Source organism: Cololabis saira, chromosome 8 (genome assembly GCF_033807715.1).
Source record: "Cololabis saira isolate AMF1-May2022 chromosome 8, fColSai1.1, whole genome shotgun sequence".
Lineage (NCBI taxonomy): Eukaryota > Metazoa > Chordata > Actinopteri > Beloniformes > Belonidae > Cololabis > Cololabis saira.
The window spans coordinates 16,249,645-16,393,823 of record NC_084594.1 but is presented as its reverse complement, the minus strand read 5'-3'; the positions used below and the strand labels follow the sequence as shown (position 1 = coordinate 16,393,823).

General features: G+C 40.9%; 1 protein-coding gene and 1 pseudogene across 1 annotated transcript; one reads left to right on the top strand and one right to left on the bottom strand.

Annotated features, from left to right (window-relative positions):
* Positions 1-460, bottom strand: part of LOC133449116 (uncharacterized) — a 2,485-nt pseudogene extending 2,025 nt beyond the window's left edge.
* A 37,140-nt stretch (positions 461-37,600) lies between these two features.
* LOC133448415 (plexin-A2-like) lies at positions 37,601-141,997 on the top strand. The gene is made up of 32 exons (XM_061726918.1): positions 37,601-37,828; positions 54,831-56,175; positions 59,822-60,004; positions 79,025-79,159; positions 88,632-88,732; positions 90,857-90,980; positions 94,240-94,393; positions 94,854-94,950; positions 102,658-102,772; positions 104,373-104,573; positions 105,236-105,332; positions 107,914-108,113; positions 109,400-109,551; positions 110,570-110,687; positions 111,366-111,502; positions 112,002-112,169; positions 114,750-114,843; positions 116,077-116,316; positions 118,823-118,966; positions 119,455-119,689; positions 121,452-121,594; positions 122,343-122,611; positions 125,239-125,305; positions 125,768-125,914; positions 128,124-128,283; positions 130,480-130,583; positions 133,364-133,460; positions 133,996-134,195; positions 135,509-135,678; positions 136,363-136,575; positions 136,936-137,086; positions 139,554-141,997. Exons 2-32 carry the CDS (start codon positions 54,952-54,954, stop codon positions 139,647-139,649), a joined length of 5,736 nt encoding a protein of 1,911 aa, XP_061582902.1. The 5' UTR covers positions 37,601-37,828; positions 54,831-54,951; the 3' UTR covers positions 139,650-141,997.
* The last annotated feature ends 2,182 nt before the right edge of the window (positions 141,998-144,179 follow it).

Here is a 144,179-nt window from a genome sequence, read left to right as displayed (position 1 = left end):
AAACTTTTCTTCATATGGAGTATTCCGTCCAAAGCCCTGAGTGTTTGAGCACAAAGAGTCAAACTTCTTAATTTGTCTTTCCTTGCTCTTGGTGTGTTGGGCCAACTGTGCTTGATGCACAAAATCAGTCACTTTGTGTAAAATGTCCTCTGGTAATTTGGTAGCCAACATTTCATGTAACCGTTTGTCTTCTTGCTTCAAGACATAAAGAGTGAAATGAACCTGTCGTATCCTTTCATTTAGTAGCTGTTTTTGTGCTCTCTGTAAAATACCTTTTGTTTTGTGGCCTTTGAGGGATGATCTGAGGCGCAAGCTTTTTGGTGTGATCCCATGAAGCCGACATCTTAGGTGGAAGCGCACATGGTTCCTGTACTCTGCCACTTTTCTTGCTGTTTTCTCATACTCCCGTAGCACCTTCAGGCTGTCCAAAATGCTCAGTAATATGTCTGTGGAGATTCATTTATCCAGGTAGAAAGTTCTTCTAAAAAGGTTTTTATTTTAAAAACACTGGACTTAAAACATACTTAAAAACACAAGACGTTTCGGTGTTCATCCAAACACCTTCATCAGTTGTTTGGTCCACAGGAAGTAGCTCTGGCAGTTATAGACTCAAAGGAGTCACATGACTAAGGTCACATGACTGCCCAATGAGTGAGCCAGAGAAGATGGTGTCCCAGGAGCCTAAACAGGCTCTATGTGAAAGTGGAGCGACCCTCTTTAAATAGAGGGGGGGGACTGAGACATCATTTGTCCTCATCTTACAATGCTGTTTTGAAAACATTACCCCGGCGCTTAACAGACCAACCAACTTGCTCCACCTCACAGGCGGGGGGAGGGGCATCTGTTTAGGCTCCTGGGACACCATCTTCTCTGGCTCACTCATTGGGCAGTCATGTGACCTTAGTCATGTGACTCCTTTGAGTCTATAACTGCCAGAGCTACTTCCTGTGGACCAAACAACTGATGAAGGTGTTTGGATGAACACCGAAACGTCTTGTGTTTTTAAGTATGTTTTAAGTCCAGTGTTTTTAAAATAAAAACCTTTTTAGAAGAACTTTCTACCTGGATAAATGAATCTCCACAGACATATTATTATATCATTACTCAACATTGAATCTACTCCGACAGGTTGTTAAAGGAAAAATGTTAAAAAATGTTGGTTTCATATTAAAAGAGACATTTTTCAGAAATATTTGTATGTCCTTTTATGTCCTTTTGTGGGTATTTTATACATTGGTGACATTGGAGAAAAACAAAGTCACATGTATACAGAGTAAACCAAAGAGAAATGTATCAAAAAAACATAATTAATGTTCATTTTTTCAATTATAGACTATTTAGGTGCCAGTACGTACGGGTCGGGGGGCCCGGCTTAGACACAAGTAGGGGGGGCTCCAAGGAAAAAAGGTTGGGAACCACTGCTCTAATACATCCATGGCTTAACACCAGCAAGTGGGCATTTCTTACACGTTAGGAAACCAGCTGTAAATATAGTCTTGTAGTGGGCCTGGTGTACAGCTAGTGTTCTGGATCTGTTTCAGAAGTTTATAATGTAAATTGGGCCTTCAAAGCTGTACAAAGCCTCATCTGTAAACACAACTTGACTATGACACTGGAATATATCCATCTTGTAATGCAATGCTATATTGCAAGTTGATATAGCCTCAGCTGTGGCACTTTAAAAGATAAATCAGATAAACCAGTGGAGCTAGTACACCTGGCTTTCTCACCAAGTGCTGCCGGGAAATTAAAACAGGCACAAACACAGCAGAAATCTGACCTACAACCTCATCCAAAGGGACAATGACCACAGCAAGGTTTTGGAGGTGTGTTCTCCAAGCTGGGAAAGGGCTCCAACATCACAGATCTGGTCCAGAAGAGTGCATTATTAGAAACAGCAAAAACACTACACAGAACTTCAAGGTCAACTGCCCACAGAGGAATGTATAGGTATATGGAAAGATCTTTGTTGAGGTGCTGCTGAAGCTACGCTGAGTTGAGTGGTTGCAGGAAAATAACCATATACTGTACATGCGAGAGCTGCCTTTGGAGAAATGTCTCGAGTACAAAACATAGTTGACATGTGTCCTTTATGAAGAACAGTGGCAACAGAATTTTGCAGAAGTCAAGTTGAGCTACAAATTAATGTAAACACACTCCAGTCTACACAGAGAGCCTTGCAGGTTTTTCTATTTGCATTGAGCATTTTGAGACGATTCCTAGCAGTCAAACAGGAGAAGAAATCCATCACTGAAGGACGTTGTGCTGCGGACAAATGCTGTTCCAGCAGTGAGTGTTTTTTTCGGTCCTGTAGGAGTTCATCCCTCTCTACTTAGCCCGTCTTCTCTTCATCTCTATTTTGTCTGAATTTTACTTTTCAAGTACAAATATAAATGTAAATTCAAACTACCCCTTCCAAGTTGTCAAAAATCCTCTGCAAAATCGGGGCTGATACGTGGAAATAAATGAGTGGCTCAGGGTTCCGCTCTGTCTCTGTTTGTTACTGAAATAAACGGTAAAATCTGCACAGGGTCTGACTGGAATCAATGGGATTTATTTTCCAAACATCACACACCCTGCTCCCCGGTGTAAATAAAAGTCAAAGAAAAGTGTCACACAACTGAGACTGACAGTGAAAAAATCGACTTCTTTTGGCATCCTTTGTAATGCTGACAGAAAACATCTGTCTATTTGTTGCAAAATCCAATGAATCCAATATTTAGTCTTTGCATGAGTTCAAAATTGATCCCACTGCAAACATTTTTTTCCTGCCTGTCCTACACCCCAAATCCAATAGCTCGCTAAGTCAAAATTAATTAACTTCATTGAAAGCCTTTAACGTCCTCAAGTAAATAAGAGAGTACAGTATGATGAGTAACTGATGTTTTAAATAATTCTCCACTGCAGGTCTGGTTTCGGTTTCACCACAATGGAAATGATGCAGAACTGCTACAGGGCAGCATTTTCGCTGAATGCTGGGAAAATGTTTAAAAACAAACTGGTTAACATCTTATGTTGCTTCTTTTTTCTTTAACTCTACATGTAATTATTATGATGTGAGTGATGTTTATATGCGGGGAAGTGGGGTGTGTGTGTGTGTGTGTGTGTGTGTGTGTGGGGGGGGGGGGGGGGGGGGTTGGGCCCTGTTTTAATTTTTTAAATTGTACCATTTTTAAACATGTAAAGCACTTTGTGCTACATACAGTATATATGTATGAAAAGTGCTTTAGAAATAAAGTTTGGTTGATTGGTTGAGGAAGTAGAGTTGTCATCTTTAGGTCATCAGAAGGTTTCTGTTTCAGTCTTCAGCTCCCCCAGTTTACATGTTCAGCTGTAAACCTCCGTAAAGTGTTGAACCTCATATTGCCTCTGAACGCATCTCTTCCTTTGTTCGTCCTTTCGTTCATTCATCTATCTTCCATAGCCACTTCAGTCCTATCCAGAGTCATGAGAAGTCTGCTGGAGCCAATGAAAGTACCACATTACTTCTTAGTTCATTGATTGTATATTGACTTTATTACATACTCAATATTATGTAATGTTAATACAGACTGTGAGCGTGCCTTCAGGGGACCCACAAACCTGAGAAGTCTCCTTAGCAGAGGCTTGAATAAACACACAAACACAAAGTATTTGTATTGGACCCTTGACTGACTTGTTTGCAATCAACTATTCCTGATCATTAAAAAAGAAGGGACTCACATGTTCATTAAAATAACTGACTATAATTATAAGTACATGAAGTTACTGAAGAAAATACACACTGGTTTATGAAATAAATCTCTATGGTAATTTATATGCCAGTACTTTCATAAAACTGACAGCTCACAGCTAAATTCAGCGAGGATTACTGGAAAATCCCAACCTAATCTGCTCACTAGCCCTTAGGAGAAACTGATTTCACAGGAGACTAATATTTATGTATTCTTTGCAGTTTTAGCTCAGGGTCCGGGGGGCAGTTCTAACTGATGACTAAGAGTGAATGAATTTAAATACGTGTGTATTTTCATGAACACCAAAGGCAAGCTTTAATTTCACAACACAGTCTTTTTCAAGAAATAGCTGCGCAGCTCAACGTGTGAACACTTTCACAGTCAAGACTAAAAAGTTCAAAAATGTGGAAAATTACAACGTTTTTTGAAATTGAGATATTTTGCCACTTCACAGAAAAAAAATTGCTAATTTTCAATTTGTGCAGCATCTTCTTTAACCAACTATTTGTTAACTTCTGTGAATATATGGACACCAGTCCTGGGATTTTAGATGATTTTTCATTTCATGATATGCCAAATGTTGTTTTTTTCAATTGGTGAGCTATCTGAACTGCAGGAGGGTCAGTTCAGCACCTGGACTCCTGGTGCTGTTGTGATGGATGCAGTATGGAAGAGACCTTGGGTGGTGTGGATGGGAGCAGATGTTGCACTAATGCAACGCCATAACATCAGAGATTTAAAACTAAGTGCTGGTAACAAGCTGGGTGGTCCATCTCATGTGTAGTCACATCATCCATGGTTTCCAAAAAATAATTTTCATTCATCTCACCACAGAACAGTTTTCCACTTTGCCTGAGATCATTTTAAAAATCTTTTGGTCCAGACAAGACGGTGATGTTTCTGGATCGTGTTCACATTTGGCTTTTTCTTTGCATGATAGAGCTGTATGCTGCGTTTGTGAATTACACAGCGAAATGGGTTCACAGACAGTGATCTCTGGAAGTGTTCCTGAGCCCATGCGGTGATTTCCAACAGGGAATCGTGCCTGTTTGTGATGCAGCACCGTCTGAGGGCCCAAAGATCACAAGCATCCAGTTTTGACCTTCAGCTTTGTTCCCTTAGCAATGAGATTCCTCCTGATTTCCTGAACCTTTTTTTAAAATTGGACTATACACTACATATGATGGGATCTTCACAATTTTACATTCAGCAACATTTTCCTAAAACTGTTCCAGAATTTTGTTTGGTAGTTTGTCTCAGACCGGGGAACCTCTGCCAACCTGGATGGCTCTGCTTCTGTGAAATGCTCCTTTTATACCCAATCATGTTACTGACTGGTTGCCAATTAATCTAATTAGTTGTCAACTGCTCTTCCAGTTATTTCTGATTTGTGCCAATTACTTATACAGACATTTGCTGCCCAGTTCCAGGTTTTCAAAGACGTTTTACCGTTGCAATTCAAAATGATTTGATATTTTTCATGAAAGGGCAAAATGTCTCAGATTCAACATCTGATATGTTTATGTTGTGTTGGGAATACTATATGGGTTTATGATTTTTGTAAACATTACATATTAGAGAGCATCGCAACTTTTTCGAAGTTGAAGTTGTAAAATGTTAGCATTTCTGTATATTTTTTGTAAACCTGCAATGTGGTCAAAAGGCATGTGGTCAAAAGATACCTGTGACATGTTTTCTTGTTAGTCTGGAATAGATTTCATAATAATGATGATGATGATAGTTTTTTTTTTTTATCAAAATCCTACACAATGAATCGTGAAAAGGTCAAACTCTGCTAAGGGAGCATAATGAATAGCAGAACTGCACAAAAGTGACTCCTGACATATTTCTGTGTTTATTCTCCAATCTGTCTGCAATTTGTCACATTTGCGATACATTACGTTGTCCAGCGTCAGCCGTCTCTGAGAAAAACATGCTGTTCCTTGCTACACTGCATTATGAAGGTTGCAAATGGGCTAATTTGCAGCTTTGACAGCAATGGCCTCAGCAAAAGCGAGCAGTAATAGGTTTTGAGGTGCCGCTTCAGTGACTGCTGTGATGGGAACAACACGGCTGAAACCAGGCATAGGTCAGGCTTCTCTGGAAACTCTGACAAATTAAAAACAGCAAACCTTTGGCATTTATCATGCTAGGAACCTGCAAAGGTCATTGCCTGTACTTGCTGCTTTCATTTTCCCTCCATGTCCCCCAAGACATGTTTTTTCAGTGATTGCTTACAGGCTGCTGCAACCGGAGGAGTCGGGAGCTGCGATTTCAGAGAAAAACTCAGTGACCATATTTCTCACAAAGGAAGCAGAAATATTAGATAAACAAGAATGAATAAGTAGTCCTGAAAGTTTCTTCCTGTTCATTTTCCACACCATATGGTTTCTTAATGAGCCTAACATACTGATTAACCATCACATCAGTTTAATCAGGAATGCTATTTAGAAGTGGACTGCTGTTGTGTAAAGAACAACCGTCCGCGTGTAATAACACATTAAAATTCATTTCTGATTTCTTCACGATTCATCATTCCACATCATAAACACTCAAAACTTGTAATCCCACTGGACCATGACTGTCTCATTTAAATGTTAATATAATTCCCATCATTCTTGATTTAATGTGCTCCCTGGCATTTCCCGTTCGTCTCCGTAATGCTATCTTATGTGACAAGCCAATTTACTGCTGGAGTTGACCAAATGGCTTCAGCATTGTAATGGTAAAACCATAATAAATCCTTGACACACTGTTCCTCTTCAGGTGATAAAAGAAAATAATAGAAAGTTATACACATTCACTCTGAAATCCATTTTCATTGATTTCTCTCATGTTGCACACACACGCAACACGCACACACACACACACGCACACGCACACACACACACACACACACACACACGCGCGCGCGCACGCACCATGTTGCACACAAACCGATCATGCTTTAAAGTTTGTCTCGTTGCAAGCAGGAGAAAAATTCCATGTGAGGAATGTGGAGTGATTGCCCTTTTTGCCCTCCCGTTGTCAGAGGTGGCATTAGTGGGGCTGAAAGCAGTGTGAGTGATGACAAAAGCAGTGCTAGAAAGCCGAATCAGACAGATTATAGTGCTGATGACAGAGTATAGAGAGCAGGGCCAGGCTTAAGGCTTTTATGACTCATTTTGTGTGACCTTTCTGGGAATTACTACTCCATACGACCCAGTCTGCCCGTCACCGAGACAGGCATCCTTTCCTCCTCACCCTCTATCCCTCTGCTGGCAGACGTCAGGAGCTAACTCGGCATCCTGATGCACAGCTACCTTCCAATTGACCTGATCACGGCCAATAACTATGATAATCCCCTCCGTTCTCATTAGCTCTCCAATGCAACTTCCAGTGAAATTTAGATTCTGCAGGCTCGCGCTGGGTCCGCAACGTAGCTTAACCTTTGATAATAATTCTGCATGACTTAGCAACGAAAAACCACGGATTAGCTGATATGCGGAAGCTATTGTGGATGAAAAGCAGCATCAGAAGTTAATCATTGTTTGAGGGGGAGGGGGATATGTATGTGGATACATCCAATGTAGAGGGGGAGTCGAAGCTTGAAATCCAGTGATTAAGACATGTAATCCTATTTAAATTGTGGAACTGCAGCATATGTTTAAATGGTCATGACTCATTGTACTATACCTGTTTTTTTGGTAAACCAAACACATAAAATTAAACAATAAATCTGGTGTTATTAATTTCTTTTGTCCCTAAGATCCATGAAAACACAAAATCCATATTGTATCCAGTCGTGTTGGAATATTTTCCAACATCTTGACTGTTTTCAAGCCTCTTTGGCACCAAATGAATTGCTCTTATTGAAAAAATATCTAAAATGTGCTGTGTACAGTTCAATTGTGCATTACAAATACTAGGAAACAAATTGCTCATCTAAAAAAATAAATAAATAATAAGCTCAGTAAATGCATTAAGCTACTGTAATGTTTAAAAAAAGGTTTGAGTGCATTTTGGGGTCTTTTTTCAACACTGGACTGATATGATATGATACAGTAGAAGGAAAATGGTAATTGTCATCCAAATAATCCAAGCAGACTATATTCTAATATGTCTTATACACTGAATCAGATGCAGTTTACGTTTTTAAATGTGACAAATCAGATCACTAGTTATAACTATTGACCCAACCGAGTACTGCGTCAGGATGGCTCCAGGTGAACTCTACTCTTCTGTATCAAAATGCCAAAATGAAACGAGGTTGAGGTTGGCGATATTCCCACCACAAATGGGTCAACAAAACGGTTAACTGTTAACGTTCTGCCTGTGATTATTTTCAAAATTACCACCAGGAGGATCAACAAAACGTAGTGAATTTGGATCAGTATTTTGAAATATTTTTTCAAGATAGTGCCCTGTATAGTACTTTTGTGTCTTTCTGGTCAAGATTAGGACTAATAGAGGACACACAATATCTGAAAAATAATACAGAACGCTTAAACATCAGGCTACATAAAAGGCCAGACCAAATCAGCTCTCGTATTATGCAGGAGTGTAGTATGCACCAAAGATGCTCGGACTCAGCACGGGCAAACATCATTCACACTGCGTTGAATTAAGATTATGTAACCATTGTTTCACTGCTAGGTTTCGTACATTTACCAGCTTTTATTTTCCTCATATTTATTTGGCAGACCGTACAGCATCAAAGGAACAACATAACGGTTCAATTCCTCCCACTATAAGGAAGACAGCATTTAGTAGCCACTGGCTTCTGATCACACATACATTATTCATTAGCAGCTCTTGAAACTTGAGATATATAACAGACTTTCCATATAGTTAATAATGAGGTCCAACAAAGGCATGACTGGAAATGAGAGCCTACATTCATTGCACCACTGAAATACCAAAACAGTGCCACCATCAGCCTCCGACAGATTTTAGGGTGAAATATTTTTGGACAGGCAGATTGGTGGCTTGGCTCATAGCGCTGTTGTGACACAGCGAGAGTCTGTACTCCTGCCTTTTGACCAAAGAGAACAACCAGATACACAGACAGTTTCTTCCCCGAGGCTGTCGCTCTGAGGAACTCATAGTCACGGAGTGTCAGGAAATCTGTGTACACTTAAAAATGAACACCAGTTTTCATTTTCATGGATGAGGAGGACACCCTGTACCCTACATCTTTGCTTCAAGGGTGCACATACAAATGCATACAAATATATGTGTGTGTGTGTGTGTGTGTGTTTTCCTGACCTGTCTCTTGTATGAGATCCAATACACCTAGAGAGCCGATTCCAATATCCATTTGTCAGTTTTATGTACAGTTCTGTATAATTACTTTATAGACATGAGAGTGACATCTATGATTGTGTTTAACTACGGGGATATTATGAAACTAAGCTTAGACACTTAAAAATCCACTCAACTGTTCTGGTTTACTTACACCAGTAGTAAGCATTTAATGTGAACAGATCGTGCTCAGAAAACTATGACTGTATCATACGCATAAATACATACATACATGCATACACACACACACACATACACACACACACACACACACACACACACACACACACACACACACACACACACACACACACACACACACACACACACACACACACACACACACACACACACACACACACACACACACACACACACACACACACACACGTGTATGAATGAATACTGTGAGATTGTTTCTTTCTGGAACCTGTTCTGTATCTCCTCTCGCTAAAAACTACTTTAAAAGACCAATACACCCACAGATGTACGCTGACACACTGCACTGCTCCTAAAGTTTTAAGTTTAATGTGTTTTAATTTTTTGTGTTGAGCATTGTTAGATGTAGATAAGACACCAAGGAAAGTTCTTGTCAACTCTTGTTGAAATGGCTACAATAGACTTGAACATTTCCTCACAGTATTTAAGAGTTCAATTGTTTTAAAAGAGAGACAATAAATGAGTTCAATGCTGTATAACTATTTCTTTATTGGATAAAGGAGGGGCACACCAAACGAAGTCGTGACCTAAATGAAATTCACAAGTTGAAATTCAACGAGGGTATAACTAAAGTTTACTGGAGGTCATTACGGGCATACCTAAAATCATCCGGCTCGCAAATAAAGGAGAGTCATTACTTTACATTTCGTATTAAAACAAATCCAGAAATGAGACGATGAGAGAAACAAAGAGGAGGCAAATTAATTAAAGACATGGTCATTTGATTAAAAATGGGTGCATGCTTGCCTAAATTCCACGAAATAGAAAAAAAAAATCTTCGAAGACATCTCTTGCTTAAATTATTTTTCTTTCCTGCAACATTTTTCTCCTTGAAGAGGGTTTTATGTATTCATGACAGCATAGCGTTGATGTTTTGCCCTCCCTTCATATCGTTGTCTGTGTTTGATGTGCTCCACAATCCAGCCTTTGGATACAATGTGTTTTGAGAGACAGATGAGAGGAAATGATTCATTCATCACACTGAGGCCCAGGATACAAATCCCAGCTGACCTGCTGATCACATGGTTGATATTGCAGATCTTCCTCAGGGCAGGTGCCAGGCTATGCCTATTAGGGCTTTCAGTGGAGCATGGAGCATCAGGCGTCATCTCTCCCTGTAGTGACTCTGTGTGACAGCAAACAAGCTGATCTCACCACTGAAAATGTGTACACTGCATCAACTAATTCAAACGTCAAACCAGATAAGGAACTGCAGGGATGATAGTGTGATATGAGAGCTGGACAGATCTGTCAAAGGGGGTAATTATTTTCCACCAGAAGGAAATATAGATTTGGCCTCAGGTGTGCCCTCTATTCTATCTGTGCTGTAACTGTCTCAGTGTAAATGTGTCACATCAAAACTCTGAGGAAGCAGATAGATACAGTATAAATATTTACACTCATCAAAACTTTTGTGATGGCTTTCATTTGGGAATTTCAAAAAGGTAAAGAAGGAAGGCTGATGCCTGACTGTAGCTGTCTGTGGTGCTGAAACTGAAACCTATGAGCTCTGTACTAAAGTTATGAAGCCTTTTCTAAAGGTTTGACAACAATGAACATTGGATTAGATGAAATAAAGCACTTATTCTATGTTGCTTTTAACTATGTGAATAAGTGGACTTCTGATATGTATATCAGAAGGATTTTATCTGTAAAGTGTGTTCAAGCGTAGAACAGTTGTAATATTGAAAGTATATCGTATAGAAAACCCTGTACTCTGTTGCTTTGGATGTATTTTGATTTTCTTTTTCAAAAAACATTTTAAAGTTGCTATTTTTTTATTACAGAAAAACTTCTTCTTATTATTAAAAGGAACCCTGGCTATTAAGACATGTAGGTCTTAAAAGATAAATGTTGGTATCAATTATTACAATGTGATATAAAAAACCTTTTTGATGTCTTCGTTTTTATAAAATTTGAAAATATAATTTAACTCGTAGGTCGCCATTGTTGTTTACACCGCAATGCATTCTGGGTAGTGACGTCACACGGTTGCACCTGCTGGCCCCCGTACACTGTTGTGACTGTTCAATGAGATAATCCAGAGGATAAACATGTCATCTGTTCAGCCATTTCAATTTGAACCCGAGCACAAGGTCAATGAGGAAGACAACACTGAAAACATATCTCAAAACGAGCCAAATGAAGACCAAAAAAGACGGGATGAGGCGAGAGTGGGACAAAATCCCAGCAACTGCGTCTCAATGCAAACAGAGGAGGAGAGCGTTTGCTGTCAAGAGCTTGTGTTTTTGTCAGCAGCTGTTCACTTTAAGCTATTGTGTGATAAAACGTATTCCAATATCAATAATTTTGGAAATTATTAGCATCCACCGCCGTCCTATGCTTTATAAATCATTAGGACAGGTGGCGCCGCCAGGATTCAATTTCGTAATAGGCACAGAAACAGTCCGTCCACTGTTCTATACGGCTAATTTCAGGCTCTCACTCGGCCTGAATATTACACTATCCATTAGGGAGAGGATAGGTTGGTTGGCTATTCAGTGTTCAATAAGTATTTCAAAGATCTTTTTTCCTCAAACAAAACTTTGCAGTGACAAATTGGATAAAGTGCGCACGGCGCACTACACATGGTGACATTATTATGCGCACCAGAAACACAGATGCAAACATAAACATTAAGGTGTCAGCGCATCAGAAACAGATGAAAACACAACTAAATATTAAAGGTGACGGCGCACCCAGAAACAGATGAAAACACGTCTAAACAGGTGACGGCGCAACAGAAACCCAGATGAAAATGCAACGTCTGGTTATATTGCTGTTTCAGAGTCTCAGTAACCAAGGTCATGATGATTCAAAAATGCTATAAGGCAACACCATTTCTTTTCTGTGTTCTTTAAGACCAGGAATAAATACTTTAAATTCGACCAACATTTAAAAAACAGAAATTATATATCAGACAAAAATTGAGAAGGATTTTATTAATGCAATTATAGCCGATTTCTTCAGTTCCTTAACAATTCGATTATGTTAAATCAAGAGGTCTGTGGAGACTAAAACTATCTATTAAACCAGGCTCTAAATACTTTCATTCCTGCTGCAAGTTTGGACATTTTAACATCAGGGAACAGGTTGATTCATTATTGAAGCCCCCAGCGTAACCTTTCTCACTATCGCATCGGCTTCAAGTTGGAAAGTTGGCACTCGGCTTCATGTCATTTAAGTAATCGATTCCTGCTTTAATTCGCTGCAGACCAGAGTTATGATTTGACCTTTGAAGAATTGAACGGCCAACGTTATAGTTTATAGGGATCTGAGAATGAGAAGTGTAGATTTTTAAGAGCAGAATTAAAGTACACAAATATCCAGAGTTCATCTTTACAATTATAAATTATAAACTAATTTGAAGGTTTGACCTTTATGAATCATCATAAGATAACTATAGTCTGAGATTTTGCCCTCCTAAAGTCAGAGATGGATGTTGATGCACATGCTCCTTCTCTTTCCGTTCCTTTTGTTTGCTCAGCCACTGTGCAATGATTTCCTGACCAAAGGTAGAGGCGCTGCACATCACGCCCTCTCTAGAGCCCAGGCTTCATCCACCGTGAGTATTGTGAAAGAATCCAATAATAAGGCTGAAAGTGAAAGAAACCCTGCAGCGATCATATCAGCGCTACACATTGTACTGTGCCAAAGACCAATATAAGCCACAGTCAGCCTCATCAGCAGTCATTTTCAGAAACCAATTTAAGAATTATTACCACATTTCTTACTGAGCACACTAGACCAAAATCCCTTTTGACATTTGCACTGAGATTTCCATGAGTGACTCCTGGAACATCTGTGGAGAGGCAGATCTGAAACCTTGCTGAGCCGGTGGTTAAGTAGCAACATCAGATAATTCCTCACTTGTTTTCACTTTTTCGACCACACTAACTCAAATCTGAATTTGACCAAATTAATTTGCAGCCTCAGGGAAAATTTCAGCTAGTTCCTTCTGAATATTTGTTCGATCTTTTCTTCTTACAAATCCCCTCCTAAAAAACATACCAATTTACAAGGCATATAAAATTACTTTCATCCAAGAAGCCGGATGCAAATGAATTCCAATAAAGATGGCCATATTCCAGACTTTAAAAACCCTGAAGTTTGCGGAAGTTGGCTGAAATTTGAAATGCTCTTAAAAATAAAGTGTCCTTTATAAAGATTTGTAACATATTCCTACCTACTCCGTATCATTTGCCAAGTAAATAGAGAATGTTGCTTTGTATGTGCTTCGTATTCTTCTGAAAATCTCAGGCACACAAGGTTGAAATGTGTGCAGTGGGCAGGTTACCAAAGAGATTTGGCTTAAAGTTCATCCCAATCAGGGTATGGGGGGGTTGCTGAGTGTGCTGATCTCATTTGGTCCACCTGTCCGCAGATGGTGTGACCTCCAGGAGTACTAACACATGCCGGCACGGTAAGTTTACTGTGATGACAAATATGCAGGGATTGTGCAGTTGAGGGAATATGGTGTAGGACCAGTGCGAGGAATGGACTAAAGCGATATTGATCACATTAGTATTTATTTTTTTGTAGACCTGCACTAGCGGTAGATGTGAAATAAATGACCACCTGTGTTTATAGGACATGGTTAAAGTGAGATGGAGAAAAGAATCCTAGATAGATAGATAGATAAATACATAAAAGATAGTATAAAAACATAAAATTAATCATAAGGCTCTTACTTTGCATGAAATTAAACAAATACAACCTCAGATGGATGACATTTCAACATTTTCATAATATTTCAAACATTACACTGGTAAACAAACATTAACTAAAATAAATGGAATGAAACAATGAAGCCAAAAACAGTGTGAGGACACTTAAGTACAGTTACTTCCTCAACAACTAAAGGAGGACTGAGTGGCTGCCAAGTGCTGCAAATCAAATGCAATGAATTGATTGATAATTGGAAGGTCTGACCACCTCTGTAGAAGCAGTTTTGGCAGTTTGCTGGTCTGGACCAAACCAGTGTTTGTTAATGCAACCTCAGTAAGAAAAGAAGTCTGCAATGATTTTAGATAAACTTCTGCTGTGGCTACACATTACAAGGCTCTTTCTAAACGATAACACTTTATAATAACTATCCGTTATAACTTGGTAATAGATCATTAGTAAACAGTTAATTAATAAGCTATTAATGACTTGTGAAGTATTTGTTAACAGTCTGTTAAGGATTCATAATGATACCTTATAGATAGTTAATAGGTCATTAATAAACTGATAGTTAATGAGATATAAATTACTTGCTAAATAACAGTTAACAGTTTGTTAAGGATTTATAACTGTGCCTTATAGATAGTCAATAGATAACTTGCAAGCTGTTAGTTAACGAGTTATGAATTACTTGTTAACTGTATGCTAATGATTTATACCTATATCTTATAAATAAGTAATAGATCATGAGTAAATCATTTACTAATGACTTGTTAAGTATCAGTTAATGACCTATTAAGAATCAGTTAATAGTTTATATACGTTATTGGGATGTTATTCTAAAGTTGCAACTATTCCTCATTTATTAATTGTTAGTATATGAGGAATAGTTGTAACTTTAAAATAACGTCCCATTAACACACATAACCTAATAACTAATACTTAACTAATATATTAACTCACACTTTACAGATCAGTTGTTAATAGTTTGTTAACCATCTACTAATACCAGTGAAACTTTGTAGAACAGCAAGTGGATGGAACCATAATTTGATGTGACATTTAAAGTATCACATTTTTGTACCTCAACCTTGTTTCTGTAGACTCTCATCGTGAATGGAAAGATATTCTAATAGTATATAAAAAAGCCATTCGCAAAGCCAGAACAGCTTATTATTCAACGTTGATAGAGGATAACAAAAGTAACCCACGTTTTCTGTTCAGCACTGTAGCCAGGCTGACAAAGAGTCACAACTCTGTTGAGCCGTGCATTCCTGCAGCTCTCAGTAGTGAGGACTTTATGGGCTTCTTCAACAGTAAAATCGCGAGAATTAGAGAAGAAATCAACCAGCCGGTTGTAGGTGTTTCTTCAGCTTTAGCGACTTCCCTAGGCTCTGACTTGTCTCTAGACTGTTTTGATCCTATAGACCTCCCTGAGCTGACTTCACTCGTTAATAGAGCTAAGTCAACCACATGTATGTTAGACCCCATCCCGACTCGACTATTCAAACATATTTTTTCTCTTATTGGTACGACAATACTGGACCAAATTAACTTATCCCTAAGTTTAGGATATGTACCACAGGTTTTCAAAGTCGCAGTAATTAAACCTTTACTTAAAAAACCTTCTCTTGACCCAGACACCTTAGCTAATTATAGACCAATTTCCAACCTTCCATTTGTGTCTAAAATTCTGGAAAAGGCAGTTTCAAGCCAGTTATGTGACTATTTGTATAGAAATGATCTGTTTGAAGTCTTTCAGTCAGGGTTCAGAATGCATCATAGCACAGAGACAGCACTTGTTCGAGTCACGAATGACCTCCTTATGGCCTCAGATAAGGGATTAGTGTCCATACTGGTTCTACTGGACCTCAGTGCTGCTTTTGACACTATAGATCATGGCATTTTACTGCACAGGTTAGAGCATGTTGTTGGGATTAAAGGGACAGCTCTATGTTGGTTTAAATCATACCTATCTGACAGGTTCCAGTTTGTTCATGTACATGAGGTTTCTTCAGAACAGTCAAGGGTCTGTTATGGTGTTCCGCAGGGTTCAGTGCTAGGGCCAATCTTGTTCAGTTTATACATGCAGCCGTTGGGAAGTATAATCCAGAATCACGGCATACACTTTCATTGTTATGCTGATGATACGCAGCTCTATTTGTCTATGAAGCCGGATGAAACAGAACCGTTAGTTAAACTTCAGGCATGTCTTAGGGACATCAAGGACTGGATGTCCAGAAATTTCCTGCTTCTAAATTCAGATAAAACAGAGGTTATCATTCTTGGTCCAGAGCATCTTAGGAAGGGATTAGATGGTGTTGCGATGGCTTCCAGTGCAACTGTGAGAAATCTTGGTGTTATTTTCGATCAGGATTTGTCGTTTAAACCATATGTCAATCAGGTTTGTAAAATAGCCTTTTTCCATCTCCGTAATATTGCAAAGATTAGGAAAATCCTCTCACAGAGTGATGCAGAAAAACTAGTTCATGCGTTTGTATCTTCTAGACTAGATTACTGTAATGTGTTGTTAGCAGGATGTCCAAGTAATTTGCTGAATAGGCTCCAGCTGATCCAAAATGCAGCAGCACGAGTACTGACAGGAATTAGCAGGAGAGACCACGTCTCTCCAGTGTTAGCGTCGCTCCATTGGTTACCCGTAAAATTCAGAATCCAATTTAAAATTTTATTACTTGCGTATAAAGCCCAAAACGGCTTAGCTCCGCATTATTTGCAAGACCTGATAGTGCCTTATGTTCCTGTCAGAGCTCTCCGTTCTCAGAGTGCAGGTTTACTCGTAGTTCCTAGAGTATCTAAATGTAGATTTGGAGGGCGGGCGTTCTGCTATCAGGCGCCACTACTATGGAACCAACTTCCAATCTGGGTTAAGGGGGCTGACACCACCTCCACCTTTAAAACTAAACTTAAAACATTTCTGTTTAGTAAAGCCTATAGTTAGTGTTTAGTAAACCTCTAGCTGGTGTTGGTAAATCTCTAGGTAGTGTAAACTTTAGTGTGTCAGAGTCGCTCCTGTGGTTTCTTGTGCTGGCCCCCCCTTCTCCTCCCTTTTCTCTCTTTTGTCCATGTTGCAGCATCCTTTGCCGGACACCGGAACCTGCAGTGTGGGAGTGAGGGGGGCAGGGTAACGGCCCCTTTTGGGCGGGGGAGAATGTTCGTCCCTCAAGACTCCTCTCCCTGGCCCTGCCCCTTCTCAACCTTTCCCCGACCCTGCACCCCAACCTGGGACTTGATGATTGGGCCGGAGCTTCGGGAGCTGCGTGCTGGCCTGCGGTCCCCACCCCTGGTCATCCCGTTGCTGGCCCCCCCTTCTCCTCCCTTTTCTCTCTTTTGTCCTGCAGGTGGCCGTGGGTGGCTTGTAGCTTGCATTACGGAGCACAAGTCTTTTCCTGACCCTGCACCCCAACCTGGGACTTGCTGATTGGGCCGGAGCTTCGGGAGCTGTGTGCTGGCCTGCGGTCCCCACCCCCGGTCATCCCGTTGCTGCTTCCACCTGCCTGCTGTGCTGTTGCCGTCCCTGACCCACCAGTCTGGCCCTCGGCAGGAGGGTCCCCCCTGATGAGCCTGGTCCTGCTCAAGGTTTCTTCCCTCCTAAAGGGGAGTTTTTCCTTGCCACTGTTTGGCTTAAGGTTTTTCTCCCACTAGGGGAGTTTTTACCTGCCATTGTTTATGTAATAACTGCTCGGGGGTCATGTTCTGGGTATGGGTCTCTGTAAAGCGTCTAGAGACAACTCTGTTGTATTAGACGCTATATAAATAAAATTGAATTGAATTGAATTGAATTGAATTGTTTCACCCATAGGCTTTTAACAATACTTCTCAAGTCATTAATAGCTTATTAATTAACTGTTTACTAATGATCTATTACATAGTTATAACGGATAGTTATTATAAAGTGTTACCAAAGAAATGGTTTATTTAACATTCACAACTTTTCAACTCACAATGAAAAAGAAAAGTCCCACAAAAAAGAAATTCAGAAATCACAATCATCTTACTTGCAAAATAAACCCTATAATCAATTATGTAAATGTGACTTTAATGCTTAATGACATTTACATTTCAAAAAGGGTAAAGGCTTCTCAACACTTTACCAATCTTCCACTTGTGCTTAATTCTCCAAGTATTTCCGGTATTGTGACAATATAAGAGCTAGAATGAACGCGAAGGCACAAAATGTCAGCAAATGTAATTTGATGAAAGTGCATGGCTGATGAGTCAAACTGCATGTTTCCTTATCACATTCACACACAGCTGACTCTCACCATCTCCCTCGTGGTGCTACGAGAAGCAGCAAAAAAACCTTTCAGTGTCAGTTGCGGCAGTAAAGTGATGATAAACAGCGTTCTTATAAACAGATCACAGACCTTCATTCACACACCGTTGTTTCTAATGACGGGTCAATTTACTCCTAATTCAATCCAGTGAGGTAATGAAATTCATAAAAAGAGAAATTGTTTCCCTTCTTTGTCCGCCTATGAAAACGCTCGCGAATGAGCAATGTTATTAGTTTAGAATATGCATCTTTAATTTGATCTGGGAGTTGAGTGACCAAACCACAACATTTTGGCTGGATAATACATGGACTAAAGCTTGCCACGTTCTTCTTAGAAAAGAAGCTGCTCCTACCATGACATTATGAACAATTATTCATGTTACACCTGATTTAAATGCTTTGCAGAGCTCATCAGTCCATTTCATCTCTGTTTTTACTCACTAATTTAATCCCTGCTAATTTGGTAATGTTTTATCTTTTTAGAGATAAAATACCATCGTATTCGGGTAAAGAGCTGGAATACCGAGGAAATCTTCATGATCTTAGTATGCATGGGCTTCTCTTTGAATTGCCCCCTTTTGAAGATAAGTACAAACCAAGCAGAGAAAGAAAAATGTAGAATGTAAAATTACATATTGAGGTTTAATTACTATGCAGCCTCGTCCTTCACTAAAATAAATACCATTAATCAGAAAACAATATAAATGTAAATTTCTAACTTTTAATTTTCTGCACTTCTTATGTAAACCTATCAAATAAACAGTATTAAAGAAAACATTCCAGCGTGTATTATGATAATACATTTATAATACATCATGGTGTAATTTGTAACCTGTCAATGGACAAGGCTCCCATTGCTTAATACAGATGGTTTCTTTCTTTCAATGTATTTATTATTTTTTAATACATTATGCCTATGAGTGTATTGTGAGGCCTTCTGGTCTCATGGCATGTAAAATGTTGCCAAATTTTGAATCGTAACTTAAAGTTTGCGTGAAAGATGAAAGATACAGGAAGGAAATGTCGACTTCACAGATAATGTGAAGGATTATTATCTACATACTGCCAGTTTGTGAATATAAAGATTTATTTTGTTTATTAATCCTTAATTGGAATAATCAGCTGCTAATGCATGAAGTCATTATCGTCGAAAAAGGAAATTAATCACTGAAGCTTAACCCCGTCGGTGCGTCTGTGTGGAACAAATTTTCCATGGGGGAATAAGAGTTTATCCCAACGATCTGTACTGTACAAATATTGACTAATCTCTGTAAAAGGTATCTTACCATGAAGATTTTTATGTATTCATTTCAACAAACCATATAGCTTGTCATTTTTGTCTTTTTGTTTTATTTTTCTCAATTTATAAAACTGGGATTTATCTTCTGGGAAGTTGGATGAGAAGCGTCCTTTGGCCCCTGATTGCCTCTGGTCATCGTATACTTTCATGATCTATTTATTTAGGCTATTTGTTGTTTCTTTTTCAACCTTATGATCACATAATTCAGTGATCTACGTCACATTAGATTCACAGAGAGGCTTCATGCGTTTAAGCTTTTTCATGGTTTTCTTTACATGTAAAACTGAATAAGGAGAATTATTGTTGCCGTCAGGGAAGAGACTGCGCAGTCTCGGGGCCAAATCCAGCAGGCTCAAGGACAGTTTCTTCCACGAGGCTGTCAGGCTGTCATCCCTGCTGCACCGTCACCCCCTCCTCAACAACCCAGGGTCTGCACTACCTCACCTGTTTATATACTTATTAAAATACCATTTATGTCCTATTTTATTTCATCATGTAAATATTCATCGTGTAAATATTCAAGTTTAGTTTATGTTATTTTAAATTGTGGACTGTTTATTTGTATGCTTATGCTTCTATTTTATTACCTGTATTTTGCACGGTGGGTCAGAGAGGACTGTAATTTCATTTGTGCTGTATGTCAAACATATAGCACATCTGACAATAAAGCTTGAAACTGGAAACTTGAAAAAATGTATCATGCAGGTTGTTTTTTTTTAAATAAAAACTAAATTCTGTCCTCTTTAGTCTTGTCAAGGGAACCATTTTCACATCAGAGTTCACAGTGATGAAGGAGGCAGGTTTACAGCTCAAGTTCTGGATACTTCTGTCAAACATAAGCCTTTTATTTTGGATACATAGCGTTGCTCATTCACCCACGTTTAGTTAACTGACAGCTCTGCTTCGCAAATTTGATCAGTTCTCATTAGCTAATGAAATCAATATTAACTCCATGAACCCTTGATCATTCAGAATATTCGCTTGGCGGCTCAATCCATTGAGACACTAAGCTCAACGGCTAACACCTCCTCGCGCTGTGCAAGGGTAAAGCTTGATTTTTGGTTTTGCACGTGAATATAGAGCAATATCAAAACTGAACTGTAGCCTGAAATGCTCCTCCATGAAGATGTACTGTAACTACTGAAAAATAATTATTCTGTAAGGCAAGAAATGTAAAAAGGAAAAAAAAAAGGGTACGTCTGTGAATGTGTCTGTTTTGCTAATATTGTGCAGCAATGATCCTCGTTATACATCTGTGTAGCTGTTTATTGATGTAACAGTGTAAATCCTGAGTCATTGGTGCAGACTGGGGGTGTATGCAGCACCAGAACTCTCTCTGACTTCAAGCCCCCACACCTCCTCTCAAAAGGAGCAAAAAACTTCCAGGGCTGGAAAAGTCCCTTCCTGCACATCAAACCCTCAAACACCGGTAAAGAGCATAAATGTTGCACATGTTTTTAAAATGGGTCTGCAGGCTTGTTCCTGTTACTCTCAGCTCTCTGCTAAGTCCTTGTCAGTGGATCTTTTTGTCTCTTTCCGGCTAATTACCATGGAAGCGCGGTTTGTTAAGTGTAAACCAAAAAAGAACGAGTCGTCCCGTGTTGAAATGTAAATTCTGCTCCCCACATTTTCTTCCCTACAAACCGAGTAACTGAACGCCACATTTGGATGCAATGAAATGTAAGTATATGACCTTTTCCTCTCTACAATACTAATTACACTACACGAGCAGTAATGTTGCGAGTGAAGCATTCACAATGTTTTCCCTAAAGACTGGATAGGATACAATGCTTTGCACAAATCGAAAGAAAGTGAAAAGGAGCCATATTGGACCACCTTTAGCTTTATTTATAGCACACATTCACCATGGCATCATTTTAATAAGCTTATGCAATGTTGCAAATGTGATTGCGATTCAGAGTTGCATTCATTTTTCAACGGGTTTTTGCATTCATTATGGCAGACACGGACTGCTGTATAAAACCTTCTCCAGCATTTCTAAGGAGATTCTTAGAGACGTTCAAGTCTCGACTCCATGATGGCCAATCCATGTGAAAATGATGTCTCAAGCTCTCTGAACCACTTTGAGCCTGATGAATCCTGACATTGTCATCTAAGAATATGCCCCCGCTATCAGAGGAGGAAAAAAAAAAAATCTATTGATGGAAAAATCTTTTTAGTTAGTATATTCAGTTCGTCAGTTGACCTCAGTTTGACGCACATAATGTTGCTGAAACTCAACCTGAGCGACTGAAACAACCCCCGATCATACCATCCACCCTCGGGCTTGCACATCAGGAACTGGGCATGAGGGATGCTCTCTTCAGTCCGCTGATCTTCTTACCCCGATGCACCCATCAACCGTCCAACAAGGTAAACTTGATCTCATCAGACAGCATCATCTCCTTTCACTGCTCCAGAGTCCAATTTTTTTTACTTTACCTCAGAAACTGCGGCATTTTCTTTCACTTAGCCTTAATGATTATTAGGTGTCTTCAAGGTTACACAGCAGTTTAATCCTATTGACTTCAGTTACCTTTGTGCTTTTTCACTATCAAACATTGGAGTGTATAAAACTAAATTCCTGATATTCTCACTGTGTTTGTGTCAGTGCTTCAGAATAATCCATTTTATTGGCCGGTGAGCTCAAGTTCCCTCGAATCAAGGAAAACAGGTATAAACCCGTCTGGATGTGGGGTCTTATATGGATTGCACTAATTAGGTATTGGAAAAGCTCAATCAGCTGCCTCCACCTGTAAACAACTTTCCAGCAGTCATGGTTTCTCATCGTGACGAATGTTAAAACGTGCCATGATAAACAGCAGAGTTCCTGCTGCAACAGAAGAACAAGCTCAAAGAGAAGATTGCAAATAATCTTATCCTACTTGCTTCAAATAGAGAAATCCGAAGCAACAAAAGTCTGCAGTTTTCTTTTGCACATGCTCATCTATGACTCCACAGTTCAGTTAACTGCTCACACTTGAGAATGGATTCCCTTCATGTTAACACTAAAGGCTAAAAAGCTCCCTGAAACTCTCATTCAAACATTTTTGTTGCTAAAGCTCACACTTGATGTCTTTCCCCAAGGTCTGGGGCAACAATCCTGGACTTTCTGTGCCTGCTGTTCTTGTTTGCAGTCACCTGTGTCTGGCGGATATGACAGCTTCCGCCGCTGGGTCACACAACACAGCAGGTTTTATAAGTTATACAACCGTCGCTCAAGTTTTGTGAGTGATCTCTCAGTTAGTTGCCTCACAGAGTCTGGAAGAAACTACAGCACAGTGCACAAGTTGCGAGGGAAGAATTTTCTGTTTTTACCTTTCTGACACAACGATGTCCTGTCTGTGAACTCTGCTGAATTAGGTCATCTCATCTATCCAGACAACATTTCTGCAGCTAAACCTATGAAAGTCCAAATATATTCAGATTTTTCTCAGCATGTCTGTAGCTCTTAACTTTAGTTTTTTTTGTTCCTATCAAGGAGGGAAATCTGTTTAAAAAAAAGTGGGTCACTGATATAAAATATCGAATTGTTTGTCAAGCAAACATCCTACAACATCTGGCAGCTTTCATATTTGGCAAAATGCACTCAAACATTAGTAAAGCGGGTATTTGATGGGGATTAAAACGATAAGGATTTATACATTTTGTGTTCCAGTAATTTACAAATTGCAGCATAGCGGTGTATTTGTGATGACGTAAAAATAAAGAACACAAGACACAGCTCCTTGTTTATTCGAGATGCTGCAGCCATTGTGAGGTCTGGCTCTCATTCCTGAAACACATCTCACAACCCGGCTCCATCCATTAGTGAGTTGAGTTGGGGTTGAGGGGGCAGCAGCCGAAGCAGAGAGGGGCAGACATCCCTCTCCCCCGCCATCTCGCTGGGAAGGCACCAACATGTTCCCAGACTGGTTGTTAAACATAATATATATACACTGTAAGAAAAGCCTGCAGAAATTACCGTAAAAAACTGTGAAATAGCAATGGTGAAGGACCGTAAATGTTACAGATGAAAATCTTTGTTGACATTGTGTCAGAGTTTGTCTGTCTAACTGGTAATAACTAATTTAATGAAGACATTACTCAAAGAATTCTATGATAGTATGTTAATGTTTATTTCACAATAAAACACCGCTATTAATACTACAAAATATATTACACAACGCACAATCTTTTAATAAAATAGGCGGAAAAATTCAGTCAAATTACTGTCTTATAATGAGGCTTTTACCGATTAATAATGCCTCTATTTTGATGTTTTCCAGTGAAATTGAATGGGATTAGATGTAAAATAAGCAATGGCAGCACGTAAATTGTACAGGAGAAAATAGCTTTAATGAAGGTATAGTAATACTAATTTGGCTGAAAATGGATGTTGAATTGACCAGTTTTGTACGTAAATTGTATGATGTTATTTTGTAAAGGATTACCATTTAAAATTGTAAAATTTACAGGTTGTTCTGTAATGTGTTTTACAATCCGCTGTATCTTTTACAGTATTATTCTGGCAACCACAGCTGCCAGTTTTTTTCCGTAAAAACAACGTTTTTTTTCTTACAGTGTGTTTAAATAGAATCTCTCTACTGCAAGGGTCTTTGATTGTGGTCTTTGAGATATGCTATTCTACAAGGTTTACGTGCTTCTTTGCTCTAAAATGCCTCATTCAACTGAATAATCACCATCAGCTTGTCCCCTACATCAGCACCAGTGTGGTAATGAACCATTTATTTGGATCAGGTTATGGGATGTAAAACATGCAGAATAGCAGACTTGGGGACTGGCCTTGAAGAGCCCTGTGCTAGCGTGTCATGGGTTGAACTCCAGGTCTCCTCCTGTTTAGAAAGCTCCCCAGGAGGCTTCCTAACCAAGCTAGTCCAGGTCTCCAATACAGAACACAGAAAAGTAGGTGGATAAAGGACTAGTCTTTTGCAAAACTGGAGGTAATAATAAAAAAAAAAGTCCAAATATGGCCACAACACTGGAAACAATACAATGATCATAGGAGGCCTGGGGAACATGGTAATGGCTTAGAAGATGCAGGTGTACCAATCAGAAACAGAAGCCAGGTGTGAAACAAAGGCAGGAAGCAAAACTAAAAAGAACACGAAAAGGAGATATGAAATGCAGAAATTCAAAAGAATCAATAAAATCAATTAAAAAAACAACAAAACAAAACAAAACAAAACACAATAAATGGTACAATAGGGAAACAAAGATCATTACAAAGCCCATTTACCATGAGCACAACACTGGAACTGACTAAGCAACGTTAGAAGACACATTTTCTAAACAAGTTTAACATTTATTTGCTAATTCATTTATTCATTAATTCACAATACTGCTTTAAGATAATGACTAATACTGTATTTTAGGCTTTGGGGCACTCAAAATATATTTTAATACTGAAAAATGCACTAATTTATCAAAGGGAAAACATTTCCTGTTTATACAGGCAAAGAAACAGAAAACAACATTTCCTCTGTCAGACCAAAAGACAAAAGAATCAATAATTGTTTTCTCAGCCCGAGCATCCTTTAGATGAATGTCTCATTAAATTGTGGAGATGACGAATGTCAGCTGAATAAAGGCTGGTGTGTAAATGTGACTTTTTAGGCAAAATGAACCATATGAGGGCCTCTTAGTCCTATTCATCGCGCAGTGAGACGTGGCGCTTCGCAGTGAAAGGTTTTAATGGCTTTCAGTTGTCATTATTCTCCGTGTTATGACAGCTTGATTGGGCCTCTGGTTGTCTTTCACCGCTGCTCTGTTTGCATGCACCTCGCCTTGCCTCCTTCCAGAGCTTCGCGTTGTTATGGTAATTTTCCTGAAGTAGATTTAATCGAGCTGGCTGCTCCACTTGGGTCCCGTCTCTGAGGGAAGCCCTGAGCAACAGCGTAATAACCATAATGAACACATCAGAACAATGCCAGAGCTAAAATATCACGCACGCCAGACGCACTTTAGCTGTCTGAATGACCAACGCGGTTACCAAAGTAACTAATTACAAACATTAATGAAGCTGTGGATATGTTTGCCCTCAGGTTTTCATTAGGGTTTCAGGTTGTACTCATTTCCACAGCTACACAAAGACTGTTTCTCCTCTGAGTGTTGAGTGAAACTTTAGTGTAGGTATATAATTAAGGTGATTTTTTTTTTAATCATGGTACGAAGCATTTTAACCTATAGGGAGCTCTCTGGGCAGCCCAGGAGGCTCTCTGTTGTTACATTAAATAATTATGTAAATGTACCATTTTACCTTTATGTATTTCATGTCTCCTCTTTCAATCTTGCCCCAGTGCTTTTTTGCTGCTCACAAAGTTTCCCTCTACATTTTCCCTGCTATGGGTGTTTTGTTGCAATGGTCCTTGAAGAATATGTTTGATTTTGCTAGAAATTACCAGTTGGTGATGCATGTACACTGGGGTAAAAAAATATTTAGTCAGCCACCAATTGTGCAGGTTCTCCCACAGAATCCAGGCAATCACATTGTAGGATTTTTACTGAATTAATTGGAAAATTCCTCTGTAAAATAAGTATTTGGTCACCTACAACAAGCAAGATTTCTGGCTTTCACAGACCTGTAACTTCTTCTTTAAGAGGCTCCTCTGTCCTCCACTCGTTGCCTGTATTAATGGCACCTGTTTTAACTGGTTATCAGTGTAAAACACACCTGTACACAACCTCAAACAGTCACACTCCAAACTCCACTATGGCCAAGACCAAAGAGCTGTCAAACGACGAGAGAAACTAAATTGTAGACCTGCACCAGGCTGGGAAGACTGAATCTGCAATAGGTAAGCAGCTTGGTGTGAAGAAATCAACTGTGGGAGCAATTATTAGAAAATTGAAGACATACAAGACACTGATAATCTCCCTCCACCTGGGGCTCCACGCAAGATCTCACCCCGTGGGGTAAAAATGATCACAAGAACGGTGAGTAAAGATCCCAGAACCACCTGGGGGACCTAGTGAATGACCTGCAGAGAGCTGGGACCAAAGTAACAAAGGAACCATCAGTAACACACTACTCCACCAGGGACTCAGATCCTGCAGTGCCAGACGTTCCCCCTGCTTAAGCCAGTACATGTCCAGGCCCGTCTGAAGTTTGCTAGAGAGCATGTGGATGATGCAGAAGAGGATTGGGAGAATGTTATATGGTCAGATGAAACCAAAATAGAACTTTTTGGTAGAAACACAACTTGTCGTCTTTGGAGGAGAAAGAAAGCTGAGTTGCATCCAAAGAACACCAAACCTACTGTGAAGCATGGGGGTGGAACCATCATGCTTTGGGGATGTTTTTCTGCAAAGGGACCAGGACGACTGATCCTTGTAAGGAAAAGAATAAATGAGGCCATGTATCATGAGATTTTGAGGGAAAACCTCCTTCCATCAGCAAGGGTATGAAGATGAAACGTGGCTGGGTCTTTCAGAAGGACAAACTAAACACATCGCCCGGGCAATGAAGGAGTAGCTTCGTAAGAAACATTTCAAGGTTCTGGAGTGGCCTAGCCAGTCTCCAGATCTCAACCCCATAGAAAATCTTTGGAGGGAGTTGAAACTCTGTGTTGCCCAGCGACAGCCCCAAAACATCACTGCTCTAGAGGAGATCTGCATGGAGGAACGGGCCAAAATACCAGCAACAGTGTGAAAACCTTGTGAAGACTTACAGAAAACGTTTGACCTCTGTCATTGACAACAAAGGTTATATAACAAAGTATTGAGATGAACTTTTGTTCAGGAAGGAGAGCAGCAGGAGAGATTCCCAGCAGCAGCGAACGCACCACGAGATGTGGTAGTATCGCGAGAAGGTAGCAGAATCCAACATGGCGAGGTAATACTTTCGTTTTCAATAAATGCTTTAAAAACGATTATATTCTCAGTTTAAAATAACGAAAGGGTAGTTTATAGTTAGATTATATAATTCCGAACCCAACCTGGAGCAAAGCGAATCTTTAGACGCATCTATAGACGAGTATTTTGAGAGATTTGTCATGGTGAAGAAGTCTGGGGGCGCGTCCTCCGGCGCTTCCTCCACGCCGAAGCGTTGCCGTCCTGAGGATTCCCCTGGAGCAATTTCTCCTCCAGGAAATACCACCGAGGACATTCTGAGGTCCATTGACACCCGCTTGGCCTCCCATGACTCCCGTTTATCCCTGGTGGAAGTCCTGCACAAGGAATTCCAGTCATTAAGAGAAGCTGTGGAATACGGTAACCAGCAGGTGGAAAAATTGATGGCTGAAAACACCAATCTGAAGAAGTCGATGAAATCCATGTCAGAGGGTTTTAGCCGACTCCAAAATGAAAATAAATCTTTAAAGGAGGCCGTTTTAGACCTTCAAGCTCGTTCCATGAGGGACAACTTGGTGTTCTCGGGGATCCCGGAAAAACCTGATGAAGATCCTGAACAATCCGTCCAGGATTTCATCCGGAACCACCTGAAGCTTCCAGAAGACCTGGCGAACTCCATCACGTTTCACCGCGTCCATCGCCTAGGAGGAAGAAGACCCGAAGCCCAGAGACCCAGGCCCATTGTTGCTAAATTCGAACACTATAAAGACAAAGAGCTTGTGAGAAGAAGGGGGCCACAGCTACGCGGATTGCCGTTCTCCGTGAACGACCAGTTCCCCCGGGAGATCCTGGACCGTCGCCGAGTCCTCTTCCCGGTCCGGAGGAGGTTCATGACGGAGGGATCTCGTGCTGTCATCACCGTGGACAAGCTGTACGTGAACGGACAACTGTACCGCGACTCCAACATCACGCCCTGGCTCTTCTAAAAAAGGATGAGTACAAAATTTACTTTCTTTTCCTCTCTTTCTTTCTTACTAACTGGTGATTAGGCTAGATATAGTTACATAAACACTTGGTGATTAGATTAGATATAGTTTCATAAAATATTCTCGGCATATATTAATGTATTAATAATTCTTGCTCTGCTAGTCTCGGTAAGTTATAGGCTCACACTGGTGATTGCCTTTCTCTCTCTTTTTTTTACTTTCTCTATTTCTTTTTCTATCATGTTTAGAATTATCTTCCTCCCCCCCACCTCACTCCCTTTCCCCTTTTTTTTTCTTTTTTCCCTCTATGTCCCACTCTGCTGCACTTTCTTTCTCGGTTTGGTAAATTGGTACAAACACACATTTCACACATCTAGAATAACATGGCACACACACATACAACAGCTTTTCATGCAACATTACCACTTACATATAATGTTACTTTCAATGATTGGATTATGGATAAATTAAAGTTTGTCACCTGGAACGTAAACGGAGCCGGGAACACGGCAAAGAGATTAAAACTTCTTAACCATATACAAACTCTGCAGGCAGACATTGTCCTACTGCAAGAAACTCATTTAGTTAAAGCTTCGGTAGATGCATTGGCCACGGCACAATTTCCGCATGTTTTCTGCGCCTGTTACAACTCCAGACAAAGAGGGGTAGCAATTCTCATTAATAAAAGAGTAAATTTCACCGTAAAGGACACTCACATTGACTCAGAGGGTAGATATTTAATTTTAGTCTTGCAAATTCAAAGCTTGAATTTATGTATTTCTAATGTATATGGTCCAAATGTTGATGACTCCTCGTTTTTTCACTCTTTTTTCACCTCACTTTCTGCTCACCTAGACAACACAGTCATCATCGGAGGAGACTTCAACATGGTTCTGGACCCTGGAGTGGACAGGCTCAGTAATGCAGGCGGACACAGGAGTTGGCAGTCAGCAAGTATTGTTAAGCAATACATGAATGATCTGGGTCTTTGCGATACATGGCGCTCTCTACACCCAACCCTTAGGAACTACACTTTTTTCTCAGCCGTTCATCACTCATATTCTAGGTTAGATTATTTTTTAGTCAGTAGCTCTCTGATGAGAGATATCTCAGAATCACAAATTCACCCAATCATTATTAGCGATCACGCACCTGTTTCTTTCACTCTGGGGAAGAGGGGGAGCGTATCATCCTCCAAAGTTTGGAGATTTAATACATCATTGCTCAAAGACCCCGACTTTATTAATTTTTTTAAGAAAGAATGGGATATATTTTTACAAAATAACGACCAGCCGGAAATATCAGCGAGCGTTCTATGGGAAGCAGGAAAAGCAGTAATGCGAGGCAAAATAATTTCCTTTTCTTCAAATAAGAAAAAAAAAGACAACTTAAAAACAAAAGAATTAGAGTGTGAAATAAAGACGCTAGAGGAGGCCTTCCAGACCTCTGCAGACGAACGTATCCTTAACAGAATAAGGAAAACTAAAATAGAATTAAATAAAATAATTGACGCAAAAACGCAGTTTCTAGTACAAAGGCTTCGCCTGGAAAACTTTGCACATGCTAACAGATCGGGAAAATACTTAGCCAATCAATTAAAAATAAACAAAGAAAAAACAACCATAACATCTATTAAGGACCAGTCAGGGGGAGTTACACATGACCCCTGTTTAATAAATTCAGTCTTTAGAGACTTTTACTATAAATTATACTCGTCACAAATTGAACCATCTGATCAATCCATTAATGAGTTTCTTGGAGACATTAATCTGCCGAAGTTACATCAGGAACAGGTTATGAATTTAGACTCACCGCTCTCAATAGGAGAACTCCATGAAGCTCTTCAACATATGCCCAATAATAAAGCTCCGGGCCCAGATGGTTTCCCAGCTGAATTTTACAAGGAATTCTGGAGTATATTAGCACCAACATTTTATAAAATGATTCTAAATGCTAGGGAAAATAAAAGCTTACCCTTAAATATGAACTCTGCTAATATTAGTCTTTTATTAAAACCGGACAAGGATCCCTTGCTCCCATCGAGCTACCGCCCAATTTCATTGATAAATGTAGACCTTAAAATAATTAGCAAGGCCATTACTGAACGTCTGAAAAGAGTCACCCCTTCTATTATACATCCGGATCAAACAGGCTTCATTAAAGGTAGACATTCGTCTACTAATATTCGCAGATTATTAAATATTATAGACTATTCGAGTATCAATAAACAGGAGACTACTATTATATCCTTAGACGCGGAAAAAGCATTTGATAAGGTAAATTGGAAGTTTCTATTGGCAACTTTGCATAAATTTGGATTTGGCGAATCTTTCATTGACTGGATAAAAATATTATACAGCTCTCCCAAGGCACGTGTAAGGACAAATGATCAAATCTCTACAAGTTTTACCTTGCAAAGAGGCACTAGACAGGGTTGCCCTCTCTCTCCCTCATTATTTGCAATATTTATTGAACCTTTAGCAGCAGCTATTAGACAAAATCAAAATATTAAAGGTATACAATGTAAAATATTAGAGCACAAAATTAGTCTTTATGCGGATGACGTACTCCTCTTCCTCCAGAACTCACGATCTTCACTATCACAGACAATTGCACTTATAGAGGGATTTTCATCTCTGTCTGATTATTCTATTAATTGGTCTAAATCCACTGTTCTGTGTGTTAACTGCAATTTTAGGAATATAACCAATACTCAATTACAATCAGGGAACATTAGATATTTAGGCATAAACATCTCCCCTAGGCTGTCAGAGTTAATAAAATTAAATCATGTTCAGCTTATAAAGAAAATAGAAGATGATCTTTCCAGATGGAGCTCTCTCCCCATTTCGCTCATGGGTAGAATAGCCACCATTAAAATGATGGTTTTACCAAAAGTAAATTATTTTTTCTCAATGATACCATGCAAACCCCCTCTTTCCTGGTTTAAATCGTTGGACTCATATGTATCAAAATTTCTGTGGAAAAATAAAACTCCACGTATTAGTTTAAAGACATTGCAAAAATCCAAAGAATATGGAGGTTTAGAATTACCTAATTTTCAGTATTACTTCATAGCCAGTAAGTTACAGTACATTGTAAAATGGTCAAAAGATCATCCTTTAGATAGTCAATGGCTGGACTCAGAGCAAGTGTTTTGTAATGAACTAGAAATCTCAGAGTTACCATTTATTAGTCAAAGTATCAAACGTCATCAATGTTTCAAAAGCATTAATATTAGCACAACTTTATCAGCTTGGTGGGAATTTCTTAAAATAGCTAAAATTTCACTTTTTCCATGTGACCGTACACCCATATGGAACAACCCAGACATCGTGAAAAATGATAAAAAGATGGTTAACTTCGTTCAATGGAGAGATCAAGGAATACGGTACTTACAGCACGTAATTGTAGGAGGACAGTTTGTACCTTTCAATACACTTATTGTTCAATACGGAGTTAGCAGGAATAAATTTTTAGAGTATCAACAACTTAAGGCAATAATAAATAAAACATACAAAATTAGCCAATTAGATTTACAACTTCCCGCTAAGATAATAGATTTATTGAATCTAAGCACTTTAAAGTTGTTATCAAAACTCTACAGGTTAGTGTCTAAACTGGACGATTCAGTCTCTCTCCCGATCTCTAAGTGGGAGGCGGATCTCTCTCTTAATACCGACCAGTTTTCTTGGTCACAAATATGCTTAAATACGTTTACTATGACTAAAAACCCAAACCTACAACTTATACAGTACAAAGTTCTTCATAGAATACATTATACTGGACAAAGGATGTTCCAGATGGGCTTTGTCACCTCTAATATCTGTTCACAGTGCACAGAGAACACCCCAGATAATTATATGCATGCTTTATGGTTCTGTACACCGGTACAGAGGTTCTGGAAGGAGATTTGTGAGGATTTATCCACATGGATCAACCACAGAATCCCAGTATGCCCCACGGTATGTATATTAGGTCACCTGGGAGACACTCAAATAGATCCTAATTGGACACACCGGGTTCTCACTGCCTTATGTATCGCAAAGAAAACCATTTTAGTAAATTGGAAACAAAAATCCAGTTTATGTATCAACCATTTTAGGAATCTTTTATCAGATCATATTAGTAGTGAGATAATGTCTGCCTCCACTGAACAACATTCGGCTGAATTGCACTCTCTGTGGTCCCCGTTTATTGGCTTCGTTACCTAGTGGGGGCGGGGGGGTGGTGATCTCGTAGCCCTTGGGGTTGGGGGTCGGCTTGGGGGGTCTGGGGCGCGGGCCTCTGGTGGCCCCTGGGGGGCGGTGGGGGGGGCCGCGGGGCCCTGTCCCTAGCCGGTGGGGGCCTTGGGGGCCTGTGGGGGGGGTTACCTCATGGCGGTGGGGGGGGGTGGCTGGGGAGGGCTCGGGCGGGGGGCTGTGGCTGGGGCGTCTCCGGGCCTCCCGGGGGGGGCGGGGCCGTGGACGTGGGGGTCCCACCCGGAGGGCCCGGCCCTGCCTGGGTGGGGGGTGGCTGTCTGCGCTGGGGGGGCATTGCTGCCTTGGTCCTCCGTCGCTGGGCGGGGGCCAAGTGCCCCTGCGGATGTGGGGACTCCGGGACCCTTGGGGTGTCCGCCGGGGTGGCCTCGGGGGGGGGGGTGGGGCCGGGTCCGGGGGGAGCGGGCTTCCCCTGACCGGGGGGTGCACGGGCGGGCGCGACGGCGGGGTGGCACCATTCCCAGGTATCTATGTCTTATGTTGTCAGTATGAATGGGAGGATGTTGGACCGTTTCCTCCTCCGTCTGGGGGCTCCGGCGGCGCCGGGGGCGCCCTTGGAGGTACGGTGGGGCCCTTGCCCGGCTCGGGGGGCCGGCCCCCGTCTACTGGACGGCCGGTGGGGGGACGCGGGTGTCTTATCAGGGCCGGCTTTGCTGGTCCTGCTTCCTGGCTTCGGCCTCCGCTCCCCCTCTTGCCCCCCCTACACGATTCATACGCACATAGGCGAAAGGCGGGGGGTCCGGGTCGTGGGGGGCACTGTCCCGCGGGGCCTGGCACTCCCCGCCTCACGGTTTTAACAGCAAAATAGACACTGCACATTCAACACTTAATAAATACATTTGACAAGGACACGTAGTTCGGGAGGGGGGGGGGTCTGTGTCAATCGATACTTGGCCCTCCCTCCTCCCTGTTTTTATGGCATTAATCACATGCACTCAACACAAGGGGCGGGAGGGGGTCCCACATCACCCGCGTTCCCTCACCGGCCTGGGCCTGGGACGGGTGGGTCGGGTTACCCGGGCCTGGCGGGGCCCGCCGTGCAGCCTGGGGTGCCTTCTGGCGGTGCTGGATCCCCCCGGGGAGGGGGAAACGGTGCGTGATTGTATGTCTGTGTCGGTGAGAATGCGGTATGGAAGGGTCCTGCCATGGAGGATTTGAGCCTCCATTGGCAGGACATCAAAAACTTAATAATTTATCAATATTATATTATACAAAGATGGTTATTATTATTATTATTATTAGTATTATTATTAGTATTATTATTATTATTATGTATAGTATATTATATTATTATTAGTATAGGTATCGGATAGGTGAATGGATGAATGAATGGGATGCCTGGGTCTGGGGCCCTCCGTTGTCGGGCCTGCGCGGGTGTCGCCTTGTTGGGGGGTTCCCTCTCTCCGGGCCCGTCTCCGGTCCCCCCCGCTGCCTCTACGGCGGGGCGCCCCTCTGGTCTTGGAGGGCCACTTTCGTGGGGGACGGGTGCGCCTGCCCGCGTCGGCGGCCGGGGCGGCTCTGTCTCTCCGGGCGGGCTGGCCCCCTGCCGGGTGGGGGTCGCTGGCCTGAAGGGTGAGGGCCTCCTGGCCGCGTGTCCAGCCCGGACCGGGTGGCCGGGGATTGCCTGGGTCGCGGTCCGCCGCCGCGGGATCCCTGGCTGCTTCTTTCCGCGCCGTGGGGGCCCCGCCCGCGGGCCCCCTTGGCCGCCGCCGGGTGGGGGGGGGGGCCTCGCAGGCGGTGGGTTGCCTCCCTCCTACTTCTCCCCTCTGTGGGGTTGCCGGTGGCCTGGGTTCCGGGCTCTTCCTTGTCGGCCTCTGGTCTCACGGGTGGCGGGGTTGCTCCCCCCCCTCCCCCACTATAGATACACTTCAGGTGGAGCTTTGTTTGGTTTATTACACACACACACACACACACACACACACACACACACACACACACATATAGTAATTTAGTCACACGCATACACACACACACACACACACACACACACACACACACACACACACACACGCACATGCATGATCATATACATACACACACACACACATAGACATACACACTGGCTTGTTCACCTGCATGCTGGCTCTCTAGTTTTTGGGTTTAGGTAGCGGTAGCGATAGCTTAGCTCAGACTGCGATCAGATCTCAAGATTTAGGTCGATTGCTGTTCGTGTTTTGGATGGCTCCGTGCCGGTTTCGTGCTTTGTTTGTGGTTTTTTTGTTGCAGATTTCCAGTGCTTGACGTGTGTCTCCGTGTGTTCCTGCTTCCTGGATTGGCAGTGGATGTCGTCACCACCCCCCCCCACCCCCTCCCCCCCCCAAAAAAAAAAAAAAAAAAAAAAAAACACTGGGTTTGTATGTGTATATTTATGTATGTGTACGCATATGTGTGCGTATATATATGTATATATTACATATAGAAAAGAAGAAAAAAAAAAAAAAAAAAAAAAAAAAAAAAAAGAGATGAACTTTTGTTATTGACCAAATACTTATTTTCCGCAAATACATTCTTTAAAAATCAGACAATGTGATTTTCTGGATAATTTTTTTCATTTTGTCTCTCATAGTTGAGATATACCTGCGATGAAAATTACAGGCCTCTCTTATCTTTTTAAGTGGGAGAACGTGCACAACTTTTGTCTGACTAAATACTTTTTTGCCCCACTGTAAGTGTTTTGAGAGTTGGAGGTACCGCTCCATAAACATAAGCAATCTGTCCCAGTACATTTCTGCACAGACACGATATGTTTGTATATGAGAATCAAATAAGTCGACTGTATTATTTGAATAAAGCGTGCCCATTAAAAGTCCTCTTTCCAACATGAGCCTTACCGGCACCAATTTACACGAATAAAGAGAGACAGCCCTCACTGAGGCAGCTGCGGCTCAGCGAGTACAGTTTTGTTGGAAATTAAGATTCAACAGGCGGTTTCCAATTACAACAACATAATAGTGTTCCTCAAAGAGAGTGTTCTGTGTATCTGCGGAGGTCTCCTTCGAGTGTTTTGCACATGTGCGTCTACCCTGTGGCTTTTACACTCGCTGAATTCACTCAAGAATTATGAGCACACAAGTGCTGCTCTTGAAGGAATGATTACAGGACTTCACACAACAACTCTGGAGGTCTGATTCACAACTGAAACTGCCCCTGAATTAGACCTGTGGAGTGTAGATGACGATTTACAGCAACTCAGAGACACCCACTCTATAACAAAGCAGCAAAGAACAATCCAACTGCGAGCAATTCACATGGGCATGAATCATAATCCTTATAGCACTATTTACTGTGAATCACATCAGAGTGTCTCCAGAACAATCTTCATTTATTATGGATCTATAGGGTAATATGAGTACATTATCGTACATTTTCACAGGGAGGTATATATACTAATAGTTAAACGCAAAAACCAAAATCATGACACCTTTTTGTGGAAATCTATTCAGTAAATATCTAAAAAAAGATGAGTCTGAACACTGCTTTCATGTGGAGCTTTCCTCCAGCTCTGTGTGCATCTGCATACCTGCCCGCAGCACTGTTCATATGCATACTCTGCCTCCAGCGCAATTTTCCACTTTTGCGTGTGTTTGCATGTCTTCAGGCTTTGTTGGTTTTAACGCTGCTGTGTGTGTGTGAGCTTGTGCCACAGGGGGTCATGGACTCCACCACCTGATGAGGAGCCAGTGAACAGTAGGGGCCATCTGGTCAGCCTTCGGGGAGTCTGGTAGACACCTAGAACTGCTCACCCCAACAGGTAGCCCGCAATCTCACATCTCCAAGCGACCAAACAGCAAATAATGAGGGGTAGACAGCCGATGAATGGACACAGCATTCGCTCCCACCCAAAGCAGCACCAGAAAAAACAACAACAATGTAAGCAGCACTGCAGAAATGGTGGGGTTTATTCCACACATGCAGGCTGGGAATAGCTACATTTACTTTAAAAGCAGAAATGTCCATGCATCAAAGGGGCAGCCTTTCTCACTAGTTACAATCATACCTTCAAAGTTGTTCAAAAACAACAGATACATCTGTTTCACATGTTAAACAAATAATCTCAGTTTTGACTCACATTGATTTGTAGTTACACAATACTTTCGATAGATGGCAATATTTCAAAGGAAACTTTGGCAAGTTGGAGCGTTCATGCACGTAGTTTTCTGCATAAAATGAAGTAAATCAGAATCAGAAAGAAGTTTATTGCCAAGTAGTTTAACACACACAAGGAAGTTGTTGTGGTGATTGGTGCAATACAAAAGAGCAAATAATATTATAGGAAAAAATGTACAACAAATGTATTGTTAAAAAGTAAAAGTGTCAAAGTAGGATATCTGCATACACAAACCTTCAAACCTTCGGAGAATGTGTGCATATATATCTTAATGTGCAGGGTACAACCTATTTGAGTAGCTATAAGAAAGGTATAAGAAAGGTGCAGACACACACACAGAGACACACACACACACACACACACAGAGACACACGCACACACAGAGACACACACACACACACACACACACACACACACACACACACGCACCTATTTTGGAGACTTGACATTTGAATTCTGCATGAATGGCAGGGAATATATTCAACTGATACATTTTTGGTCATTAAAAACACTTTTGTCGATTCAAATATTTTACTATTTTTTCAGAATTATCAGTGAAAAATAATATTGATTAAAGGCATAAAAACTGGGCACGTAAAATAAAGGCACGAAAACTGGAAACACAAAAACGTGTCGAAAAACCCTCGAGTTCTGCCACATGGTGACGTCAGAGAAGCTGAGTCTGAAAAAAACGCACACCGTACGTGAGGTGCAAGTGAACTGATGGGTGATTTATGGTTCTGCGTTACACCGACGCATAGGGTACGCGGCGACGCACACCGTACGGTGTGCGTCGCCGCGTACCCTACGCCGTAGGCTCTGCGTCGACTTAACGCAGACCCATAATTCAGGCTAGATGGGTGACTTCATGTAGCACCGGCTTCCACACACACACAAACACACACACTCACGCAGGGAGAGAGAGAGAGAGAGGGAGAGTGAAAGAGAGGGAGAGCTTCCGTGGCAGCCTGTTGGAGAAAATGATCCATCCCTGAACGAGGCGGGAGGGTCATCTGAATTCCTCCGACCGGGAGATGCGCGCTGTTCTCCGGAGGACTTTACAAGCCGCGCGTCGCATCACCATCACTGCATAGACCAACCCGCTCACATCCACACCCGGGACCGGTGGCGGCGGGACGTTTCCCCCCCTCAAATCCCCCTCACATCCCGAGTGTGAGCTCCTCATGAATGAGTCCCCCGCTAATTCAAGGTGAGTAGTCTCATCCTTTCCCCGTCAGCCGCTGCACGCAGCGTGGAGAGCATCCCGGTGGCGTGAAAGTTGCCTTTACGCACCTTGGAAAGAGGAAAAACGTGGAGGGACACCGTGCACTTTTCTCGATTTATCATTTTTCGCGTGCAAATGATCTAATATGTACTAGTCACTCGTGAAAACCAGCAGATGTGGGGCTGATGCTCCAAACAGGGAGGGACTGTAAATGCATCAGCTTCAGCCAAATTCACAGATCAGCAGAGGTCAGATGGAAATGATTATGATTACTGTACTTGAAACTAAAATTAATTGCTCTTGCTTTTTAGGGATTTTTTTTTCCCCCTGAAAAAAGCTTCTGGATTATCATGGGCAATAATGTGTCAGATCCCTGGTAATCAGGAGGAAACGGGGGTGTGAAATATTTAGGCTGGAGATGTATTAAGATAAGATATCCTTTATTTTCTCCCTCAGTGGGGAAACTTATTTTGTTGTCAGCAGTACATTTAGCACACACATGTAGGGGAGGGGTAAAAGGACTGAAAAGTCAGAAATAAAAAAAATATATAAAGAATACAAAAAGATACGTATAAAATATGTATAAACACAGGATATGAACAGTATATACAGTTAAGAAACAGTGCAGAAAAGCAGGTGGAGTGTTGTGAGGTAGATTGGCAGATTGACAGATATTGCACATCTTATATTATTGCACATGTGATATTATTGCACATATTATTGTCCACTGGCTACTGAGAGCAGGCCTGGTTGTACAGTCCGATGGCAGCGGGGAGGAAGGACCTGCGATGCCTCTCGGTGTTGCATCGTGGGTGACGAAGCCGGTCACTGATGGAGCTCTCCAGGGCTCTGACAGTCTCATGAAGGGGGTGGGGGTGGGGTATTCATCCGTCCCCTGCTTCCCTACCTGCGTAGCCCTGGCAGCCGGGGCAGAGCAGAAGCCACTGGGATGCTGATAAGCTCGGACTGGAGCGGAGATGCAGCCTGAGTCAGGAACAGAGCTGAGAGCCGTGCCAACCCCGACAACGCTTTTGACCAAGTGCATCTTTGTTCCAGCCCCCAGTCTCCCTGTGTTTGCGAGGTGGTAGAGGAGCAAGGAGGGGTAGTTGTTGGATCCCCAGCTCTTTAACTCTCACCCCTCTTGCAAAACCAGAGGAACCCTTCTTCTTCTTTCTGGTCTGGCTTATCGGGCTGGCCAGTTGGTCTCTCTTTTATTCTCCTGGTCCCTCCAGAGTGGGAAAAGCTTCTCATGGAGCAAGAGAAATAGAGGGAGAGATTGGCTTCACTCTTGGCGTGCTCATGCCTGTCATGTGCTTCAGCATTTTATCAGCTGCCTTTTAATTTTAGGATTTAAAACGAATCTCCTTATTCATTCCCCCCCCGACTGCTGCATTGATAACACTGAATGAAACTCATGTTTGTTCTGTGATGATTATTTTTCATCTCTGAAGTGAAGCTGCAAGTCAGCTGAGGACAATTGTTAATTCTTAACTTTATCCTAACATGTTAGTTATACATCATTTTTTACTAGGCTTATGAGACTTTCTTTTGAGATTTGTGCTTTTGTAGCAGCAGCTTCAGGACTTTTTTAATTTTCTTTTCTGAAAGCAGTCCTTCAAAACCTGCACATTCTGTGGCATTGATAGGAAATGCTGTAATTTCAACAACATTTCTGTAGAGGTTATACAATGTAATAAACAAGCAAATGTTGCTGTTGCAGTATCAACACAAATCAAATCAGATAAAGTCAAAATCTTTTGACAAACCCTTGGAAAGTTTAGATATGATGCAGAAAAGGAGAGGTGTGGTTGAAATCTTAAGAGAAAGCAGGAATACCTTGATTTATTGAGTTCATTGCCAAACATCCACCGAACTTAAGTATCTGGAAACAGCTCAGAAACAGGGTGCACAGACGCTCCTTCACAGTAACAAGTCTAGATTTACATCATCTGCTGTTAACAGTTACTCCTTTAGTCTTATTGCTTTGTCCGCAGAATCTTTGTGCCTTTTCATTAGCTCAAAATATTGTTTAATTTACACCAACATGTTATGATATTGTGTTAATATTCATCAACTTCGATTCATCTTCTGTAAAAATTACCTCCTGCTGAAGTGACCTTCGCTCTTACGTAGTGTCATAGTTCCTTTGTCTGTAACGCTGCAAACCCCGACCGTTTAGCGCGCTGAAGAAATTCAGGTGAAACTGTGCTATTGTGAAGTCGTGCGACCCTGGAGGCGATGCTGGACCAGTGTAGGTGAAGTAATTTAGAGCATCTGTCTCTGTCATTTTCACCCACGAGCAAGGAGTTAAGTGTTATCTTAGACCTCCACAGAGATTAATGAGCTGCTGTAAGTTCGAGGGGATAGAAAAAGAAAAATTCGACAAAAAAGGAAGGAGGGATGCGCTGCTGCTATACCGCAAAAAAAAAAACTAAATAAAGGAAGAAAAAACAGCTCTTGATGTCAATGACCGGTCCGATTTGTGACATTGATTTTGCGGTAATCTGAATATCAGCGATTGAAATGTGGGTCGGCGGCGGAGGCGACGAACAGTCACTGCAATAACGCATCAGGCGAATTAGTGTATGTAACACAATTACACGGTGTGTGAGTGCACAGCGGCTCACTGCTACCACCCATGGCCGGAGACCCCCCCCCCGCCAACGCGCCCCACCTCCAACCTTTCCTCCTTTCACCCACCGCTACCCCCGCTGCCCGTAGAGACACTGATTAAACACGACTGTTCAGATGCTACCGCCTGAGGAAGGGGAAGAAGTCGAGACCCCTGTGTTATGGGGGTGTTAGTGTTTGCACATGTGTGCCCTTGTACAAATCTGCCTGTTACACGCGTGCACACGACATGCTACTGAATATACAGCAGCGGGAAGACATAAAAAGAGAGGTGAGCGAGTGGACCAGAATAGACCGGAGGAGAGAAACCAGTAATATGCAGCTGACACCGACGGGAGACACAATTAGTGAAAAAATAGACCAAACGAGAACGGATAATCGGCCACTGCCGAAATGATGTTGTTCTAACTCTTTTTTTCTTCACTCATCCCCCCCCTTTCAGCGTTCACGCTTCTGCTTGTTTCGGCGTGCAATCTGGGCCTGGAGGAAGTAGATACGCAGGTGGAGGAGAGGAACCTTGCCTGAGTAGAGAGGGGAGTAAGAGGTGGCCATAGCTGAGCACAGGGAGCGAGAAAGACTAATACAAAGCTGGGAGAAGGAAAGGACAGCGAGGGAAGGAAAGGGGGTGACAAAGAGAGACGGAGAGAAGTAAGAGGGGAGGAGAGGCACAAGTGGAAAGTGTGCAGCTCACCTGCCAGATGGTAGCTTTGGCAGCACCCAGCATGCAGAGATGGAGGTCTTACAATATGGTACATTGCCTCCAGATTGTCACTCTGTTGTTGATACAAACAGTGCAATAACTTCGCTGATGTGTTAGTTTTTCATGAATTTCTTTGGCACCGGCGGAAGCAGATGGCATATGGTAGTGAGAAAAGCTGACGAAGTTGAGGATGTCATTTTTTTTTCCTCCCTTCGGAAAATCTATTGACTCATTATTTTTGAGCTGGAAGAGGACTTCATTGGCGTTACAGAGAAATATTGTAAGAACTCCTCCGTTTATGAGAGCCGTTCGGCTGTACCCTGCAGACTCCGCTCACCTTGAAAGTTTCAACTGCTACTAATTGAAGTTATAGAAATCTGGGCGTACCGCTAGCGAACTAAGGGTGCTTTCACACCTGTGGCCCGTTTGTTTGTTCCGTTTCAGGGGCTGAATCCATACAGTTGTTCCGTTTCTCGTTTGTGGAATTTGTGTTCACATGGCAAACGTCTGTACCGTTTCAAAGCTGATAACAAATTCCATGCGCTAACCAGCTGCTCTCTGATTGGTCAAATGAACGCGGAAGGAGTTTCCTCTTCCGCGCCCCGGGAAAAACAACATGCCCCTTTCAGCGCAGCGCAGACCACAGCTGTTGGCTTTGGCTGATTTACGGTTCCGCGTTACACCAACGCAGAGCCTACGGCGTAAAGTACGGCGTAGGCTCTGCGTCGATTTAACGCAGAACCGTAAATCAGGCTTATGCGCTCGGCGCAGAGCGGAGCCCGGCAGCGGACGAGAGGCCGCCTGCCGCAGCCGGGTTTGCGCTGCTGTTCAATTCGGCAGGCTGCGCAAACCCTGCCGAATTGAACATTGTTTAATTTCATACAATGTTTAATTTGTGCCGTGCTGGGACGACATCTCGGCACGTCCAATAGGAGAGAAAGTGGTGGAGGCTGCACCGACTCTTCTTGCGCCGCGGTCGCACATACACATGAATGGAGTTGTATCGGTTGCTGTGTGGATTATGTTCTCACTACAAATAAAAAAAATTAACCGTTTCAGGTCTCGAATGGAATCGGGCCGAGACCACCTCTCCTAGGTGATCTCGCATCGCTTGTTTTGTACCGTTTCAGAGCGCGATTGCTATGTTCACATATACCAAACGTTCCGACCTTTAGGGGGAAACGTTCCCTGTTCTGGTACAACTGCTTGAAACGGTACAGGTGTGAAAGCACCCTTAAATTTGCTTTGGAGGTACCTACTGTACATCCTTGTAGATGTGGGTCTGATCTATCAGGCTACTTTAAGTTTGACAGAAGTTTGAATCTAGCTGATGTTTAAGGTAAAGCGGGGAGCCCAGGCTTCAGCGTGCGTGAATACGGCTCGTATCTTTAACACTAAAGCTGCGACGGTTTGGCTTCTTCTGCTGCTCAGATTTTTATATTACGTCAAAATTGCTACGGACAAACCTGCAGTACTAAAGTCCTGTTTAACTAGAGTCACTTCCTATTTAAATTGGTATTGGATACTTTAATGACGTTTCACACAACACATCACATGAAGAGGGACTGAAAACAGCAGACTCGGAACGTCCAAAAGAAGTATGAAATATGTTCATTTTGACACAAACTTAAAAACAACAAAAAACATGAAAATGCGTCATGAAAAATATTAAAAAGTTGGCATTAATCGAGTAAACAAGAGAAACAAGTCCGAGGTAAATTATTGATTAAACTTGTCATATTTGATTGACTCAGCTGTTAAAGTGTAACTCTCAATCAAGACCTTACCCATAACCAAAGCCACAAAAACATGTGGGATTATAGTTTAAACTGCTACTTTCTTTTGTTTTTTTTTTTAGAACTTGAAACATTTTTGTCTTGTTTAGTGCATTTTGTAGAGGTCTATAGATTGATGCTAGTTTATTTTTCAAAGCTTTTGTTAGTCCGAGCCGCCAGGAGGCAGGAACGCGGGCAGAGAGAGGGATGACACCAGCAGGGGGTCATGGCCTGGATTTGAACCCGGGACTTTGAATCTTTGTGCTTTGGACGCCCCAAAACACTTGATTTTCATGCTCCCCTCTTTATTTGAGAATTTCTACTTTCCATTCTGCAAATTCTGCTTTAACTGTTTCATTGACGAAATTGATGAAACTGTTTCACCGTTTCATCAAAAAAATTTTAAAAAAGAGACATTTATAAAGTGTATAAAGGCAAATTAAACTTAAAAAAAAACAACTTTTTAATAATCACTGATATTCTTGAATTGTTTAAAAAGGCAAAATCAAAGTCACAGTCCAAGTATTGTTACTTATAGGACCCTTTTGCAGTTGATTATAGCTTCCAAGCTCTGCTTTATGTTTTACTTTATGAGTCGAACACAAAAAGACTGGCGGCACAGAAGATGCTGTTCCGTCTGCTCAGAAACAGGAGACACCAGAGGAAGCTACTCAGTGACTTAAAGGAAGTCATATAATGAAAAGAATAGAATTTTATTTGCTCGAGAAGATATATTTGATTCTCTTAAGAGACTACTAAATCAAAAAGTCCTAGCACTTTGCTAGGGGCTGCCTCCGTCTGATAATATGACATTCAGCGAGTCGGTGAGATTTGCAGGATAGACTGACATCACATCCAGATCAGAGCGGAATTATCTGGCTTCCCTTTCTTTATCTCCCTCCAACTTCACATCACTGCATTTGATGCACCTCAGAAGTGGGCGGTCGAGCGCTGGTTTGAAAAAAGAGGCGCATCCTGCAGGAGAGGGGAGTGGCTTGGTGTGGAGTGGCTGACTCCTCCCCCTAAAATCCATCTGCAACGAACAAGGCTGAAAAGGACCAGAGCATGTCGCAGACTTTTCATAAATAACTCAGGAAAACTGTGTCAAGTTCTGAAAAAAAGGGCAGAATATATCTTCCATTAGTGCGCCTGGAGTTAAAAATGAAAGATGAATAGTGGTTACACCTTTACATGACATGATGCAGGTCAAGTTGTTTTTCTCTCTCAATACCTTTGCCAGAGAATATTTGGGGCACCGTCTGAATGCATTAACCGTGTGACTGCCCTGTGGGAGCATCTGCAACCTGGTCCTCATCAGGTTACATGTACCAGAAGCAGAAAACCTAGACTACGTCTGAAACTGCTGCATAGTGGGAGCCCTTGGCAGACACAAGCCAACTGGGACTTTGCTTAATAGACTTGAAAAATTCAATTTTAACTGGAAGTGAGAGAAAAAAAATTGTTGATTGTGTTTTTGCTGCATGAGTTTTTTATTGTTCTGTTTTGTGCCTGGAGGATCTTGTATGAAAAACAAGTCCATGCACTTTCCAGTAAACTTTTATTTGAGTGAAATTTAACAGTATTTCTGACCCAGTAGGGTACTTTACACCTCCCCAGGCTATTTATGTGGGTGTGTGTGTGTGTGTATGTATGTATATATATATATATATATATATATATATATATATATATATATATATTTTAACTTTTCAAAACTTCACTGTTTCCTAAGTCATTTATTTTTATATGTATATATATATATATATATATATATATATATATATATATATATATATATATATATATATATATATATATATATAAAAATAAATGACTTAGGAAACAGTGAAGTTTTGAAAAGTTAAAATCAGACTCAGACTAACCGTCACCAACCATGGAGACAAACTGAGATAATCTGGGCAGATGTTTATATTTGTTCAGTTTGGGCGACTGGCCACCAAAAACCTTATTTACTCTATGGATTAAATGTGAAATGGGTTTTGGAACTACAGATCCGACGACGTTAAAGTTACAGTTTTGGAAAAGTGTGACATCCAGCATCTCTCCTCCTCCTTGTTCAACTCTTTTCTTTCACTCTCCGTCGATCACTGTCTCCTCCCGCTCATAGTGATTTGTCAGCAGTTGAGGTAGCAGCTGTTCCTTTTGCATTGTAATTTCTTTGATCGTAATTATTCGTGCCAGCTACTCCCAACCTTGGCGCGTTCTGCCCCACAAGGCCATATGGGCAAAGAGAGAGGAAGTGAAGAAAACATACCGGCTTCTTGGGGAAAAGTTCTTTGATTTTTGTGTGCAGTGGCGTGAAAATTATGGACATATGAGTTTCACGGCTTCACATGGATGCCCTGTTTTTCTGTTTTTGATAGATATATATATATTGTTTATTAAAACACTTGCTAGGATCTTGTATCAGTCTAATGTAATGTATTTCTTTCCATCACATCCCCGTGATTTATGCATGCAAAAGCAATATGGCCTTGTGTATCTGTAAGTGAATCAGTCTAAGGAAGTAAAGCCTTGCTGTACAGAGACAAAACACAGACAAGAAAAGAGCGAGACAGAAAAAGGGCAGAAGACAATAAACAGCCATTCTGGAGGATGAATACCAAGCTGGGAGTTACTGAGCAAAATCAAACTGCTTACAGCGAGTGAGCTTTTCTGTATTTGTCTCAAGGCTATTGAGTAGTCTTACATTTATATCCCTCACATGCTTTTTTTCCCCTCCTTCAATTACAATGTCCAGTCATTACAACAAACCCTGACGGGGCTCCCCAGTTTAATCCATCCTCCTCTTCTTGCAACTGAAAAGCACAAAGGAGGAAGGGAACTGGACAGAGAACTGAGCGCACGTGTTGTCTAGCTCCAACGGAAACCCAGCTTGCTCTGTCTTCTTCTGCAATCACTGAATTATGGAAGACCCTCTATTGCACTTGAACTGCATGGGTTTTCATCACAGCGCTGGAGGTCACTCTGACTTTCCCCTCTACACTCATCATATATGCAATGCTAAGGCTCCGGCAGTTGGGATGAGCCAGTTTGAGGTCACCATTAACCAGGAAAAGGCCCACGATAAAATTTATGGACGAGAAAGCGGAAGAGAAGGAAGGGAGGAGACAAGCGTGAGCATAGTAACTGTAAATCCAACAGTAGCAGCAATGCCCTTCATCTGGTGCTCCTGCTCTTAATGGTAATTTCATATATAGCAAAGTATCTGCATGTTTAATGCATGGCCCCGAGATAATGGTGTGGATTGCAGCGCTGCAGGCTGCTAGCAGTGTTGTGGTGATGTGTTGGAATTGGTCCCCTATGTCGCATTTACCTCCGTCCAGGTTCCCTGCTGCATCCTGCAGTTAATATAAGGCTGAGCGTGTTGCAGTGACATAGTGCTTTTTTACTGTTCCCTGCAGACATCCCCCCACTACTCTACCATCAAGATTAGTGGCTGGCTAGAGAGCCCTAAAGCCTGCAATATCTGCGCCGACCAATAAACTAAACAACAAGCGTGGAGAAAAGGCAGTTATGGGTCATGTTTACTGACATAAAATAATGCCGGGGCACACGGTCGGGCCAGAAGAGCGGCTCACAAAAGCAAATGAGTTCACGACAACTGTCTGGCGCAGAATCCCAATGTATCGGCATCGTTAATCTGAACACTGGTTGTAAGATTATTTTTTTTTGACTCTGTCAGAGACATGTCTGGAGGGGAAAGCGAGGCTGTTTGAATTTACATTGTACAACAAAATGATGATCATTTACTTCAGGCTGGCTGTCATAAAATCCCACTCTGTGGCATCAAAGTGAACATATCCTCTGGGTGTCTGCACTGTAGGTATCCATGCTGCACATTACGCCTTCTGAGGCCTCAGTCTGTGTTTCTGTGATGGGAATTATGAAGGCGGAGCGCATCGCCCTGGGCCTTCACTCCACGAGGCAGCCGTGGATGAAACACGATGGACTGATCAGGAAAGAAAGTGCTGTTTTTTTTTCCCTAATAATCCCCACCGGTCCCTTGTGATTCAATATGACATTCATTTAAAAGTCATCATTAATAAAGACAGCATATTCATGTCCCAATTCCTCGACTCATCACTGTAGGTACGAGTGATAGCCCCTGGCTCTGGCTTGCTGGCTCCCTCCTCTCTTCTGTCTACCACATTTGACCTACTTCTGTCTCCACAACAGTGTAAACAGATCTACTAATTGCCTTCATTTATTCATTTGGAAGTCAAGTTCTGTTGCGACTGGCGCCCTCCCAGCCCATTCATGTGTAACGTATTTCAACACTGGTCCCTTCCCCCCGCTGACTCGCCTACCACAGACAAAAGTATCCCATGTGAGTTTACGGACTATAAATGCAAGCATTGTTCAGAAATACTGCAGCATAACTGTTTTTTATTTTTATTATGGTCTTCAAATATAAAAGGCTATCAAGACGAAAACTTTCTAAACTTCTCCTAGTGGCAGTGCCTCCACAGAACTACATGCACAAAAGCCCTGTATGTTTCTGCACAGCCCGATTCTAATCACCAGGACAGAAGCTGTTATGACTATTGTAGTTCAGAAATCTTTCCACCCCCATGGATTTATACTGCTATTGCCTTTTGTGCAGTGTAATAAATCTAGATCATAAAAACAACACAAAAAAAAATAAATGTTTTTATCACCTCTGATGCCACTCACAACGAGTCCTATTGTTGACTAAGTGTGAGGGAAGAGATCTATCTTCTGACCTTTACAAAGATCGTGGCACAGTCTGTCGGCGCTGTTCTCAATCTCACACAAATCTATGCTCCAAAACACAAACAAAACAAACCTCAACTCTGTGTTGGTCAAATGCAGACAATCTCATTTTAAAGTTTGGTTCTGTTGATCACTTGGGATTGAACACAAGCTTTATAAACACGTCTGATATCAACTCACTCACCTGCACTGCAACAGATATGACAAATATGTATATACATGCTATTATTTCAATTTGCAGGCACTGATGTCTGCACTACCAATTTAAACTGTTCCTTACTGTATATACATATGCACACATGTATAAACATATACATACATACATACATGACTGTCTCAGAAAATTAGAATATTGTGATAAAGTTCTTTATTTTCTGTAATGCAATTTAAAAAAACAAAAATGTCATACATTCTGGATTCATTACAAATCAACTGAAATATTGCAAGCCTTTTATTATTTTAATATTGCTGATTATGGCTTGCAGTTTAAGATTAAGATTCCCAGAATATTCACATTTTTTGAGATAGGATATATGAGTTTTCTTAAGCTGTAAGCCATGATCAGCAATATTAAAATAATAAAAGGCTTGCAATATTTCAGTTGATTTGTAATGAACCCAGAATGTATGACATTTTTGCATTACAGAAAATAAAGGACTTTATCACAACATACATATATACAGAGTATATGAGGGGGAAACAAATCAAATGCGATCAGATACTCTGAATGAACTTTGCCATAAAAAAGTGCAAACAAAATAAAGGTCGCAGCATTTACAGTACATTCATCTCTGAAGGCAGACGGCGTAAATAAGTACGGTAATAAGTAAGCACCCATCCTGTCCCATGAATCATGGCGAGCATGTTGGCGCGGAAGGCGTGACGGCATTTGAGCACGACTAAAGTTAAATCTAAGGGATGGATTTGGTTCTACAAATCTGGATCCAGGCCAAAGGGTGATGTGGAGAAGAAGGGGCTGGCTTCTCTCCCCTTCTGCATTGTGATCGGTGCCCGCTGAAAGCCCGCAGCCCCAGAGGCTTCGGCAAACCATGTTCCCGTGTGTGAGTGTGAATGAGTCACGTCTGGGCCGGAGCGTGTCTGAGAGTGGTGAGGCGGAGAATTCAGCAGGGAGGACTGAGCGGGGCGAAGAGCTGTCTCTGTAATTCGGGGTAAACACTGAGCAGCATGACTGCATGCCTTAGACGTGACCAAAGCTGGCAGAACAGAAATGGATGAAATGATGAGGCTGCTGCTTCCCCGCATGTCTGGCCAGCTCATGCTCATGTTCTCGGCCCTGTTTTGTTACACATCTGAGGATTTGAGAAGGAGATTCTCAACACTAAATTAACCTCTGGGTGGCACTGCTGGTGGCTGCTATTTAAGGTCATCCCACACTCAATCCTCGCTCTGCAAATATCATTCGGTCTGCTATTTTCTGTTGGGCCTCAAGAGTGCAGTCTTAATTATTTTTGAAGAAAGGACATCGCTTGAGGCCTGGATAAGTTCATATTACAAACAAGACCAAAGGTTTTGACCTGGGACTTTGTTGTATCCTTTAAACAAGAAACAAACATCTAAATGACATGATTCTGTTAGACAATCTAGAGCAGACATAGTCCAGACACTAAAGACAAAAACCTAAAGACATTTTCTTCTTTATTGGTGGCTACAGAATAAGCACCAAGGTCTAGGTCAGATGTTTATGATCAAAACAGTCCTTTTCCAGGCAACTATTTCCATTTTATTATATAAAACGCCTCAGAAAGCAGAACAAATATTTGGAGAAAGGTTTGCACGCCAGAAGGCAAAGGTGTCTCATGACCATCAGTTCTTCTTGCTCTACTACAGACCAGCACATGAATCGAGTAAATAATTTAGATTTTATCTTAAAAGGAGGTCATGAAAATGGATGAATGTCACTACTATCCCTGTAAGCGCTCTGAAAAAATGAGAAAAAAAGCTAAACCAGTTAAGGGATTCATGGTTTGAGTAATTTTCTGCAGGACTTTGCTTAACAATGATTTACCCAAAACAGATGTTTTGTTAATATTAAAGCCAGCCCTTTCTGCCAAATCCCAACCTTTAGAGAGCTAATTAGAGCTGTTTGGTAAATGCACTGCTGGTTAACATGTGGCTAACTTAGCTGCTGTAACACAATAATACTTCCTAAAGAACAGCAGCTCGGTTTTAACCCACAGCTGCGCTCCAAGTTGAACATGATTTCAATGTTGCACCAGTCGTGGGTGCAGCTGAAGTATGAAACGGTAACAACATTAACTCTAGACAGTCAATGCAGTCCACATGAAACTATTTGATTTCATATCAGGCACAAAACTAATGTTTATTTACTGTGATATATAAGGGGCATCTATTGGATCTTGTCATTATTGAAATGTTTAAAAGTGAGCTGATTTCATCGCTTAGTCTGGATTCTGCTTGAATGAACAATATTGACATGCATTGACACTTTAAAGAGGTAATGTGTATGATTGTAGGTTCAACTATCCCAAAATAACTTAGAAACAGCATGAGAGTCAAAAGAAATAAGTCATATCACAAAAATGATGACTTTGTACTTGGCTGGCGAGATGTCTACCGAGTAAGCGTGGTAAGTGATGAGCTTTGGTCCGTCCAGTCTCGTAATATCAGTTTCTGCAATGGGCGGTTCTGAGCAACACAGTGGTGTACTTTAGCCATGTAGGTATCTCCCCAAATGTACCATTTTAGGATAGGTAAACAGACACAGCAAGGCTGGCTGAAGCTCTTGGGTCGAGAACTTTGCCACCAACGCAAACCGCCGCGTTACTGGGAAAATATCTCATTTTGAAACAAAACAAGACGCTGATAAAAACAGGGCTAAAACCTCAGTTAATACTGGCAGTGCTTTATTATATATTTATAAATAGGTATATAAGCACGAGGCTAAAATTAACACCACCAAAAGCTACAAAAGTGTCTGTTTGGGCACTGTGTAATGATCCTGGTGAATAACTGCTGCTCTTTAAATAGTAACTAAATTACTATGTAGGGTGAGATAGCCTACATGTCTCCTTGTGTTTAATAAATGACTTAAACTTTTTTTTAAAGTTATCTGTATCTACCTCTAGAGGTAGATGTGACATTTTTGGAGGACACAGCAAGCTAACCTTGAGCTGGTTAACCATGGGTTTAACCTTCAGCCAACAACAGTTCTTTGGAGTTCACACCATTTTCTTTAATCATATATGGCCCTTTTCCACTAGTACCACCTCAGCTCGCTTCTACCCGCCATGCCCCCGTCTTGCGCTTTTCCACTACGGGCCAAGGCGGGCCGAGCCGCGCCAAGCAGATACTTTTTCTGTAACCATTCTGCCGAGGTTCTAATGGCCCTTTTGCACTTGTCCCGCCTCAGCTCGGTTCTACCCGCGACGGCCCCGTCTTGCGCTTTTGCACTAGGGGCTGAGACGGGTAGAGCCGCTCCAAGCCGATAGTTTTTCTGTAACCATTCTGGCGAGGTTCTATCGGGGCTGAGCCGGGACTATTTCTGACGTCACCACCCTCCGCGCCACTGATTGGTCGGGGGGCGGGGCCGTCAGACGTTTGAATCAGGAAGCGGGAGTCAGCGCGAGCGCGACTCGCGGCGATTTTATTATAAAGCGCAAAACGTCGATGTTCATAAACCTGGTGGCTGAGGAGAGAATTAAAAAAGGGATGTAGACGGGCTGTTTTACTCTCAGCCGCTCGCGGCTCCACCTGATTTCTGATCAGCGCCGACATGAACAAAGCGGTTGCGCAATCCAGTACGTCACCACAGCTTCACCCCAACCCGCCCACTTCTCACCTGGCTGTGGAAAAACAAACGGGGACAAAACGGGTAGAGGCATGACGAGCCGAGTCGGGCTGAGTAAGTACTAGTGGAAAAGCGCCAATAGTTAAAAAAAAAAAAAGATTTTATGACACTAGTGCTTTATTGAAAGTAAGTGGACAGGAAATGAGTGTAGAGAGAGAGGGGAAGACACGCCGGGACCTGAACCTGCTCTGCCAGCACAAGGGCTGTAAATAGCACCGGCTCAGGCCACTGAGCAACCACAGCCTTTATATACAAGTTTAATCCTGGATTTAATTCTAAATTTTAGCGAAACTTTTAGTTGCTGTGTTCAGAAACCAAAGATAGTTACAGAAGAGAGCAGAGCTTTTTAGTTTTATTTCTCTGCATAGTTGGTCTAAGAGGGTGGTGTTACCGTCTTAACTCAACCCTCTCTCCTGGGAGGTGAGCCGTATCCACCATATGGCTCTGACGTGACAGTACCCACTATTAGGGATGGGCGATATTTTTCCGTTCACGATATACCGTCAAAAAAATTCCCCACGGTAAGAATTTGTCATCTCGCGGTAAAAACGATAAATTCCTGTTGATGACGTTTTTGTGTAAAGCTGATTTATGGTTCTGCGTTAAATTGACGCACAATGTACGTGAAGGAAGGAAGGAAGGAAGGAAGGAAGGAAGGAAGGAAGGAAGGAAGGAAGGAAGGAAGGAAGGAAGGAAGGAAGGAAGGAAGGAAGGAAGGAAGGAAATGAGCCAGAAAGAAAGAAAGATATGAGCCTGAAAGAAAGAAAGAAAGAAAGAAAGAAAGATATGAGCCAGAAAGAAAGAAAGAAAGAAAGATATGAGCCTGAAAGAAAGAAATGAGCCTGAAAGAAAGAAAGAAAGAAAGAAAGAAATGAGCCTGAAAGAAAGAAAGAAAGAAAGAAAGAAAGAAAGAAAGAAAGAAAGAAAGAAAGAAAGAAAGAAAGAAAGAAAGAAAGAAAGAAAGAAAGAAAGAAAGAAAGAAAGAAAGAAAAATTCCCATTGATGGTGTTAATTCAATTTAATTGGTGTAGTTTAGTAGCATTTAGTTTTCTTTTAGAGCAGTGTTTTGGGGGCTCCAGACTGAATGTGGTGATAGATTTATAGTTAAAAAAGGGGAGTTGAATTGGTATTTTTTTTTATCGTCATTTTAATCGTTATCGGGATAAATGCCAGAAATTATCGTGATAAATTTTTTAGTCCATACCGCCCGTCCCTACCCACTATATATCTGAATTTCTTTGTTCAATGACAGATTGTAAAGGTTTTAGGGCCCCGACAAAGTGAAGGTGATATTAAAGTTTTTGAGTCGGTAGTCACTTCAGACATCATGTGCTCCCCCCCTCCCAAAATACAATCCCCTTTCGCCAAAAAAATAACAGAAAAAGAAATTCAAATTTACATTCAGCAATACAGTCTGACGGATATTTTTCTTCGGTGGCCAATTACTGGTGGAGCTGCTCACACTGAGCCTGCCAAATTGAGCAGAGTAGGTCGAGACACTGGAGTGACTTGTTCCCCTTTGTGAGCGCAGTGGGGACAGATGGACAGGAGGTGCTTGAGCGTAGCTGGAGACGGCCCAACCGGCTCCCTATCAGTCCTGGCTGCAGCTCAACTCATCCGGACATCCTGTTAGTCAGCCGATAGAGAGCACCCAGCGCATCGTGGCCCCACCCCGCATTAGGATCTGACATGGCTGTCTTCATTTAACCTTTACTTACACCGGGAAGTCTCGCTGAGAAAAACGCTGTTTATGTCGGCGCCAGCCAAGAACGGACAGTTGCTTTTTGAGGTGAAGACTTCTGTGGGTTTGGCAGGAAATTTAGACGCTTTTTAAGTCAGACGGGTTGTTTGAAAGGAAATGCTAAAAGAGTGTGAAACTGCTTCTGTTGTAATGGAGACAACAAAGGGCACAAACAACCTTTGAAACCAGTTTGGGGAAGCTTCTCGAGGCTCAAGACCTTGATGTGGCTGTATTGTTTTCTTTAAACAGCTGAACTAAACATCTGTCTGCATTTTTAGGTAAAAAACCTGTTTTTCTTTGTTAAAAAAACACATTCACAAACACATCAAAAACTACGACGGAGTATTAGGGCCAAACCAAGACAAAAAAAAAAGGAAATTACGAGAATAAAGTCGTAACATTACGAGAATAAAGTCGTAATATTACGAGAATAAAGTCGTAACATTACGAGAATAAAGTCGTAACATTACGAGAATAAAGTCGTAATAGAATAAAGTCGTAACATTACGAGAATAAAGTCGTAAAATTACGAGAATAAAGTCGTAATATTACGAGAATAAAGTCGTAATAGAATAAAGTAACATTACGAGAATAAAGTCGTAACATTACGAGATTAAAGTCGTAATTTATGAGAATAAAGTGGTAATATTATGAAAATATCATTTATGAGAAATCTTAACAGGAAGAGCAGTCTTCTCCCTGTGTTAAAATTAGGAATATTGAGCATCTTGTGAAGTTATATTTATATATTTATAATATATTTAATATTACGACTTTATTCTCGTAATATTACGACTTTATTCTCAAAATATTACGACTTTATTCTCAAAATATTACGACTTTATTCTCATATTATTATGACTTTATTCTCGTAATTTCCTTTTTTTTGTCTTGGTTTGGCCCTAATACTCCGTCGTAAAAAACACCATCATCAACGTTGATAAAAGTAACGTTGAAGAAAAGGAAAGATGCTAATAACAGTAATCCATTAAACATCCCACTGTCATCCATCCTTCCATCATAAATTTGATAGACGCGGCTTTATATCCACACAAAATATGCTAATGAAATTAAACAAGGAAGTGTGAGAGTTGATTCTGTCTGGCTCCGAATCTCTAATGACTGACTCCCTGCCATCCCTGGAAAAAGCCTGATTAATGTAGGAATACGCCGCAGTGGAGAGTGATTAATTCCTCCTGGACTCAACCATTTAAATGAACAAGGCAGATGGGACAAGGGAAAACAGGGAGCCCAAAGTATGGCTGCATAATTAATACATTTGGATCATTTAATTGGCCACACTAACAGAAGAATCCACAGCTACTTTGTAAAAGATAACTATCCAGCCTACCACTTGAACAAAGCGTTGACACAAAGAAGCAAATATAATGAACCTCCCTTGTCGAACAGGGGCCATCTTTCAGGTTAGTGAACATGGGGAGACTGACACGTATGATTGGTTGTTTCTTTGATTGTTTCACTAAACAGACATGCAGAACAAAGAAAGCCTGTTGTTTTTTATTTAAAAGGTTATGTTTCTCTTTTTTTTCCAGAATGAGGAGATCACCTAAGGAGATCATACTTCAGCTCATCTTTTTTTTGGCGTAATCTTGCTCCTGGCTGACACGCGCTCCCATTTGTCTGAGCTCTGTATTCGTCTGGAGCCCTGTTGGGATGGGGATGCACTCTTACAAAGGACGGACTTATTGCAGCCTCGCTAAAGGTCACTGCCCTCTAAAGGCCGTGTCATGGCCCCTGGTCCTGTGGCTATTGACTCTAATCACTGTGAATCAAAAGATGACTTTTGGACAGACTATGAACACTTTCCAGTCGGAGAGGAGGGAGTGGCTGCTGAACCACCTGACAGTGCATCAGTCCACCGGGGCTCTATACGTGGGAGCTGTCAACCGAATCTACAAGTTGTCTGCTAATCTCACCCTCCTGGTGTCTCACGATACGGGGCCGGAGTATGACAACAAGGCGTGTTATCCCCCATTGATTGTTCAGCCCTGTTCTGAGCCTCTGGTCTCCACTGACAATGTTAACAAACTGTTGCTCATCGACTACTCCAACAACCGGCTGCTGGCCTGTGGCAGTCTCTATCAGGGCGTCTGCAAGCTCATGAGGCTGAACGACTTGTTCATCCTTGTGGAGCCCACGCATAAGAAAGAGCACTATCTCTCCAGTGACAACCAGACTGGGACGATGTACGGGGTGGTCGTCCCCTCTCAGGGCCAGGATGCCACCTTGTACATCGGTACAGCTGTCGGCGGCAAACAGGATTACTTTCCAACTATCTCTAGCCGCAAGTTACCTCGTGACCCAGAATCCTCTGCGATGCTGGACTACGAGCTTCACACAGACTTTGTTTCATCCCTCATAAAAATCCCCTCGGACACACTGGCTCTCGTCCCGCACTTTGACATCTACTACATCTACGGCTTCTCCAGCGGGGGCTTCGTCTACTTCATGACGGTCCAGCCGGATACCCCGGAGAACGGGATGCCTGCAGGTGGGACGCCCGGCGACCTTTTTTACACATCTCGCATCATCCGCCTCTGCAAAGGTGACAAGAAGTTCCACTCGTACGTGTCCCTGCCCATGGGCTGCGTGCACAGAGGAGAAGAATACCGTCTGCTGCAGGCGGCCTACCTGTCCAAGGCTGGCAGGGTGCTGGCTAAGTCGCTCAACATCAGCGCTCAGGAGGACGTGCTGTTCGCCGTGTTCTCCAAGGGACAGAAGCAGTATCACGACCCTCCGGATCACTCCGCCCTCTGCGTCTTCACCATCCGAGACATAAACACACGAATTAAGGAGCGGCTGCAGTCCTGCTATCAAGGAGAAGGAAACCTGGAGCTGCACTGGCTGCTGGGAAAGGATGTGCAGTGCACCAAGGCGGTAAGTGGACAGAAATCAGATGCAGTCACCGCATAACAGAGCTATACAGTAATAAGAATGAAGAAAACACCCCGTTAAAGTTCTTGATGATGGAGACATGAGAGGAAAATCTAAAAATCTGCTCCATAAGATACATTAAAAGACACATTGTACGATACGCTGCCATTATTAATTTAAATTAAAATAAACAAAAATTCCATGACTCAGTATCTTGTAGAATCATCTTATCAGCGATAAATTGAAGTAATCATATCTTGAACAAAAAGGAGGCAAGAGAACACACCAATGGACTTTTTATCAAAGCAGGATTAATTAAACTTAAAGATATTATTGAGTTACAGACTTTATTGGTTATGTTCAAGGCAAAAAGCAGAATATTGCCTGAAAATATACAACGTTTTTTTGTGTTTAGTTCAGAAGATAAGAACCATAGGAGGAAATTTGATTTTAAACATCGGTTTGCACGCACCACTTTAAAACAAATGTGTATTTCAGTATGTGGTGTAAAATTATGGAACTCCTTAACAACTGATTTCACTGATAACAGTTCAAGAAATTGTATAAAGACCACACAATTAGACAATATGAATTTAACGGGTAAAATATATTTTGTTGTTTTTGTTTTTATATTGTTGGTGAGTTATTGTGTATGTTTTCTTATTTTTTTGTTTTGTTTTTTCATTATTTCTTTTTTTTTGGTATTATATAAGTAGTGATTGTTGAACAGACGGACATACCATCTTCATATGAATTGTTTTATTTTTTTTGAGAAAGGGGCTTGGTATATAAGGCTTTCTTCTTCTTGCCCCTTTTCCATCATGGAATGGAACATATGTGAACTATTTCCATGATATGGAATAAATAAAAATGAAATGAAAATGAAAAAAAACAAAGCTATCACACCCCCACATCACTGTGGCAGTTTTGTCCCCCTTTGACAGACTCTCTGAAACACCTTGATTCCTTTACTCCCTTCTGTTAAACATTTTGACCTCCTGAATGATGCAGTTCCGCTCAGGGTGTAGTAACAGAACAGATGGCCTCATGTTTAACTGTAGAATACTTGCTCGACTGTTGGTGTAAGGTGTTCTTACTGAAATGCCGTGTGCATATTTTCACCAAACATGCTGCTGTGCATGATGGCCGCTCGTCTCCACTATTGTTTCTTTTTCTGAAGGACAGTTTTATGCTGCTGCCATCAAACTGCCAAAAGCAATGCTGGCATTTTATTCATTCTGGCAACCTTGCCAAACAAACCATACTATTAATTAAATGTCAGCCATACTAGTGCAGTCTTTTTCAGATCATAAGATGCTAAGCCTTACATGGTCCCTGAGCCTTACATGGTCCGACACGATGCAAAAATTGCTGGATGATGCACTCATGGAAAGTATGGTAACCATTGTGATTAATGTCTCCCTTATAATCGTTTACTTTGCAGAGTGAGACTCCAGATTGTTCGTAAATGGTCTTAGATCCCTCCCCACACGTAAGGACTTCAACAATTGCTTTTTGAGGCTCATTTGTTGATGTCTTTCCTGAATGGCATTGTGTTAACACACCTGAGGACTCCAGACCATTGAAGTTTCAAAAAGTCTGCCGTTATAGAAGTGCTCACGCTTGCAGATGATCAGTTAACCAGTTGCATGCAGTGATACGCTTATATTGGCCCTAAAATAAAGTTTTTCCACAGGCTGCTTTTCATTTTGACGTAGTATCTCTTAATTAATAGTACAGTTCAATTAGTTATGTGTTGTTGTTTGTCTGGAGTTGTATTTATCTAATCTAAGACCCGTTAGGGACCATATACATTTTTATTATATTGTGATGAGTAAAGCCTTAGATTTAGGAGAGGGTCTACTTTTTTCCACATGACTGTGTTTAGGCTAATTTATGGATCCTCCATGCTGCTGAGGAACGATATCCAGTATCTGATAGGCAGGAATCCTGTGCTATGCTGAAGAAACCATTCAAATCTCAGGATCTTATTATAGGAGAAAAGCTGGAGGACATTAATTCCACAATGCTAATCAGAGGAGTTTTGTATGGAGCTTTGATTTCATTCAGAGGTTTGGGCACCGACTCCCACCTCCTCCTCCTCCCCTTTCACTCCTTCTCTTCCACTATCTTGTCGCTGTCAGCAGTACTTGAACTCTCTAGGGCCTGTTCTTGTTCTTGAGAAAAGGTCTTTTTGTAAATGTCCAAGTCTGAGACTTTGTGAAAGCTTTAATTGTGCATAATGAGACACTCCTATGGAAATAAGTAGAAAGCAAACCGTGAAAACAATGATATCCATCACACAAATTGCTCTTGTGATTCCCGAGTCGGGCTTTGATTCTACCGTATAAATAAGACGTAATGTTATTCTTAAAAGCAACTGAGATGCTGATGATAGGAAGACATCAAAATGGGATATTCAACTATGACTGTGCAGTCAATCAAAAGGTTTTATCTATAAAGCCCTTTTGACTTCTCATGATTGGTCTCTGATGCAGGGATGTCATATGGTTATGTGTTTCTTTTGACTCGTGACTAAATAGCTTACGGTATGTAAGATCAACAGAAAAGGGGGTCTAAAGATTCTGATTCTGAAGTCCTGATTAACACTGACAACTAATTAAAAATCATAATAGTTTTATTCTGCTGCTTTAGTAACACTTTAAAAAAAAGATCATTTTACAATCTGCAAACAAAGTTGTAAAAGAAATGAGCCAGTAGAAGATGAGCGAGGATATTATTAGCTCAATCTAACAAGTCTAGCTCATTTTAAGATCTTGAAAATATATTCACAACTGGAAATGTTTGGATTGGAGAAAATAAAGTCTTAAGTGGAGCATTTAAATATTCAGATTTGTGTTATTTTCTTTTCATTTACAAGGACGGAGGACAGGGGGAAAAGAGTCGAGTGGGGTGATGATGAGCTTCCACCACTTGATCACATTTAGTAAAGCTCATGCACATCACTTGATGAAAGAAGCGTAGTAAGGGTTAATAACTGCACATGAAGCAAGTGATGGAAAATACCAAATTAAAATCCCTTAAAAGGTGGCTTTGTATGCTAAGTGACAGGCAATTAGTGAAGGCTGGAGGTGCATGTTAGTAGATCCAGTAGGACTTCTAAGCATGCGGCTCTCTTTGATGCTTAATCAGAACCTGACATCTCTTATGCTGTGAGTTTGTGTGATGTCAGATCAAGCTATTGAAAAATCACAGAAATGGGCGCAAAATACACAGCGTTCCTCATGTTTGCCATTAACAATTAAGTCTGCTACATAAATTTGCCTGCTCCGAGGCCTGTTGAGAAGCCCAGAAGCTCAAACCCTTTTGATGTAACATTTTTATACCAGAAATCTGTGCACTTAATGCTTGTTAGGCTTACTGAAAGTCAGCGTACATTCTCATCATATATTTGCATGTGTCTACAGTGATCTCAGTCAGTGATCTGCAGTGGTCTCACTTGTACTCTTTACTCTGATTGCCTCCAACTCCCTGCTTATATTACTCATCCTCAGTTCTCCTGCTTTGCACTTTCCCGGCTCTTCTTTCCCCCCCACCTCCTATTCTGGTTTCTTGCTCGAATTCTCTTAAAAACGAATCTATCTTTTTTGAATGCCGTCTCCTTCTCATCCTGCCTCTCGTCCCACAGCCTGTCCCCATCGACGACCACTTCTGCGGCCTGGATATAAACCAACCGCTGGGAGGTTCCCAGCTGGTGTCGGGCCGGACAGTGTTCACCGAGAGCAGAGACAGGCTGACCTCCGTCTCTTGTTACACCTACAACGGACACAGTGTGGTCTTTCTGGGCACCAGGAGTGGACGGCTGAAGAAGGTGAGGGCAGCATTACGCTAGCAGACACTGACAAATGAGAGGCTTCGAGCTTCTTTTCCACACGGATCATTTGGACATTTGCATTTTTCATTCCCAAGAGATTAAATCAGATATTCGATGTATCATTTCCTCTGCAAAAACAAAAATGATTTCTCAAAGCTGATGTTGGTGTGGTGTATTGGTATCCTTACTGTCGCGTTTTAGGTTTTAATTTCCAATGCATAGTGTAGCTTTGGTTTCACACCTTTGAATCACCACCTGCTTCTTCAATTTGTGCGATTAAACCGGGTTTGATGTTGTTCTCACTAACAGCCATGTCTTTGTCTCAGTGAAACAATCAAGTAATCACAGCGTATACGAAATTAAAAGAACTCAGAAACAGAAATTTGGCAACAAGTGAGAAAAAGTTCTTGAGCTTCCAAGGACTTTTCCAAAGTTGAACATTGAAATAACTCTGGAACCAACACTTTACAATGAACTTAATGAAATGGAACAAAGCAGTTAGTCATTGTGCGTACGTTACAAAATGCAAAGGTTTGGGCACTTCGATGTGAATTGTTAAGCATGTGATTATCAAACCCTCTGCGGTCGCCACAGTCTTTTATGTGAAATTACTTTTTATTTGGAGTTGTAGTGGTTTCAGAATCCAATTAATGTTGTGGAGAAAAGTGGGGGTCTGGGGTGAACCGTTGGACTGTAACAGGATCGACCTCTTCCACGTTCCGTTCAGCTGTTGTGTCCAAAGAACAAGATGATGAAAAAGAGGAAAAGGAAAAAAGGAAGAGCACACTGCCTTCCTTCCCCTGCCTACAGCATACCTAGTTGGCACCTATTCAACAGCACCCCACATGCCGCAGTTATTTGGGGCTCCCATGACAGCGACATCTTTCGGTCCCATCGATTTTCCTGAAAACCCGTGTTGCAGGGCCGTTCCTGATAATGGAAACACAGACTACTGAGGCCCCATAGAACTAGCCTGAAACCTCAACAACCCACCTGGTTAACAACCGCGTAGACACTTTTTCCCTTTCTCCTACAGCAGGGGTCAGCAACCTAAAATGTTGAAAGAGCCACATTGGACCAAAAACACAAAAAACAAATAGGTCTGGAGCCGCAAAAAATGAGTCTTGTATGTACAAGCCTTAGAATGAAGGAAACACATGCTGCATGTATCTATATTAGTTAGAACTCAGTCCTCGGCTGCAAATGTAGCTAATGTCTTTCCACGTGACTCTTTTTGTTATTGGACAACTCACTACAGAGCAAACATTCAGGCAACGAATGCAAATGATTCACTCCAAGAAACGTTGAATCCTCTACGGAAGAGTATTAGGGCCATGCAGGAAAAAATATTTGAGAGGGGAAGATTTTGTTTTATGTGCACTTCGAGAAAAAAGTTGAAATGTTGAGAAAAAAGGCAAAATTTCGACTTTTTTCTTGAAATTGTATTTCAACATTAATATCGACATTTCAACTTTTTTCTCGACATTTTGACTTTTTTCTCGACATTTTGACTTTTTTCTCAAAATTATATTTCAACATTAATCTCAAAATTTCTACTTTTTTCTCGACATTTAAACTTTTTTCTCGAAGTGCACAATAAAAAAAAATCTTCCCCTCTCAAATATCTTTTCTCCTGCATGAACCTGATACTCTTCAGCATTGGAAAACGTTCAGAATGTTTGTGTCATGTTTGTCCAACAGGAACCATTTGATGAAAACAAAAATATATTTCCCTCCCCTATCTATTTCCATTTTCAAACATTTTTTGAAAAAGCTCCAGGAGCCACTAGGGCGGCGCTAAAGAGCCGCATGCGGCTCTAGAGCAGCGGGTTGCTGACCCCTGTCCTACAGTATATTCAAAGCTTTAAAATGCTTTTGTAGCCAACTACGGCTCTTTTAATTCTTGTTTTGCTGGATTATTGTGCATCCCTCCCAGAGCAGAGATTATTCACCTCTTTTGTTTGAGGTCAGTCTGCTGGGCCTTGGTGGTTTTTCAGTGATCATGTTATCGGGGCGACTGTGATGTTCATTGTGGATTTTACGGTATCTTTTAGAAAATAGGCCTGTTTTAAAAGACGTGCTGTTTTTTTTCTCACATTTACTTATACACAGTGCGAGGTTTGCTGTCAGTATTTGCTGGTATTTAATTAACTGTCGTATTCCTCGAGCACTTTTTCCACTGTTAAGCTGGCAGGAACACAAACCCATATACTACAGCTTCTCATAACATCATCCTCCTTTGGGAATGTCAATTATTTTAATTTTCAAAACGCAAGGCAGCGTGGCCCTGGATAGCTCAGTGGATTGAGCAAGCGCCATTGGCAGAGGCTATTGCCCTCGTGCAGGCAGCGCAGGTTCGGGTCCCGGCCTGTCAGTCTTGGCTGCGTGTCTTCCCCCATCTCTTTCCCTCTATCTTTGTCTTGTCCAAATGCTTTCAATAAAGGACACTAGTGCCAAGAATCTTTAATCTTTTGCATCTGGTAGTGCAGCCGTCTCACAGCAAGAAGGTCCTGGGTTCAATTCCCGCCGGGGACGCTGTGGGCGCTGAAGTGCGTGTTAGTTCCCCCATGACTTCAGCGCCCACACCCTGGGTGGGGTTGGTGAAACGGGCTTTCTGTGTGGAGTTTGCATGTTCTCCCCGTGTTCCCTTGGGTAGCTAATGGGAGCTACCCTCACAAAAACATGCACACAGTCCTGGGCTATACATGCCCCCTCTGGCCAACCGGGGCGCCAGATGGGGTGGGGAGGATCTGGCCGGGATAATGTGATCCTTCCACGCGCTACGTCCGGCCAGAGAATCCTCACCCTGTCTGGTGAAAAGAAGCGGCTGCTCACTCCTCAGGTTAAGGAGGAGACCTGAGCTCAGTGTAGGGCCTCCCGGGATTGGTAGAGGATGGCAATGTCCAGGACTGACTTAGGGTGCTTTCACACCTGTACCGTTTCAAGCAGTTGTTCCGGAACAGGGAACGTTTCCCCCTCAAGATCGGAACGTTTGGTATATGTGAACACAGCAATCGTGCTCTGAAACGGTACAAAACAAGCGATCCGAGATCACCTAGGAGAGGTGGTCTCGGCCCGATTCCATTCGAGACCTGAAACGGTTCATTTTTTTTATTTGTAGTGAGAACGTAATCCACACAGCAACCGATAAAACTCCATTCATTGTGTATGTGCGACCGCGGCGCAAGGAGAAGAGTCGGTGCAGCCTCCACCACCTTCTCTCCTATTGGACCTGCCGAGATGTCGTCCCAGCACAGCACAAATTACTGCCGGTTGTACTGTGTACAACAAGCCCGCTGAAAGGGGCTTGTTGTTTATCCCGGGGTGCGGAAGAGGAAACTCTTTCCGTGTTCATTTGACCAATCAGACAGCAGCTGGTTCGCGCATGGAATTTGTTATCAGCTTTGAAACGGTACAGACGTTTGCCTTGTGAACACAAACCCCACGAACGAGAAACGGAACAACTGTATCGATTCAGCCCCTGAAACGGAACAAAACAAACGGGCCACAGGTGTGAAAGCGCCCTTAGGTAGGAGCACTGGGTGACAAAATGGGAAAAAAAACGGGGATAAAAATATAAAAAAATTTAAAAATAAATAAAATAAAGAGCAAGGCTGCTGCTTAGGTCCCTAAAATACTGTATATTGTTTATGAAGGCTTTAATAAGGGTCCATAAAGGTCTGAATTCTGGATCATTTAATTTTGTGAGTGTAGTTCATGGAAACATTGAAAATAAAAAATTACTATTAGTTTTTTTTTTTATTATTAACTTTTATCCCGATTTTATCCCCATTTTATCACCCAGTGCTCCTACCTAAGTCAGTCCTGGGCATTGCCATCCTCTACCAACCCCGGGAGGGCCCTGCACTGAGCTCAGGTCTCCTCCTTAACCTGAGGAGTGAGCAGGCCACTTCTTTTCACCAGACAGGGTGGGGCTTCTCTGGCCGGACGTAGCGCGTGGAAGGATCACATTATTCCATGGATGAATGAAAGGGATCGAATGATCCTACTTTTGTAGGATGCTACTTTCTCTTTCTCCAAATTATAAAACAAAAGCAGTTTAATTGTTATAGAGATAATTTATCTAATCACAGACACGTATATTTTTGTCGGTGAGGTGCCCAAACTTTTGCCTGACGCCATATGACTGAAATTGAAAAGTTGAGGGAAATGAGCCTCATACTTTGAAATATTACACTGCAGTTTCATATTATAAAGCTTTTGTCTGGGAGACAGACTATGAAAAGAATTGCACAAAAATACAAAATCTACACTTTCTGATATTCATCCTGATATAATCTTTTCTTTAGACCTTCCCAGTCTTACAAAGGCTCATCTCTTTAGATCTACACAACCAGTGCGTCGCCTGAAGATGTGAAAACTCTGGGCTCAAGCCAAGGTGGCATCACAGTGACAGCTGGTTTATTTCTCAGAGCTCCCTCCAGCCTAACCAAATAATCTGATTCTAAACATCTCAAGCAAGATTCGGCAGCTATTTTGACAGGCATGGTAGCGCCACATGACAAATATACAAATTGTCATGTGTAAAACTTGGGGAATGCCCCTAATTGCGTTGCCTCTGTGAAACGATTCGCGATACTAAATAATGAAAACATTAATCTGTTATCCACGAGATAGGGCGACACACCACTGAGATGCATCATTTGCAGCTGTGTTTGTTTCGCATCCACTGATCTCATAATGATCCTTAATCCATTAACACAAATTAACACAATAATGAGCTCAATTAATGATCTAATTAGCATGACTGGGAATGCCGTGTATATCATAGTGATTATGTTAGGACTTTATGCAGCTGAACAAATGTACAGTCATCGTGCAGCTTTAAATTTGGTGCTTCAGCCTTTAGACAGGCACAAATCGATGTAAATCTCTGTCCATACTTGGGACAAAACTTAAGCGCAGGCGTGTAAATCCACTTCTTTTGTATCATAAAGAAAGGTATCCCATTCTGCACCTCGTGGCTCCTCTTTAACTTCATCGTCCTGGATTATGCTTTCAATTGCTTTTAACATTACAATTTACTTCAATGACCACTTCAGTGATTGGATTTTGCATATTTGATATAATTCCAGCATGTTGATCTGGTCATTAAAGTATCAGAGTGGGTTGTTAATCAGGGTCAGGTGCTTCGGTGTTGATGAAATTAACAAAAGGTGCACTAGTGGCAGCTCCTGACAGGACCGGCTGCCTGGCAGGTGCAGACTTCTGACCTTTTTTCCCCTCCTCATCTTTCCTGACCATTTTCACTTGTTGTGCCTTCGCTTAAGGTCACTACTGGTAGCATGAGGTTATACCTGGACCCTATAGAGCAGGGGTATTCAATTGGTGGCCCGCGGGCCACATGCGGCCCGCCAGGAGCTTTTATGTGGCCCCTGGTCATATTTCAAAAAAGGGGGTGTTTGTTGAAAAAAAAAAAAAAAAAAAAAAAAAAAAAATATATATATATATATATATATATTTTTTTTTTTTTAAATAATATTTTTATAACTGGCTACTATGGATTAAAATGGTTGTGCTCAATGCTTAATATAATATTCAAATAAGGAAATATTGGTGGAAAGTGGTGCTTTGTCATTATGGCGTGTGTTATTAAAAGTAGGTCAATATCAATTTCATTAAGTTTGCACAATGCATGGGTTCAAAATTAACTTGCATTCAAAATAATATTTCTTTATCTGAATATTATATTTAACATTCACAATTACTAAATCTGGAGACAATTAATACATAATTCATATGTAAACTAGATATATTCAAATGTATAATACAAATGTATTATATTTACATAAGTCTTCGTCTTTGAGTGCAAAATACATTTTGAAAACCTCCACATTTTCAAATTGTGCGGCCCTCTCCATACAGTCCTTTTGCCGATGTGGCCCCCGGCCGAATCTAGTTGAATACCCCTGCTATAGAGGTTACATAGGTAGCTCAACTTCTCCAGTATGGCACATCAATATTTGTCCTTGCTTGAACGTTTGGTGTGTCTGCCAGCATGAGCATGGAGGAGATTCCAGGAGACAGATGGTTACTCTGAGACAGCGGGAGAGGGGCATAGAAGGTCCTTAAACCATCAGAAGGACTGGTATATACGCCTTTGTGCAAGGATGAACAGGACGGGCACTGCCAGAGTCCAACTAAATGACTCCCAGCAGGTCACTGGTGTTGACGTCTTGGAAACAAACAAGCAGAAATAGACTTCACGAGGGTGGCCTGGGAGCCCAGCATCCTCTTGTGGCCCCTGTGCTCACTGTCTGACATAGTTGATGATTGGCATTTGTCTTTGAACAGCAGAATTGGCAGGTCTGCCACTGCTGCCCTGTTATTTCACAGATGATAGCAGGTTCACCCTGAGCACTTATGATGGATGTGAAAGGATCTGGAGAATCTATGGACAATGTTATACTCCCCGTAACCACATTCAGCATGATTGTTTGGATGGTGGGGCAGTGATGGATTGGGAAGACATATCCATGGAGGGACACACAGACCTCTACAGGCTAGACAACAGCACCCTGACTGCCATTACATGTTTGGATGAAACCCCTGTACCTAGTGTCAGACCCTATGCTGGTGCAGTGGATCGTGGGTAATCTTGTTGCAGCTTCATGTGAGAGCATGCATGCAGTTCCTGGAGGATGAAGTGATTGATACCAGTGACAGGCCCCTATCCTTCCCTGACCTACTTCCAATAGAGCACCTCTGGGACATTATAGCTATGTTTCCATTACCTCTGGATTTGTGCAAAACCAAATATCGAAAAAAAAAAAGGAATCCTGCAATGGAAACGGCACTGATTTGAAAAAAACTCCCAAATATCGAATAAACCCATTTTCGCTTCCAGGGGGTGGTTTTTAAGGCGATTCGATTATCCACTTGGCGCAAAAGTGGAATGGAAATGCTTTTTATCTCTCTGGCATCGCTGGAAGTGAAGTAACCAGTCAATCTATAGTCATCAAATCAAGTTTCCAGGTGTTTTTGGTTTCATTAATACGACGTAGTCGTGGTATAACACTGCTTAATCATTATGCATTACCCACAGGCTTTGCCTCTGAATAATCATTAGAATAATCATCCGCTGCCTTCATCATCTGATTGTTTTCTCACTCAAGGTAGCAGCAATCTACATAATCTGTCAAAGATTAAAGATGTTTTTGTCCAAATTCTTCAACGTTGAGGATTTTATTTTTTGTGTTATTTAAAGGGAAGTCTCGCAGGATGAGATATGGAGAAATACGAGAACTATGTTTATTCCAAAAACACTGTTCAATGGAAACAACGACCTTCTACAGCGCTACCTTATTTGCAAATTCAAATTTTCTTTTGCGCAAAAGTGTAATGGAAACACAACTTATGTTTTGCTCTCCGAGACCAGCAGGAGTTTAGTGAAACCTTGGTCCATTCTCCTGGATCTGGGTGCTCCACACCCCGACACAGTCAGGCATGCATAAAAGCATGTGAGGGCCATAGAAACTATTGAGAACCATCATGATTTGCTTCAGTAAATTGTCAAAAATTAAACTAGCCTGCTGCATCAGTTTTTTCACTTTGATTTGAGTCTTTAAATTCAACCCTCTCTGTAGGGGAATCATTTTCATTTCCATCAATCGATGAGGAATCCTTTCATTCCTAATACCATACCCAGTCCAATGAGTCCATATCAGTACAGGTAACAGCATGGGTTTCAGGATGGCTTCTCAGAGTGTTCCTTTAATTTCTTTGAGCAGTGTGCATATTTATTATATAGATATACAAAAAAAATCACAGCTATGTAATTATGACGGGTCTAGTTTCTTGGGAACAACACTTATTGGAGTTTAAAACACAGAACATGGGTCCTGCACACTTGAAGTAGAAGAAGATAGTCGTTGCTGATGAAGACAAAGGTTCTAGCTGTAAAGCTGCAAGCTCTGCAAGAATGTAAAGCTGACAAAAATAATTAGTGTCATTAAAATAGAAGTCAACTCACTTAACTGGCTGAGTAAGTCAGAGCAAGCAAACTCATTGCTTACTAAATTAAATCACAGGAATAAGACTTATTTCTGATAACATTAATACAGTATAAACTTTTTTACTTCTTTTTCCACGAACAGAGCTTTTACACCCACTAACAAGAGGTCACTGCTCTCTCTGAGATGCATGATTTTGTTTCCTGATTAATGTTAAATTTCAAGTTCAAATCACATGTGTTTATTCTTATTCCATTTTTAATAAGGGTCAGATTTGTATCCGAATGATCTGACTCGGGAGGATAGTGGAGCAGCTGACTGAGGAAATGTGTGAGAGGACTGTTGTGACTTCAGCCTGGGGGCTTCGGTCTTATGAGGAGCAACGTGTCTGACACACAAGATACACACACGCACACATGCGAGTCTAGACCAGGGGCACAGATAGCATCACTGCAGCTCTTTCATTTGATGAGCCATCGGGGGGAAAAAGACAACATAGCCTGACAGAGGAGAAAACAGGAAGCGTGAGGTGAAGACAAAAGAATGGCCAAGGGGAGGAAAAAAAACTAAAGGAAGAAAGATAAATACTTTGTGAGAAAAATAAAAACATAAATTAAATATATTTAAAACATATGTATAACCCTGGGGAAAAAGGGGGTTTTGCATGTGTCCAGGAAGTGAGCTGTAAGTTTAGGTGAGCAGAGCGAGACATCCATCATTACAGCAGCTATAAGTGCAGAGTGTCTGCAGAGCAGACTTACAGTCATTACATTGACTGAACGAGCAACCATGATCTCAGACTCCCAGGAGCCTCGGAGGAGCAGGGGGTCAGCTCTCCAATTCTATTCAATCACAACCAAATGGACAGGCTAAGTGGAAATGGGGCATGACAACAAATGCCATCAGCGGATCACTCCAGATACAGGGGTCAAGCCTGCCACAGAAAAGGTGTTAGCGAGGTGGAAGGTCACAGGGTCCGTGCAGCACTCCTCATTAGCCCACTCCTGTTACAAATATAACAGGACAATTCTCCAGCATGTGCTTTGGTAGTTAATTTAAGCTGAGTAGTATGACTCTGTTCGATTACTCAAGGCAGAAAACAAAAGGGGCTTTTTTTCCACTTTGCATGACAAACAATAATGAGGCGAATCCAGATTAAAGTCATTATCTCCCATTGATCCTTATTTTAATGTATTTTTGCTCACTTGAGGCTGTGCAGATGGATAATGATAGTGAAACGCTTGAGAGACCCAGTAGCATTTCAGTCAGCACTGCCACATTAAGGTTTTTAATTTAATGCAACATTAATACATATTAAGTGCAGTAATGCGGTTCTGCTCATGTGATCCTCTGGAACAAATCTCAACAAGAAAAACAGACTTTCCCTGAGCTCTGAAGAACTAAGACTGTGAAATACTTCACAGACTTTCTTTGGTTTATTCTGAGCAAACTCCTTTTTGTTGCGTATCACAAAGAGACATCTGAAAACATGGGATGTAGAGAGAGTAGAAACTTAGAATCTGTAAAATCAGCTAATAATATACAGGCTTGTTAAAAAGAGATTGGATGCAATGAATCATCTTCACTGGCCAATGGTTTTATGGGTAGTTTTTAACACTTTTAAGCAAACCCTACTTGTTCAGTCTTTTTCTGATTTAAACATTTAACATGTTACCTGAAAGTGGTTGTCTGAAATGTAGCTGTTGTTATTTTTTCCTTACACAAAACAACCTTGGTGCAAATGTGCCATGATGTCTACCAACAGGAAGATTAGAAGCTCTTCTAAATGTTTTCCAAATATAAATAAGCCTTCTCTTTACACTGGCAGACTCTAAATGGTTATTGTTTCTCCAATTTCCTTCTTGATGTCTTTCCTTTTTGGCACTATGTTAACACACAGCCACGCTTCAAAAACGTGTCCTTATATAGATGTGTCTCCATTATTGACATTAATCAAGTGAATTTAGTTAGCAGCATCTAGTTGCTACTTACAATTTCTTTAAAAGCATACTTTTTATAAATATGATGTTATAGTTGCACACATGCTAATGATACATCGTCTCAGTTATGAGAAATATTGTCTCTCACCTCACTGTGGTTTACTGTCAGTACTGTCTGTGCTGTTTGATGTATTTGTATCAGAAAGAGTTAGATGCAACAATGTGAGTATAACTGAAACCAAAATCTACAAAACAGCTGAGGTTTTTTATTTTGTTGTCATGTTTCTCTTGATCAGGTGTTGTGAAACGGATGCTTTAACTCCTGAGGATGGTTTGGAAATCCAAGGAGGAAAAAAGACCAGATAGTATTATTACTTATTTATTGATGCAATCAATCAAATTCCTCTACAAGGTTGATCATATACCAAATTAATTCACTTAATTTTTCATGTAACACCATTTAAACTTGTTATGTGATGAAACTATTAAGTATATGGGGCGACTGGACTTCTGTGGATACAGGAGGTCGTTCTCCAACCAGAAGGTAAAGCAGAGCTGTCATGTGTTGACGTGTCCTTGTGGTTTTTTAGAATCAAAAAGTGCTGCAAACTGTAGGTAAAGTCCATAATACGAAGACGCAGTGTGACTGTTTGTGTTAATGGGTGATTCAGAAACATAGATAAAGACAGGAAGTGGTTATGCACATCAACTCTGACCCTGTAAGAGCCAGAATTGAATAAATACGCTCTATTGCTGTCAGAAGAGTATGTCTGAAAGGGTTTAATTCAGCATATCTCACAGCTGACATCACCATGACAACATTGCAGGGACACAATGTGTAAATGTATCATAATCAATACTAATTTAAATCATCCTGCCATCCTGATTCCCGTTTTTCTTCTTTTTAATACAACCTTATCTTTCATTTTGGACCTGATTTTGAACATGCACATAGATAACACCGACTGTAGACTGGCCTATATTGGTCACTCTGCAACAGTATCAAACACACAACACCTTCAGTGGAACTGATTTTCTGCAGAAACGTTTCTCTAGAGCACAGCTATGCTCAGAGGAACTGGGCGCTCCGATCTTTGCAACTTTGTGCCAAGATCCTTCTAGTTTCCAGTGATATTTTGGATGTTTAGTGTGCATGAAGGTTCACAGGGACATCACTGACAGTCTAGTATGATTGATCTTTATTGCGTGGCTGAAGGATATCTCATGAGGCTGAAAAGCCCCATAAATCCACGCAGCTACCTCAGATCTGCTCTTGAGTGAGGAGTACGTTAGTTGTGCCTCGGTATTCAGTCACTCAAAGATGCTTACCTGCAGTGCTGGCAAATGTAATTTAAAAGATGCTTTGACGACGGGAGAGCAGTGTTCAAGGAAACAAAAAAAAAATGGACCAGCACATTACTCCGCCGGCTGCAGCTACTCAGCAACCACACTTTCCATGAAAAGGCTGAAAATGTTAAGCTACGGCAAACAAAACCTTTGTCAAATGTTCCCGTGCAAATAGTGGATTCATTATTGCTGACTGAGAGAGCTGAGCGGGTGGGGAAATTTTCCAGAGCACGGCTAAATGATTTGAACTTTTCAAAGTCACGGCTTGTGGGGGGGCGGGGGGGTTGGTGTAAGGTAGATTTGATTTGGTGATTGAAATCACTGGAATGGGGTGAAAAGCACAGGCAGAATTGGGTGTGTTTGAGGCTAAGCTGAAAGGATTTTCATAACTGTGGGAGCTGGACCCGAGAGCAAACTCCGCAGAGCAGATTGTCATTCAGTGTCTTAGCGCGGCTGAAATAGTGAGTCGTATTGAGAGAGGCAATTTCACGATAACAGCGGAAGGTGTTCATCTCTCTTCTCGCCTGGACTGACTTTTATTCTGCTGCTCCATCGTTTCTCTGCATCTGTCCACTCTTTTCCCTCTCTCTCTCTCCTCTTTGTACCGCCTCCGTCGTACAAATGGAAACACACGGGGACTGTGACTGCACTGTGGTCGGGAAAATTAAGACCATACGGCTGCCATGAATTGTTCCACTGTCCCCCTCCCACAGCTTTTGTTGGTGGGCCATGGGAACCTGACAAACAATGGGAAATGATTGGAGGGCGAGGGGGCCGCACGGAGGAGGACAGGAAACCGAGAGCAGGAAACCATGTCCTCTAGGAGAGAAAAAAAGAGGTGAACATGCACAGACGGAGAGGAGACTGTGGTTAGGTTGCAGAAGCCGTGGGATGAAGACCTGGAGGCCTGCCATGCAGCTGAGGCCTTCGGCTAACTGAGCATTCGGCCGTTTTAGCTGCAATGCCTTGAGGAATGACTGACTCAAAGAACATCCATGCACACCGACATGCCTCGCTTGACCCCTCTCGTGACCTCCCTGTTAATCACGTTTCGTCAAAATACATCATATATCCTGACTGGGATCGATATGTTTCTCTTTGTGATGTCACATGATACACATCTCCACCTCAGCGATGCTTTTTGCTTCATTAGCCGCTGCTCTTCAGGTCCACCCAGGGCGTTTGCCTCTTTAGCGTTCACAGGACCATGATGAATATATGGGCTAATCAATGTGCACGCTGCCGGGCTGTCATCCACAATCAGACCATATGCACATCCACTCAACCTTAAAGGTGAACAGTTGTCTGGCCCGTATGTCACTGCATGGCCTGTGACATAATAGACATGGAAGCCTGCGAGGGTCCACTGAAGTCTGTGCCAAAGTCTGTTGAGCTCAAGATCCGCGTACGTCTACTTCACCTCTAGCCCTGCGTGCATTTTTCAGTTCTGATCGAAGATCAAACCGGACTTTGATTGTTTTCCCTGAGAACAGATGTATGTTCCAGGGAAGGCTATTAGTTGATGTCCAGGTGCAGTATCGCAGAAAGACTGTGTAGCAAAGGCTTGCTGAGCAAATATATCAACCTTGACATGTCTGCTGCAACATACAGCTGACAGACTGGTCTTCGGGGACAGACTAAACTTTTTCAGCATGGCATATTGGGAATGATTGGTTGAACAGATTGCTCCTCGCCTCCTGGGTCGTCATCCATATGTTTAGGTTAAATGGGCACAGACAGGCCGCCCATATATGGGCCTAGTCCCCGTATTGCTCTGAAAAAATAAAGACTGCCATTACCACTTAAACATAGTAATCTACAAGGTTTCTCAATCTGAACTAAAAAAGAAAAACAAAGGAAAAAGATTTTCACACGCATACCTCCCCTGCTTTAAAATAAGTGATCGCTTGTAAACAGTCCCATATGTGAATGTTCACCGGAGAGTCGTTTAGGTAGGTGGTTTCCACATACAACGTCTGGCAGCTTTGCAGCGGAGCCGAACCGGCTCAAACCAAGTGACATCTTAGAAGTTCCTTCTTGTTTTCTTTGGCTCTCCCGGGATAAGAGTGAAGTATAGTGTTTAAGATGCAAACCCATCCGTGAGAGAGTGGGGCTGTTTTCGTCGAGCACAAACAGGCTCAGGTTGCATATCATGTTTGTGGAAGCCAAACTGAGCCGGGTTGTTTACAACCAGCACAGGTTCTGCAAGGGAATTTAAGCGGCGGGACGGATATTGCTGTTATTGGCTTACATATTCATGGGTTAAAAATGTACCCTTGTCAGCTGTGAAATGCTGGGAAGAAGGAAAGAAATGAGAGACGCACTGAGGTCATATACGAACATGTGGTATTAATAGGAAATCTGTACAGTTCTTCTCTTACATGGACCACACAGAAAGCCTAAAAAAAGGCTCTAACAGAACCGTATTTATGCTTTATCATTTGATGCATCAGTGATGTGCCAGATGTACTGCTGCAGATCAGAAGAAAAACTAAATCAGTAGATGCTGACTAAAACTTTACTGTCACATTCAGCGCTGGCAATGTAGTACAACTTCATTAGCACTGAGACTACAATTAGTTGTTCTTGTCTCGTTAAAGTGACAGAAGAGGCAACTGCATTATTAAAGTGACACACACACTTTGGCCCTGAGCTTTATCAGCATGTCTCTGATCCCTGGTCAATCAAATGACCTAATGATCTGGGGGTCTGGGGGATGGACCTTTAATGGTGGCAATTTTTATTTTTGTTTTAGTTAAACCTCTAAAATACAAGATGTATCCTTCTGAGTAAGCACAGTACATTTTGTCTGTTATTTTATTTGGAGATTAGTAGGGCTGGGCGATATATCGAGATTTTAATATATATTGATATATTTTCAAACACGATATGGTACGAGACAATATCGTTTATATCGATTTAAAAAAAAAAATTATTATTTTTTTTTTTTACATTTTTTTTTTTTAATGATTTTGATATAGCTTATTTTGTGACAAATTGACTTGAATGTTTTATTTGAGATTTGCACAAATGTTTTGTTATTTACACAACTGTCAACCTCAGTGGAAAAGTCTGCTTGTTACTGTCTACATTGTATTAATTGCACAGTATATTTTAATTTAATTGTTATGCAGGAAGGGGTTATTTGTTTTATTTTATTCAAGAAGCATTTTTATTCTATATATGCAGGCAATTTATTTTTATTTCATTTGTTTTATACATTTTGATATTGTGCAGACCTCTGTTAATAAAGGAACCTGTGTGACATTTGGCACGAGGCTTTGTATTAAAACTGACTGTTTTTTTAAGGGTTTGCCTCAGAAAAAAATTAAGCTAACAGAGATGCTATGCTATAATGCTTTGGGGGAAACCCCAATTAAGGCACAGAAAAAATATTGAGATATATATCGAGTATCGCCATTTAGCTAGAAAATATCGAGATATGACTTTTGGTCCATATCGCCCAGCCCTAGAGATTAGTAATACTACTCATCTAAACTGTTTGTACTGTCCTGTATTGGCTATGTCTTATGGGTGTACTACAACCAAGCAAGTGATCATGCACGCAATTTGCAACTGCAAATTTTTATGTGCGTCTAAGTGGCCGGAGAAAAAGCTATTTTTGTTTACGAGCAGTGTGTTGTTTAGATATTTTGTGTGGGTGTAACTCTGTGTGTCACCTTCAACAAGCAGCCTCATTATAAAACCAATTAAACCCGCCTTATTCTCATTATGAAGCTGTTAGGCTTAAGAAGTGAGTGAGGACCTGCTGTACCCCCAGAGGGTTTCCGCCTGGTCAACCTCACTTTACATGATAAAACCACTTTGAAATCCACTAAAATCAAACACCACAGATCAGTCACGATGGCTCAGTATTTGCCCCGATCTCATCGCTGGATCTCTGGCCTGTGATTAACTCCATCGTTCGCAACTGAAACCCACACAAGGCTGTAGTATCTATCCCCACTGCGGTTGGGGTTTTGTGTTTTATTTCTCCAAAACATCATTTCACCACAGAAATGTTTAAACTACCGTGGTTTCTATTTGGGCTATTTATGAACAGATGAGTGTGGGAAAAAAAAAACACATGTAAACTGCCTCTGATACTGTGTGTGGTTGGGGTACAGTAGAGGAAGGGTGGGAGGAAGAGGAGAAATGGGAGCAAGAGAACCGGAGAGTGAAAGGAGCTTAGTTTGGAAATACGGATAAGATGGAGCCGGCTGCTGGTGTTGCAACAATCTGACAGATGAGAGACACGCCGTGGCCTCCTAATGATCTGTTATCAACGGATTGTCCCATGTCACTATTGTACCTGGCACTTAGGCCTGATTGTATGAGGAAAATGAAGCCATATCCTTACCTCACCCTACTCTCCTCCCCACATAAACAATAACACACTAGCAAATACATCCCCCTGCCTCCATCTTTCATTCCCGGCTGCCAGAGCTGACTGCTCGAGAGGCACAGCTGCCTGGAACGTGCAGCCATGATTGACTGATGAATTTTTGGTGCCTAGGGGATCCAATCATGTAATCAGTTTGTATTGATTGACTATCCCCACAGAGAGGACGCATAGGCTCCACCGCCATGTGCAAGCTAGACCTGGCACGCATTCAAAACTGTCTCCAGTCAAATTTGTTTTGGGTGCTGGGGCCACTGCTTGGGATTCGTGCAGTAAAGATGTAGCATAATCACACTACAGACGTACCCACTCCTACAATTATCTGCTCCAGTTCTTCTTCTGGCATTTACTTGAAATATTATGACTGAGTAATTAATTCAGTTTTGCTATAATTGCATCACATGGTTAATGATCCACTTTCACTGGAGTTTAAAATTGGGCTTCAATTGGGGTTCGTGTAACTTATTAGGATTTTCTTTTCGTTTTTCTTGTGGCAAGGACAGTAAAAGAGTGGGTTTGTAGAATAAAATGATGGACAGCACTAAAAACAGAGACGCAAACTAATTATGCAGTTAGTATCATTAACATGTAGCTTAAATCTGCCAAAAGAGACCGAAACCTTTAAGAGCATTTTCAATTTTCCAGCAGCCTGGGAATCAACAGCTTCCTCATCACTAAGAGCAATTGTGCAAAGACAGACCTGCTTTTTTTTTCTCTCATCCTCAAAACAACACATTATCTCTCGTAAGTGGTGGAAGAAGATACAAAAAAAAGCTACAAAAACCTTTAACAGTGCTCTTCCGCATATGTCTGTTTTGTAAGTCCCAAAAGATTTCAGCTGAGAGGCCCATCCACAGTAAAATTAAAGTATAGATTACTGAACACATTTCAAAAGGAAAACATGCACATGCTTTAAAGGAGCCAAAGGAGACATAATATGGCCTTTTTTTCAAAGGCTGAAAATATTTCCTGAAGTCTCAATGTCATGTCAGAGTCATGCTTTGGTCAAAATCCTATGAACAGTAAAAACAGTAAAACAGTAAACCATTCTTCTACCATGTCTTTAAAGCTCTCACAGCGGCTGGTTTAAGGGGGCAGAGTCAGCGTCCCAACTGAATGCCATGCCTCTTTTCCTTAGGTTGTAACTTTTTAACAATCTTTACTTCAGCTTTAAGCTGCTGATTTCAGACGTCCCGCGAATGCAACATGTGAAGTTAATGAAAATAAGGCTGGCGATGATGGGAAATTGCACACTGATCTGGTTCTGTGATGTCACAACACCAAGCAAATTTAAACACCTCACTGAATGACTGATTTTCAAACTAAGGTGGCCCCAAACAAATTGACGTGCCTGTGCTATCTCACTGTTTTTCAGTTTTTAAATCACTTCAGAAACCAAATTGCATGCTTTAATACACATGCACATGAATGAGTTTCTGGTTTGCAGTGGCCAGCTGGACAATCACATGAGATGAAAACATCTTTCTTGGTAGAACTTATAAAGACAGTTACACAATAGGTGGATGTGCTGCCTGCAATGATGCATTGAAACAAAATCCAAAACATCCACACACCAGATTCTCACACCCAGTTTATTGCAGTCATTCACACATTAGAAATTCACAGGGGATTGTTGAGTGTCATCCAAACAGATAAGCTGGAAGGAAGACATATGGAGAATTTGCCTTTTTTTTTTCCTCGCTGTCTGAGAGGTAGATAAGAAGATAAACTTCAATTTCATCTCTGCAAAATCCAGCTCTGTGAGGTTTTAGCCAAATGCTGGCTAAGCTTTAAGACTGGAAGGAGAGGGACACAGCTACATGAAGGGAGCTTCCAACAACTAAAGCCATATTGACACATTTTATGGATGTACTGGAATAAAAAGAGGGAATCGGCAGCCGAGCAGCAGCTCAGAATCAGGACTCATTCCAGTTTTTCTTAAAATTATTATTCATGACAAATCTAACATGTTTAGGGCAATTTTGTTGTAGTCATCCTTATGTATGCCTCCCTTATGGACTTTCACATGGACGCCTGGACAGTTGCCGTATAGCTGTGGTCATCTAGTGGTTTTTGAGGGATAATTTACACACAAGAGATGAATGTGACTGAAACGCTTGACCACAACCATTACAGTTAATAATCTTTGGTTTTAAAATGATGTTAAGAAGTGAAATGTTGACGTTACAGTGCATTTGTTAAAAATAGGTGAAAGGAAAATAGCTACTGAGGCCATATTTTAACAAGGCTCTTAATATAATGCCTGCAAGCAAGATCAGGCAATCAATATGTGCAAGTTTGTGCTCAAATATGCTCTTCTACACGGTTCTCTCCAACCCTCTGGGTTAAAGAGTAAAATCTGCACCGATCTCTTCATTGCCAACTGATGCACAACCGCTCCTGCTGGAAAACCTACCACCACCCAGAGATTCACCTCGGTACGCTCTGAGTTGAAAGGATAGAACAGTTTAAACTGCTCCTCATCGCTCCCTCATACAGTATGTCAGTGTAGATGCAATCCATGGGAAGTGATAAGGATGAAGCCTACATGTCAAATTACGAGTATTTTTTACGATAACGACAGTATAAATGTCAAGGATTGCAGGGAAAGGACACAAATGCCGGAGATCGCGCAGGCAGGAGCAGTAAGACAAAGTCCTTTCGTAGTAACAAAAGGCCCTTCAAATGCAAGAATAGCGAAAAGACTGATCAAAGGAGCAACATGAAAAAAGCCACACAGAGAGCAGGACAGACAGGCGACAGACCCAGCGAAGGAGGAATGAGAAACAGGACAATGTATAGGCACTGGAAAACATTAAAAGAGTAACAAGACACAAGTGTAGAGTCAAGACAAGGGTTAAGTTACAGACCAGGGAAAATGCTTTAAAAATAAAGCAGGAAATAAAGCTGACCACAAAACAGGAGTCCAAACAACGAAAAAGCACAAGTGAAACGGGTCTAAAAGTGAACATGACTCAGATGAACCTATAATCAAAACCAAAGCCACGATAAAAGCATTTGTATTCATCATTGCATAGTGACCTACAAAATTTGCTTCATGGCTGTTGAAATCATTCGAAAACAAAACAAAAAACCACAAATCTAAAGAGACGACTGGCTCCATTTAGTTTAATACTTTAGTGGGAAAACACAGAGAGACGATGGAACGGGACTGGCAGAAAAGTAACACAACTTTACGCCTTACAAAGTTGATTGTTTATCCTTTTTTCCAGATTTGAGAAGGCGACAAAAATCACACAAAGTGATGTACCTGAGGTGGCACTTTACAAAAGTACAGTAATGACTCGTGTGTGTCATTTAAAGCATCCCTGAATGTTTGTGTACGTGTGTGCAGATCAGGGTGGACGGTGCGCTGGAGGGAGGAGTGCTGTACGAGACAGTGAGCGTGATGAGGAGCAGCAGCCCCGTCCTCCGAGACATGGCCTTCTCCCTGGACAGGAACTCTCTCTATGTCATGTCTGAGAATCAGGTGAGGAGACACCCTTGTTTCGGTGTTGCTGTCAGGTGACACCTCGTGTTGTCCAGCGATGTAGCGTGAGTCCAAGAGTTCAAGTCCCTAGGACAGTGAGTGTTGGGCATACTGGTGACCTCTCGCAAGATGTCATGCGTGTAGCATGAAACTCTCAGGTATATAACGTATGTTATGTTGCTATTAGATTAGTGGAATCTGTATTCGACATATAGACGAGGCACAAAACAAAAAAAATTATCTTTTTTTGAGGGATTTCATGGATTTAATTTATCGGGACACAGCTTATAGAAAGGTTTGACTTTGTTGTCTGCAGATTTAACTGTGTACAAGCTTAAGCAGTAAAGCCAATTTAAATCAACATTAAAGGCTGATAAATTAGAATTTAATGCTATTTTTTATGTTGGAATCCGGCGATTTGATTATAACTTATCATCAAAACCCAATGTGGAAATTCCCCAACATTCATATATGTCTACAGAAGAGCTTGTTAAATATGTAGGCTGTGTGTGAGGAGATGGACCACTGCTCTAATTACTTATCCATGCGAATCGACTTTACAGTGCGTGCAGCTTTTGTATGCGCTGCAGACACACATCCTGTAGAAAAACCACTGGAGGGTTTTTTTTTTTTTCCTGCGTGGGTGTACCACTCGCCCCCACCGCCACCCTCGTCTGCTCTTCACTTGGCCCGGAATCACAGAGGCGAGCAGTTGTTGTTGCTGGATGAGATTCTCTGCACTCATTGCAGATAAGAGAACGAACAGCGGTAATCACTTTCAACTCCCATCAAGTGATTATTTTGCCATGGCGGCATGCCACTGTGAAATGGGATTAGGTTTCACTGTGGACACTCCCCCCCCCCCTCACCCCCCATCACTGTTTTCAGTCGTCTTCTGACTGACGGAATGTATTGATCCGGAGTCACGGGACCGAGGGACAAAGGGCAGTAGGACGATTGTAGCTGTGACAGTTTCTCCACAGGGACTCGTTTCAGGGGGGCATGAAAAGGAGATATAAAAGTTAAGAAAAGAGTTTAAAATAACAGGGTCTGCGGTTGAAAATAGAGACAGCATTCAGTCGAAAACTGTTTTCTCAAACAAATCAAGGCAGTTCTTCTTATTGTGATAGACTGGAAGAGACAGGGCATCACTTATTGATGAGCTCGGGTTGTTCAAGGAGAGACGCGTGCTTCCTTCAAGGAGATTGCCAGACACTCTCTTCAATCAGCCTTCAGTGGCATATACTATTTGAGAAACACCAAACCCAGCTTGACCAGCCATTTCTTTTTCTTCTCAATATTACTGCGGCTTTGGCTTTGTAGTCCTCGAGAACTTTGAGCGGAGTGAAGCGTTCCTCCCTCCGCCTCGGCCATTGCTCAGCTCTGCCTTCAGAATTACCTACAGCTTTGTTAAGGGACCCCCCAAGGGAGAGGGCTTCACTCTCACACTTCCCACGTTCCCACTGTATCCCTGGAGTGAATATTTTCAGATTTCCTGGGAGTCACACAATGCAGGAATGATGAGGAATGAGAAGCGAGGCGCAGACAGATTTGGCTTAGAGCGGGTCGACCCTTGCGGAATAACAATGAGCCTCACTGTCTCCCACGGGGTGAAACATGCGGGGTGTAGCATGACGATGAAAAGTCAGGAGAAAAAGAAAAGGAAAAAAAAGGGAATCAGTGTGCAAATATCGAATCTTTATGTCTGTGCTCACAATCTTAACAAAACAACTTCTGGGAGCTGTTATTGACGTTAAAGAAGTCTTGGCACGAGATATTCTTTTATTTTCTCAATGTGTGTTTTTAGTTTGATCTTTCCTAAAAGCAGAAATGCTCAGAACCCCAACACACAAGTCCCCGAGTGTCACTCTTCCGTCTCTGAAGTGACAGGGGAAATAAAACAGAAAATGGGAAGCTGCTGCGGGGGTTTTTCAGGGCAGTCTCTCAAAGTACCGCTCACTGTGTAACATCTTAAATCATGGCTTGAAATCCCATCCACGCACGTCTTAATTCAGCTCTACTTCTTTCAGTGTTTCCTGTTTTGCCTTTTTTTTTTTGTCCTTGTCCGGGTCTCTTTTTAATCTGATATATTCCCACAGTTCAGTCAGATGACCTATCTGCACCAGAAACCGCCCCAGGAGTTATAAATATACTCAGCTGACAAATGTTTACTTTATTTTCATCTGGTTAACTGCTACACAGAGTAGCAGTTATACCTACACACCAAATGTCAACAGTTTTATTCCTTTCTTTTTAAATACCCGTTCCTTTGCCTGACTGTGGGCTCTCAGTTACAACAGGAGGTTGTCAAGTGTAGCGGCGCAGCAAAATAGCATAATGAGCTACAATTTCCAGGTGGTATTAGCAAAGTTGACCCATTCTCCCCTGGCTGGGCACAAAAGTGTTAGTATGTAGTATGCCATCATAAAAAGCAGTTATACAGCCATTATCTATATACTTATTCCAATTCAGTTTCACAGGGAACTGCTGGAGCGTATCCCAGCTGTCTCGGGGAGAAGGGCAGAGCAGCCCACCCCGGTCCAGGTCGGGACATAGTGTCAAACAACCAGTCACTCACTTCCATGGGCTATTTAGAAACCGCTAATTAACCTGATATATCTACATTATTGGACTGTGGAAAGACGCTGGAGTACCTAGGGAAAACCCACACAAGCTCGGGGAGATCGTATGACTCTAGAAAGACTCTTGCTGATTCTTGTTGTGGCAATAGTGCTAACCTCCAAGCCACCGTGCCGCTGCGTAGAAGCAAATCCTAGGGTTAGGCTATAGCCAGAAGCCATTATGTGACTTCTGTAACTGGCCGCTGTTGCATTATAACATACCGTACAGTATGCATAGCACAATACAACACAAGATAATTCAAAGTGCTTTACATCAACATTAAAAGCAGCAAGACACAATTACACAGTAAATAACAAATACAATTATATAAAATGATAAGAAAAGAGATAAAATAATAAAAAGCACAAGTTGTTAAAAATTAAGGGCAGAGTACAGCAGGTAAGTATTTAATTTAAGGGTACGCTTGAGTAAACAGTAATGTTTTTAGGCCTGATTTAAAGGAGCTGACAGTTGGAGCAGACCTCAGGTCTACAGGAAGTTTGTTCCACCGGTGAGGAGCAGAATAACTGAACGCTGCCTCACCTTGCTTGGTTCTGGTTCTTGGGACACACAACAAACCAGATCCAGATGAACCTCAGGGGTCTGGGAGCTTCATAGGAACTAACAGATCAAGCATCTATTTTGGTCCAAGACCATTCAGGTCTTTGTAGACCAGCAGTAAGATTTTAAACTCTATCCTTGGACTCACTGGAAGCCAGTGTAGTGATTTCATGACTGGTGTGATATGGTCCAGTTTCCTGGTGTTTGTAAGGACTCTGGCGGTATGCAACATACGCTGTTCAGGTGTGCAATTTTCCTGGAAGCAGCGCATTTCCTTTTGGCAAAGTTAGTATGTATTAGTAGTAAAGTATACAATTTCAAAAACAGATTTTTTTTTTGTTTTTGTTTAGTTTCACAGATTTCCTACACATCTGTTTCCAACCAGTCTTTGATTATTCTCATCTCATTAAGCCCCCGGTTGCCAGATTGTCTTTGTTCTCCTGCAGAAAGGAAGTCCAGCCTCATCCTACTGGTTTTTGTCTCCACATGCTGCATCTTAACATCATCTGGATTTAATTGCTGACAGCTTCCCTGGGTTCTTCGTTGTTGATTGTCACAAAAGCATACAGTATATACGATGCTAAACCCAGTCCAGTCCAGTTTAATCCTTGTAAGCAGATCTAGATGAAAGACCTAACAGAGGTGGTTAAAGGAGGTCTGTCCAACCGTCGCCGTTAGCTCTACTATTTCATGGATGACTCCGAAGAGGATTTCAATCCCTTATATACACTCCAAACTTATTATATATTGTATATATATGATGGTCGCTAATCAGAGTGTGTATCTGCCACGGATTTAAGACTTGACTCCTTAAACCTTAAAACTTACACAGCTACTCCATGTTGTGACTTGGTGCCGTTTTCATGAAAAAGTAATTCAGGAAAAAGTAACAAAAGTCCAAGAACATTAGGTTTCAAAGCTACACAAAATAGACAATTTGCCACAATATAACTAGATAAGTTTTAACTTGCCATCTTAAAATGTTATTTTTGAAATATCATATACTGTACAATCATAAAGCGTGTTGCAATATTCAAACTTTATTATATATGTACTCTCAACTTTTAAAAGGGCCAACCAGAATTAACAATTTATGTTAAAGTGATTATATAGGTTGTAACTGAAATATTCCCATGTCACATTCTCATTTAAATCAGACTGAAGCTGTAGCAAAGCATTGTGGAAATCCAGGTGAATGTTTTAGAGTGCCGTTACGACTGTGACGTCATGTCCCAGATGTTGAGCAGGTAATAATTTTGTAATTTCAATAGGTAGAAAATTGGGTCATTATCGTATGCGTCTGACAACAATGATGAAAGATGGAGATTCACTTGGTTTTAGATGGGGATTTTTCATCTCTCCGTCTGCTAGAAATGATTACTCCTGAATTCTCCTGAAGAATTAATCTTAGAGAAGCAGAACATGAACAAAAGCTTGACGAGAAACGGAAATATCTTGTGAAGCCTTAATTGTTTAAAAAGCATCTCTACATAAATATATACAACATTAAATCTGAAGAAGGGCTCAGTGTGCGCTAAATGTAAAAAGACAAGGACACAGATTTATCAACAGCTGCACTATCGTTCAAGACAAAGCAGAACATTTCCTTTTACTGTGTTCTTGCATCCATATTCTCAGATCAGCAGGCATCAACTTCTTCACTTAATTTTAGTTGCTGCTAACTACAATTTGCCAATGATATCAACCAATTTTCCGATGTGTATTTCAATTCCCGCGTATTGACTGCAGCCGTCTCAGGGTGTTTTGATTTTTTTTTTTTTTTTACTGAAAAGTGTTTGCAGCCGCAACGTTTACCAGCAATATTCAGTCTAGACTGAGTATCTATTCCCAAGAATGGGTTTTTCTGTGCTCCAATACAGGGTGGTCGTTATCATTGTTGATTTTCTGAAGGATAACGATAATGATGACACAACTTTCTCTCGTGTACAAGCACAGAGACACCTGCTGCAGCATTGTTGTTGTTTCTTTCCTCCTTTAATTTACCTCATATGTCCTCTTATATTTGGGAAGAGTTGAAAAGAGAAATTCTTTGGTCACAAAATTCTTCCTCTCCCCATCCAGCTCCCTGAGGAGCCCGCAGAGAGCTGGCAGCAACTCCTCACTCATCCCTGCGCTTGTCTAAGTCCATTAAATTGGTTATGTGGTGTTTATCCAAGGCAATTACAAAAGCACAAATAATACCTTGCAGTTATTTTTTTTAGTTTGTAGATAATATAATTTCTGTGGAAAGACAGCAGAGAAAAAAAATAGCTTAGGAGAAAATAACAATAACATTTTTAAGTGACAGCGAGGGGAATGGCAACCATAGCCAAGAGTGCCTTTTTGGTCGTTTTCGGATTCAGCCTAGGAATCGTTCCTGTTCAGGTCAATATCACTAAACAAATCAAGCCTGGTGTGCAGAACGAGCATCGTATTTGATTCTTAGTGAGACAGCAGTAAGCAGATCTATAGCTCTCCCCTTGTAAAGGTCACGCTGCCTACCGGTCACAGACCAGCTAACTAAGTTAAGGTGAGCTCCAGACCATAGCAGTTGATGGATTACAGCCCTCTGCCCCTCCCAAGCTGAAAAATAATTTTGCTAATGGAAGGGTTCAAGTGGGTACTGAACTGCTGAAAAAAAAAAGAAAAAAGAAAGTTATTTGTAGGCGGCAGCAGATAATCCATTTTTGCCAACGCAGACCTGAGAGAGCACCCACTTATGCTATCAAGAGCACCGGAGACACTCTAATCCATAATCCACTCTTCATTTGCGATTGCTTACATCAGGAAATTGCTTACATCATATGTCCAGACCCAGAATAACAACAGAGAAGAAAATAGCTGGACTCAGGCGGCTGTTCTGACTGCTTTCCTATGCAGGAGTGGTGCAACAGCAGCGAGTCACAGCACCTTACAGACGGCTTATGCAGGGCCAGACTTTCATGTTCAGAAGTGGTGGCAGGAGCAGAGTATGTGGTCATCTGTCAGGCAGAACATCTTCTTTCTTGTGTGTGCAAAAAAATAGCTGAGAGTATGAGGGTACATTAGCATCTGGGGGGACAATTTGCACATCTGGAAAGGAGACATCCTTCCTAAAATTTCTAGATTCAGGTTTTGGGACAACAAACAAGATCATTTTCAGCTAAGGTATTGCATCTCCTTTCTTGTGTGTGCAAAAAAAATAGCATTAAACTATGTATTCCACAAGTCATCTTACTTTGTGTCCAGAGAGAATATTAAATAGTAAAAAGCAAACCTAAGAAAGTGGAATATAGGTGCAAATATATCCTTTCAATACTCCTGGTGTCATTTCATGTGGAGTCTGACATCTCCTTTATCTTGGGTCATACTCTCTGCAGATAAAAAACAGAATAAATATAGATGCATTTAGTTTGAGTTAAATGCAGCTTTACCTTTTTTTTGACAGCTTGCCACATTATCTGACTTCTTTTGCAAATATTAGCACAATATAACACGGGTATCGCAGTTTTAAGTTGACTGTATGTGAAATGTGATGCTATAATTCTGTTTTCCTACTCAATAAGGTGTGTGGCACTTGTCAACGCCTCTGATTTCTTTTTGTATCAAGTGCCACCTTCTGTCAAACACCCCAAATCCTGTTCAGTCAGTGTAACACTGATGAAAACATGTACCCTGCTATCTGTCGTAAATACTGGTAAACTAGTTAATTGCAGTATTTTATTTAATTATAACATAAGATGAAATACAAGCCGTTTATTCCACATCTTTGGGATGCTGAATAAAATGTAGATTAAAACAGAATACGATTACTGGCGTTTTAGAAAAAAACGTATCAAATGTTGAAAGTGAGCGATTTTAACATTTCATGAAAAGTGATTGCAAGCAGCACAAAAGCAGAGGAATACCGTCCCATTACGTTGGTTTCTTAGCAACACGTCGGTGACATCATTGCGTATTAAAAGGACATCTTGGAGAGGCAGAGTCTCAGGTCCAACAATCTGCTGCTAAGTGTAGTGACAAAGTGTGAACCAATTTTATAATAATGTTCCTCGGCATAAAATTGTAAATAGAAGAGCTCATCTGCCAGAGTACAGAGTACACGTTATCATCAAAGGATCCCAAGAATCTGGAAGTCTGTGTTCACATACTGAATAGATATTAAACTGAATTGAATTGAGTTAAATTAAGTTGAATATTACTTTATTAATTGCCAAAGCGAAATTATATTGCTGCAATGTGAATTATCCCCGAAAATATTTTAGAAAGTTATCCGCTGAAGATCTGCCGGGGCCTATTCCTGCTCTCTCTTCAGGTGAAACGTATCGGTACACCCTGGACAGATTTCCATTCCATCGTAGGAAAACATAAACAAACAACCACACACACTCACTCTCAGTCCTATGGGTCATTTTGAACCACCAATTAACCTGATTAACGTGTTTTTGGACTGTGGGAGGAAGCCAGAGTGCCCAGGGAAAACTCAGGCGAGCACGCTAACCCCATACAGAAACCAGGGACCATCTGGCTGTCAGGCAACAATACTAACCACCACGTTGCTTCAGGCAGAAAATCCATATTGGTAAATCATGATCTTCAGAGTCTTAGCCAGCACTGCATTAAAAAGAGGAGTGATTCTGTGGACGTCACTGCAGGACGCTGCACTCAGGAACACTTCCAGGAGTCACTGTCTAAGAACAAAGTTGGCTGCGTCATCCACAGATGTAGGTTAAAGCTCTATCACAGGAAAAAGAAATCATATGCCAACATGGACCAGACACACAGCTGTCGTCTCTGAGCCAAAGCTCATTTCAGCAGACTGAGTCAAGCTGTCCTGTGGTCAGACAATTTCAAATTGTTTATGGAACCCATGGACGCCACGTTCTCTGGACCAAACAGGGCCAGGACCCACTGACTAGTCTGCATGTCTGAGAGTATGAGGGTAGGGCTGGGCGATATATCGAGATTTTAATATATTTAATATATTTGATATAGCTTATTTTGTGACAAATTGACTTGAATGTTTTATTTTAGATTTGCACAAATGTTTTGTTATTTGCACAACTGTCAACCTCAGTGGAAAAGTCTGCCTGTTACTGTCTACATTGTATTAATTGCACAGTGTATTTTAATTTAATTGTTATGCAGGAAAGGGATATTTGTTTTATTTTATTCAAGAAGCATTTTTATTCTATATATGCAGGCAGTTTATTTTTATTTCATTTGTTTTATACATTTTGATATTGTGCAGACCTCTGTTAATAAAGGAACCTGTGTGACATTTGGCACGAGGCTTTGTATTAAAACTGACTGTTTTTTTAAGGGTTTGCCTCAGAAAAAAATGAAGCTAACAGAGATGCTATGCAATAATGCTTTGGGGGAAACCCCAATTATGGCACAGAAAAAATATCGATATATATCGAGTATCGCCATTCAGCTAGAAAATATCGAGAAATTACTTTTGGTCCATATCGCCCAGCCCTATATGAGGGTACATTAACATCTGTAGAAGGGACAATTTGCACATCTGGAAAGGAGACACCAATCTTAAAATATCTAGATTCAGGTTTTAGGACAATAGACAAGATCCTTTTCAGCTAAGGTATTGCATATTTCAGCAATACATACTATATTCACTGCAAAAACGTGGTTTAGTAGCAGGAGAGTCCGGGTACTACACTGGCCTACCTGCAGTCCAGACTCATCACCAGTCGGCATATCAAGATTAGTGATTTATAGATAGCGATTAATCGATTTTAAATCTAAATCGGATTTATTAATCAAGACGATGTTAAAAAAAGGAAAATCGGAAAATCGATTTTCCTTTTTTGCAGCTGGCTGCATTACAGACAGAGCTCGTCTAGTCATCTTTGTTTGGTCAAGAAAATTGTAAATGTTGTCACTTTACTAAACTCAAGGAGGATTTACAGTATCTTTCAATTGCACTTCATTCCCAATAGGGACATTTGTTTGCTATTTTTCTTTAAAGATAAAATATTTGAAACTATTTATTCCATTGTGTTTTGTAGTTTTACCAAAAAAATCGAAATCGAAAATCGGGTTTTCAGAAAAAAAAAATCGGGATTTTATTTTTGTCCAAAATCGCCCAGCCCCTAATCAAGATTTTAACAAAGTGGTAAACATCACTCCGTCCAAAATGCTTTGAGACGTGTTGCTGCCATCAAATTCAAAATGACCCATTGTTTTTTTTTTTTTTAAGATGTTAAATTCTCAGTGTAAACAGTTCATGTTTTCAAGGTTCTGTTGAGGGCTGTGGTTTAATTTTGACCCTGTCATTCCTGTGCTTCAGGTGGTCCAGGTCCCCGTGGAGTCCTGTGAACAGCACGACACATGTGCCGAGTGTCTCAGTTCTGGCGATCCTCACTGCGGCTGGTGTGTCCTGTATAACATGTGAGTTGCTCTTTTCATCCACTCTCGAGCCCACAGACGCTCACCGTGGTCGGGGGGGGGGATTAAATCCCATTACGTCACTGTTTACAAAACTGCTTGCTGAAAGCTATGAGCGAGGATGTGCACACATCACAGTCATATGATTCCTTCAGTTTAGTACAACACTCTTATTGTACTTTTTGGAGTTTGCCAATAACAACAGCTGGTGGGCCAAGCACAAAGACTGGGAAGTGGATGATGTACAGTGTGTTCCTTTCTAAATAGTGTAATTTGGGACAACCGAAGCTGTGTGGCTACCAGAGTTTATTATCTGCCGAGCACAAGGACAACTAGCGCTAATGGAGGAGGCAGAGATTAGTTTCGCAGTCACAGCGGGTGCACCATCTGTACTTCTGCATACCCCGGGACCATTTTGGACCTGGCGGAGCAAGATTATCTCTTCCATCTTAATTATCTGACCTCAGGTTAACTTGCATAACACCTCGATATGGAGCAAAAGGGATTCAGAAGATTAAAAGCCTGCGTTTCTGCACCAGCCGCTGTGTTTGAAGCTGACCTCGGCCAGGGATTTACCCCTGTCTCATCATTTCACGTCTGCATTTCGGCTGGCAATATCTTGATGATGATCAGCATTATTTAAATTGCAGCTCTCAGTTTTATCAAACGACCAGTGAAGTGAAGAGAAAAATATTGCTTTTTCAAATCTAAATTGCCTCATTAAAAACTTGTTTTTTTCCCTTCATTTCTTTCCCTCTTGAGTGCTCACTTTGTCTGCAAGTCTCATTACTCTCTTTATTTAAATTAATGCCTCACACTTATCAGTGAGAAGATAGCCTGCTATTCCCTCCAGAAACACGCAAAGAATCATGATCCCTCACGCTGCACGATGAAGCCACTTGTTTTTTTTTTCTTCTTCTTCTTCTGACTTAATAAATCCAGGTTGGGGGGCTTTTTCAACTCTCTGAACGACTCTCACGGTGTCATGTGAACTACTTTCAAGAGCTCCCGTTCTCACCCCTGGCGTAGTGCACCAAAGCACCTATCTAACAGAGTGGGTAGAGGGGGAGAGATTTGTGAAACATGTAAAGAGCCTGAAGGAAAAAGGAACAAATGGTTTGATGAGACAAAAGGCAGTGAATAAAAAAGACATAAATAACAGGCAATGAAAGACGGCGGGAGATGAAAGACGGCACTTCAGCTGATGAGTGGTCAGAAGGTGACCTTCTCCGCTCCCAGGACTGTGGTCCGCCTGAAGGAGGAGAGCCAGCAACAGCTGCTGCAGCATCGCCAGCGAGCCTTTATATTGAGCTGTAATTACAGCGGAGGCTTCGGTACTTTTTGAGCACTCTCTCCAGAGCTGCATTGTCTCCCTTCCCTGTGCACATTACACATTCAAAGAATGAGATTACAAAGTAGAGCTAAAATACTCCTTGAGGTTTCTATTACACTGTAGTTCTCTGAGACTTCGGTTTAAAACCTGTTACTCTCAAGTCTCCTAACAACTAACCCCCCCACCCCCCAATACACCGGGGCCCACTTTTACCTAAATGTTACAGAATGCCAGCATGCAAGCGCCTGAGGACACGTCCCTCTTAGTTTTAATTGCATTCCCGGATCCTGGAGTTGAGCTACATTAACATGCACAATCGCATTATGTGATAAATTGAAAATAAAAATGCATTTGACAGCCTCAACTGTTTAAGCAACATAATTCGTATGAATGTAATAAATATCTGTATATTGTGAGTCAATTCTTCACAGTCTGACCGTGGAAGCAGCCATGGAGGACTGCGGGTGTCGTGTAAAATTTGACGTAGACGTTTTTCTAACTTCATTTGCATGCCGGCCAGCGTGTCCACGGTCACGCTGCACCCCCGAGAATCTGTGATCAGCCGGTGCAGATGCTTGTGTCAGCATGTTGTTTTGCCATTGCAACCAATTTCAAAGAGATTCACCCTGTTAACATCGTAAATGTCCTCTTAAGACATTGTAATGCATCTTGTAGCTGTCGAATTACCTCAAATCAGACAGATTAACCATAACAAACAGGAAAAATAAGAAAATTACTGAATCTGCTAAACCTAGTGACACTGTGATTTGACTCAACACGTTTTTTTTCAACAGGTGCTCAAGGAGGGATCGGTGTCTGCGGGCGGAGGAGAGCTTTCGTTTCGCGACCGACATTGACCGATGTGTGAAGGTTATTGCTCACCCAGACAGCATCGCTGTATCAGCACACAGTGTCCCAGTGAGTGCCATTATCATTCCAGCAATCTTTGCCCTGTCACTCCACTCACAATGCCAGCGTGCATGAGAAATCACCGTGAGTAGCCTCACGCAGGAACATGTGCAATCATTGTAAGAGTGGGAGAGATTAGCTCTGTCATAGGTGAAGGTGGGGTTTGATGAACAACCCATGGCATATTACACTGTGTCTTTAATTATTAGGGAAAAAACAAAGACAAAATGAGGACACGGTGTGTGAAGAACCCACTACACCCTCATTATGTCCAAGGGAATAAGTATATGTAGCAGCCTAGTACTGCTTATTACATACACTTAATTAAATGATCATAATTAAGTGAAGGAAGTAAAAGGAAGTAAAGGGAGACATTTTTTGTCCACAGAATACAGGTGTGTGAACGCAATGCCACGGAGGAACGATATCAGCAATGATCTTTTGGTCTGACTGCAATGCTAAAAGAAATTGCAAAACAACCCTAGGAGCTACAATTCTGAGTAAAAGACGTCAACCAGATGAGTTTATGAGAGTACAGTTAGAAAAGCATTAATTATGCATATCTTATTTGGAAGATTTGCAGTTAGAATTATTAGTGTCTTCTCTCTAAAAAGAACATGAAAGCACAACTTAATGCTCAAAGCCTGTTTTTTTACCAAATTCTGATATTTTTGCATGGTTGTATCATTTTAATGTGACCTTCATCACACTTGAATACGTGTCCCGGCAGTGACACGCATGTGCAGAGGAAAACACAACGTCAAGTAGTGTTTACAGAAGTAAATATGGATGCTTCAGATGTCTGTATAGAAATCTAGAAGTACTTGCTCAGCCGGAACCAACACAATTATGCCCAATAGATGAAGGAAAGAAGGAGATTGAGGAAAAGGACAAATGTTACCAATGGTCTATTGTGCAGCAGTGTTGCTACTGTACCTCTGTAGTACAGAGGTACAGAGGTGGATACGTATCTGCTTTAAGACCACGCATGAAAGTGGCCTGGGTCAGATTTGAAAAATAATCGTATTTGCGCCGTTCATTACAAAATCCGATATGAGTCACATATGAGCAAAAAAATTGGAATTAAGCTGCAGTTTAGACGTTTAGAGGTTTTGCAGAGTATGACTCTGGAAAAAAATGCAAGACATCTGAAACAATGTTCTTTGAACAGAAAAGATCAAAGTTAAGGAAGAGCACTACAGCAGCATATCAGTATGACTACCTCATACGAGCTGTCCAGCGTGGCGGTGGGGGGGGGGTTGGGTTTTTTTGCAGCCACAGGACCTGTACAGGCTACAGCTTACAGCTATTGAGTTGTTCTGCTCTATATATGACAGTTTGCAGTTGTCAAGTGTGAATTGCTGAACAGCTGAAGCTTGTCTGGAAGTGGTTTAAACAGCAGGACAACAACTTCAGGCACATCAGCAAATCCACACCAGAATGGCTGTTGGCTAGAAAAAAAAAAGTGTTTTAATTGCCCAGTTTAGTCTTCATCCTAAATGAAATGCTATGCTATGAGCCTTTAAAGAACTTTGCACAAAAAATGCTTGCAAACATCAATGAACTGAAGCCATATTGGAAAGATTATGCCAAAGTTCCTCCATAATGACATGTGAGACTGATAGTGTGATACTAATATGTTTATGTCAGCTTTAGGTAGTCAACTCCATCAACAATGAAAACAAATCTGTCCTTGATCAGATAATCAAATACATCTTTGTTATTATCCAGGCTCCAACATTGCCATTCCCAACAGACTAGATGTAGTGTAGCAGAAAAAGCAAGCGAAACCTTTCAATTTAAGCACTTTCCTTCATCTGATAAGCAATAACAAGCAAAACAGTTTGTTTAAACTGAAAACTCTATGTCACAACTACCCATGGCTGAATTTAAGATAACCATTAAACACAAACGTTTACTGCTTTCAGACACAAAACCAAGGACAAGAGGGAGAAAATGTGACCACTGAGGTCGGCCTGAAGTATCATTAAATTAACCTGAGCAAACATTCAGATTCATTTGCACTAAAACTAACTTTTAAGGAAATCTAGCCTCTTCTTTAGTCTGAACCTGGCTATTCCTTTCATGATTCTATGTCCAGACTCCTAACAGAGCTGCAGGTCCGAGCAGTTCAGCGCGATTCATCAGGTCCTGATTGATGTGGCGCTACGCACATCAAAATATGCCCAACTGCGTCCATTTAAATGGATCAGTTACTTCTGATTTGCTTCTGTAGATGCGTCTGTGGAGTGTTTCAACAGTTTTAAGCCATGTTCACATTATTGTTTTGGATGCATTCAGATAGACCGTTTTAGCATTGGATTAGTGGTTTATGTCATCTGTCTTAAAGGGGCACTAATGAATGGTAGTGAACCATTCAGAGTGCTGTGTACAGTACGTAAGTCCAAACTATTGCTTGAGTCGCCTGTGTGATCCAGCTTGCAAACGTTGTTACCTTTATTCTCTGTTAAAAGGTGTTTCTGTAAATTCTGAACCATGGACTGTACTTAGGCCACGTTTACACGTAGCCGGGTATTTACAAAAACGGATATTTTCCCCTCTCCGTTTTCAAAAATATCCTCGTTTACACGGACTCGCAGAAAATGCTGGTAACGTCATGCCAGCCAATCAGAATCCTGGAAAAAACATCAACAAATGACACGTGTAACTTCCAGTTAAGGCTGATTTATGGTCCCGCGTTACACCAACGCAGAACTTACGGCGTAGGGTACGCGGCGACGCACACCGTACGGCGCACATCGCTGCGTACCCTATGCCGTAGGCTCTGCGTTGGTGTAACGCGGGACCATAATTCAGGCTTTACTTCCAAGACGGAACGAGAGTCTGAGAGAATTTAAAACAGGTAAAATAAAAGAAAATATTGACGGTGGCCAAACAAATTGTAAACACAGGTCGCACTCATGACGCTGCTGGTGACGTTTCTGTCGCATAATGTGACGTAAATCTCTGTTTTCCTCCGTTTTCTCTGTTTAGACGCAAACGTGAAAACTGAGTTTTTGAAAATCTCCACTTTGGCCGGAGTTTTCAGAAATTATCGTTTTTGGGGGCTTTGACCTCCGTTTTCGTGTAAACGAACGGCCAAAACGCATGAAAACGCCTTAGTCTTCACCACACTTTATTGGCAGATTCATTAACGTTTTGTTAGTAAGCAAGGGATTAGCTTAGTATCTCTTTCAAAAGGTTGTTTTCCCAACTTGGTATTTTCTGTCTTAACGTGGTCATAAACTATTTCTTTGCTTTCTGTTAGCTCCTGCTGGAGGTCCACAACGTTCCGGACCTTTCTGCGGGAATTACCTGTTCATTTGGGCAGCAGGCTGAAGCGGACGGTCATGTCAACGGCAACAGGGTTATGTGTCTTTCCCCGGCTGGGAAGGAGGTCCCGCAGATCCCAGAGGGACAAGGTGAGTGCACGTATCAGGTTAGAAAACTAACAAATAAAATGTTGTATAATCCAATAATGTGCAGCTTTGCTGAGACTGATGCTTTAAATACACATTTTGCAGACTTTATACTCTGTATATCCAAAATATCTTTTATAAACAGTAATGAGTCGTTGGAAATTTTGGGCTGAAGGTTTTCTCACAACAGCAAAATCCACTTTAATGAGCGTAAACACCAGATGGCTCTTTACAAAAATATGATAAAAGTATTAAAAGTTAGTTAGTTTTTCTCAATTTGACGTCTTTCTCACTTATTGTTTACTTTTGTTCTCCCATCCTTTTTGTACTTACTGTATCCTTTTCTCTAGTATCCTCTTTCTCTCTCACCTTTTCTTTCACAACCCCCCATCAACTCCCTGACATATTTTTCCTTTCCCTTTCGCTCGCTAAACCTGCTCCCTCTGTGCCTGCTCTCTTTCAGACTGGGCAGGCGTAGAGCTTCGCCTGAATTCAAAGGAGACCGGTCAAACGGTTGCCAGCACGGAGGTGAAGTTCTACAACTGCAGCACACATCAAATGTGAGTGGAGCTGCCCCCCCTCCTCCTCTCTGCGACCCTCACCCTCCACCTCCCCCTCACCTCCCCACCCGCCTCTGATTGGTTCAATAGATGGAAGAACACAACTTAATTTAGGGCAATGATGTAGCGACGCACACAAACCTCTCTTAAGATTGTGCTGTTAGATAACCCCTGAGTTCAATTTAGCTGTCAGGTTTCATTTAAATCAACATGACGTATTTGTAATAGCCTGCTTATTTGGACTTTGCTTTAAGTGGCAGTTTGTGTGCTTATTGTCCGTGGATTTTAATATAACTTATTTTTTTTCCTGCCCCAAGTATGAATTCATTATTGGTTTTTCATTTAACTTGAACTGTTATCTGTCATTTTATATGCAATAATAGAATCTACCAGTGTGATTGTTGTTCCAGAACCAATCAATGAAATGAAAAGCAGTCATATACTAATAGGGCCGGCCATGGATCAGTGGGTAGTCGGTTGTCTAACCGGAAGGTCGGCTGATTGATCCCTAGCTCTGTCACCTGTGGGGAGGGTTGCTTCAGGAAGGGCATTCAATGTACAGTCTATACCAAATCAATATGCAGAAAACGATATTACAATGTTGGAATCCCCAAAGGGGAAAAGTCAAAAGAAGAGGAGGACTATTTTTTTATAATTTGATTATTCCTTCAATCCAAAACTCTTGTCTCTAGCAAAGATGTCTCTGGCATTTCATTTGCTCTTTAATTGATAAATATTGTTGCATTTTGGGCAATTAAACCTCTTCAAAACATAGAATACTGTATGTAACATTGATGGTTTCACCAAATGAAATCCAATCTAGTTTGTAAAGATTTTTCTATTTATTGTCACGCACTTTACACTTTAATACCTACAGATTCATGTTTGGACATAGAAAGGCTTTTTTATGTATTCATAATACTTTTTTAGATTTAGATTTCTATCTGAAATAGTATAGAAAAAATAATATGATAAAATAAAGAATTAGGGATTCATTGTCCACTCACCATATATGTTGGTTTTGCGTGCATTGAAATATTAAATATTCATCTTGTTCCTTTTATACATTTAGAAGCCTCTTTCCAAATCTTCCGAGTCGTTGGGACTGACCAGTCAGAGCATACTTGCATTTTATGGGAACTTACACATGATGCCAATCAGCAATTCAAAAATGGTTCAATTTGAGGCTAATGTTCTGTAGTGCATTATTCTCACGCATGACAGTGAAAGAAAGAGGCAGATTACACACTCAGAACGTGTCATTCTTGCAAGATTGAACAGCAAATCAAGTGAGGTATAATTGCCATCTCCTGAGACTTCTCTCACATCGCTATAACGTTGCCAATACAGTTCATACAGTATAAGCCTAATACGACTGCTCTGGTTGTAGAAAAGATGTCAGTAGTGACTGGGGGACGTTAAAAATATCACCCCTCCCTGTTTTTTCCTTGTTTAACAGCTTGCGTGATAGGAGACTCTTTAGCTTCTTACTTGCATGGGTGTTTGTTGCTTTTACAGTAATGAGCTTAGGTGTTGTCAACTCTAGATAAACAGCGTATTTATCTTTAAGTTCATCTTGGCCCACTATCTCCTCTTTGCTGTCCGTTGCATGTGCAAGACGAGAGGTTGCAGCTGAGGCTTGAACCAAAACTGTAGAGCAGATTCAGAAGGCTCTTTTTTGTTCAGTTGTAAAAGGCATTGTGGGAAAAGAGTTGTGTGCTGCACCTAATGCTGGTGGGGGAAGTAGATGTCACAATATGAGACACCTCACCTCTATACACCTGCAAATGTGTGTCATGATGAAAGTGCTACATAAATGTCACAATGTCTGACCTATTACCAGTGAGAACATTAAGACATGACACCGACGTGTTCGTCTGCCATCAGATTAATGGAAAATATGCGGAAAGGGGCCCTGATGTGATAAGAAAAGACATTTTTAGACAGCAACTTAGTGCGAGAAATGGTTTCAATACAGACTGAATAATTAAAAAAGAAGAATAATGTCAAATTAGTCTGCAATCCTTTCTATTGTGAGTTGCACTTATCATGGATATTAACAACTAGAAACCGCTTCTAGCAGTGGCAAAGGACTGATAAATAAATGAGCATAGAAAACAAAATTCCTTTTAACCTCACTTTGTGTCAAGGGGCCTTGCCTGAGAGAGGTGTTTGCGAGACATGAAATGTTGTATATGTTTTTGTCTTTTCTCTGATGCCTTAAGGATAAGTAAAATCAAGCCAATTAAACAGCACTTTATTTAAATGCCAACCAGTATGCTCCTTAATTGAACAGGCAGGCTGTTTTGACTTTGAGCCATTCTGGAAATGCCAACGGTATTAATCATAACAGCAAACGATGACCAGAGTTTGTCTTTGTGAATAACAATTACTAATACCTACATACCTACAGAGGCGGATCTTATTGGCATGAATGTCAATTAGAGGCTTTTTACAGCTTTATAAGATGTCTGCAAAGCAGGAACATTCTCCAATGAACCCAGTCACACAGAGGTGAAAATTGTCTTCAAAGTTTCTTCATTACAGAATGTGTTGGGGTTTTTTTCAAATAAAAGTAGAGTGAAGTCGTGCAAAAAAAAGCTGGCACACAGTGAAGACGTTTCTCACTTGAGGTGTTACTGAGATTGAACTGATTTCTTTTCAAGAGGACTTTACTGTCCCGCAAGCATTTCATAATGACATTTCAATAAATATTTACCAAATAAATTCTTCAGATAATATGTAAAAGAAAAAAATGAACACACCTGTGAAATACAGTATGTGCTGAACTAAATAAAAACAAAGATATTCCATGTATATACACATTCATATTAGGGGTGGGTATTGCTAAGGACCTCATGATATGCTACACATCCCGATACTTCAGTCACGATACGATGTGATATTGCAATATCAAAATTTTGCGATATATTGCGGTGCTATACATAGTTCGCTGAAAACTGTAAAAGGCTTTATGCATCTTAAAATCTGAGTTGCATTTACATCAGATTATAGTGATAATATATGGGACAAACCGAGTCAAAATAACGTCATTCAAATCATCCATGCCGTTTTATTGTAACAATACAAGCTAAAGTGCATGTTTGCATGTTTTTCATATTATTAAAAACATATTATATTTTATATGAAATGAACATTAGCAATATTATTTAAGCCCATGTATACCATCAAGTTTATTTATTCTTTATTATTATTTTGAAAAAAAACAAAAACATTTTAAATCGATATTCAAATTTTGAATGCCAGGCACTTTTATTGATATGGTACATTTCAAACACATTTAATTCATTTTTAACCTCCTTTGGTGATGACCTAGGGTTCTACCAGCCAACTGCTCCCTAAAACACATAGAGCCCTATTTTTATTTATATTCTACAAGGGAATCAGAAAATGTATTTGGGCCCGACATTATCGATTAATTTGTAAACTAACAGCAACCCTTTAACGCCGATTTTGTCAGTAATGTAACTGATCAGCTCACTCAGTTTTCTGGTCTGTACAGAAGGAATTTATGTGGATTTCTGTGGTCCACCGAACCTAAACTGAGACTGAGCAGCACCAGAACCGATGTCTTACCTGAGGTGTTCAGCTAAATATGGTTTGGGACTTTACCCAGAGAAATGATGCCGTCTGAAACCAGACTGAAGTGTGTCTAGACGTCCATTTGCATCTAAGAAGTTGTTCAGCAGAATCAAAACAGCTTTTTCAATGTTTTACATTAAAGGGAAGATTACAGGCCTGTCATTATTAAATATTGAAGGATCCAAGCTGCTTCTTTTCCAGTAGAGACTTAAGAGCTCTAGCTTTGAGAGACTTGGAAAAAGGGTCTGAGAAGAAAGAGACATTGACAATGGCGGGCAAGGTGTCTAAACATGTTAGGAAGTGAGTTTTAAAATAAAGAACATTATTTGGGACACATTTGATTAGTTTTTTTTTATTCCAATTTTCATTCCTTAATGCGACATTAATGTCTTTGAGGAGGTTTTATTTCACAATACTAAATTCATTTAATTGAGACTATTTTGATATTTAAGGAGACTTTTCTTTTTTAAAGTCTCATATATTTCCTGCCCTGACATAATGACTAGCGACATGTCCAAGGTGTACCTCGCCTCTCATCCGATGACATCTGGGATAGGCTCCCTGCTCCTCCTCACTGGGGCAGAAAATGGATGGATTCACAGATGGACATTGATTTCCCTGATCTTTTATTTCCATTTGGTGCATTTGGTAGAGGAGGTGTGGTTATCAGACTCAGTCAGACATAGCAGCTCTATTCCATGAGCACATTACTGAACATTACATTCATTATCATCTGCAGTTTCACTGATGTTTCAGGGTATCTATAACGTCTCCAGACCCTTAAATTGAACTCTTCGGCAGACAAAGGCAGTGAACTGTGGGCTGCTTGCACATTCATAGCCCTGCCTCTGTGCTGGGTTAAGAGGCTAGGGGACAACATTTCAGTAGTAGGACAGCATCCTCTTCATTTTACAGATTTGTTAGAGGATGCTGCACTTAAAAACTCACTTTTTTCAGAGTAGAGCAGAAGCCTCGAATGGCCTTGATAATGAGTGGAAGTTAACATGTCAGCTTAATGGAATGATTTTCAGTCTCAATTTCAGACTCGTTTTTTTTCCCCCATTTGACAGCAGAAACAGAAAAGAAATATGTGAAAGAGAGCAGCTATATTGGGAAATTGAGCTCTGTTAAGATATACTATAAGTGAGGAGAAAGAGGAAGAGGCAAGCAGGTGTGAGGAGCTAATACAAAAAAAAAAGGAAAAAGAAGACAGAATGAAAAATATTTGTGCGTGCTGTCAACTAATGACACTCACTTCTTGTAACCGGCTTTATCTATAATTGACAGAGAATTTGTTTGCAACTTTTCCCAGTTCTGTTGAGGAAAGTGGTCTTATTGTAGATATGCAGCTCATTGACACCTGACTAGTGCAGCTGCATTGCCTTTGGCTGGTTTTAGACATAGCAGTTTTCAGAGTCAGCTGATCTGTTCAGATTACAGAAATTATTGTCTCTCAATTGAGAGCTGCAAAGTAATTCCCTGTTCACATTACATAGTTGATCTCTGACAGCGGGTCACCTAAAACCACATTTTATCCATAAAACACATGTGGGAAATGAAGCAATGCCACACGAAAGACAGTTGATTATTTGAAAATGTTACAAAGCTGTTCGTGCAATGATTTGTTCAGGCCACAAATGAAAAAAAGAAAAGACAAATTACACATGTAAAGGACTCGATTAGTACAGCACATATCAGAGATTGGGTTGAAGATTAGTAAAATAAATTTAAAAAATCTTGTGTGAATCTTGTATCTGCCTGGTTGTGTTTGGTATGGCTAATCCCCAACCATCAAAGGAAATCTCTTTTTGGATCCCAGATTTTGCCTTTTTAAGATTCCCTTCCTCACAGTGACCTTACCCAGCGCCTTGTCTCTCACTGGCAGTGACTCGAATCCACCGAAGGTCTCAGATATGTGGCCTGTTTAATATCTGTCAGCCACTGGCAATAGCTCAGTGTCGGATCGGTCTTTGATCAGTCTTTGAGTTATTCATACACCATGTTAAAAGTACTGACTCCCAACCGCCTGATATTATTATACAAAACAACATTTGTTTCCTTCGGTTCAATTAAATTTTATTTATATAGCGTTTATTACAATACAAGCTGTCTCTTGGCGCTTTCCAGAGACCCAGAACATGACCCCTGAGCAATTATCACATAAAAGTGGCGAGTTTAAAACTCCTAGTGGGAGAAAAACCTTAAGCCAAACAGTGCCTTCCTCAGATAATTTTCAAAAACTCAGCAGTGTTTTGTGCATGGTTGAGCCTTATTTCCCAAGTGTGTTTTGTTAATAAAATCTGGTTATAGAGACCATGTTAGGTGGCCGAGTGAGTCGCTGGCAGATCATGCAGTGTGCGACCCCACGTCATTTGAGCAGGGAACTGATTTTAAGACTCTCGGTTACCAACTTTACTCAAACTGGACACCCATTTACTGGAACATAACAAATCTGGGGAATATAAAGAAATAACTCCCCTTAAGAAGATACATGTGGGATTCTAGACTAAAAGAAAAAATCAAAGTAGCCAATGGAAAATATTTTTATTTTTAATATATTAGTTGCATTAAATATTTGTCTTTTAAGGGTTTCATTTCATGCAAATGTGTTGATTGGGAAGATCTAACTATCCATCTATTTAATAAAATGTAAAAAAAATAAAATTAAACAAAAGCTGGATTCAGTAATATGCAGTTACAGTTACAGCAAACAAAAGCACAGGACATTTGATTGATGAAGCCTTCATAACTAAATCCAGGAAATGAACCCACTCCACTGTGGATACACATGCCATTTATTCACAGTGCACTGAAACACAAATGCCACAATGTAACCATATTAAGTTATTAGAGAGAAACAGTTGGAAGCTCATCACATCTGCTCCACACCAATATGGCCTCCATTAGCTGCGGGGTGACCCTGCGTGCTCCTGTGATTAATATTTCATAACAAACATGCTCCAAACCCAGCACCCTTTTCCACGGCTCTCTCACCATGACCATCACCTCCGCGTCAGATCGTCCTCCATAATTAATTACCCAGTGTTTGCAGCACCCTGCTAGTCCAGTTCTATTAATACCCAACCCTCAAATTTGTTCCTCACACACACCAGCACATATTTTACAAGTCCTTACTGGCCCAGGGCAGTGAATTAATATCAACATTTAATGATGCTTCTCCACATTCATTGGCATTTGTTGCTTTCTGGGAGCTGCAGCACAAGACTGTTGCTAGTAGTTTTATGGCTTCTCTGTGGTTGTGTCTTATTAATTTTGCTTCCTTTTAATTTGGGAGAAAACACAGCGAATATTGCATGGATCTGTTTCCGCACACCTCCATCCATTTCCTTCCCCGGAGAAAAAAGTTCTCTATTTTATTGTACTTTCTAGTATCTCTGTTGGTATTTTAGTAGATGAGCGCCACTCATCTCTGCTGTATTATCACTGCCGCCATTCTTTGTTGTCCAAAATGTGATTAAATTGAATCAAATGAGGTTGTTTAAGAACAGCTTTCATCTACAATCGACCGCCAGCTGTCGGCAGCTGTATCTGGGCCAAGGATGTTGCTCTCTACTGTGAAATTGTCATTTTCATCCCAGTTTTTTTATTTTTATATCTTTTACATGGTCCAGATTTGGATGAGTGACTAAAGACATGTCTTTCCTGACAGTAAAAAAAATATAAAAATGTGAACAAAAAGAAAAAAAGCAATGAAATGACAAGTTGAGGTCACAGACGTATGTATCTAAAAGTGCAACTGCATGTACTCGATAGAAATATATTTATGCTCCACTGCTGGAAGCGTTAGAGATTACTTGATATGACTGACACATGACATCACTCCTCTGCTGGGACTTTTTTTTTTTTTTTTAGCAAAGATAATTTATTCTACAGGTAAAAGGCTGCGTTCAATGTTCTTGCAAATAAATCGATGATGAAAATTCAACAGAAAAGTTACAATCCTCCATCAGTCAGTCTTTTTTAGAGGGTGATACAGTGATGATTTGTAAATGCATCAAATCTCAAGCTGCATCCGGTGTCATTAAAATGTTTCCTGATCTGCATACAGTACATTGTTAATAATGTGTTTATTTCCTCCTGCAGGTGTCTGTCCTGTGTAAACAGCACGTTTCAATGCCACTGGTGTAAATACCGCAACTTGTGCACCCACGACCCAAGCAGTTGCTCTTTCCAGGAGGGCAGAGTCAACGCCTCAGAGGTACACTGGCTTAAAAATACTGCAGCTGATTTAAGTGTAGCTTTCAAGAGCACCATTTATCTGTGGAAATGTCACACTGTTACCCCACCGGCACAATAAAACATAGCTCCACTGCAAAGAATCAACAAGATTAAAAGCTTACAGCAATGCTTGTGACTTTGAGAGGTCATATAGGGATAGTTTGAGCTGGAAACTATAGCAAGTGCACAAACATAGTAATAATCATAATATTGTGGTTATAATTTAATTTTTTAAGATGAGCCCAACTCATTGAGATTTTAAACTTATTTCACAAAAATGGATGACTATTTTAGACTATTTGTTGTCAAGATAAATGTAAAAAATTTTTTTTCTTAGAATAAGATAGTTTTGACTAGATTTGTGGAATATTATTCTACTTTCTAGAGGGGTTGTTTTTTGCAGTAAGGTTTAAAAAATGTGATGAAAGAACTTCAATGTCAGTTCAAGATTCCCTCTGGTATTATTATTATTTTGTTTTTTTTAAAAAGGGTTCATATATACATGAGATAATTCATACCCTGAAATGATCTGTAATAGACCAAAAATCTATTTCATATTTTGTTAACATCCTAAGACCTGGTGTACACATATGTGGACAAGGACATCACACATTTTATTGTTGTGTCATAATATTCAATTTGTAAATGGGTGGTGGTGGGGGGCAAAAGCAACAAGAAACACACCAGGTCTTGGGATGTTAAACGGATTTAAAACATTTGACGATTTATAGTTTCAGAAATAGGATTATTTCCCAAGTCTGAGTGACATCAAGATAATACAGACTAAACATGACCATTCCAAACTCGCAGAATATGCATACAAAGGATTTTCCATTCCTTTCCATATCATTTTATATTTTACTTTGTGAGTCACATCCTTAACCTGGTAATGGTTTTAGATTAAACAAGATCCCCATATTTAACAGGCTTAATCATTCAGGCACCACTCTGACAGTAATTCATCCAATTATTGTTGACATACTTTAGTGTGGGCTAAAGTAGAGGAACAACTGTCTCCCAAATACTGCTTAAATTCTAATTCAAATTACTTTATTTGTCCCCAGGGGGCAATTCAAAGGTACACAGAGCAGTAAATGAACGACAGTGCAGCTATATTAAAAATGTAACCAAGATAAATGTCAATAAAAGAATAGTATCAAGATGCAAATGTGAACAGACATGCAGTAGTGAAAATATATATTGATAATAATATAATAATATACATTGAGTCAACTAACACAAGGCTCACATAGAAAATATAATGAGGAGTAATGTCAATAATAATAATGATTATGAAATGTATAGTACTGTATGTTCAAAGAGTACCGGTATTGAGGCATCTGTGGAAAGTATAACATGCTCCATGTGAATACAAATGACTTGAACGCGTTGATGTATCTGCTTTATCTGCCCTTTTAATCCCTGTGACACATTAATCTTGCATATTTATATAACTGAATTGAGGCAGAAAGATAAGCCATACAACAAAGAGCGATACACAGAAGACATTATGTAAATAGCGTGTCTTAACTGTATGAGTGAATAACATGGAGGCCTGTTTGGTGATGCATGTCCCACAGGACTGCCCTCAGCTCCTCAACTCCGGGGAAATTCTCATTCCTGCTGGCGAGGTCCGACCCATCACCCTGAGGGCCCGAAACCTTCCCCAGCCGCAGTCGGGCCAGCGCGGTTACGAGTGCGTGGTTAACGTGCAGGGTGCCAGCCACCGCGTTACTGCGCTGCGCTTCAACAGCACCAGCGTGCAGTGCCAGAACAGCTCGGTACGTCCTCAGACACTCTCACTGTGAGCCTCAAAGCTGTGAAATGAGACACGAGAGCACGGGAACTTTGTAGGCACGGTGCACATGATGAGTGCCACCGGAGGTGTGTAGCATTCTGAGGTGGAAGTACAGGAAATGGGAAGTGGAGGTGACGAGGAAAAGTGGAAACCATTTATGTGAGGTTTGAAAACTTAACAGGAAAGGAAGATTGATATGGCTTAACTGAAGAGGATGGAACCCACATGTGTGTGACTTTATCCCATAAACTGGATTTTGTTCAAAATAATTTGAGAGGAGTGCCTGGGATTCCCTTGGATTCGTTTTCCTCCATAATGCAAACCACAGGTTACATTTGAAATGAGCAGCGTGTCTTGCTACATCGTGACAATGTATGCAAAAGGTATTATTCTCAGATGTGGATGATTGGTTGCTGCAGCCGTGGTTTGTGTCTCTACATGTCAGAGAGGACAGAAGCAGACAGCCATGGCAGAAAAATGACAGATGGTTAAAAGCATCCTCTCTCTCTGCTCCGTTTCATCCTCTCATTTTCCTAAATCTCTCTCTCTCTGTATCTTTTATATATACTCCATCCTCTGTCTTGTATTCTCTCTCCCTGTTTCCGCTTCCTGGCCACTTTTTCAACCTCTGTTTCTGCTTTTCAGTACGTGTATGAGGGTGTGAAGATCAGTGACCTGGCAGTGGACCTCTCCATTGTATGGAACGGCAACTTCATCATCGACAATCCTGAGAAGATTAAAGGTGCCTCTGCCATCCATCACTGCCAAGCCAGAAGAGTGTGAAGCACTCAATCCACAGGGGATAGATAGTTTATGGAAGGCACTTCAAGGCTCCGTGAGAACCTTGAGAGAAAGTTCACAATAGTAGGGAGTGCTATCAAAGAGTACCCAATCACTCGTGTGCCCAGAGGGGTGAAGGGTGAATTTTTATATTTGCCCAGCTTTGACTCCCCGGCTTTGGCTTCCTTTCAGTGATCATGCAAGAGAAGGCATATGTCAGTTTTCATGGAGGGCTTCATAGTTAACTCATTCAGAAAGTCAAGGATATACAGTACGTAGTGAGGGCCATCAATTAAAACAGGGCTTTTTGTTATTCAGGCAAGTTGCTTTGTAGGGACAGAAAAATGAGAAACTGACAGGTGTATCATAGAAAATGGCCTAAAAGGTTATCTGAATTATTTACCATTGTTCCATTTAAACAAACACATATTTTAAGTGGTCTTAAAATTTCCAAAATATGTCTGGAGGAGTACTGTTTTGAAGTAGCCGTAAATCAGCTAATGAAATATGCTTTCTGACTGGTTCATCACTATTTTAAAAGGAGAAATATTCTGCACTTTTTTTCAAATGTTCAAAATGCTTTTTCGAAACTTTTCTGACGTCCTCATGAAACGTCTGACAGAACATCATGGAGATGCAGTTTAAAAGCTCAAAGCTGCATTTTCAGCCAAATCTTTACAGCTCTGTTCATAGCCGCTGGGATGGAGACAGGAGCTCAGCTCGGCTCCACCTCGTCCACCTCATGCACTTCCTTTGCAGTGCGTGTGTGTGCCACAAATTGGTGTGGTAGCTTTTTACTTCCCACTTTTAAGTACAGGAAAGGAGGTCACCCTCGGAAGCTAGCTCAGACAGACATCTCAAACAATGTTCATGCTTGCATTCACCCCTCTGTTCACTCCAATTACTCAATCTTACATAGATCTATAGATGGTGAGAGAGGTTTTTGAGATCGCTCACATACTCACGGCTCGGCAGCTTCTACCTGTCAGCTCCAATTCTATGGTTAAATTAAGTTGATCATCCCCAATATCTCTGATTGGCTCTAGATGCCAAAACTAAAGAACATTCTGACTGAAATGTATTCGGGTGGTGATAAAGATGTGCATGGTAGGTAATTATCTTAGGGCCAATCCCAATACACCCCCTACTTTCTACCACTAGCCCTAAAAAAAGAAGCCACAGATTTTAGGGCACTTGTAATCTTCCCAGGGGTCTGTCCCAATACCCCCACTTCCCCTACTTTTCAGCACTACCCCTAAATTTTGCGTGCTACGTCACTGCGTGGTTTACGTTCGGGTACGTAAGCAACTGCGTGGTTACGTTTGCACATACGTCACACCATATCAGGAAGCTGAGAGCCAAAAAAGCTGTTTTAATTTCCGCTGTAGGGCTGTTAATATGCCACTTTATTAAGTTTTAATATTTTTTCAGGCGTAAAAGTAACCGTTAAGATCCCCAACCTGGGCTCAGTTTATCCAGATAACGCCTGTTAAGAAATTTGATCCGATGTTTTTGGAGAAGAGCCGCCGGCCCGGAGAAGCAGCAGCTCACGGCCGGGTCAACCTGCGCCATCATCCCGGGGAGAATCCTGCAGCTCTGTGGAGAATTACCGCTGGCTGAAATAAATCATTTAGGAAAATAAATGTTGGTTTAATAGATTAAATCTAACAGTTGTAGCTACGCCTGTTAAGAAATTTATTCCGAAAATTTCTGAATGAAAACTGCTTGCCTGCCGGCTCGGGAGCTGATTTATGGTTCCGCGTTAAATCGACGCAAAGCCTACGGCGTACGGCGCGCGTCGCCGCGTAACCTACGCCGTAGGCTCTGCGTTGGTGTAACGCGGAACCATAAATCAGCCTTTATTCTGGCGAGGTTTGAAAAAGACTTCACAACAACGGGCAAACGAGTGATTATGTACATTCACTGAGTGAATATTATGAAAGTAAAATATATATTTCTCGCTAGAAAATGTAATCAAAACGCATTTTTATGCAGAAACTAACTCAAAATATTGATTTTATTCACTAAAAAATAAGAAATGTTCGCCATGGTTTTTTTTTTTGATTCAGTCCGCAAATGACGACGAAAAGCATTCTGGGAAACACTACCCTCATTTTCCGCACTCCCCCTAGATGAAAAGAGGATTTGGGACACCACTACCCTCACAGGAACGCGCAAAATTTAGGGGTAGGGCTGAAAAGTAGGGGAAGTGGGAGTATTGGGACAGGGCCTTATTCAGATCAGTGATGTCACAGAACCCTGAAGATCTTTCCAGCTCACTCAATGAGAAACTTTCAAACCTATGTCATTCCAAACAAAGTGGCAGGTTTGTGTCATGTGAAAGTCTTTAAATTGGCAGTAACTACCAAATATGAAATCTGTTTAATAATACATCCCCTTTAAAACAAATGCTCAATTTAAATAGAATTATAGCATATATTGTTTTATAAGGGTTTTATATGCTTTTATAACCTACTCTAAGAAGTGATATCCTTGTCTGTTATAATGTAAAAGGCATTACTGCTGTTACGTGTTCCCCACAGTGCACCTCTACAAGTGCAGCGCCCAGCGGGACAGCTGCGGCATGTGTCTGCGAGCAGAGAGGAAGTTCCAGTGTGGCTGGTGCAGCGGCGAGGGTCGCTGCACCATGAAGCAGCACTGCCCCCCCATTTCTCCGTACGCCAGCCGCTGGCTGGACCTTTCAACCAGGAATGTCAAGTGCACAAACCCACGCATTACAGAGGTCTGTCATTTGTTTGGACTGTTGTTTCCGAATGATTAATTTGAGCCATCGTGTTAAAGTACTTATGTATGACTGCTTGCAAACACAAGATATGAGATTCTTTACCCAAATGTGATGTTTTCTGTAGTTGCTTTTCAATGGCCCTCAGTGGATAAGCATGACTTATTTATATTTAATCGTGAAAAAAGGCAGGTTGTCATAGTGGCAAATAAACTTCACATAATTCCCAAGAGAGTAGGTGGAGATACAGAAACAGACGTGAAATTAAACAGAGAAATGCACACTTTTACAGGAACTCTTAAATTACTGATGTCTGACAATCTACACCAGCGGTTTTATTGGAAAACCTCAGAAAACCTCCCAACTGTCAGATAATGTTTTATTGTGGTAATAAACAGGTCTTAAAAATAATCTAATTGTCTCTACAGGACATGTTTGCAATAAATATGAATTAATATGAGAGATCATTTCAAATTTAATGGTGCATGAAAGTGAAATCTTTGCTAGTCCTGTAAATGTGCTCGTTAGTACTGGATCAGAAAAGCATGCTGCCACATCTCGCCGGACTGTATTCGTAGTAGCCTGCGCTGTAAATATTAACAACAAACACTTTTTATCTGTGGCAAACGTCCAGTTTCCCAGTCTTTTTACCCGAGACCCTCTCACATTTTGCTCCAAACCAACTGAATACCTTTAAGCGTTTGACAGCTAAACAAATTCAGACTGTTTAGAAAAAGGGTTGATGGATCTTTTATGTCCCAAACTCCTGATCATTCTCTTCAATGAGGCACAGTGGGTCAGGCGCAGAGATGCAAGGCTCTTCCACTTCAAAGAGCCGGGAGCCTTTGATGTCCCTGTCACGTTATTAGTGTTTCTGAAGGAACTGCAGCAGAATGAATCAACTACCCAGCGGAGCTCCTGAGTGAAGGGAGAGCTGCTCCAGCATTGGTTCTTTTCTGCTCTGTAGATTTGAATGTACCCTGCTAGGAGGGTTAATGTTACACTGGAAAGGACTGTGAATAGGTTTCCCAGGGCTTTGTTACTTATCGTATTATTCATTTAAGTTTATCTTGAATTATAGCAGATGTCAGGCCTCTCTGAATAAATCCACTTGGTATGCAAGATGTGCATTTCACGTGTTAGTACGGGACAGTTTTTCAGACTGAAGCATCTGAAGCTTTGCCATGGTGCGCTCATCATTCAAACAATCTGTTGTTGGGATATGAGATATCTGCATGTCAGATCTTACTTTGTTTTACAGTAATTTCCGTTTCCTTTCTATGCAGGTAAACCCAGTGGCGGGGCCTTTAGAGGGGGGCACACTCGTTACCATCCAGGGCATGAACCTGGGTCTGTCCTTCTTCGAGCTGGAGGGAAACGTGGAAGTGGCGGGAGTGCCATGCACCCCACAGGAGGACGGCTACATAACTGCAGAGCAGTAAGAAAGACTTCTTACCGTCCCTTGCCCACACTGTTATGCATTGTGAGCATAATCAAACACTCAAGAAACTTAAAAGTGTGCAATTGTTTTGTTTCCTCAAAGACACTCAAACAGATGTATGGCTTGTGTGTCAGCCTGATATCCCAGCACCCTCATCTGGTTGTGGAATTGCGTGGGGCTTTGCATTGCACTAGTACAGCCTGAGCTGAGGGAAGAGACAGGCAGTGTCTGTGTCGTTGCTGTTTTAAGGCTGTCAGCACTGCTGTAATTGAAATGCAGTGCATGTCACTGACTGGAGGGACAATCTGTTAGCCATGTGTTTCTCTCACAGCCATGCAATGTGATTGGGCTCAGACTGCAGGGACTGTATTTATATCCTTATTTATGAAAGAGAGAAAAGAAAAGAAGACGCCAGCAGAAAATATGAAACATGTGAACAGTATATAGAAGGATTGGGCAGGGACGATTCATTGCATTGTCTTATATTATTGAGGAGTGAGTTTCTTGCGCAGAGCAGTGAATTCACCAGGACCATTCATTTGGCTCCCACAGTGCTTTAAAACATGGCATTACAGCTGTTACAACCATTAATTCCAGCATGGGGTCAGTTGCTATAATGACTTATTCATGGCGTACTTCATCTTATTGACCTGACAGGCAATACTGATTTATTGAAGAATCCCTTATGTTGTCATAGTAACCGGAGGTAATGGTGGGTGGCAATCGTGCTTGAGATGAGGAGGGGTGTAGTTTATCATTTGACTTATACTGCTGTTATAGGTTTTCCATTAGGAAGAAAAATGGCCCTCTGTATTGACCCACAACTTGTATGAAAGTCTACTTCAATCACAGCGGCCAGAAAAGGCCATCTTCCACCAGTGAAGCCTCTGATAAATGTGGTATAGTGCAGAGATGTTTTTGAGTGTATATCCCTGGATAGTGTTATCACTCACGTGTTTGATGCCTGTGCTTTTGGAAGCCTGCATTCAGGTATTTCTGTTCTTGGTCTTGACAGGATTGTATGTGAGATGGCTGAAGCTCCTGAGGGAAGTGCACCGGGTCCAGTTAAGCTGTGTGTTGGTGAATGCAGACCAGAGCTCCGTGCACTCTCATCCCAGCTCTACTCATTTGTGGTAAGACAATGGTTTTATTAGAAGGGGCATTACACTTGAGAAATGGCATTTTGGGAAAAGCATACTGATTGCTTGAAGCGCGTCTCACAGAGCTCTCTTTCAGCGTGCCATGGCAAGGGCAATGTCTATACCGTACTGCGTCTCCGCAGGAGTGCCCCAAGGCTTGGTGCTGGGGACCCTTTTATCTGCTATATACAGTACACCTCATCTTTGGGGCCGGTTATCTCTTTGCATGGTTTTACATATTTCTGCCACAGTCTTGGGATTAATCTAAGTTTGTCTCTCAGATATACAGTATCTGCATCGATGAAGGAACACCCTCTTCAGCTAAACCTCTACAAGACTTAACTGTTGGTGATACCAGCCAACCTGTCTGTCCAGTGTAAATTCAATGTCCAAATCGCATTTTTTATCCCTTTGTTGCGATTGATGACCAGTTGTCCTTCTCGGACTGAGTGGCATCTGTTTCTTGACCTTGCTGCCTTGAATAAACATAATAAACATTAAAAAAAACATTTCTGTCATGGAGCTTGATTGCTGCTCCTCACTTTTAAGCCATTTGCAACTATAACTGTAAGAGTTCAGACTGATTGATGCTTGCAGGTTAAAGCTGCTACTATGCTCCTTGTTTGAATCTGCACTGAATTAAATGAGAATGAACAATTTGGTTCCCTGTAGGTTCCCACCATGTTGGCACTGACCCCTGGCAGAGGACCTGAATCTGGGGGTACCAAGGTCACCATTGTTGGGGAGAACCTGGGTGCCGGCAGCACTGTTACCGTTTACTTCGGAAATCAGACCTGTGAGCTGTTCACGTGAGTCTGGTGATAATCTGACCTTGTGATGTTATAATCATCTGACATTCCTTAAAATTCCAGATTCAGAGATAGAGATATACACTAAGAATGCATATGAAGGATATTAAATGAGACTTCTGTTGATTCCATAAAGCAAAGTATTACATCACTCTTAAAAAAAGTGTATTTTTGATCAAATTATGTATCTACGTATTAAATTGAAGCAGTAGATTTTCTTCATTGTGTATTTATAGGCATCTATTTAAAGCCTTTAAAAAAAGGCTCACATGGCAGCAGTCAGGTAGGTGAGGAGAGGAAGTCATTAGCCAGAGCAGCCTTTAATTACAGTTTCCATACCTAATGTGTCTGTAAGAAGGAGGAAATGGAACAGAATTTAATGACCTCTCCCCTCATGCATGGCTCATAACTGCATATAGTTCGGGATGAGCTATTGTATTATTGACTGGGCAGTCACAAGCAAAGCAAGAATAAATCCCTCTTTTGGTGCATCCATCAGGAGAATGATGTCAGAGATCGTATGCTTCTCTGCTCCTTCTGTGACGGGCGCGGGACCAGTGCAAGTCAGTCTGAGTGTGGACCGGGCCAAAGTTCCTGGAAGTCTGGCTTTTGAGTACATGGAAGACCCCACGGTCCAACGCATTGAGCCACTTTGGAGCATTGCCAGGTATTCATAAGCAAAAACATACAGAAACCACTATACAACAGAACTTTTTATCCTTTCAGTCCTTACAAAATTATGCAATGAGGTTATCATAGGTCCTTTGCACAAACTGAAAATGTACATACATCATCCTCGTTCAAATAATGTTAAATACCCAGTGGTATTCCAAAATTGGAAAATGCACCTGTTAGAAACTCTGTTTAAGATGCCTTCCATATATACAATGCCTTCTTTGCTGAGATAAAAAGAGTTTAGTTTTACTACGATAAATTAACTGCTCCATGTAGACAGATGAGGTCAGGCAGGAGTCTCCAAGGATGTTTGCTGATGACATTGTGATCTGTAGTGGGACTAGGGACCACAAATAGAGGAATTCATTTTTCATTTTAAGTATCGTTAACTGTCTTACTGGTGTTTTTTATGCCTCAGGATAGGATGACACTCAGAAGTAAGGCAGCGTGAATATAGTCTATCATTCAGCCAAATAAATAACTGAGGAAAAGCTTTTGGACTTGACTTTAGGAAAAGGGACTTTTTTGACTTTTGGAGTAGTAAAACTGAGATATCTAGAAAATGAAGGCATGTAAATATAAACTTGCAGGTGCATCACAGTCTCCTCGCCATTTGGTAATATTATATTCATCTGCTGTCAGGGACAACATTTGGGAAAAAGTGAGTCATAGTCGAGCAACAAAAGTTGTGGTGATTTAGCAATTAGCAATTAAAACAAATGTTTCACCATGCATTACCCAACTCCTTTGAGTCAACGATTCCAGGTAATCTTAGATTCAGTCATTTAAGAATATCAGGGTTTGGCACTAATAACCTTCTGATACAGTCATATTTAGGCATTTCAGATACATTTACACAAATAAAGTCACCTCCTTTACACACTGTTCTTCCCTCTCAGTACTCCACAAGTGTACCTCCTTCATGCCTTTTGCTTGTGCCAAATAATGCAGAAACTGGCAGCGAGTTGCACAGCACAACCCCAGTAAATCAGTCTGCGCAATTCATTTAAAAACCCTTCCCCGATTATTTAGTTTTTCCTTTGAAAGGAAAAACCCATAAATACATATGCAACAGACTTATATAGGGGGGAAACATCCCTTTGTTCACACCTTCCAGGTACTAATTGATTACTGCATCTCATTTATAAGTGCCAGTAACTCTTTAAAGCCAAAACTGGATTTGCACAAGTGTAAAGTTATAGTAAACGTGGGCCATAGTGTTTCTTTGGTCACAGTAATAGTGTTGTCCTGGACTGGTTTATACTGATAGGTGTATATAAACAACATATAGGGTGGATAGTAAGTATAATTTCATTTCCTCGTAATAAATTATAGCACATCAAATCCGCACACTACGACCGCAACAATAAAACATTTAAATGGAGCTCATAAGCAGTTAAAAGACTGTGACCTCCTGCTTAATGAGGACTGCCATGCCAGGACGTCAGTGAGATTGTCACAAATGCAAAGGTTACAGTGCATAAAACATAAAGCAGAAAATGAGGTGTTGCAGTGCTGTGTTTGGGCAAGTTTTGGTGAACAGTAATTTGTTCCTCCTGTATTCCTCTTAAATGCATGCTTTCACATGAACTTGTTTGAAGAGCCAAATATTATAGTCCAACAAATTAATCTTCTGCTCAATAATTCAATAAAGTTCATTTTGTCTTTGACTTACAATTAAACTTCAAGCAAGGATTTTAGGTTATTCGCTTCGATGAAGGCGAAAGTTTTCAGCCGAAACATGTCAGGTAAATAATAACCTAAAATCCTTGTCTGAGATAAAAGAGACAGCAACGTTTAATCTTCTGCTTAATGATTACTATCACACATAAGGAGTGCATTACCTCCACTCCGATAAATAAAAGATGGCATTACGTTCAGGTGGGATTACCCAGCACTGCGTCCCTGCAGACTTAACTTCAGAGAGATGGCCTGTCCTTCAGCCTAGTGACCAGAGGAGCTTTATGAAGCTGCAATCAAGAGTCCCTCATCATGAATGTGCATTCCCACTATGAGGCCCTACAAGCCGAGGCAGCCTTTGAAGTGTAAGAAGGGATGGACTGGCGCTCTATCAGGTCGACTAAACTGGCAGGTTTTTAACAGCATTATTCCTCATTTCTTTCCTCCATTTGTCCCATTTAATCTCCTTTTATAGTCTTCAGTTTCATACTTTTCCAAAGTATGTACTGAATCGCAGGTTATGCAAAGATTAGAGCGTGTTTATTTTAATTAGATCTAGCGCCAATATGTAAACAAGCAGCACCTGTATTCATGCTATGCCAATCTCACAGTCATGGATGAATATAAAATAGCAGCCAGCTGGTTCTCTGTTTGATCTGCCTCTTCCGCCCAATGACAAAGAGCGAGCTACCAGCTATACCCCCTTAAACATGCATTAATGTGGTTTCTCTGGAGAATGTTGATGAACAAGATTGGTCTCTCTGTGGTCGCCGCTCTAATTAAATCATGTTGGAAAGGAAATTTGCATTCACATACAGACTACCTGGAGACTGATGTGCTTGTTTGGCGAATACATTTAGTAAAATCCAGTGTATTTCTCTCCTCCACACAGTGGACACACCACCCTGACAGTGACTGGAACCAACCTGGATGTAGTTCAGGAACCACGGGTCCGAGTCAAATATGCCGGCCATGAATCCGTCAATGTGAGTGAGACGATTCCTGATATACAGTCCCCTTTATTGATGAGGTGATAAAAAATTCACAGTTTGCAATTTATGGTTTTCTCACTATTTGTTTCAATGCATTTTTATGTGAAACCTTGAAAAAGAGCCAACCATAAGAAAAGTGGCTAGAAAGAGGTTCTGTATAGAGCAGTTCATTCCAAAATGAAATCTTAGAAACCTGGCATGGAAGAAGTAATTTTTGAGGTGATGGATGATGTTCATTCTGCTCATCTGAACTGCTCAGGCAGGTTCCTTCAAACTGATTGATTGTTCTTGGGTTGAAAAAGTCTGGGCACCTTCAGCCCCGATTTTCTGACCAGAGGAGTATTTGCCAGAGGACCGCACACTGAAATTTTGGCTTAAGACCTCTAAAATCAATACTAAACATGTATCTGTTGAGATGCCAGAAGGAGAATAATGCAAATTTTCACTTCAGGAGCCTGAAATGTTATTTGACTGGCGAAAGAGTTTTCTTTTTCTTTAAAAGCAGTCAATATTCTGCGTTAGAGGCATGCCCGGAGCCAATTAAATTGTGTCTTATCAATCCCTGCCCAGGTTTTGAGCCAGTCAATTAAATCTACATGCTCTCCAGTGTCGCATGCAGTGCCGAGATATGAAGGGATTAAAGGTGAACTTTTGACCAAATTAGATGCCAAAAAATGGGTACCGGTGAATTTAATGAGGACAGTCTTTGTTGGAAGCTGGGAAAACTTTGTGTAAAATGGCCAAGGACTTTTAGGAAGGACAAAAAAAAAATCCAAAGGCTGAGTCCAGTGATAGAATGATGGGCTTAACATAAAACAATTTCTTGAAGATATTTTTGCACTCGCAGTTAAGACGAATGGGATTAAAAGGTTTGTATGGCTTTATTAATAGAGGCATCTGTTTGGATATGCTCAAATTCAAGAAAATTGGTATATAGGTTTATAGAAAATTTCAAGGGATGTTCAGTTAATTCTTCATTTGAGAGGGAATGTATTTATGAAGCGAATGTAAGAATTACAAAACACTATATTGAGGATAAAACAGAAAATCACACTTCGGATAAGAATTTTGAATGAATCTTCTCGTGTGTTAAAAAAAAAATGTACGCCAATAAACTTGTGCATGATAATTCGGGCACATTCTGTTTTCCATATTCCTTTAATTGAGCGAGCATAATGTTATTCAGTCCGATGTGTAATTTGGACAACTTATTTGATTTCTTTCCAGGTGTGCAAAGTTCTGAACACAACCACCATCAGCTGTTTCGCCCCTTCTCTGAAGCTGGAGTACACCGCCGACCAGGAGACGATAAAGAAAGTAGATGAGTTTGGCTTCGTCTTCAACAACGTCCAAGCCTTGCTCACTTACAACAACACGGGCTTCCTGTACTACCCCAACCCTTACCTGGAGCCCCTCAGCCTCTCAGGTGTTCTGGAGCAGAAACCTGGAGCTCCCATCATCCTCAAAGTAAGTTAAAGCAGATTCAAGAACCTCAGTAAACAAAACCTCACAACTTCACCTGTTCAAACTCGCTCACTCACTCTAACCGGACACTGTGCACTATACTATAATAGAATAGAATAGAATAGAAAGCCTTTATTGTCATTATAGTATAATGAGATTAAGCAGCAGCTCCATACAAGTGCACACATGTAAAAGGCTATGTAAAAACAAAACAAGAAACAGACAATATAAATATATACACTATAAACATGAGTGAATGAAAGAATATTGCACATAAATGAATTAAAGAATATTGCACATAAATGGATGAAATAATATTGCAGAGTATGAGGTAGCTTATGGTGGTGCAGTGGTCAGTGGTCAGTGCAGATATGGCAGCGCAGTTGTATTGGTGCAGATGAGTGCAGAATGTTCACGGCTTTGGGAAAGATGCTGTCCCTGAGTCTATTTACACTACACCAGTTTGTTTTATTTATTGATTTATGTACTTTTTTTTACTCTGTCTTTTGCTGCTTTTTTGTATTAGTTGTATTTTAGCTTATAAAATGTGTTTTTAACTGTATTTCTTGTAAGGTGACCTTGGGAGACCTGAAAGGCACCTCTAAATAAGATTAATTATTATTATTATTATTATTATCAACCGGCCGTAATAATTTATGATTCATGATCATCTCTGCACTCCTAAATAGACCTGTTTTTGTGAAAATCTTTTCCCCCCTTTGTTTTAATCACTCAACCAACCTGAAATAATCAAAATCCAAATGCGCCATTGTCATAACATGAATATTTTAAAGAAGTATAATCGTTGTTGACGTAACGGCTTGGTCTCTGTGTCCACGGCTGCTCTGAAATACTACATCAAACGCGTCCTGCCACATTAACAACAACAGTTCTACTTGTACTTGGTGCAGTGAATTTCCACCTGCCTTGCTCCCCGTGCACCGTGAGCTACCACTAAGAATTTCAATCTTCAGCTCTGTGTCCCGTGGAGTACGAGCAAGGAATACTGGTTTGAGTCTTAAAGCGAGCTCCGATCTTATCTAGCAGCCTTCCTGCAGAACATCTGACTCGGTGATGTGCACAGCTGCACAGAAAGTAGCTGCTAGTTTTCCCTGGTCACAGTAAGTAAGTAAAGTTTATTTAGATAGCACCTTTCACAAACAAGGGAACGTCAAAAGGAGCTTCACAAAAAATAAAACAATACAATAACGATACAGATAAAAAAAACTCCCAGAATAAAATTACATTAAATCAACATGATGGTCATAAAACAACCCTCTCCCTACTAATGTTTAAAAGCTTGGAAAAACAGGTGGGTTTTAAGATTGCCTTTAAAAGCCTTGATGGAGTCCAGAGAGCGTAGAGACAGCGGGAGAATGTACCAGAGCCTGGAAGGAGCGATCTCCTTGCGTCTTAAAGCGAGGGACCATCAGCATCTGGTCACATGATCTCAGCCATGATCTCAGCCTCCAAGATGACTATAAATCGCTCCGGAGTACAAGTCGCACTAGCCATAAAATACATAATAAAGAAGGAAAAAACATATATAAGTCGCACTGGAGTATAAATCGCATTTTTGGGGGAAATGTATTTTATAAAATCCAACACCAAGAATAGACATTGCCATTGAAAGGCAATTTAAAATAAAAATAGAATAGAGGCAACAACAAGCTGAATAATTGTACGGTATGCTTACGTTACATGACACAACTAAGAACGTGCCTGGTATGTGAACATAACATATTAAGAGTTATTCATAAATAACATGCTAAGAAGTTTACCAAACCATCCGTGTCACTCCAAATAACTAAAATCCAATTGAAATCTTCATCTTCTGCGTCACTTTTAAACAACTCCGCTAACTCCGGAGGTAGAAGATGCAGCGCTTCGTCAGACTAACATCAGTTGCAGTTCGTCCTCTTGTGGTTTAGTGTGAAAATAACGTGTGAAATGATATAACGGTAATAATGTGTTAATAATTTCACACATAAATTGCTCCAGAGTATAAAATGCACCCCCGGCCAAACTATGAAAAAAAACGCGACTTATAGTCCGGAAAATACGGTAGGTCTTTGATGAGTGGGCCTGACCATGCAGAGCTCTGAATGTCAGGACCAAGATTTTTAAGATAAAACAAAAAAGGGACGGGGAGCCAGGGAAGAGTTTTTAAAATTGGAGTGATGTGAACCCTTCTATTAGAGCAAGTCAGCAGCCTTGCTCCATAATTTTGGACTTGCTGAAGACTAGATTAGTAATTTCACTAATTCTTCAGGATTTTGACAGCTTGTTGACATTAAAATGATATACAGTCGAGTGGCAAGAAAGGAGGACGATACAAAAGGAAAACCTGTGGAGACAAATGAGGTTCCCAAGTTTCAATTACGCAGTGATATACTGTACGTAGCATCTCTGACGCCGTGTAGTTTAGGCCTAACTTTTGCTCAGGACAATTTCAGCCAAAATATGACGTGTATTCTTGTTGTTTATTGCCTCTCTATCTGTGCTGCAGGGGCGCAACTTGGTCCCATCTGCATCCAGCGGCGCCAGACTCAACTACACCGTGCTGATTGGAGATACGCCCTGCTCCCTCACCGTGTCGGACACTCAGTTACTCTGTGAGCCGCCAAACCTCACCGGGCAGCACAAAATCCTGGTCCGTATTAACGCTGCACTTACGCATCTGTTTTTTTTTCTTTTTTTTTCTGTCTGTCTGCCTGCACAAATGTGGGTTGCGCTCTGTAGGTCAGCATTTGTGTTTACGTCACAGCGTTAGTGGGTCACAGACGGGCTCTCAGTGAGTCGCCGGCTCTCTGTCATTGTCTGTCGCTCATGGTCTGCTACGTTCCCCATTACGGCACATTGTCCTTTACGATTATTGACCGGCACTTCTGCAAATAAGGACAGAACGAGCTGAAAAAAAGTAGACTAAGCCTGTATGCCTGGAGGTTTTTCTTCTCCTTTTAATTTATTCATTCTGTGACAAATGTAACATTTTACATACCCTTGCCTTTCCTTACCCTTTTAATTCTTCAAAAATGTTAGATTCATTCCTTTATCCTTCATCCCCAATTTTGCTTCTTTTTTGATCGTTCCCAATACTATTTTGAGAACATGTGCTTGTGCCTCTATCATCATCCACAGGTCCAAGTAGGAGGCCTCCACATCTCTCCAGGAGAGGTCCACATCCGCTCCGACAGCCTGCTCACCCTCCCTGCTATCTTCAGCATCGCAGCTGGGGGAGGACTGCTTCTCATCATCGTCTTTATCGTCCTGCTGGCCTACAGACGGAAGTCACATGAGAACGACCTCACTTTGAAGCGCCTGCAGATGCAGATGGACAATCTGGAGTCCAGAGTGGCTCTGGAATGTAAAGAGGGTGAGGAAGCTCGGAAACACCAACCCTTTCTAGACCCAGTTAATTGGGCTTGTTCTCAAAATAACGTGTGATTCGTACTATAGCGCCATCTGTTGAGACTTAAGCTCTGATGGTGAATTAGGGTCATGGGGGGGCGGGGTATGGCACGGAGCAAAGTACGGTGTTATGTAAATTTAGAAAGAAAAAAATACTGTGTATTTCAGTGAAATTCAGTGTATAAAGTTACAATCAAACTGCAACTTTGCTTAATTTGCAACCAACTCAGTCCACGTTATATCAATATATAGTAATCAAATGGCTGAAATGTAATATATTGATACTTTTTGATCAGTTTAGAACTGCATGAAAAGAAAAACAAATGAATTATCTTTAATGCAAATAACCTTTTATGTTACACTCTCCTATTAATTTTTAATTAAGGGCAAACCATACCATTACTTCAGAACAAGCTTTTCATAAGTTTTGCTTTTCTCCCAGCCCCCAAATTCATTCCTATATGTTTAGAAGTTGTGGTTCTGGGGAGGCCGGCGGTTAATGCTGCTGCAGGTCGCTACATCCTACACCCGAGACGTTTAGAGGGAAGCTTTTCAGTAGATGTGGCCTTCACTAATTGCTGCTGTTCACATTATTATTGTTTTACTACTCATCAGGGCCGTCCACATCGTAACAACAAAGATAATTATGCAATCATCCAACCTGCTGAGGATTTATGCTCTCTAAGCTGCGTTGCCAGTTATGTGCATCCTGCTCCAGCTGTGCTCGGCCCCCAAACATGGATTTGGAATAGAGGAGTTAGGAGAAGCTCTAAATTTTAGTCATAACGTTTGCACAAGTCATCATAAGTTGGATAATATCCCGATAATGATCAAAGACGACATCAGAAAAGAGCTGAACTTGAGTTGAACTTCAGTTAAGTAGCCTACAGCTGAGACCGTGTGAGTTCAGAAGGAAAGTATTCCCATCTAAAAACAATAACAAAGATTTAAAAAAAAAAAAAAAAAAAAAAAAATGAATCACATATTCAAAAACTTTAAGAATAATAGCAAAGGCCCGTATGTGATTTAGTTTTTATGCCTCTGTTTTATCCAGCGTATGAATTCTTAATGCTAACATGACCGTGATCATGATTTCATGGACTGGAGTGAGTTATCTTTCACGGAGATAAACGGCACCAAATGGTTGTTGACTTTAGGAGGAATGCTCCTGCTGTTGCTTCTGTTCCAATTAACAAGCAACCTGCTGAACTCGTGCGTATTAATACAGTTAATCTTCGACCACCATGTGTATTTATCAAGGGGGTCGGCACATTTTTTTAAATTCAAGTTTCAACACTCCATTTCAACATTTTTTATTTGCTGGTTTGGGTCTCTCTCAAGAACAAGAAGCAATTGTTTGGCAAATATGTGTGTAAAGATTGCAGATGTGAACCTTTAAAGAAGGCTTGGTCCATCTGGGTGGATCCAAGCTGCTCTGGTTTTATGTTGCTGCTATAGGCAGCCAAAGTGCAGACTTAAAAACAATTTAACTAAAATAAAATAACTTAAAAATGCACTTGTTTTTTCTGCTGTTGGGTTTTTAAAATGATCTTTCTGAACATGACATTATTATTTTATTTGATCTATATGTGTTTCTACTGGTTGAACAACAAACTAAGATCCAACTAATAAAATATCATAAAGCTGAGACTGAATTAGAACATTAGAAATGTGGCAAGAAGGCCACAGTTGTTGGCAGAGTAGTGACACACCTCTTTCATGTGCAGCCTTTGCAGAGCTGCAGACGGACATCAACGAGCTAACCAGTGACCTGGACCGAGCCGGCATCCCCTTCTTGGATTATCGCACTTACGCCATGAGGGTTCTCTTCCCCGGCATTGATGACCACCCCGTGCTCAGAGAGCTGGAGGTGAGGGCCGTTTGAAGCAGGGCATCTGCCGTGCACAGATGCCGTTTCTGCATCTTGACATTCAGCCTCTAAACAAAACTGATAATGTGTTTTTTTTTTTTTTTGGCAGGAGCTTTTAAGCTGCTGTCCAACTGAGCAGCGGCCACTGTAGTTTGGGGTCAATTTGCATCTTGCTTTTTCACACCAGCTTTTAGTTCCTCAGTCATCCACTTGTTCCGTTTCGGTGAATTTCGAATGACTGTTTTTTTATTACAGTTAATCAACTTACGGGTTGAATTTTGCAGCACTCGATACACAACAGTTTTGACTAAAATCTTATGGCTGCTGCCGCTTATTCAAGGTCAAAATTGCATGGTGTTGCAAATTATAATTGTAAAATTATAATTGGTTTAATCAACACTCATTATACTCGCGATTACATGTCTTTCTGAGGACTCCCGATTGCACGACTTTGTCATCAAAGCCCTTTATTAGTGCAGCATTAAGCATCGTTTATGAATCATTCCAAGAAAACAATTACCCCGATTTTTATGATGAGGACTCGTGAGCCAGGACTTGTGTGGGTTCATTTCACTGCAGTACAAAAGCCTGTGGCCACTTTGGCTGCTTTGGTTTGTAATTGGCTCTCTGAAGTTGTGTGTGAGAATTTTTGTACATGTTTGGTTCTCTTTTCATCTGTCATGACTCATCCTTGAGCAAGTGCTACCTAATAAGCGTGTTCATCTGTGTGTGTTCATGATGCGTGTAGGTGCCAGGGAGTGGACAGGCAAATGTGGAGAAAGCCTTGAAGCAGTTTGCTCAGCTGGTGAATAACAAGGTTTTCCTGCTGACATTCATCCGCACGCTGGAGATGCAGCGCTCTTTCTCCATGCGTGACCGCGGCTACGTTGCTTCGCTCATCATGACTGCTCTCCAAGGGCGGCTGGAGTATGCCACAGACATCCTCAAGCACCTGCTCTCAGACCTTATAGAACGAAACCTGGAGAGCAAGAACCACCCAAAGCTCCTCCTCCGCAGGTACAATTCATTGCCACTAACGGTTGTATTACATAAAGCTGCCAATAGTGTTTTTATATAGTATTATCAGGAAGGGATTTAGGTTACGATCTCTTTCCTCAGGTGTTGTAATATTTAGAAATTTTGAGTACTTGTCAGTTTGCTCTGACTTTGAAAGTCATCATTTTACATTCATGTGCAAACGTTCTCCCCTTTTCAAATCTTTTTCTTTTTTTTCTGCAAAACAGTACATATTACCAGATTGTAGGAGGTCTTGGCAGAAGGCAGTAACAACCGAGCTATTTTCTTTTACTATACCATTTTTCCAAAAATGTGGCCCGAAAAATCGCAAAATGTCCTAAATACTAAGTACCCCCACTTTTAGTACCAATAACTTGAAGTAGTCATTCCACTATGGGTCTTTATTGGTCTCTTGCATTGTTACGGAGGAATATTTTCTTACAATCTCCATTATGCTGATGCACAGCTCTCTTACAGTCCCATCGCTGCATTTCAGTTGACTTTGACGAGGCCCTTCAAAAGCTTTGTTCTTTTATTTGTTTTAGCTTTTCTGATGTAGATTTGCTGCTTCGCTTCAGATTATTGTGCTGCGGTTACGACTAAACTTTAGCTGTTGGGGAATACCCTGATAGACAAAGAAGTTTGTGGTCATCTTAATGACTGCAAAATACCCAGGTCCACCATCCCAAATCATTACCCCTCCACCGCCATGCTTAGCAGTGGGTAAGAGGTGTTTATCGTGGGATACTGTTTTAGTTCTTTCCAAAAATAGAGCATTAAGATTCAACAATCCCACACTGGTCTTCAGTACATGGCCTGAAGTACATTGTTCCAGAAATGGTTGGTTCAGATGAAGTTTTGTGAGTCTCAGTCATGCTTCTATGTACTTTTTAGACAGAAGAAGCTGCTCCTGGCAACTTTCCCCCCCCAAAAAACCCCATACTTGCGTGGTTGGTTGCCTCCAACAGGAAGATCGGCTCATTGATCCCCAGCCCTGTCATGTCAAAGTTTCGCTGGGCAAGACACTAAAGTATCAGATGTAAAAACCTTTACCAAATGAATATGCAGAAATGATCAACTGTGGCTTCCCCTAAAAATAATGAATGAATGAATGAATGAATGAATGAATGAATGAATGAATGAATGAATGAATGAAATAGTTATATATTGTTGCTTGTGGGTTGACTGGTATGTTTTTACTTTTTTTTTTATTTGATTATTACAGGGTTTATTAGTTTTTGCATATACCTGCATAGAAATGTAATGTGGTCCTCAAAAAACAGATTTGTTTTGTACAAAGTAAGGGTGCGGTAATGGTCACATTTCAGCTTGCAAAAATTAAGAAAGTAAAACACACACACACATATATATATATATATATATATATATATATATATATATATATATATATATATATATATAAAAATGTATATAGCACAGGCTAGATTTAAATTTCCCACTGTGGCGAGGGAGTTCAAACGAGAACTTTTCTGCCACGTAACCAACAAGTCCTGATCAGCACTGCTTATCTTCTGGCATAGATAATTCATGTGTGCATTGTTCTTTCCAGCCTAGTTACCACAGTTCTGTTGGATGAGCAACTAGGCCAGCGGAGGAAATCCCACCTCTGCTCGGCTTTGTTTTGGCCAGCTGTGTGAATCATTGGTTACGAGTCTGAGAAGCAGGTTGACTGAGCAGACAGGTGAAAGACAGGACTGTTGAAAGTGATAGAGGGTGGGAAGAACTGGCAGAGGAGGAGAACCTAATGGGGAGGAGAGAGTGCACCAGCGGCAGTGTTGTTGTCAGTCTGACTTATCTTCTGTGTGCCCCTCATGAAACATTCAGCTGTAGCTTAGGTTTCTTCCCCATCACCTCTCCTCTCCTCCTTGCGCTTGCATTTTTCTCCCCCATTCCTCCACCTCTGGTTATCTGCCGATTGTTTTCTCAGTGCATAAACCTCCCTGCTGAATGTTTCATGAGGAATTTTTCCCTTTTTTTTTGGGAGGGGGTCGCTCTTTTAATCTGAAACACGCTCATAGTGCGAGTAAGAATGAGATTCACATGGGAGCTGGTACAACAAGAACTTGTAAGTTCAAACAAACATGATGCTCTTGTAGGAACAGTCTGACGTCTAATAGCAGCTTGTCTTCAGTCGAGTCGATGCCGTTTAAGGTATACATGCAGGGTACTACCAGAAAAGGACTGAAAGAGGGATAGCAGGTCATAAAAAAAGAGAATTTGACACGATATATTCAGATATGATGTGCACGTGGTATTCCTAAAATGCTTCCCGTACAGTATGCACTCATTCACAGACACGACAAAGATGAAACCAAGTGAAAGATGTAAAGTGGCCATCTAAGTTTGTCTGCACAAATGACCCAAATACGCTGTGCACTTGCAGCACTTACTTACAATATTGTTAATGTATGCCTTCGAGACCGAGGGGATGACCCAGAATGCCATGTTTTGTCGATTCTCCATGTCTGGGCTTCTGGTTTTAACACTCAGGCTCTTCTAGGTCTAAAATTATAAAAGGTGAGTCAGAGCGTCCTGGCTCTGAGTGGAATGTCTCTCGATAACAAATGAGTACAATTTTTCTCTTTTTTTTTTTTCTTGGCTTGCAGAACAGAGTCGGTGGCAGAGAAGATGCTGACAAATTGGTTTGCCTTCTTGCTCCACAAATTTCTCAAGGTAAAAATGAAGCCTTTCTCCCGCCTTATTGCTACAGGTGTCAGTGTGATGCACTGTGGCACTTCCCCCTAAAATGATTTCTATTGATTTTTAAATAGACCTCTGTGAATGGTTACGCTGCAGCTGCGATTCTTTTTTGAACCTGCATTAAATCGATGTGTTTTACGAACATAGAGGGATAATGTTACCTGTGAGGTCAAACGCGGCTCCAGTTTTGAGATATTATCAAAGCTCAGTTTTGTTTATCGTGTCATGCTCCACTTAGAGTATCTGCTTATGAACATACACTCACTGGCCACTTTATTAGGTACACCTGGTACACCTAATAAACTGGCGAGTCTATATTAAAAAGCAGTCGGTGAAGGTTAATCTCGTTGCCCCCTTTCCTTTCGTTTCCTTCACTCCTTGTCTCTTTTTCCCCCAACCAATTTCGATCCAATCACTGGACTTCCGAACCAAAAGGAGTGTGCTGGCGAGCCTCTCTTCATGCTGTTTTGTGCCATCAAACAGCAAATGGAGAAGGGTCCCATAGACTCCATCACAGGAGAGGCACGCTATTCCCTCAGTGAAGACAAACTCATCCGCCAGCAGACTGAGTACAAGACACTGGTGAGTCACAAAGGCATTCATAAGAAGAAAAAAAAAACATTTAGTCCATATTCATTTAGCAAAAAGCAGCAAAGAGCCTTGGCAAAGAGCCTTCAAACATTCATAGAGCTCCGACATATATTCTCAGTGAAAAAGATCTTGTGTTACGAGTGCCTTGGATGTTTGGATACTTTTAACAAATGTTGCCAAGCTGGTGCAGGTTCCTGACTGCTGCAGTTGATTCACTTCAGCTGTAAGTAGCACCAACCCTGGCTTCATTTTCCAATTTGCATAAACACCAGTAGGTTTGTGTGCTTTATTTAAAACTCTAAATTCCCCCTGCTTGTTCGTGGAGGCCGTGAACTGCACTGATTCTTGATCACCGGGGGTCTTGTGAAGTTTTTCAGCATCTGACCTGCACAAGACAGCAGTCACATCACTAAACTTGGAGAGTCAAGGGTGTTTCTGAGTTAACACAGACCAGGACACCACAAGAGCACATTTTTGCCATCAGACACAACGCAAACTTTCAATATGTTGTAGCTTTTGGAGCCAAAGCTATTTTGAGGGTTTTTTCCATTTACATCAGGGAGTTATTTACTTTGAACGTGAGTGTTGTAACACAAAACTTAACATTCCGTTAACTACACAACTCCATTTGAAATAAAGGCACATTTACTTTATATTGCTGGGAATAGATTCACAATCAGATCCCATACAGTCAGACGTGCAAATATCTGCACAACTGAGACACAATATCCAGTGAGGATCAGAGGTGGGTAGTAACGAGTTGCATTTACTCCATTACATTTACTTGAGTAACTTTTTGGGAAATTTGGTACTTTTAGGAATAGTTTTGAATCACTATACTTTTTACTTTTACTTGAGTAGATTTGTGAAGAAGAAACTGTTACTCTTACTCCGCTACATTAGGCTACATTGAGCTGTTACTTTTCTTTTATCCCTTTTATCCGCGTACGCGTCAATCTCATGACATCACTGGGTGATTCTTTGGGAAAAATATTTGTTTTTTGAAAAAAAAAAGAAAAGTACAAAGGCTTGAAATTTTGTGCTACTTGTGCTTAATTTATTTTTTTATTCTGCTATTTTATTTATTTTATTATTTATAAAAGTACTTGAATTTACTATAAGCTTATTTTAATTTAAGCTATTTTTTATTAATTTTTATTTATTTAATTGATTTAATTTGCCTGAAGATGATTATTTTGTACATTTGTCTGTTTGAATGGTTGTGTTAAAAAAAAATAACTCAGACGTTACTCAACAGTTACTCAGTACTTGAGTAGTTTTTTCACCAAGTACTTTTTTACTTTTACTCAAGTAAGTATTTGGATGACTACTTTTTACTTCTACTTGAGTCATATTATTCTGAAGTAACAGTACTTTTACTTGAGTACAATTTTTGGCTACTCTACCCACCTCTGGTGAGGATACAAACTATGCAGAGGTGTACTTTTTAAATAGACAAATGGCGACGATAATCATCATAGCAAATGACTCATTGAGTTTTCATAAAAGCATTCCCTAGTGTCATGTGGATGAGACCTCCCCTATTACCTGAGAAACCAGTCATCACAGCATGAAGGTGAACTTAAGGGTCAACTCTATGTTGATATGCAGTGATCGTTCCCTCTGAGTTGAGAAGTAGGGCCATAACATCAGAGTTACTCTCCAGAGAACCATCAAATCCCTTTTTGCTTCTTTCATGTTTCACCCATGACCAAATAGGTTACGTTAAAAAAATATATGAACAGAAGACTTCATGCATTTAAACTGCTGAATATACCGTAATCAAGAATATGTTAATCAATGAAGCCTTGGTCTGGACTGTAGAACAACAGTAGGACACAGCACACCTCTGTCTTTTACATTTCTATTAAGCTGGGCTTTTCCGGCAGGCCGTCAGGATAAGTTCCCCCTCCGGCTTCTGCCGCAGAGCAGAGCCAGCGGGCGACAGAATGACACCTCTCTGATCGCCATGTCGCAGAGCATGAGAGGCTGTGTCTCATTACTTGTTTAATGCTCCAGCTAGAGCTGCACAGCCACATCCCGGAGGTGTGAAATTACATTTCAAGCCAAGATGCTTTCCACCAGGACAGTTTGGTGAGGAGCGAGTAATGAAAGGACCGCCCAAGCAACACCTCTCTCTATCCCTCCACCGCATTCTCTTTCTCCCATTACCGTCTCCCTCTCCATCCCGGATCTGCAGACGCTGAGCTGTGTGAACCCAGACAATGAGAACAGCCCAGAAATCCCAGTCAAGGTGCTCAACTGTGACACCATTACCCAGGTGAAGGAGAAGATCTTGGATGCGGTGTACAAGAACATGCCGTACTCACAGCGGCCGAGAGCCACAGACATGGATCTAGGTGAGGGTGTGATGCACACATTTCTTGATATTGATATGTTCTTCTCGATTTTAAGGTTCTCTTACTAGCTTTTAAGTGTTTTTGGGTCTTGGGCCTTCTTATTTGTCTGCACTACTTTTACCCTATCGACCCTCGCGGACCCTGAGGTCCTCCGCTGCCTTTTAACCATACCAAAAGGTTAGAACCAGGACACACAGGGAGGCGACATTCCGTTATTATGGCCCCCGATTGTGGAACAGCCTCCCGGAGAACCTCAGGGCCGCAGAGACTGTAGATGTTTTTAAAAAGAGGCTCAAGACCCATCTCTTTAATCAGGCTTTTAACTGACTCATTTAACTCTTTATAATTTTTTATGCTCACCCCTATTTTTACTTGATCTTACTACTCTGTTTTGTATTAATTTTTAGTTTGTTTATCCTGTTTTATTATCTCATTGTTTTATCTCAATGTTATATTTAAACGTTTAAGTCGTTATTTATGGTCTATTTTCTACATTCCATTGTTTTATTCTCTCAGTTTTTAATGTCTTGCTTTCTAGACCTACTCTTAGGATTTTATGTTATACTTTTATACTATTTTAGTGTTTTAAGTTGTTCTTATGCTTGTTTTAGCATGTCTTGCTTTCTAGACCTACTTTTAGGATTTTATATTATACTTTTAAACTCTTTTAGCGTGTATTTTAACCTCATAGCCTATCTTATCCTGCTTTCTTGTAGCTTAGCTGTAGCACACCTATATTTATATTGATGCGGGTGTCTGTGTGTGTAACTTGTGTGAACTGTAGTGTGTGTGTGTGTGTGTGTGTGTGTATAGTCCTTTGTGTTGTATTTTATACATGAATGAAAAACGCTATAAAAGCGCTATTTGTATAGCTATTTGTATAGCGGCTATACCAGGGGTCGGCAACCCGCGGCTCTAGAGCCGCATGCGGCTCTTTAGCGCCGCTGCAGTGGCTCCCTGGAGCTTTTTCAAAAAATGTTTGACCTTTTTTTCCTTTTTTTCCTTTTTTCTTGTATTTTTCTTCTTTTTTGTCTTTTTCTTCTTCTTTTTTTCTTCCTTTTTCCTTTCCTTTTTAATCTCGACATTTTGACTTTTTTCTTGAAATTTTGACTTTTCTCAACATTTCGACTTTTTTCTCTACATTTCGACTTTTTTCTCGAGATTGTACTTCAACATTAATCTCGACATTCTGACTTTTTTCCTCTACATTTCGACTTTTTGCTCGACATTTCGACTTTTTTCTCAACATTTCGACTTTTTCCTCGAGATTGTACTTCAACATTAATCTCGACATTTCTACTTTTTTCTTGACATTTCGACTTTTTTCTCGACATTTACTTTTTTCTCGAAGTGCATAATGAAAAAAAAAATCTTCTCCCAGTTCTAACTAATATAGAAACATGCAACATGTGTTGTCTTCATTCTAAGGCTTATACAAGACTTCATTTTTTGCGGCTCCAGACATATTTGTTTTTTGTGTTTTTGGTCCAATATGGCTCTTTCAACATTTTGGGTTGCCGACCCCTGGGCTATACAAATAAAGATTGATTTGATTTGAATGTACTATCTGCCATACCGCACTACCTGTTCAGCTGAGGCTCACCTGAGTGTGGGCGTGTCAGGCGGGGGGAGATAATCGAAGAAGACTCCAACTTCATTTCCACCCCGTCTACACACCTGCTTGCAGGTCAAATCAGAGCTACACTCCAACAGTGACATTAAACCTCTCCGACAGCCCACCTACACGTGACAATCGCAACTGACTGACGAGGCACAAATCCATGTGACAGTCACCTTCAGAGGAAGTAAACAAGACGACCTGTTGGTTGAGGCCGGCGCTGCTTCAGGCCCGTTGCTTCACGCCTTCAGGGGCTTTTACACATTCAGGGGTTTTGGGTGTGTTTTACCGCTTTGGACAGCTTAAGCAAAGACACCATGTCGTCCATATTTTCTTCACAGCAGAACAATCTATAATTGCCGTTGACAGGAAGCAATTTATGTGACAGTTGGGCCGCTGAGTTTGACAACTCGCAGCGTTTTGAAAGAAAAAACATAAAGCACAGAGATACCATGTCGTCGCGGGGTAATGTGAGCAAAGCGATCTGCATCTGCCATCAGGATATATTTGACAAGCACTCGGGACGTAAACATGACACGAAATGTCAGTTGTTCACCAACGACTATTTTTTCCTGCAGAATGGCGGCAAGGCAGAACAGCTCGTGTGGTGCTGCAGGACGAAGACATCACAACGAAGATAGAAGGAGACTGGAAGAGGCTCAATACACTCATGCACTACCAGGTGTGTGAATACAGTTAATACAAGGTCTGCAAGTGTATGTATGTTTTGGGAATTCCCATGAATACATAGGAATAAACGGGAATTTTCAAACCGGCAGGTTAAGTTATCACCCCCATATAATTCATTTTACACCATATAAGCATTTTATTTTTTTTAAGCATGCATCTACTTATGAGCAAACAAAATGTTTATTTTTTAATGGCAAATTACCTCAATTTTCTAATTTATTTCCATAAATACCTGTTAGTTTCCCCATATTGCTGCTAGTCTAACTAGTGAGGGGTTAAAAAGCAGAGGACAAATTTTGGTGTGTTTCGATGTATACTGACAAATAGAGATTATTTATTTATTATTATTAATTAATATCATTATTATTATAATATTGCCATTAATCACCATGGAAAACTTTCCAAATAATATTTCTGAAGAAAAGAAAAAGTTTGTGGAAATCTGCAGAGCGTGAATGTTTTTTCGATCTTTTTAAAACCCTCGATAATTAATTTGCACAGCATTATTTATTCTTCGCATTCATATCCCTCATCTCATCTCCAACCATTTTCAAAGCTCACGCTCACAAGCGTGCTCAGTCATTCAAACTTGAACTTTTGTGCATGTGTCTTCTTCAGCTTTTTTCCAGCTCCTCAGCGGCGACACTCTGGTCACCGACTTCTCATGACTCATCCCTGCTCCTTTTGTCAGTCAGTTGTTTGTCATGACTGTCAGCGTCGAGCCTCCTACCACAACTGAAATCTCAACAAACGGTGCTCTAAAATACAGACAAAGGGAGACAAAGAGATCCTGTTGTCTTTTAAATGTTGTTTTCGACAAACTGGAATGCTCTTGAATGGAAAAATGTGCACCTAATGGCTGCGTTAGTTTGTGATTTTGATTGGTTTTTGATCAGTGTTTACTCTGGATTTGTTGTGAGCCTATAGTGTGTTTAAGCTCATGCAGAGCAGTGGTGTGAGTTGTGCTCCTGCTGTTGGTGACTGGGCCTCATCTGCTTTGCAGCTCCTGCACGCAGCACTCCCCTGGAACTACTACACAAATGAAATCAGGGAAAGAGCCAATATATTCAACACTCTAATATTTAGATATTTATACGCAATTAGAAATAAGATTCAAAACTTTTAGCCTCTCAACAAGACAATATTGAGTTTTAGTCAGATTAGGTCACACTTTAAGGGTTTATCCTACATCAATATGAACTATTATTTTTATGCTTATATTGAAATTATCTGTCTCTGCAGTTCTTATATTAGTGATAGTTTCTTCTTCATTTACTTCACATTTCATCATTTAATAAAGTACTTAAAAAATGTTTCCAGTTCAAATAAGTATAAAATAGTCAATCTTTTCTTTAGTTGTTGTGATAAATGGTTTGTTGAATGTATTCGTAGTTCAAGAAAAAAATATCATTGTACTTGAACGAGAGGGCAGTCCTTTACAAGCCCATGGAGCCCCCACTAACTATACACCAAATAAGCATTTATTTATTTATTTTTTTAGCATGCATTTACTGATGACCAAACAAAATGTTTATTTTTAATGGCAAATTACCTTAATTTTCTAATGAATTTCCATAAATACCTGTTAGTTTCCACATGTTACCATTAATTCGAAATAATATTTCTGAAGAAAAGAAAAGAAAAAGAGTTTGTGGAAATCTGCAGAGCGTGAATGTTTTTTCGATCTTTTTAAAACCCTCGATAATTAATTTGCACAGCATTATTTATTCTTCGCATTCATATCCCTCATCTCATCTCCAACCATTTTCAAAGCTCACGCTCACAAGCGTGCTCAGTCATTCAAACTTGAACTTTTGTGCATGTGTCTTCTTCAGCTTTTTTCCAGCTCCTCAGCGGCGACGCTCTGGTCACCGACTTCTCATGACTCATCCCTGCTCCTTTTGTCAGTCAGTTGTTTGTCATGACTGTCAGCTTCGAGCCTCCTACCACAACTGAAATCTCAACAAATGCTGCTCTAAAATACAGAGAAAGGGAGACAAAGAGATCCTGTTGTCTTTTAAATGTTGTTTTCGACAAACTGGAACGCTCTTGAATGGAAAAATGTGCACCTAATGGCTGCGTTAGTCTGTGATTTCGATCTGTTTTTGATCAGTTTTTGATTTGTTGTGAGCCTATAGCGTGTTTAAGCGTTGTGCTCCTGCTGTTGGTGACTGGGCCTCATCTGCTTTGCAGCTCCTGCACGCAGCACTCCCCTGGAACTACTGCACAAATGAAATCAGGGAACACGCCAATACATTCAACACTCTGCTATGTAGATATTTGAATGCAATTAGAGGGATTAAAGGCAGATCTAAAAATAGATAAGATTCAAAAATGTTAGCATCTCAACAAGACAATATTGAGTTTTAGCTTTAGTCAGATTAAGTCATACTTTAAGGGCTTATCCTACATCAATATGAACTATGATTTATGTGATTATATTGAAATTGTCTGTCTCTGCAGTCTCTTCTTCATTTACTTCACATTTCACCATTTAATAAAAGTACTTTAAATAGAGTGTTCAGTTCAAATAGGCGTAAAATAGTTGTCCTTAGTTGTTGTGATAAATGGTTTGATAATATCATTGTACTTAAACTAGAGGGCAGTCCTTAACAAGCCCATGGATGACATTTCAAATGTTTTGATCCTACACTATTTGGAGACATTCATGGTCCTTTTCTATGTGAAATATCTAAATTCCTGCTGTAATTACTTTTGATTAATCTCTGCAAGGAAAGAACTGAAACAAGGCTCTATGTTTTTGTCTCCCAGGTGTCTGAGCGCTGTGTGGTGGCCTTGGTGCCCAAACAGATGTCCTCTTTCATCATTCCATCCTCGGCCAGCTTCCCACGCAGTATCAGCAAATACGGTCAGTCCTATCTGAGAAGTACACACACTCAGTATTTTCTCATTAAATACTTTTAAGTCTGTTGCAATTACTCTTTATGTCTTTGGTATTACACAATAATGCAGAGCAGTGCATGCACAGCCCATCTGGTAAATTACATTAAAATGTTTTATATAGAAAATATTTAATGGGAACAAATGTATTTTTACACCCTTAGTTTTTTTATTATCATTTTATAGCAAGACCATCAGATCCCTTTTACTTTAAATAAAAGTGATTAAAGACAGATCTAAAAGGAGAATTAAGGACCAAAGCTGAACTGGCAAATGTGTCTTTAGTGAATCCTCGCAGAGCTTTATCATCAGTTATGACAACCATAAAATGATGACAGCATCTGATTATGCAGCCTCTGCACCAGCTCGTCTGTAGATTACGCTGAAGACAGACCCTAAATTCAGATCTGAGATTAAAATGGAACTTGTTTGATGAAAAGGGGAAAAAAAAAGGAAGAAAAATCACAAAAGCCTTTGTGTATTTATCACGTTTGTCCCTCTAGGTGTGGATGTCCCGTTCCGCTCCACCCCCACCAGCCCCGACAGCCCCCACTCCCGCGTGCCCATGCTGACCCCCGACCTGGAGAGCGGCGTTAAAGTTTGGCACTTAGTCAAGAACCATGACCACGGGGACCAGAAAGAGGGCGAGCGGGGCAACAAGATGGTGTCCGAGATCTACCTGACCAGGCTGCTGGCAACAAAGGTGAAATAAATGGCTGGTTGCTCCTTAGAGTTAGTCTTGTTTCTGTCAGCCTGTTTCAATTTTAGTTTTAGTCTAGTCTTTGGGTCAAGCTATCATTTTAGTTTTTATTCATTTTAGTCACGTTCATACTCCTTTTAGTCGTGTCAAGTTTCAGTCGACTAAAAGTCTGAATTGTCCAGGACCATTTTAGTCTCGTTTTAATGTATAGAAACGTTTTGCACACCGGTTCTGCAGAAAGGTGCGTCGGAGGAGGAAAGCTGCAGCCAATTTTAAAAAGGAAACTCCCGCACACGTTCTTCTCACCAAACTACAGTATTTATTGGGCCAACGTTTCGGTCATCGACCTTTCTCAAGGCATCAAACAGATCAGAACCACAGCTTGTCTATTATAGGCTGGTAGGCCTATGTGGTCCAATCAGGCGCCGCCTGTTTGATGCCTTGAGAAAGGTCGATGACCGAAACGTTAGTCTCGTTTTAATCAAAGATTGTATTTAGCCAAACCCATTTTACAATTTAAAAAAAGGCTATCTTATTATTATTTTTACCTTATAGACTCAATAATACATTCATTCCAGATACAGAAGACGCTCTAATTTGAGTTTACAACATATTATTTTTTTTTATCCCCATCTTTTTCTTTTTTAACGACACATTGGGTTTTCTTTTCCACGTCTATGTAGGAAAGTATATCCAAAGATGGTCTCTTCTTCTTCTCCCAGCCCCAGAGCAGATCCCCGCGTCTCTCTATTTAACTTTGTTTGTAATGTACGTGAACCTAGAGCTCTGCGTTAACGGCATCAGCCTCTAACCTGCCGCTGCATCTTCTGGATCTGATTCCCCGCTGCAGCGACTGGGATTGAGGACTAACGTCACCCAACAGCAGAACTAAACCAGAGGAAACTATTTAAACATAGATGTTAAGGATCTTTGTTAGAACATTTCGTCTCGTCACGATTTGGTCAACGAAAATGAAGACACATTTTAGCAGAGTTTTTATTTTGTAATCTACATTTTAGTCTCGTTTTTATTCGTCTACGATCTTGCATTATATATTTAATTATCGTTATCATCCCATGACCAGCATTTTCGTTGCATCTCCCTCAGCTGATAAAGGTTCGTTGACGACGATATTTAGTCATAATTTTCATTGACAATTGCAACTTTACTTAGATTTAAGTTCAGTTTTTCCCTTTTGAGGTTGTTGTGCAAGACTTTCATTTCTACATATGAAAAAACCTAGCCCTACTAAGTGTCACTCAGAGTACAAAAGCTGCACGTCTTCATTTGGTTGTTGGTTATCATGTTTCTTTCAGGGGACACTGCAGAAATTTGTGGACGACTTGTTTGAGACTCTGTTCAGCACCGTGTGTCGAGGCACCGCCCTGCCTCTGGCGATCAAATACATGTTCGACTTCCTCGACGAGCAGGCCGACAGGCACGGCATCCACGACATGGACGTTCGCCACACATGGAAGAGCAACTGGTGAGAAGGATTACAGCCTGTTTGCACATACAACACCGGGGTTCTTTTCATGTTTTTTCCTGTGATCTGCAGACAAGAACGGAGCAGTCGATATTTTACTTCACCCACACTAGGATATATTTCTGAACTAGTAATCCCACGTGTGCCGAGTGCAACCTTCCCAGCTGACCACAGACTTTGATATCGTCTGTCTTTGATGTCTCCCAAACACCTCCAACAGCATTCTGATTTAGTCAGGAGGTGTAAAGACCAAAGCCTGGTGTCCGCCAAACGTAATATTTTGTTGAGTTTGAGACACGATGTTAAGTCAGATAGTCTAAACATGCATCCTCACTTGAACGGTGACGTCCTAATTCCAATCTCCATCACAAAAATGTGCCAACCTTTGTTTGTTTTTAATGTCTGGAAAATTCAGCTTCCCTTTAACATTAGTGACAAATGTCTTTCTGTGTGTTTCTTTAAGTGACATCCAGTCTATTAGGGCAAACAATGAATTCCTATTCTACATACATACATACAGTTTACTTTAACAGTATTTTATAGAGTTTCATCCATAACTACATGTTTTAAACCTTTTTTTCCTAATCATCTTGTTGTACTGATCAAAATGAAATGCAGTAATATTTGCGTCGCCAAAGAAAGTCCTCTCAGTTCCCTGATCTCGTTCTCTCCTCGTGTTTTCAGCCTCCCGCTGCGCTTCTGGGTAAATGTAATCAAGAATCCCCAGTTTGTGTTCGACATCCATAAGAACAGCATCACGGACGCCTGCCTGTCTGTGGTGGCTCAAACCTTCATGGACTCCTGTTCTACATCCGAACATCGCCTGGGAAAAGACTCTCCCTCCACCAAGCTGCTCTACGCCAAGGACATACCGCATTACAAGAGCTGGGTGGAAAGGTGTGTATGCATGGATGAGTGTGTTCACACATGAGTCAAGCTGTCTCCAAAACATAGTGCATATAACCGGGACTTTAAGCTGAAATTTTAAATAACTACGGATGGATTCTTGAATAAACAATTCAGGATTAAAGGATAACTGCTTGTGTGTGCACCTAATTTCTACAAGGAGCTGAAGTCGTGTACTTCATTGTGTGATCTAGAAAACCTCGACAGCAACAGATAAATGGTTGCTGATTTGTAATTTGTCTGCATATCAAGTTTTGCCACAATCACAAGATTGATCTATTGATAGTAACTGAATCCAGCTGAGAAAGAGAAGCTTCATGTCTTTGACAGCGGCAGCGTTTTGTCTCCCAGGTACTACGCTGACATCAGCCGCCTGCCTGCCATCAGCGATCAGGACATGAATGCCTATCTGGCTGAGCAGGCTCGCCTTCACTCCAATGAGTTCAACGTGCTCAGTGCCCTCCATGAGATCCACACTTACGTCAGCAAGTACAGCCAGGAGGTGAGACAACCGACCACATCCATGGCCCAAATGCCAAAACATCCCGTCTGAAAAATGCACTTTTTTGACCAAAACGAAATTTTTCCTTGCAGAATTCTGTAAGTAGTACCCAATACACGATACACTGTTTTGGGATCACATTACTATACTATGTGTTAACAATACGAACTATTGCAAAGTTCAGTTTGGAGGCTTTTCCCAGGTAATGTTGCAGTTGGGAGCTATTGCATACCGATGCACTGATATCCTGTAATGGCATGGTTTGCAGTCTGAGATTCCAGTTTATTTAAGTAATCACATTTGTAAAACACCAATTCTAATAAAATACAAATAAATAATGAATTGTTGGGACACTGCCTAAAATATGCATTGATTTTTCAAATCTCATAAATACAAATTTTTAGGAAACAGAAAGAAAGTTGTATCGATCGTTGAAAGTAAGGTGCGCTGTTGCGACTTTTTTGAGACGGTGTTCCTGCCATCGAATTTGAAATGAACCTATTTCTTCTCCCAAGATAGTACATTTACTCACTTTGATATTACATGTTTCTATGTTATATTCTGAATAGGATATGGCTTTATGAGATTTGCAAATTACGGCATTCTGATTTTATTCACATCTTACATGACAAAAGGATGTGTTTTTTTTTTTTCTTTGCTAAAGTAGACACTTATCACCCAACTCTAAGTGCCCAGGGATTTTAACATCTTTTAATATTTTGGATTTACTATCCATAGCTCAAGGTTTTTAGTCGACTCATAGTGACATTTTCAACCACAGGGGGGCCGGTGCCTTCGGCTGAGGCTGAATCATTTAGCGGCTAAACAACCAGATGTTTCCTTCATGAGCTGATGGAGAGAGGAGAGTTTATACTGGAGTTGTATTAGTTATTCATTAGAAATCAGGCATGCTAATGTTGCTCTGTGCATGAAGTTTGAAAGAGCAATAAAAACAAGTTTGATCTCATCAGACCCAAGTTTCTCCAGACAAAAAAAAGAAAATTATCTACATATTCTTTAACCTAATTCAACCAGACAGATTTTAGATTTTTTTTCAGCTCTAATAATTTTTAGTATTAAAAACCACCTTAAAGCCTAAACCCTTAACTCTCATTATATAAATCACTGGTCATGAAAACAGTGACGTCACACAAAATATGCATTTGCTGCATTATGCTTGACAGGGAAAATACATAAATGCTGCTCCAGATATGAAAGGGATATAAGTTAACGTTGCATCTGCTCTTAATGGGCTGAGTAAATAGGCTGCGTTTATAAAAATAAAAAAAGTCTCGTGCTTTACAGTAGAAACCACAATCATCCAAATGGTCACACAGTTGCCTTTAATTGTGCATAATTGAGATAACAATAGAATTGAGATAATAATAGAGTCAGAGACACAAACACAGCACCTTATAGTGTGTGTTGGGGTTCGGTATTTATGGAGAAGTCTCAGATTGAACCACTGAGCCTCCACTTTTCTTCACTGCACCATTTCTACAGTTGTAAAAGGTAATTGTATCTCACACAGCAGGAGGGATGTGAGTAGACACTGGACTAAAATGGACATAGAGTAACTTCATCAGCATGCGCTAATGGTAAACAATCAAGAAAGGAAACTGCACTTTAGGGTAGCTTTTATATGGAAAAAGACGGGTCGAAGGAGCAGAACGTTGCCCCGGTGATGAGAAGGGAGAAGAAATGATGCATTAATTGATTTCTCATTGGCTAGTCAGTCGCTGTGAAAGGATTTTTTTGACTGTCAGAGGACTAGCACTAGGCAAACTTTGGTCTCAAAGACCTGCAAGAGTGTCGTTTCCGGTCAGCTCACACTACACAGTTCAACACAGTGCTACTGATGTGACAAAAGATTTTGCCATAATTCTTTCATCATGGTCATCCTTTGTCTGCGACCCCAAAATCATAAAGTGTACCGGGTATTAGCTACGCCAAGAATTTGGTGAGTAAACTGTTGAATATACTAAGAAATACAAAAGGATGTGTTCACATATAAATGTGTTTTCTAAACGATATTTATACATCTGTATAAATCATATCCCTGGTTAATAATTAAAGGCTGGGTAGGGGATGTTGGAAACACCAGTTAGAGTCAGCGAGATCTTGAAAATGAACAAAGCAGTTGTTCAGACCCATCTCTGAGGTTGCATCTCCAAAGCCCATGAAGCATTTAAGTCTGTTCATTGTTCATAGAGCCTTCGTTTGCAGTTTGTGTGTAAAGAAAATGCTTCAGCAAAAGATCTTCTCCCCATCCTTTAAAATGCACAAGTGCACATTAATAATAGGGGAACCTAACTGTGGCTGAAAACTGTAAAATGCACAACAGAATTCAACATTACTGCCGGTATTCATCCAAAAATCGTGCATTCAAACTCTGACCAGTGACAATGCTCATGTTCTTGGTTCCATAGTTTCAGTCCATGTGTATGTTTTTGTGTTTCCACTGTAGATCATTGAGGCACTGGAGCAAGACGAACAAGCCCAGAAGCAGAAGCTGGCATATAAAGTGGAGCAGATCACCTTAGCCATGTCTGCAGAGAGCTGAGACACACGCACACACACACACACACACACACACACACACACACACACACACACACACACACACACACACACCAGAATACCTCCTCACACACATGTAAACACACGCAGTTATGCACACACTGTACCCATGCACCCCGCAAATCAAGCAGTGACAGGCGGGTTTTAAACATGCAGCACACACGGTTGTCGGATGTGGACATTGTCACGCACATACGTGCACGTATGGACGCACACAGTTGCACATAACTGCTGATACAGAGAGAGACTGCAGATTTAATGGACCTACTGTGCAGACACACTGACAACACACGATAAACATGTACATGCACAAGCCACAGCACACATCAAACAGCAGGCATCCCAAAGGACGCTTTTTCAATCCAATGTTGCCATTTTTATTTATTTTTTATTTTAGAATAAACTCCAACAGGCAAACATCCCACTTCTAAACCACCCCGACGGAAAGAGACAGAAAGAGGATTTAGGCCATTACAGTTGCTGGAATTTACCACCAATTCCTATCCGGGTAATGGTTCTTCTTTGTAGTCGGTGATTATTGTAAGTGTGTGTGCGTGTGTGTGCGTGTGCGCGCGTGTGTGTGTGTGTGTGGGCCATGGTTGGAGCTCTGAGGAGAACAGCACTTAATAAAAAAAAAGAAAAAAAAAAAGACTCAACATGAAAAAGTCACTGGAGGAGCTCAAGAAAGACAGGAGCCAATTTAATGGGCTGGCACATCTGGTGAGACAAGACTCAAAAGTACTTTTTATATGTCAAAGATGAAGAACTCTTATTCACACTACATATCACCGGGCTTGGAGTGACATCGCCATTTGTAGCTATTCCACAGCAGAGATGCCTAACTCGGTGTTACCGAGCCTCTTCTATGGGCTTTTAAAAGGCTTGCGATGCCCTGTGTTGTTCAGTGACGACTGTCTGAACTACTGCGTTTTAAAAGCGGTAATATCAGTCACTGACAAGGTGAGCGTATAGCTGTTTAATAATCCAACAGAGACATGTCTTAACCATCCGATTTTAAATATATGGAGAGATATTTTGGTCCCGCTCCCCGGCTTTTAGTGCCAAATATAATGTATCTTGTGTTTCGTTCATGTTAAATGCTCCTGTAGAGGCTATTAATAAAATATGCCATTGTACGGAAGAGATCTCATTTGAGATGGGGAAATTTTTACAGTCGTGATCTATAGACCACTAATTCAGCCATTCAGAGATAAGTGGAGGCCAAATTGAGCTGTAGCAGAAAGCATGATTAATGACGTTAGAAGCATGATCGTGGATGAGATTAGCCTAACCTTGGCTCACAGCACTGCTTCCCCCACTCTCCCCGTCTCATCAGTTATTGTTTACATTCAGCATAATACTTGAAATGCACCCAGTGTACGAGATATTAAGAACACCTGCAGCTCCTGCGAAGTAATCCGGACAGATTAAGCTTAAACAAGGCATTGATGCCTTATCGATGTTCCTAATGCATCTAATTTGACTATGAATTGGAACGTAAACGTGGGGGGAAAGAAAGCTGAGGAAAAGACTTGTTCTTCCCTGGAGACCCCGAGAACAGAGAGGAACTGTGTTTCTGTGAGAGGCAGGGGGTTTCTTATATTTTATAAGCAGAGTGGATATTTGATTAATGATATTTACGTGTCTGGATCAGCTGTTGGTCCTTGTAAAGTCTGTCCGTTGCTTCACAGCACCGTTGTTGCTTTACATCTTTGTGTTTCAGCACATTCACGAGTTTTCTTTTTGCATTCCAGTGTACATTTTACCGTAATGCTTGTTGTCCCGTTTCTGCTGTAGTTGTAGTGCCATATCTGAAGTTTCTAATAATTTTCATCATGAAGGAAAGAAAAAAAAGAAGAACTGTTTGAGAATCACACTACTTTAAGGTTTTAGTTTTTTTTGTTTCACTCTTTGAAGCGATGAAAGATGAATGCCTTCCTGCGCTTCGGGCTGTCTGAATACGCCGTTGACTCGCTACGACTGTCAAAATGTTTCTCTTTTGCTGCTGATTTTACCATTTCAGTATCAGTGGAGTTGTTATACTCCCTCAAAGGACCTTGATCATGTTTATCTAGAAGAGCAAGATAAAATAATATGAAAAATGAATACACTTCTCATTAAATGTTAAAATATGACAGTATTAATTTGTTTAATGTGTGGTTTGATGAAAATAATTTATAAATGTGTTGTGCAATAAACTGTCAGATGTTTAACCTGTAATGTTTTTTTAAACTATGTATTGCTGTATAAATATTGTACATAAAAACACTCCTATTTTGCAAGCAAAATATTCACTTTTTACTGTTGTTATATATTAAATGAGCAGCTGATGAAAAAGATAAGTAGTGGGTTTCTCTTGAGTTCATTTTCCAAGTAATTATTTGTGTTTGTCTGTGCTGCAGGTAAACCCCAAACTCATGAATGAGTTAACAAAATACTGGCTGTACATGAGTAAAATTCTTTAATTGCATTGAAATATTTTCCAATTAGTTCCACACATATTGTCTGCAAACGTATTTTATGACTTGTAAATCAGATTAGATTTTTCACTTTACTGGATAAAATATTGCATCAGGGATGAAGTCATTTTAGAGCCAGTGTGAACCCTGCCACGCGTAACTGAATAATCTATTTTTAACTACGTTAGTGGTCCATTAGCCTGCTAAATTAATTGTTAAACTCTTATTGAGTTTTCTTGGGAAAGGTTTCAAATGCAGGACGGAACGTGAGAGATGAACTGAAACCCCAGGACTGCATGTGGGAGATGCCTCCAGTTGCAGAAAATAAGATCAGAGTAAACAAGGTTTGCCCCAGCCTGCCTTGAAAAGCAAATGCATCTTCCAACAAACTGATGTCTTGTACTTTAGACCAGTGATTCTCAACTGGTGGGTCCGAACCCAGAAGTGGGTCCCAGACCCGTTTTCAGTGGGCCCTGTGCCTTGGATGATGGTAATGTTCTCAGGTAAACCTACATAATTATCAGCTTTTGGTTTTTTTTTTCCATTTTTTTCATGTATTTGCAGGAGAAAAACACCTGAGTCTGTTAAAAGTGGCTGTTGAGACATTTTGATGTCACATAAGCTTCCTGTTTTAAGCTTGATTAATGACTAATATATATATATATATATATATATATATATAAAATTAATAAATTCACTCCTGTATTTGTATTTGTGCATTTAATTAGTGGATGCTCAGCTAAAGCCATATATTTTGAGAAATATTTTTCAGTTGCACTTTTTTATTTCATGTTTGTTCGTGAAAACACTGTTATTTCTCAACAATGAATTTGAGAACTAAAAAATTGTCTTTGATTTGGGTCCCGGCTTGTGATGAAGGAGGGATAGAGGGCGCCAAAGCCGGACCAGTTGAGAACCACTGCTTTAGGCAGTACTCATCCTAGATGATTACTTTCACAATGGAACTTTTCCCCTTTGAGACATTTTTTTTCTATTTATTTAAAAGCTGAAATGTAAAAGCTAACCAAAGTAATTGTGAGAGTTGCAAGTAAAAGAGATATAATTGCATATGGGATGTTGTTGCAGTAGATAGCAGAGATGCCTAAAAGGTTCCCAGGTTGAATCCCGGCCTTTGTGTGTGGAGTTTGTGTGGTCTTCGCGTGCCTGTCAGCTTTCTCCAACTTATCCAGCTTCCTCTTGCAACCCAAACACGTGCCTGTTGGGTTGATTAGTGACTCTAAACTGCACAGATTATGAGCGTATGTTTTGTTTTTCTTTTGCTGGTGGGTTTCTGTGCGCCCCTGTGATGGACTGCCGATTTCTCCCCCATGAACCCGAAGATTTAAGTGGAAACTAGAAAAACACAATACAAATAAATACAATTGCTGCAGGGGATAATTCACAAAAATAAAGACGACCGAATTCCCACGTTTGGCAGACATTTACAAGAGTTATTGGATTGATTTTAATGCACAAGTGCTGGATTCCAATAAGGTCCTCCAGGGGAAGGAGGACATTGTTTTTCTCAGCCAAACATGAGAAAAGCCTTTATGGGAAGATCAGTTGCGACGTGTTTAATTTCCTCTGAAGGATGGAAGACAATTGTACAGATCGTGATTTAATTATGAGCATGTTTCTTCTCTCTCCTCCGTGTGGGAAGTAACGTTTTATCCTTCAGAAATACCATCATTCCCTGAAAAAGAGGCAGCCAACAATTTTGAACTCAGTCAGTACTCAGTATATCTTTACCAATCGGGTAAGAACATTTTTCTTGAGTACAATTCTTAACACTGGAATATGGTCCAAAATTTGTTTTTGCAGTGTATCAAGTGAGAGTTACACATCTGATTCTTCAGACAAACTGAGCAAGTGAAACAACAGCAAAATAGCCTGGAGGAAATTTCTAAATCCTTCTTAACAGAAGGAAGAAACGTAAAAAAAAAAAACAACCCATGTGATGAACAAGCTCTGGAATGAATGTGAGGAGCACTGCCTTCATACTGTGACAATATTTGATACGGCATGTGAACAGCATATCGGGGCTCCTGAGCACT

What these genes read in the sequence shown, in the direction of transcription:
- LOC133448415 (XM_061726918.1), top strand. Translation starts at nt 54,952, where the DNA reads ATGGGGATGCACTCTTACAAAGGACGGACTTATTGCAGCCTCGCTAAA. An exon ending in CAATCCTGAGAAGATTAAAG is followed by an intron (nt 105,333 to 107,913) that starts GTGCCTCTGCCA and finishes TGTTCCCCACAG; the next exon opens with TGCACCTCTACAAGTGCAGC. An exon ending in CCGGGCAGCACAAAATCCTG is followed by an intron (nt 118,967 to 119,454) that starts GTCCGTATTAAC and finishes CATCATCCACAG; the next exon opens with GTCCAAGTAGGAGGCCTCCA.